General features: G+C 40.6%; 3 protein-coding genes, 1 long non-coding RNA gene and 6 other non-coding genes across 10 annotated transcripts; 8 read left to right on the forward strand and 2 right to left on the reverse strand.

Annotated features, from left to right (window-relative positions):
- Positions 1-16143: 16143 nt before the first annotated feature.
- LOC111887727 (uncharacterized mitochondrial protein AtMg00860-like) lies at positions 16144-17136 on the reverse strand. Its single transcript, XM_023883892.1, has 2 exons — positions 17056-17136; positions 16144-16533 (listed from the first exon to the last, which is right to left on the reverse strand). Exons 1-2 carry the CDS (start codon positions 17134-17136, stop codon positions 16144-16146), a joined length of 471 nt encoding a protein of 156 aa, XP_023739660.1.
- Positions 17137-40636: 23500 nt separating this feature from the next.
- Positions 40637-42574, forward strand: LOC128133498 (uncharacterized). The gene has a single exon (XM_052770965.1). It carries the CDS (start codon positions 40637-40639, stop codon positions 42572-42574), a length of 1938 nt encoding a protein of 645 aa, XP_052626925.1.
- Positions 42575-48401: 5827 nt separating this feature from the next.
- On the forward strand, positions 48402-50522 carry LOC111887741 (uncharacterized). The gene is made up of 2 exons (XR_002848892.3): positions 48402-49603; positions 50230-50522. It is a non-coding gene; the product is annotated as an uncharacterized LOC111887741 (long non-coding RNA).
- On the forward strand, positions 48817-48917 carry LOC111887771 (small nucleolar RNA Z157/R69/R10). Its single transcript, XR_002848916.1, has one exon. It is a non-coding gene; the product is annotated as a small nucleolar RNA Z157/R69/R10 (small nucleolar RNA).
- On the forward strand, positions 49029-49124 carry LOC111887767 (small nucleolar RNA R11/Z151). The gene has a single exon (XR_002848912.1). It is a non-coding gene; the product is annotated as a small nucleolar RNA R11/Z151 (small nucleolar RNA).
- LOC111887769 (small nucleolar RNA snoR80) lies at positions 49255-49378 on the forward strand. Its single transcript, XR_002848914.1, has one exon. It is a non-coding gene; the product is annotated as a small nucleolar RNA snoR80 (small nucleolar RNA).
- LOC111887772 (small nucleolar RNA Z157/R69/R10) lies at positions 49499-49599 on the forward strand. Its single transcript, XR_002848917.1, has one exon. It is a non-coding gene; the product is annotated as a small nucleolar RNA Z157/R69/R10 (small nucleolar RNA).
- Positions 49710-49803, forward strand: LOC111887774 (small nucleolar RNA R11/Z151). The gene has a single exon (XR_002848918.1). It is a non-coding gene; the product is annotated as a small nucleolar RNA R11/Z151 (small nucleolar RNA).
- LOC111887768 (small nucleolar RNA Z152/R70/R12) lies at positions 49856-49969 on the forward strand. Its single transcript, XR_002848913.1, has one exon. It is a non-coding gene; the product is annotated as a small nucleolar RNA Z152/R70/R12 (small nucleolar RNA).
- Positions 50523-85565: 35043 nt separating the features above from the next.
- Positions 85566-87449, reverse strand: LOC111903491 (cytochrome P450 736A117). Its single transcript, XM_023899254.3, has 2 exons — positions 86446-87449; positions 85566-86332 (listed from the first exon to the last, which is right to left on the reverse strand). Exons 1-2 carry the CDS (start codon positions 87370-87372, stop codon positions 85709-85711), a joined length of 1551 nt encoding a protein of 516 aa, XP_023755022.1. The 5' UTR covers positions 87373-87449; the 3' UTR covers positions 85566-85708.
- Between the last annotated feature and the right edge of the window lie 40451 nt (positions 87450-127900).

The raw sequence follows: 127900 nt of genomic DNA on the forward strand, positions 1-127900 counted from the left end.
TTTAGTGCTCTGCTTTGACTTGTAAGCATACTAAGCATTCCTGTACATATCTTCCAATGTCTCTCTTTAATCCAGGCCACCAATAATCAACTCTTACATCATAGTACATTTTACTTGTACCAGGATGTATTGACAGTTTAGGTTTATAGGCTTTATCTAAATCTTCTGTCTTAATCCACCAATCTTTGGAATCCATAGCCGATTCTTGAATACTTTTAATCCTCGCGGATCATCAAGTAAAGCATCATTATAATGTATCATCCCTTCTTTCTTCACATTTTCACGCTTTAGGGCCTCTTCTTGCATTTCTCTAATTTATCTAAAGTAGTGAATTTTACTGTAGTATGAGTAATAGCATAACACATACTATTGCGATAAACCTTTCTGCTAAGTGCATCGGCAACTACGTTGGCTTTTCCAGGATGATATAGGATTTCACAATCATAATCTTTGATCAGCTCCATGGCTCGTTGTTCTCTCATATTCAAAGTTTTCTGACTGAATATGTACTTCAGACTCTTGTGGTCGGTAAATAATTGGCATTTTGTACAAAAAAGATAATGCCTCCAAAGTTTTAGGGCAAATACCACTGCAGCGAGTTCGAGATCATGAGTGGGATAATTCTTTTCATAATCTTTCAATTGTCTTGAGGCATAGGCTATCACATTTCCCCGTTGCATCAACACACAACCGAGTCCCAATCTTGAAGCATCGCTATATACGGAGAAATCGTCATCACCTTCTAGGAGTGATAAGATTGGAGCATGAGTCAAAAGATCTTTTATAGTTGAGAAAGCTTTTTCTTAGGCTTCACCCCATTCGAACTTCACTTCCTTCCGTGTAGGACTTGTGAGAGGTACGGCTATACAAGAAAAGTATTTAATGAATCTTCGGTAATATCCCGCGAGACCCAAGAAACTACGAATTTCGGAAGCATTACGGGGCACTTCCCAATTTTGAATAGCTTCGATTTTAATAGGATCTACGGATACACCGTCACTAGAAATAACATGGTCGAGAAATTGAACTTGGCGAAGCCAAAATTCACATTTCGAGAATTTAGCATATAATTTCTCCTTTCGAAGAAATTCTAATATTGCACGAATTGAATGGCATGATCAGCTTCAGACTTGAAATAGATTAGAATATCGTCAATGAATACGATGACTGATTTGTCGAGCATTGGGCGGCATGCCCGATTCATCATATCCATGAATATAGCAGGAGCATTTGTTAAACCAAATGGCATAACAAGGAATTCATAATGCCCATATCGAGTACGAAAAGCAGTCTTTGGTACATCCTGCTCGTGAACTTTCAACTTATGATAGCCAGATCTTAGATCAATCTTTGAGAAATAGCTAACACCCTGAAGTTGATCAAACAAATCGTCAATGCGAGGTAGTGGGTACTTGTTCTTGATAGTCACCTTATTCAGCTCATGATAATCAATGCACACTCGCATCGATCCATCTTTCTTCTTGACAAACAGTACCGGAGCACCCCAGGGAGAGGTACTCGGTCGGATAAAGCCTTTGTCAAGTAATTCCTGCAATTGTATCATCATTTCTTTCATCTCTGCTGGCGCGAGACGATACGGAGTCTTTGCAATCGGAGCAGCACCAGGCACAAGGTCAATTCGGAATTCTACTTGCCTATGAAAAATTTTCTAAGAATTTTTGGGACGTTACACAACCATACTTCAGATCTAGCACTTACATTATCCATGGGATACTAGAGATCCATAAAGTTGGCAACTTTACAGATTCCAAACACTATATCTTTTTATAAATGAAGGTAAATGTAACGTGTGGTTCATTGTGGATTTCGGTTTAGACCCTTTGGGAGTGTATTGTTTGCAGAATTCGTCCTTAGGGGGCTGAATTGCCAAATTTTGGAAAGTTGGAGTATGCTGGTCGTACTCCTTGTACGATGGGCGTACTCATGAAGATGGTTCATGTAGCTCATCCACGTACGCAGGGCCGGTCCTGAGTTATCTTAGGCCCGGTGCAAACACGCAAAAAAGGCTCCCTAAAAATAAGTTTATATAATATATATATATATATATATATATATATATATATATATATATATATATATATAAACAAAATAGGTCATGATGAATTGTACGAGCGAACACGAAAAACAAAATTGTTTAATAACTCAAAATGTGAAATTATAAAAGTTAGGAAGGGCAAACTTGTAACTTATGGAAATTGATTCATTAAATGGATTTAACTACTAAATTTGAGGGGTTGATATGTAACTTCTATTTATTTAAAAAAAAAAGAAAAAAAATTGATTTAATAAAAAAGTTGAATAGGGCGAGGATCGAACCCACATCAAACAAGAAATAGCACGCATAGGGAGTGAGATGTTGCCGGCTGAACTAAGTAACATTTATGATTTCTTATTGATGAAACAAATATATATATATATATATATATATATATATATATATATATATATATATATATATATATATTAAGTATATAATATTAATTTTGTTAAATTTAGGCCCTATTTTTTCCGAGGCCCTGTGTGGATGCACACCCTTAGGGTCGGCCCTACACGTACGATAGGCATACGTGGAGTATACTTAGCGTACATGAGCAGTATAGAAACCCCAATTTTAGAGCTTGTACCCTATATAAACCATAAGATAGCCTATTTTTGCCTTGTTAACCAGCCTCCATACCCTAGAAAACCCTAATTCGTTCCTTAGCCTTTGTATGGTGCTTTTGAGCTCTTGTGAAGCTTTTGGTGGGTGTTGTGCATATTGAAGTTGTAGAAGAAGAAGCTTGAAGACTCGTTCTTTGGTGGAGAGCCTTTAGATCCAGCTTTTGCACCTTCTTTTAGTGGCTTTTGAGGTATAAAGTTCAAAGCTTGTCATTCCATTTCATACATCTACTCTTTAACTTGTTTATGGTCATTTGGTCTCTTTTTGGTTGGTTTTGTGAGCTAAGGACATTTTTGGAGCTTATCCTTGTAAAACTGGGCACATTAAGGGTTTCTTGAGCATAAAGGTGCAAACTTTATGGTGATTTTGGTCTCATGCATGTGTTAAGTCATTTATTAAGCTCTAAAGTCCCATTAAGTCATGCATGCACATAAAGTTGGCAAATTTAGGGGAGAAGTCGTCTATAGAAATCAGATCTGAGAGTTTGGAGCAAAGGCTTAATTGATTAAGTGCTTAATGGGTTAGGATGTTGATTTGGGGAGTACGTTGGGCATACCCATATGGTACGTTGTGCGTACTGGCCCCGAAGGAAGTATGCTAAGCGTACAAGCTGAGTAAACCCCATATACTCAGTAGTGGGCTTCGGTTTCGTGGGCTTATCAGTATTGGGCTATGTTGGGCTTTTGATGTCTTGGGCCTTATTGGGCCATCAGGATTCCCTTGTTGGGCTATTGATATTTTATTGGACTCCTTGGTGGAAGTCCCATGAAAGGGGTTTGCTCCTGATTTGGAAAAATGGGCCATGATTGGGCTTGGATGATTATTTTGGAATTTTGGCTTTTTGGACATTTGGATTGGGATTTCTTTGGGCCAAGTTAGGAAAAGGGTAAAAAGGTCTTTTACCCTAGTTTGGACTATTAGTGTGGGTCGGGATCCAATTATTAATTGGATAGTATTTTGTTATTGGTAGCGCAAGATTTTAAGCGGGCCAGCAGCCAGAGATTTATCCGTCAGATTCAGCAGTGCGAGGTGAATCTCCTCACCGTGCTTAGTGGGTCAAAGGCACCAATGTCGAACCATGGTTCATTATGTTAGGGTGCTAGATGTCTTCGTGACTCTTTCTTGTGTTACATGTTGGTATGCTTACCTGGTAAGGCCTGATACCGAGTGGGGCTGATGTTCTGTGTGCTATTATATTGTTATGCTTATGTTATTTGTATTGGGGTGGGGCCCTTTTTACTCAGTGGGCAGGGCCCGTTATACGAGTTTGGGTAGGGACCATTATACTCATTAGGCAGGGTCCATTGATTTACAAATATATATACCGAGCAGCGGTCGATGCTAGGTGGGGCCCATTATGTGTTTAGTTATGTATGTATGGTATGTGGTAATTTTGGGAACTCTGTAAGCTTTGTGCTTATGGTTTTCAATTTATGTTTCATGTACTTCTGCTTTCAAAGGGAAGAGCTCGGGATGATTTCAGAGCACACACCATTCGTTTCCACAGTTTGTGATTTACTCTGATAACGATGATGTATTGATAAATTTTGATTACTTTGGCTTTATGGCAATGATATGGTTTACTCTTTTATTAATTCAAAAATGAAAAATTTTCGGGTCTTATTTTTCGGATGTTACAAGTTGGTATCAGAGCCTTGCTTTGAGGGATTCAGACATACTCTCGGGTGTGTCTAAACTCAAACTGAGGATTTGGTAAAGTTTTCAAAAAGAAAAGTATGTGTTTAATAAAAGAGTGTGGTGCGTTCAATCAGCCGAGCTCAAGTAAGTTCTTCACAGAATACCCATACATGTTTGCTTTAATTATATGTTTATGAGAATTGCATGCTAGGATGAGGCTAGTGATACTTTCAGGATTTGTATGATAGATTGGCCCGATATGTGGTACCTTGTAGCCCAGGGAGCATTAAATGCTATGTTAGATGGGGAATATGTATTTGTATCAGTAATTACTAAGTGTATGCTTTGAAATTGTATGCGGTTAGGATCATATATCCCTAGAATGATTGATTTGGCTTTATCTCATGTTCCTTGTTTGGTTGTGGTCCTAGGGTGGAGTCTTTTATTTGAAACTCTATTTGATCATGTATTGTGTATAATTTGCATGCATAAGGCAACCGAAAGTGAGAGTGGAAGTTTCTAGCATGAGTTGCAGTATGTGAGTTTGAATGTTCTTTGATTATTTTATAGATCGAAGTGCTACTGCATGGATGCTGCTTACTTTGTGCTTTGTGGGACTCTTAAATGATGTGAGTTAGCTATTAAGTGAATATGTTAAGTCACATGTAATGACGATTGAATAATCTCAGAGTGATGGATTTGGCTCTATTGCGTAGCTCTCGTTTGAGTCTAACCGTTGTAGGGATGAGTCATTTACTCGAAGGATTGTCTGAGCTTTGTTGCATGCGATTGTATTCATAAGGTATCTAACCAACATTATGGGGAGTTCTTCAGTAGATGAAGGCAGGGTGAGGTAGGGAACCTAGGAAAGCCTAGGAAATGTTTCAGTTGGTTTTGTTGTGTTGTTTAGCGAGTGGTTGGAGTATCAATATGAGAAGGTGACTTGGAGGATTCGGGATGATTCTTGAGGAAAGTATGGATAGGTGTGGAAGGTAGTATTGAGCACGCACTACTGAAAGCACAAGATCCATACTCGAATCGGGGAGAGTTTTGGAGAGTCTAGGAAGCCTGTGGGATGAGGATTCTTGGGTATGTTCTGATCTTTTTCAGGTTGTTTTTAGTTTGGTGATGAGCACTCAAGGAGGAGGTTCAGGTTTTGGTTCTGGCTCAGGTGCAGGTACTAACCCGATTAGCAAGCAGATGCGGGAGTTCATCTCATTGGGGATTACCCACTGTATTGTGGAGCACACTCCTGTGATCTTTGGAATGGTCAAGGATGGGATTTTGGAGATTTTGGATGAGCGTCTGGGCACGTTTCATGATGAGATTGTGGCTATTGTTGCAGCTCACGCTCTTTCCTTCCGTGATTTCCGTACTTTTGGAGCTCCCGAGTTCTTAGAGGATGGGTCCCATTGCCAGTAGGAGATAGTTAGTGGTTGTGGCTAACACTTTCCGACAAGTTCTGCCCTGAGGGGTCGAGGGCTAGATCTACCTCCTGTCTTCTTAGAGACAGAGCCCAAGATTGGTGGGAGGAGGTAGACTTCTCTTTAGGAGGCGAAGCCCTGGAGACAATGACTTGAGTTGAGTTGTGGCCTGGTTCAGAAGCGGGTTTGCACCAACTTTGGAGGTGGAACAGTTGGTGAGGGAGTATCAGGACCTTCACCAGATGACTCAGACTGGAGCAGAGATCACTGTAAAGTTATGGGAGAGGGCTTTGTTGGTTCCGCAGTATGCATCAGACGATAAGACAAAAAAAGTGAGATTTCTTGACATGCAGAGGGATGACATCAGGGAGTTCGTGACTCTGCCAAGGTTTGAGATCCCGAATGATACGATTTCTAGAGCCCGAGAACGTGAGGGTAGGGCAGGATCCCTAGCAGCGAGGAGTCGAGCATTTCAGTGGCAATCAGGGGGAGGCCAAAATTTCAGCAAATGCTATTGCAGGCATGTTATATTTTGCTTTCTACATGATTATTATCAGTATTTATATTGCTTTGGAATCTTGTATTGGTTTGGGTAAGAATTATATTGGTTTAGTTCTCTGTTATTGCTTGGGTTGTATCATAAAGAATTGTTATATGCCATTTTGCATGCCAATAGTCATTAGCGGGTCGTATCTTGCTGAGCGGGTTCAGTTTGTTCGGTTGTTGTTCCGGTTCTTTAATGGGGTCAATTCAGGGGTATCATTTGGAAGGTCTATAATCAAATTAGTTGGCCAGTTCTCTAATGAAGTCAACGTTCAATCGTGTTAGCATTTGTTCAAGTAGGATCGACAATTGTCTACGGTAGGACCTTTGGGTCCAATCTCTACCGTTGCTAGGGAAGGAGCGGTAGCAAGAAGATGAATGTGGCAGCAACACGAGTTTATTTGGTCAATGGAAGTTTTGGGGGAATTTTATTATCTCAAGGGTTGAAGACGGTTAGAATTCAGAGATTCTTTTGAGGATGGGAAGTTGGAGTGAAGGTTCGCCAGTTTAGAGCAACGGTTATGGCCTTTGTCACCAGCATAAAGGACTTAAGGATTTGGTGTTGTATCATGGGAATTGATTGGGGTTATCGGGATTGCTAAGATTTCGGGGAGTATTAATCTAGATTTCATGAGTTGTGCAATCATCAGAATTGGCTAGTAATGGAATGATGGTATTTGGTAAGCACAGGTTGTTGGTAGTTCAAACTATAAGGAGGTAAGATGGGTTGGGAATCCATCAAACTTTATGGGCTGGGAAAGCTTCGAAAAATCCAAGTGGGGGAGAATCGTTCAGATTTCCGAAAGTTGAATCAAGCGTGAAACTAGGATGAGTTTCACATCTCCACTCGGGAGGGAAGATGACTAAAGTGGTCGTTTGGATTGAAAATTGTGTAAGTTGGGAATTAAGGAAACTTCCAACAGCTGGTGGGTGTCTTCTTTGTGATCGATAGAAGGCATATTGATGGATCCGGGTTGAGGGTTGTGTTAAAGCCTCTCTGCCTATTCTTTGCTGATTAAGGATTTGGGGTTCGAAGCATGACCCGGACACCTGATTGGGGTATAGTCTGATGCGTGTTCGACTCAGGATGAGTATGGATGGTTGGCAGATAGTGTTGGAGTGTTGTAAGACTGCGGGGTGGCCGTAGCATACACTAAGTTGGCAGATAGTGTTGGAGTGTTGTAAGACTGCGGAGTGGCCCGTAACACTCACTAGGTTGAAAGATATTGTTGGATTGTTGTAAGACTGTGGGGTGGCCCGTAGCATTCACTAGGATGAAAAATAGTGCTGGAGTATTGTAAGACTGCGAGATGGCCCGTAGCATTCACCAGTCGTTGAGTAGTGGTGAGGGCATGGCAAATCTATGTTTTAGCTTATAGATTTCTTCAGATGGGATTAGACCAGGGTAGGTCAATTTGTAAGACCGTAGGAAGGCCACAACATTCATGGAATTAAGGAAGTGGTGGGCCATATCAGGCCGGAAGTGATATAAGCCTACAGTTGGTCATGTAGCATTTACTATTAGCATTAGATTGGGTGGCGTCAGGTTTGATGGTTGGTTATGATCAGATGGATCAGAAATGTTGTTGGAGCCATAGAGCGAGATGGCTAGGGAAATGCTTGTCAGATGAGGCCTTCATTCGAAAGTCGCGTGGTGCGACTATGTAAGACTATTTGTCTCGGTAACCAGATGGAAATCCGGTTAATCGATTATTTAGTAGGTAAGTTGGGACTAGCGGGTCTCGACTGCTTTTGGAAAGGATCTAGGGGGCATCAAGATGAGCCCGAGATGGTATCAGTGTTGGATTACGTGTCTAAGCCCATAACTATAATTGGTATGTATTTGACCTGAGAATACCATGGTCCATTTTGGGTTGCATTCACCAGAACAATCTGATAGGATGGATATTTGAGTAAGAGGTTTATTATTTAATTACTATTGATCAAGTATTAATTTGGAAATAATTTGGTGATCAAAGGAGACTAATTAAATATATAGGGGGTGATTGTGTAAATCAATGATACATATAGGTTGGGCTAATAATCCATGGTGGATTAGTGATGGGCTAAGCTTAAGAAAGGTTTCATATAATGTTAGTCTATTACAAGCCCAAGTGTAAGAATTATTGTTTACACATAACACGTGGAATTCTACACTATATATATGTAGCCCCTTGGCTAGAATTGACACACACTGGTGATCTTAGAGATACTATAGTCGAATTCTTGAGTGCCTCTAACCTCTCTCTCAAGTTCTATAATTTTTGGTGGTGTTTTGTGAACCATTTAAGGCATCACACTTGAGGTGGTATGTTCTTAAAGGCCAAGTAATTCAAGCTACTACAAGAGGTAACCTTCAAACTAGATTTTATGATTCATATGTCAAATTGCATGCTAGTTAGGATTCATGCTTTGGAAAATTCTTTATTTCATGTATAACTAGAGAAAACTTTGATCTAAAACATTAGGGTTGTATGTGCACCATAGGAGTGTCATAGTGCTCAAAACCCATCAGTGGTATCAGAGCCTAGGATTGTTTTTTTGTTATATTGACGCTTGGTTATTTTTCAAAGCTGAAAAAATCTAATTTCTGGCCTCTGACTGACGAACTCACCGAGTCCGATGATCAGACTTGACAAGTTCACTCACAAACTGGCAACTCGACGAGTCCAGTTCATGCACTCGTCGAGTAGATCATTCTATTTGCAGATTTTTGAGCCTTTTGGCCAGAATTGGATTAGGATCATTACCACAAACTCTTTTGTATCATAAAATTCATTTTTCTTGATATGGTAATGATTATCCTCATCCAATTAAAGGACAATTGTCAAATTTTAAGATAATAAGATGATTATTTGTATTATTTGATATGAATTGCCTTCCTATCTGAGTTAGATTAGATCAATAGTAAATTATATGATAATGTTATTAATTAAAATTGATGTAAATGTTTTAATGAACTCCATAAGTTGTCCTCAAGTTATGAAAAATCAAGAGTCTCATCAATAAAATACATTAACTCATAAGTTATGGAAACCCAAGAGTTTTGAAGAGTTTTGAAACTTGCCCTCAAGTTTTGGAATTTGTAAAGTCTCACTTAAGAAACATTTAATTCCAAACCTTAGAATTTTAAAAGTGTAAAATTTAACCCTTAAACTATTATAATATTAAAAGTTTAAGATTTATATATATATATATATATATATATATATATATATATATATATATATATATATATATATATATATATATATAAGACAAGTCAGTCTTACCGTTAGTAGGCCTCATTCACGAAGTCGGTCTATAAGGAAGGTATAAGGTTACTGCCTATAAAATGGTGGTTTAATGGGTGTCCACTCTCACCACCGTTTCCTTGAGTGGTGGAGGGTCGTTAGCCGAATGGGTAGGATAGGATATTAATTCTCATTAAAAGTATAATGATAATTATAAAGTAACTAAGTTCTTTATAAAATTCTCAATCTAAGTTACTTTAGGAAAAATGTGAAAATGATGTTATTCCATGAAATTGCACTTTGCACTTTGCCAAGTCGTTAGTGGAGCGTGTGTGGTTAATCGGCACACTAACTTGGACTAACAAGGGTGGCAAAGGGTAGTTTGATGTTTGTCATAGATCAATGGAGCGTGTGTGGTTAACCAGCACATTTATTAGGTGATAAATGACATCGAGAATACTAAGTACATTTGCATGGTTATTCACACCTTGTTTGTGATCCTCGGTATCCCAGTCACAAACTTGAAGGGCATAATCGAGATTTAAACATGCCATTGAAAAGTTCAATGAATCTCAAAAGAATCTAGGAATTTCAATCCAATTTATAACTTAATAATCAATTTCGTTTTTCATGGTGGAAATTGGTAAATCGTCATTTACCTACCTTCAAATATTTTGCAATTGGATTACAGCATCCCTCTTCTGAAATGTAAAATATTATGTTGGGTCCTAGCCTTAATATTTAATTTGGGTGTTATATTAAGGATTCTTATCTAATCTAAACTTTATTTTTCTTTTTCAGATGTCTTCCAACACCACTTCTGTCTCAAACCCTTCGGGCTCTTTCTCCCTCATGAACCTGTGTGGGAGGGTCATCTTTGATGGTTCGAACTTCAATGACTGGATTCAGAACATTAGGATGGTCACTCGCTACAACGAAAAGGAATATGTCCTCGACAAAGAGCTTAAGGAGATTGATGAAACCACTGTTACTCCTGAAGAGTTTGCTGAGTATAGGAAACATGAGAAGGATGCCAGAAAGGTTTCTTGTATCATGCTTGCCACCATGACAGTTGAACTTTAAAAGTCCTATGAGGACTACTACCCTTTCGAGATGCACCAAGACTTGATGGAAAGATACCATCAAAGTGCTCATCAGGAAAGGTATGAAATCATAGACACCATGATTACAACAAAGATGAAGGATGGAGAGTCCATCACGGGCCACTTGCAAAAAATGAAAAGGTTTGTGGACCGCTTGTTGAAGTTGAATGTGAAATTCAATGAAGAGTTGGCCATTAATATTATCCTACACTTTTTGCCTCCTTGTTATGATCAGTTTCATATGACTTATCATATAAACAAGGAGGAGGTCACTTTTAGCAAGCTTCAAGGCCTTTTGAGAACTGTTGAAAGTAGTCTAAAAGGAAAATCTGTTGTATCTACTCCTACTCCTACTGTTGCTTCCCTAGTCCTAGCAATTGGACATGGGAAAAGGAAGAAGAGGAAGGCTCCTTCTAAGAGCTGCAAGGGAAAGTCTCATGATGGATCCTCTTCTAGTGGGACCAAAGTTGGTTATACTAATCCCTCTACCAATCCAAAAGAAGCAGAGTGATTCTATTGTCATGATAAAGGGCACTAGAATGTGGAATTATCTCACAATTGATGCCACTCAGGACACCACAACTTAATGGTATGGTTGAGATGCGCAATCGAACCTTGTTGGACATGGTTCGTTCCATGATTAGTTGAGCTTCGTTACCTATCTCATTCTAGGGGTATGCCTTAGAGACTTCCGCCCATATCCTTAATCTAGTCCCTACTAAGAAGGTTGCCAAAACACCTCACGAGATGTGGACAGGGAAGGTTCCCTCATTAGCACACATCAAGGTTTAGGGTTGCGAGGCTTTCGTGAGGCGTGAGACTCACGACAAGCTCGAACCTTATAGTGAATGTTGTATTTTCATCGCCTACCCACAGAAGTCTTTTGGATATCTCTTCTATAGGCCGAGTGACAATGTTTTCTTCGTTACAAGGTGGGGGGTTTTCCGAGAGAGAGAACTCATATGCGAAGAAGACAGTGGGAGGAAAATTGACCTTGAAGAGCTTCAAGAGTTAAGTGATGAAGGAACCTCAAACATTAGTGCTCAACCTAAGGAGGAAACTCCTGTTGAACCAGTTGACGAGTCCGTACCTCTGAGGCATTCCAGTAGAGTTAGTGTTCCACCTGTGTTATATGGATTCCATATTACTATAGACAGTGATACATTTGTCAGTGATAGCACAATGGTAAATTTGGATGAACCTAACAAATAAAGGAAGCCATGTCAGGCCCCGAGTCTGCAAAATGGAAAGAGGAATTGGACAGGGAGATTCAGTCCATGTATGACAGTCAAGTTTGGAACTTGGTTGACAACGTACAAGGTTGTAAGATAGTTGGGTGCAAATGGATCTTCAAGAAGAAGACCGACATGTATGGGAAAGTACACACATATAAGGCGTGATTGGTTGCGAAGGGCTTTACTCAAACTCACGGAGTTGACTATGATGAGACCTTCTAACCAGAAGTGAAGATCAAATCTATAAGGGTTATGCTTACCATATGAGAGAACCCCTCTCTAAATTATATATCATAATACTCCAAAACATGCTACATGTATATTCATAAACAATATTTTACAGTGATAGTTTAATTACAAAAGACTGGATATAAATCGACTAAGTTTTAGTATATTACATAACTACCCAAGAAATTATAATTTTATACATACCCGATCACTAAAAACAAAAGTAATATTATTAACTATTCTAAATCTTCCAACAATATGTGTCTATACTAGATCCTTATTACCTGCAATAGTTAAACACTGAGAGGGATAAGCGGTGACACTTAGTGTGATCAAAAATAGATACAATATAACATTATGCCATATATATATATATATATATATATATATATATATATATATATATATATATATATATATATATATATATATATATATATATATATACCAATATGACAGAAGCAAGAGGAACAAAGAACAGCAAAGACATATATGAATCATGTGACAAGCTTTCCATTTCAACAAATGATCTGCTTCAAAGATTTACAATCAATGAGATACAACGATTTCAACTTAATATACATCAATAAGTCTTTAGCCCAAGTGGCACAGAAAATAAACGATTTCTAAATTAACATTTTGCTAGAGTTTACAGGCTTTCAGCCCTATCCAACATTCTGTTAGTGCCAAAGTGAGGCTTACTCATTGACTTCATGGTCAAAGGCTACATACCAATACCCAAGTGATGCTTAGTCATTCACTTCGTGGTCAAAGGTATAGCTCATTATCATAATAATATGGGAAAACACACAGCATATATAACACATAACATACAATTGTTCCTATAATTTGAACTCATTGTGAAATAACCGAAGGTAAAAATAGTAATTTGGGCAGCACTTCGTTCCTATAAATAACTTTCTTCAATGAAAACCGGGAGTTTTATTGAAAACTGGGTTTTGCGAGAGTTGAGCTTCAAACCGAAAAGATAAATTTCTCGGGGTCTTTGGGCACTTCGGGACGTTCTCCGGGTGTTAGGTAGGATCCCGAGGCCTTGGGGGTTTAAAAGGGGCTTAAAATAAAGTTTAGTGTGAAAAAGTATGGAAAATACCAACCAAAACCAGGTGTGTTCACACCTCCCTTATATAGGTGCGAGGCTTGGATCCGGAGGGAGGAAGGAAGGGCGCGCGTCGGACAGCTGGCGAGGGGGGAGGCACGTGTCGGCTTCGAATTGGTCCAACGCTTTGGATGACTCACCTGCTTCGGAAACGGGGTGGGTCGCAAGGGAAGGGAGATGTGGCTTGCTTTGGTCGTTCCACGGACTAGACACGCATCTCGCATGTGCAGGTGCTACGTGGCCGAACCCGGACCATGCACATGCGAATTTTCTCGGTTTTTGTGCCCCGAACTTCAAATTTTCATAACTTTCGCATACAAGCTTCGTTATCGACGTTCTTTATATGCACGCGTAGTTGAGATTATACTCTACAACTTTCGTTTAAACTCCGTCAGCTAATTTTGAATTTATTTTTAATATTATTATTTTTAATAGACCTGGACAGGAAAATTCATTAAAAATTCATAACTTCTTCATCCGACGTCCGTTTCCGTCTGTCTTTTTACCGTTGTACTACTATTGACGAGACCTTCAATTATCGTTTAGGTTGCATCGGCTAAAAATCATTCGATCTTTATTTCAAGTTTTTAGTTGTATACTGTTATACTGAAACTTAGAAAAATCATAACTTACTCATACGAAGTCAGATTTTGACGTTCTTTTTATGAAAATTCTCAGTTTAACAAAAACTACGACTTTAATTTAGATCACTAATGCTAAAAAGTAATTTATCGATAACTCACTTTTACGCTAAATAGTGTTTTGCCAGTTTTGTCGCGGATCTTCGATTGGTCATAGCTTCTTTGTTATAACTCATATTTCGATGAGGTTTTCGCCTAAATGTTTCTAACGAGATAATCTACAACTTTCAATAACATTATTTTTATTTATTTCCAACTTTATATTTTCGTTAATTTCAATATTTGACTTTTGTGTGTAATCTCATAAGACTTCCAATACTTACCAAATGATTTTAAACATAGTTTTACTTCAATTCTTCATAAAACTATCTTGTTAGAATTCAATACTCAAAATCATATATTATTTAATAATATTCATCTTTAAGCAAAACATGATAACTGAACATATATGTTACAAATACCTCCTCATTTTAAGGAATTCATCCCCGAAATTACAACGATTTAAATAAATGGGGATATTTCACTCTTATCTCATTCTTATTTTCCCAAGTGTAATTTGGGCCTCTATGGTGTTTCCACTTGACAAGCACCAACTCCACTTCTTTATTACGCAATTCAGTCATTCTTTCGTTTATGATCTCTTCAGGCTCTTCTACATATCTCAACTTATTATCTAGTTTCACCTCGGATAACAGAACCGCTTCATCGTATATGCTTAAAATTTTACGCAGATAACTCACATGAAACACATCATGTATACTTGCCAAATCTTTCATAAATTCCAAACGGTATGCTTACTTACCAATTCTCTGGATGATTTTAAAAGGACCAACGAATCTAGGACTTAATTTTCTACCTTCAGCTTTACGAAATCACCCACCTGGAATTTTATAGGTCATCTCCTCCTTTTTGCATAGGATTTTTGTCGATCTTCGGCTGCTTTCATTTTTTCTCGTAGAATTTCAATCTTGTTAGTGGTATCTTGAATCAATTCAGGGCCTCCAAGGATTTTCTGTCCTACTCCACGCCAACATAATGGAGTACGGCATCTATGTCCATATAGTGCTTCATATGGTGGCATTTTGATTGAAGCGTGGTAACTGTTATTATATGAAAATTCGACATGAGGTAAGTATTTGTACCAGTTACCACCAAATTCCAAGACACATGCACGAAGCATATATTCTATTGTTTGGATCATTCTCTATGTCTGACCATCTGTCAGGGGATGATAAGTTGTATTGAGAGCAACTCGAGATCCCAATTCACGTTGCATCCTCGCCCAAAAATAAGAAGTGAAGCGAGGATAACGATCGGAAGTAATCTTTAGTGGCACACCATGTATCGCGACAATTTCATCCAAGTAAACTTGTGTGTATTTCTCTATTGGGGTCGTTTCATGCATGGCAAGAAAATGTGCGCTTTTAGTCAATCGGCCAACAACTACCCAAATATTATAATTCTATCTAGTAGTCTTTGATAATTTGGTAATAAAATCCATGGATAGCTCTTCCCACTTCCACACGGGAGCACTAAGGCTTTTTGGAATTATGTAAGGCTTTTAGTGTTCTGCTTTGACTTGTAAGCATACTAAACATTCCTGTACGTATCTTCCAATGTCTTTCTTTAATCCAGGCCACCAATAATCAGGTTTTACATCATAGTACATTTTACTTGTACCAGGATTTATTGATAGTTTAGACTTATGAGCTTCATCTAAAATCCTCTGTCTTAATCCACCAATCTTTGGAATCCATAGCCGATTCTTGAATACCTTCAATCTTTGAGGATCATCAAGTAAAACATTAGTATAATGTATCATCCCTTCTTTCTTCATATTTTCTGGATTTAAGGCTTTTATTTGCCATTTCTCTAGTTCATCAAGAATAGTGAACTTTACTGTAGTGTGAGTAATAGCATAACACACACTATTATGATAAACCTTTCTGCTAAGTGCATCGGAAACTACATTGGCCTTTCCAGGATGATACAGGATTTCACAGTCATAGTCTTTGATCAGCTCCATGGCTCATTGTTGTCTCATATTCAAAGTTTTCTGACTGAATATATACTTAAGACTTTTGTGGTCGGTAAACAATTGGCATTTTGTACCAAAAAGATAAGTCTCCAAAGTTTTAGGGCAAATACCACAGCAGCGAGTTCGAGGTCATGAGTGGGATAATTCTTTTCATAATCTTTCAGTTGTATTGAGGCATAGGCTATCACTTTACCACGTTGCATCAACACACAACTAAGTCCCAACCTTGAAGCATCGTTATATATGGAGAAATCATTATCACCTTATGGGAGTGATACGATTGGAGCATGAGTCAAAAGATATTTTAAAGTTGATAAAGCTTTTTCTTGGGCTTCACTCCATTCGAACTTCACTTCCTTCCGTGTAAGACCCGTGAGAGGTACAACTATACGTGAGAAATCTTTAATGAAACTCCGGTAATATCCCGCAAGACCCAAGAAACTACGAATTTCAGAAGCATTACGAGGCGCTTCCCAATTCTGAATGGCTTTAATTTTGGTAGGATCTACAGATATACCTTCACAAGAAATCACATAGCCGAGAAATTGAATTTGGCGAAGCCAAAATTCACATTTCGAGAATTTAGCATATAATTTCTCTTTTCGAAGAAGTTCTAATACTTCGCGAATATGGATGGCATGATCAGCTTTAGACTTGGAATAGATTATAATATCATCAATGAATACGATGACAGATTTATCGAGCATTGGATGACACACTCGATTCATCATATCCATGAATACAACGGGAGCATTTGTCAAACCGAACGGCATGACAAGGAATTCATAATGCCCATATTGAGTACGAAAAGCAACCTTCGGTACATCCTGCTCGTGTACTTTCAACTGATTATAGCTAGATCTCAAATCAATCTTCGAGAAATAGCTAACACCTTGAAGTTGATCAAACAAATCTTCGATGCGAGGTAGTGGGTACTTGTTCTTGATAGTTACCTTATTTATCTCACGGTAATCAATACACATTCGCATCGAACCATCTTTCTTCTTGACAAATAATACTGGAGCACCCCAAGGAGAGGTACTTGGTCGAATAAAGCCTTTGTCAAGTAATTCCTGCAGTTGGATCATTATTTATTTTATTTCAGCTAGCACAAGACGATAAGGAGTCTTTGCAATCGGAGCAGCACCAGGCATAAGGTCAATTCGGAATTCTACTTGCCTATCTGGAGGAAGTCCAGGCAATTCTTCAGGAAAAACATCAGGATATTCATTAAGAACAGGAACATCACTTACCATTTTATTTTCCTCTTTTGAGATATCAATTGTATAGGCCAGATAGATAGAACACCCCTTCGATATGAATTCACGAGCTTTTATGAAAGAGATTATTTTATGATTTTAAGTCTTTCTTCACCATAGACATAAACAGGATTCTCCCCTTCAATGGGAATACATACTACCTTTTCATAGCACAAGAGTTTTACGTGGTTCTTTGACAACCAATCCATGCCAAGAATAATATCAAAGTTGGGCAAGAAGATAGGAATCAGGTTAGCAAGAAAATTATAGCCTTCAATTTCTATCACACAATCTCTATAGACTTTATCAACAAGTAATGATATACTTCCCGCAGTATCTACATGAAATGGTTGCGCGAGTGCATAGCAAACAATTTGAAAGGAATGCGCAAATTCATAAGATACAAAAGAATCCGAGGCACCAGAATCAAATAAGATATGAGCAGGTCTAGAGTTGACTAGAAATGTACCAGTCACAACATTCGGGTCTTCACGTTCCTCCTCTGTGGTAATCTAAAATGCACGGCCTTTAGCTTTTGGCACCTCCTCCTTTTTAGTTTGAGTACTCCTTGGTTGTTGGACAAAAGCTTGACTTTTCACCGGTTGTTGAACCGAAGCTTGGCTTCCCATCATTTGACTAGTAAGAGTATGGCAGAAACGCTTCCTGTGGCCAACAACAGCACAATCAAAGCATGTAACATTCTTCATCAGACAAAGAGACTTCATGTGGCCTACTTCTCCACATCCACAACAAACCATTGATCCTTTTTCTAATTTGTATTCGCCCGAATGATTCTTTCCACAGTTTCAACGCGATGGCGATTAAAGAGAAAAAGATTGTGACCTACCGTGACCACGAGGGGTATTATGAGTTTGCATTTGTTTACCAGGATCAGTTCGAATAGATTGAGCTAGTGGAATAGAGGAAACATGAACAATTCGATCAATACGTGGATGCTTCGAAAAAGAAAGAGTGGCACCACATATTTCTAAGTCATGCCCACGCTTTCGAGCATACTCAACATCTTTATCAAATGATAGAACATCCCGTTTAGCCACGAAATCGCGGACTTCATACCGTAGTCCATCCATGAATAACTGAATTCTATCGTCTTCAGCTGGAATACACTTTGTAGCAAACCGTGCTTTTTGATTGAACTGAGTTTCATAATCATTCACAGTCATTCCTCCATGTTTAAGCTCGAGGAATTCTTTCTCTAATCTTCTCCACATGTCTAGAGGGCAATACTTTCCTAGAAAATGAGTTTTGAACAATTCCCACGATAAATTATCCTGGTCATAACCATTGAGAGCTTCAAATGTTGCTTCCCACTTGACCAAAGGTTTCTCCGATGAGCATTGCAGAAGCATAATTAGCCTTGTCTTCATTAACCACATGAGAAATATGGAATACTTTTTTGTGTTCTAGATCCATGTAAGAACAACAATGGGATTAAGAACACCTGAAAACTCTGTAGCACCATTACACTTGAAAGTTTTGAATGAGGGACGTTTCGCCTCTCCTTTTGAAGATTCTCCATTGACTTTCTCTTTTCCTTTATAATTATTCTTTCTGTGTTCTTCGAGAGTCTGCCGAATAACACCAGTAAGTTTATCCACAAGTCGCACCTCACGAGGGGATACTGGAGTATTTACTTCATCAGGTTGAGGATCTTCACCCACCTCTGGTGTATGGTTACTCACATGTTCAGCCATTGCTCTGCAATATGGAGTAACATTGTATTTTAGAATATTAGGGTTTATCATTACCTAATACCTTACTTAAATCTTTCCTATGGTTTGTATCCATATAATTAAAATGAATCTGTTCATATATTGAACTTATGACAGTTTAAGTCTAAATACCAATATGTGGTATCTAGTTCACTTAAACTACTACTTCGATACCATGATTGAGAGAACCCCTCTCTAAATTTTATATCATATTACTCCAAAACATGCTACATGCATATTCATAAACAATATTTTACATTGATAGTTTAATTACAAAAGACTGGATACAAACCAACTAAGTTTTAGTATATTACATAACTACCCAAGAAATTATAATTTTATACATACACGATCACTAAAAACAAAAGTAATATTATTAACTATTCTAAATCTTCCAATAGTATGTGTCTATACTGGATCCTTATTACCTGCAATAGTTAAACACTGAGAGGGAAAATCGGTGACGCTTAGTGAGTTCAAAAATAGATACAATATAACGTTATGCCATATATATACCAATATGACAGAAGCGAGAGGAAAAAAGAACAAAAAAGGCATATGTGAATCATGTGACAAGCTTTCCATTTCAACAAATGATCGGGTTCAAGGATTTACAATCAATGAGATACAACAATTTCAACTTGATATACATCTATAAGACTTTATCCCAAGTGGCACAGAAAATAAACGATTTCTGAATTAACATTTTGCTAGAATTTACAGGCTTTCAGCCCTATCCAACATTCTGCCAGTGCCAAAGTAATGCTTACTCATTCACTTCATGGTCAAAGGCTACATACCAATACCCAACTGATGCTTAGTCATTCACTTCATGGTCAAAGGTATAGCTCATTATCATAATAATACAGGAAAGCACATAGCACATAAAACACATATCATACAATTGTTCCTATAATTTGAACTCACTGTGAAATAACCGGAGGTTAAAATAGTAATCTGGGCAGCACTTCATTCCCATAAGTAACTTTCTTCGATGAAAACCGAGAGTTTTATTGAAAACTGGGCCTTGCGAGGGTTGAGCTTCGAACCGAAAAGATAAATTTATCGGGGTCTTCGGGTACTTCGGGACGTTCTTCGGGTGTTAGGTAGGTTCCCGAGGCTTTGGGGGTTTAAAAAGGGGATTAAAATAAGGTTTGGTGTAAAAGGTATGGAAAATACCAACCAAAACCAGGAGGGTTCGCACCTCCCTTATATAGGTACGAGGCTCGGATCCGGAGGAAGGAGGGAAGGATGCGCGTCGGACAACTGGCGAGGGGGGGGGGGGGTCACGCGTCGGCTTCAGATGACTCACCTAATTCGGACACGGGATGGCTTGCAAGGGAAGGGAGACGTGGCTCGCTTCGTTCGTCCCACAGACCAGGCACGCATCTTGCATGCGCAGGTGCTACGTTGCCGAACCCGGACCATGCACATGCGAATTTTCTCGGTTTTTGTGCCCTGAACTTTGAAAATTCATAAATTTCGCATACGAGCTCCGTTATCGACGTTCAATATATGCACGCGTAGGTGAGATTATACTCTACAACTTTTGTTTAAACTCGGTTGGCTAATTTTGACTTTATTTTTAATATTATTATTTTTAATAGACCTGGACAGGAAAATCCGTTAAAAATTCATAACTTCTTCATCCGACGTCCGTTTCCGTCTGTCTTTTTACCGTTGTACTACTATTGACGAGACCTTCGATTCTCGTTTAGGTTGTGTCTGCTAAAAATCACTCGATCTTTATTTCAAGTTTTTAGTTGTATACTACTATACTGAAACTTAGAAAAATCATAACTTCCTTATACGAAGTCAGATTTTGACGTTCTTTTTATGAAAATTCTCATTTTAATGAATACTACAACTTTAATTTAGATCACTAAAGCTAAAAAGTAGTTTATCGAAAACTCACTTTTTACGCTAAATAGTGTTTTGTCGGTTTTGTCGCGGATCTTCGATTGGTCGTAACTTCTTCGTTATAACTCAGATTTCGATGAGGTTTCCGCCTAAATGTTTCTAACGAGATAATCTATAACTTTCAATAACATTATTTTTATTTATTTCCAATTCTATATTTTCGTTAATTTCAATATTTGACTTTTGTTTGGAATGTCATAAAACTTCCAATACTTCCCAAATGATTCTAAACATAGTTTTACTTCAATTCTTCATAAAACTATCTTGTTAGAATTCAATACTCAAAATCACATATTATTTAATAATATTCATCTTTAAACAAAACACGATAACTGAACATCTATGTTACACCATAGCTGCATTTCATGATTATGAGATATGACAAATGGATGTTAAAACCGCTTTCCTTAATGGGAAGTTGGCTGAAGATGTTTACATGAGTCAGCCAGAGGTTTTTGTCAGTGCAGAGTACCCTAATAGAGTGTGTAAGCTTAAGAAATCCATTTATGGATTGAAACAAGCATCTCGCATATGGAATTTTTGTTTCGATGAGAAAGTCAAAGAGTTTGAATTTTCGAGAAACAAAGACGAGTCATGTGTATATGTCAAAGCTAGTGGGAGTATAGTTAGCTTTTTGGTGTTGTATGTGGATGACATACTTCTCATAGGAAATGACATTCCAACCTTGCATGAGGTTAAGTCCTGTCTTGGGAAGTGTTTCGCTATGAAGGACCATGGAGAAGCTGCTTACATTCGTGGGATAAGGATATTGAGAAACGGGAGTAAAAGACTAATTGGACTTAGTCAAAATACCCACTTAGATAAGGTGTTGAAGCGATTCAACATGGAGAATTCCAAGAAAGGTGACTTACCTATCCAAAGCAATACCAAACTGAGAAAGACTCAGATTCCAAGTACAGAGGCCGAGATAGCAGAGATGAGTCGAATACCGTATGCTTCTACAGTTGGCTCGATCATGTATGCTATGACTTGTACTCGCCCTCATGTGGCCTTTGCTTTGAGCATGGTCAGCAGATATCAAGGTAATCCTAGTAAAGCTCATTGGACTACGATAAAGAACATTCTTAAGTACCTACGGACGACTAAGGACTGGGTCCTTACCCTTGGTGGGAGTGATGACTTAAGAGTGACGGGGTATAGTGACACCAGCTTTCAGACCGACAAATATAACTTCCGCTCTCAGTAGGGCTGGGTATTTACCCTGAATGGAGGAGCAATAACTTGGAAAAGTTCCAAACAAGAGACTATATTTGATTCAACATACGAATCAGAGTACATAGCAGCAAGGGAAATGTCGAAGGAGGCAATATGGTTGAAGAACTTCATCGGAGACCTTGGAGTTGTACCACCTATAAAGGAGCCTATGGAGATTTTATGTGACAGCGAGATTGCGGTCGCCATTATGACATCCCAAGATTTTGGTAGGTATTCCCGAACCCTGTTCTATCATTACCTTGCCATTTATGGTCCTTGGGGTTGGAAGTGAAGAGCCAAGGTAAGTTTAAGGACCAAGTTTGAAAACTTTGGTCAAAAGGGAGTACGCCGCGTGTACTTAAGAGTACGCTAAGTGTACTAAGGTCCACCTTAGTACATTGGGCGTACACTTGAGTACGCTGGGCGTACTAATGTCTAGCTAAAACCCTAATATTTAGGGTTTGGGGCCTATATAAGCAACATAATGTGCACCCACACCTCTTTTACCTCAGCCTCCACAGATCAAACTCGTCCCTCTCAAACCCTAGCCTCCCTTTTGTGTGTTAAGCTCATTTTGGTGTGTTCTTGAGTGCCTTAGAAGGAAACCGTTGCATCAAAGAGTTGAAGGAAGAGACCAAGCTTGTATATCTGAAGTTAGCTTGTGCGTAAGAAGCTCCAGAAGGTATAAAGTTCCAAACTTTATGCTTATATGATTAGATTTCTCCATTTTGCTTTTAAAGACCCATTTCTTGTCCCAAAAACCACAAGGTGGTGCATGTTGTGTTTTGAACAAAAAGGACTGTCCTTCTAGGCTCTTGAAGGGACCTTGAATGATAAAAATGAGGTCCCATCAACTGAATGTGTCCCATGCATGGAAAATAAGGTTTTAATGGATTAAGACCAAGCATTTAGAGCTTTATGGATGTCCAAAGTGATAAAGTTCACGACTTTATGGATCCTAGGCATGTTAGGTCTCTGGATCTGAAGTTTGGGCTTAAGTGCTTAAGCCATTAAGCACTTAATAAGACATTGCCAAATCGTCCAGTACACCTAGTGTAAATCTAGTACACCCAACGCACTGGGTCAACCACCCCGATGGTGGTCAACGTTTGGATGAGTACGCCCCGCGTACCAGAGGAGTGTGCCCCGCGTATGTCCTCTATTTGGGTTTGTCAAATGTGCTTCGGACTTGGGCTGGTTATGGTATAATGGATTTGGGCCTTTGCTGGACTATGTGAATGAGACATTTGGGGCCTAGTATTGATAATGGATCATGGGGTTAGGCCCAATTAGGAGGTTGGGCCTAATTTGGTAAATTGGGCCGATAATGGGCTTTTATAGGGATTTTCAAGTCAAGGATTGGGTATTTGGGCCTTAGCCCAATAACGTTAGTAGACTAAATGAATGGTGTGGACATTTGGTTAAGAAGGTTATTTTGGGTATTAATTTCGGTGCTTATTGTGTAATAGTTTGGGATTATCGGTGAGACAGCAGTCGGAGATTTGCAGTATTTCAGCACTACTAGCGAGGTGAGTTATCCTCACTTTATCAATAAGGTCTAAGGCACCAAGGCCGGCCCTTATGGATTGTATCTGGTTATGTCATGATATGTTTACTGGTTTGCATCCTAGTAGTTAGGATGAGTTATGTTATGCTTAGTGACCTGGTTAGGTCAATGTCCTTGTTATAGGACGATATTATGCAATATGCTAGTATGATCTGTTAGACTGGTATCCTGATAGACAAGACGGTATTATGTGTTATGTGGTATGGTCTGATTTGATAAATTGTTGTCTATAGACTATTATATGTTTATCTGTATATACGTGCACATATTTGCTTGGCGGTTGAGGCTTGCCTGCTTTGTGCGGAGGCCAATAGACCTGGGCATTCCAACCTGTTGGTTGTGGGTCGTGAGTATTCCATCCCGAGGATGATTGGACTCATAGTAGGTGGGCATTCCAACCTGTTGGTTGTGGGCCTGGGGTATTCCAACCCGATGGTTGATTGGACCCATAGTATGTTGTTTATGATTGTATGTATATTATCATGGGTATGGGTATTTTGGGGGTAGCTCAGTAAGCTTTCGGGCTTACAGTTTCAGTTTGTTGTTTCAGGTACTTCTGGTGATTACGGGAAGGCAAAGGCATGATCGTACCGCTCCTCCTACTGTTATGATTTTATGATTTGATATTGGATACTGTGATAATTATTATTTTGAAAACAAACTATGTAATGTTGAATGGTTTTAAGTGTTTTGAAAAAGTTTAAAATTGGCATAAATTTATGGGTGTTACAAGTTGGTATCAGATCCTTGGTTTGAGTGAATTGGATGAACACTCGCTTGAATCCAGTCTTAAAATCAAGGAAGGATTTTCAAAATGATTTCTAAATGGTTTTCAAAATAAGTAAAGGAGGATGCAGGGTGTACGATCGGCTGGAGCCAGTAAGTAGACCCCAAAATACCATACAGTTATTTGATTATGTGATGTGTTAGAACAGCATGGTAGTGCTAGGCTAGGGATCTTCAGGAATTGCATGGTAGAGTTGCCTAATTACATGATGCCTGCTATCCTAGGGTTTTCTTATATGAAATTGGCATCATTATTGTAGTTACTTGTGTATGCATCAAGGTTGTACATAATTAAGATCTTATAGCCCGAGAATGTTTGATTTTGCCTTATGTTATGTTCTTATTGATTGGGCTTAGGGTAGGGTCGGATATTCAAAAATCTATAGGGTCCAACGGTATGTATGGTTAGTATGCACTAATGATGTAGGGTTGGTGAAAGTTTCATGGATGAGTAAGGTTGAGTGACCAGCATGTGCATGCATAGTGTTAGGGTGTTATGGTGATACTTGAGACAAATATGGGTAGGTGTGGAAAGTAGAATGGGCCCATACTACTAAAATCATAGGACCCATACGCATAGCAAGGAATTCACAGCCCCTAGGGTTTAGTGGGGAGTTGGTTCCTGGTTATTTATGCTGATTGTTTGATATCTACGTGTTATATTTTCAGTATGGTGGTTACAAGGCGTTTTGTAACTGAATCCGGATCGGGATCCAGACAGGGTGATCAGGAGGCCCCAGCGTCGCCTGAGATTATCGGTCAGGAGGCACCAGTGTTGACAGAGGATCGGGTTAAGGAGATCATCCATGAGGAGGTGGTCGAGATTGTCCAGGGCTAGATTCCAGAGTTATTTGGTACTATTAAGTCCGCGATGATGGATTACTTCGATGACAAATACGCAGCTCTTGCGGAGACGGCTGTCGCTGCAGCTGCATCAGCTGTAACCGTAACAGGAGGAGGAGTAGGAGCCAATCGGGGCTTCCAATACAGGGACTTCAATAACACAAACCCCCTACTTTAGATGGGACTCAGGATCCCATCAAGGCTATGAGGTGGAAATCTGATGTGAAGGGGTGTTTCTTTACTTGCTCGTGTCCTACTGACCAACAAGTCAGGTGTGCTCTGAACCTGCTAAGGTCCGAGGCCAAGGACTGCTGGAGATTGACGACAGGATCGTACACTGATGATCAGAGAGTTTCTGTTACTTGGGAGCAGTTCAGGGATATGTTCTGCACCCAATACACTCCAAGGGTTGAGCGGGAACGATTGTCTCAGGGGTTTTTGAGTTTGAGACAAAATGGGGAGTCGGTATCGGAGATCACCCATATGTTCACCGAGAGGGCAATGTTCTGCCCAGAGTTTGCTTCTGAGCAGGCTCAGATGACTTGTTATCTGAGCATGCTCAAGACGTACATCCGTTAGTTTATTGCCACACAGTGATGTGATACTCTTCTGGACTTACAGGAGGCCGCTAGGCGGCGTGAGTTGGAGATTGAGCTGCTCTTGAGGGGGCAGCGTCAGGCCCCGGCATAGTCTTAGCCGGCGCTGAAGTGGTCTAAGACCGCTGATACCAGGACTGGGGGACAGCCAGGCCACACTTGTGGGAAGTGCAGAAAGGCTCATTCAAGGATGTGCCGATCAGGGAGTCAGTGCCACCAATGTGGCAAACAGGGCCATCTGGTCAGGGATTGCAAGCAGCAGACTCCGGCTTCCGGAGTCAGACTTTGTTATCATAGTGAGCAGGTGGGCCATATGAAGGCCCAATAACTTTGTTATCATTGTGGCATTCCAACTTGTTGGTTGTAGGCCGTGAGTATTCCATCCCGAGGATGATTGGACTCACAGTAGGTGGGCATTCCAACCTGTTGGTTGTGGGCCTGGGGTATTCCAACCCGATGGTTGATTGGACCCATAGTATGTTGTTTATGATTGTATATATATTATCGTGGGTGTGGGTATTTTGGGGGTAGCTCACTAAGCTTTCGGGCTTACAGTTTCAGTTTGTTGTTTCAAGTACTTCTGGTGATCACGGGAAGGCAAAGGCATGATCGTACTACTCCTCCTGCTGTTATGATTTTATGATTTGATATTGGGATACTGTGATAATTATTATTTTGAAAACAAACTATGTATTGTTGAATGGTTTTAAGTGTTTTGAAAAATTTTAAAATTGGCTTAAATTTATGGGTGTTACAGCCTTAGCCAAGGAATCGAGGGATCATGGCAGATCTAGACACATTGACAGAAAATATCACTGTATAAGACATCAGATAGAAGAAGGATTCCTCGTAGCAAAGAAGGTATCGTCAGAGGAGAATCCAGTAGATCCCCTTACGAAGGGACTGAGTAGGGTTAAGCACTTGCAGCACGCGAGGAGAATTCGGTTGAAGGACGGTATTAGTTTTAATGATTAGATAGTTGTTTAGAAACTTGTAATAGATGAAATGTAGTTGACATTTGATGATTAAATAAAAGGAGTTTTATTTATGAGCAAAGTTACTATCTTGTGTCAAATGTTTACTATTGTTTCATTTTGCATGTTTTGACTTCCAGAATAATAATATTATTCAAACTATCCACAGTTGATCATACTTTGGAAGTAGCTATTGAGGCAAGACTGTCATGAATTTGGGTTGTAGATTGTCTAGAGTGTTTAGACATGGCAAAAGTTTGCTACAACATTCTTGAGTTCTCATAAGGTATGAGTATTGCATTAAACTCACACTCACATGAATCACTTCATGGAATTTATCACAAGTGATTGTGAGATGATAATATCGTATAAGTCTTCAAACTGAGATATATGAGTTCTTGACTATGAGTTGGTTGTACATTGATAGTGTGAAAACGCATCAGTAACTTGATGTTATAAAACGTGTTATTGTGTGTGATTTGATGAGTAGTTAGTACAAGCATATATATCGAAGTTTATATGTTCCTTTTAATCGTTGGAGGATTGAAAGCGATATCTTGGGCCCCTCGGTGATTCTGTTTTGACTTATGTGTCAGGCCCGGTCAGAACTCAATTGATGTGTTCAATTAAGTTCTATGTCAAACAAATAGAAAATTGGGAAAAAAACTGTTAGACATTAAGTATGACTATGTTCCATGTATTTTTCTGCACGATATCTTGAAGAACATAGGATTATATGATCCCTTATCTAAAATGGCGCATCAAAGTTCGACAATGATATTTAAGAGCTACGATTGCTAGTAGGTTTTAAGTCGTACTTGCAATTATAGTTATTAGACTTATCCAAGTAGGAGACTGTTGGATTAGGTGTCTAAGCCCATAACAATAATTGGTATGTAGTTGACCCGAGAGTAGCATGGTCCATTTTGGGTTTCATTCACCAGAACAATCTGATAGGATGGATATTTGAGTAAGAGGTTTATTATTTAATTACTATTGATCAAGTATTAATTTGGAATTAATTTGGTGATCAAAGGAGACTAATTAAATATATAGGGGCCGATTGTGTAAATTAATGATACATATAGGTTAGGCTAATAATCCATGGTGGATTAGTGATGGGCTAAGCTTAAGAAAGGCTTCATATAATGTTAGTCTATTACAAGCCCAAGTGTAAGAATTATTGTTTACACATAACACGTGGAATTCTACACTATATATATGTAGCCCCTTGGCTAGAATTGACACACACTAGTGATCTTAGAGATACTATAGTCGAATTCTTGAGTGCCTCTAACCTCTCTCTCAAGTTCTCTAATTTTTGGTGGTGTTTTGTGAACCATTTGAGGCATCACACTTGAGGTGGTATGTTCTTAAAGGCCAAGTAATTCAAGCTACTACAAGAGGTAACCTTCAAACTAGATTTTATGATTCATATGTCAAATTGCATGCTAGTTAGGATTCATGCTTTGGAAAATTCTTTATTGCATGTATAACTAAAGAAAACTTAGATCCGAAACATTAGGGTTGTATGTGCACCAAAGGAGTGTTATAGTGCTCAAAACCCATCAATTAGTGATTTGGGGGTCGTCTGTGGAGCCGATTGTTATTCGTGGAATAGGTTAACTCACTTGCAGCTTGGATTAAATAATCTCAGAGTATTTGATTGGACCCTATTGCGCAGCTCTCATTTGAGTCTAACCGTTGTGGGGACGAGTCTTCTACTCGAAGGATTATCTAAGCCTTATGTCAAGTAAGGGTGTTCTATAGCAATGAGTGGTTAGTGATTTGGTTTCCAGTTAAGCAATACGATAATCAAGTATTGGAAGTGTTTTGTTTAGTTTGGAATTCAAAGTGGCTTTGACTTAGTAGTGGTTTGGTATAGGTATTCTGTCGGGGAGTCAGACCAATTCGAGATTTCAGATTCCGGGTATGGTAGAAGTGGTTTTCTACAAGGTAATTAATTTAGGCTGAGAATGGATTCATTCATCATTAGTTTTGGAGGTCCCTTCTAGGGTGGGGTTCTGTAACATCCCAAATTTTGAGTCCAAAATTTTCGATTTTAATTAAGTAGTATATAAAATCGTTTATTGAAAACATTTTCGATATCATATCAATCCAATAATCATCATGAACATGTCTCAAAATCAAAACATCGAACAGTAATAAAATCAGAGTACAATCCTATGAATCACATAGTGCGGAAATTCGATGTGCGTGTGATGTGCAGCTACCACGCCGACTCTTTCCCCTTCGCTGAAGAGGTACCTGAAACAAAATTGAAAACTGTAAGCACGAATCTTAGTGAGCTCCCCCATCATACCACATACTATATAAATCACATTTTGCCAGGCATATATGGGTACCCAGCCTACCCTGTCAGGCATTTCTGGGTGCCCGACCTACCCTGTCAGGCATATCCGGGTGCCCGACCTACCCTCTGTTGTATCTCAACCGGTTATGGGGACTATTTCACCCCCTACTACTACCATATAATAAGATAACATAACATAAACATACCGTCTAGCATAGCTGGGTACTAGGCTACCCCTTTGGCCCTATCGACCGGTAGCCGGGGACTATTCCCCCTTACTACCACTATTACACAACGTCATATCATGCTAGCACATAAAACATAACAGATAATAGCAAGTCTAGATAATTATCACAAAGACAATCATCTATCAATCAACTCTTGATGATGGGTCGGCATTGTGGCCTTAGACCTAATCCTACTAGAAGGTAACTCACCTCGATGTAGTGTAGTATCTGCACAGTCCTCGGCACGAAAATCAACTCGTCTCTACTCCTCAATCCCTACATAACGACCTTTCTTGATTACTATTACATACTCATAATCCTTACAAGGGTCAACCCAAATCCAAGTTAAAGTCAAGGTCTGATTAACTCGACTCGCCGAGTTGGTCCACCAACTCATCGAGTCCCCTCGTTCCCTTACTACCACAATCTCGTCCTTACTCGTCGAGTCTAGCAAGAGTTCGACGAGTTCACCTTCAACCACACCTTTTGACTATCTTCAACTGACTCGCTGAGTTCGTTCTTGAACTCGCCAAGTTCATCTTCATCCGAATGAATGAGTCTAGCCTCTGACTCATCGAGTTCTCCATGAACTCGTCGAGTCCATCTTCATGAGGTTGGGACATTGCCTTGGAATCACCGAGTTTGTTCATACACTCGTCGAGTCCTATGATTTCCAGGTCCAAAACAAACCCCTAGCAGGTTGAGTGTTCCTTCCACTCAACCAAAACCATTTCCAGAAGACCATTTGGGGGAAAAAGCGTCCCGACTCACCGAGTCACCCATGTGACTCACTGAGTACCTCTATGTCCAAAACTATACAGTCGATTATAATGGGTCTTAACGCATCAAAACTATAGAGCTGGCCCCCTAGGGTCCCTTTTTCACGTAAAGCTACAAACTTGATGTCCATGCATGGGGCTTTTGGCTCAAAAATCCATAAAAGGGGGTTTATATGAAGCATGAGTCTCCCATGGCCATAAAGTTGGCACCTTTATGCCATGGGAACCCTAAATGGTTCCAAATCTGAAGTCCTTAACCCCAAAATCGTGGTTGCAACCAAAAATGGATCCACAATGGCATCCAAGAACCCTAAGTTACTCCAAAAAGAGTATTTAATGAAAGGAGAAGCAAGGTCTGGACTTTTTACCTCCAACAAACAGGAAATGAAGCAAAATATTTGGATCTCCTTGCTCCTTCTGAAATCCCAAGCACCTTCTTCTTCTCTTCAACCATCTAACTTGCACAAAATGGCACAAAGAGCTCAAAATCACTAAAAAACGGTTAGGGTTTCGTGGGGATGATATGAGGGTGATGGAGGCTATAAAGGGAACCACTTAAGGTGTTTAAATAGGGTGCAAACCCTAAATATCAAGGTTTTGTCAAGGCAGCTCCTACTCGTCGATTTGGTCTCCCGACTCGTTGAGTAGGTCACTTAAAATCCACGCATAATATCAAGCCTACTCGACGAGTCGGGCCTTCAACTCGCCGAGTCCCAGAGTAAAATACAATAATACTTGGAATTAAATACGTACCAGGAACCGGGTGTTACAAATCTCCCCTACTTATTTTAGACTTCATCCTCGAAGTCTGTTGCTGGATCCAGAAAAAGCTCAGGGTAGTGCTCTCTCATCTCGTCCTCCGGCTCCCAGGTCCATTCCGAGCCCTTGCGGTGCTGCCATTGCACATTCACTAGTTCCACTTTCTTGTTTCTCAGATCCTTCGACTTCCCGTCGAGGATAGCTACTGGCCGCTCGATATAGTTCATGTTGCCATCCACCTGAATATCCTCCAAATGCACCACTGTTGAATCGTCTACCAGACACTTCCGCAACTGGGAGACGTGAAAAGTATTGTGAACCTGGATGAGTTCGGCTGGCAGGTCTAGCCTATATGCCACCTTGCCCACCCGGGCTACAACCTTGAAAGGTCCAATATGCATGGGGACCAACTTGCCCCGCTTCCTAAACCGAATGACGCCTTTCCAAGGCGACACCTTCAGGAGCACCATATCCCCGACCTAGAACTCCAGGTACGAATGACGTCTGTCGGCATAACTTTTCTGCTGACTCTGAGCAATATGAAGCCTGTTCCACACCTATTGGATCCTCTCCTTTTTCTTGAGTACCACTTCGGTACTCCCCATGACCCTCTGACCAACCTCACCCCAGCATATCGGGGTCTTACACTTCCTCCAGTACAGCTTCTCGAAGGGAGGACGGTCAATACTCACATGATAGCTGTTATTATATGAAAACTCAGTCAAAGGAAGGTAAGTATCCCAACTACCATCTCAGTCTAAAACACACGCTTGCAGCATATCCTCCAAAGTCTGGATGATCCGCTCACTCTGACCATCCGTCTGCGTGAAACTTCTTCCAGAATCTGGAACTAAATCGTACGTCTCGGTCCAAAATCACTGAAACTGGCACTCCGTGCCGAGCTACTACCTCTTATATATATATATATATATATATATATATATATATATATATATATATATATATCGGCCAACTTCTCGGCCGAGATGCTCTCCTGGATCGGTATGAAATGGGCACTCTTGGTCAACCAATCTATGATGACCCAGATCGAATCCACTCCCCGTGCAGTCCTGGGAAGCTTTGTAATGAAATCCATAGTGATATCTTCCCATTTCCACAGCGGAATATCTAACGATTAGGTCTTGCCGTGAGGCCTCTGGTGCTTTGCCTTAACCTTCCTGCAGGTTAGGCATCTCTTAACGAACCTAGCTACATCCCTCTTCATGCAGGGCCACCAGTTATCAAGACAAAGATCCCTATACATCTTCGTCGCCCCAGGATGAATAGAAAACCTGGATTTGTGCGCCTCCTCCATCAATACCTGGTGCACACCTCCATGATATGGGACCCACACCCTACAGTGTAGCGTCAACAATCTACGGCTATCATAATCGAAAGAGGAAACCTGGCCCACAATGCGCTCACTATTACGATGTTCCTCCTTCATAGCCTCCTGTTGGGCCTCTCGAATCTGCTCCAACAACGGAGTCACCACCATCATCCTCAAACAAACATCTTTGATCGGTGCTGCCTTGCGGCTAAGCGTATCGGCCATGACGTTGGCCTTCCCGGGGTGATAGAGGATCTCACAATCGTAATCCTTCACCACATCAAGCCACCGATGCTGCCTCATGTTCAGATTTGGCTGATCCATAAGGTACCTCAAACTCTTATGGTCCGTGTAGATGGTACAACGGACCCCATAGAGGTAAATGACGCCAAATCTTGAGGGAAAAAACAACTGCCCCGAACTCCAAGTCATGTGTCGGATAGTTCACATCATGAGGCTTCAGCTGCCTCGAAGCGTAGGCGATAACATGACCCCTTCTGCATCGTTACCACACCCAAACCTAAGATGGGCGCATCACAATACACAACAAAATCCTCCACGCTCTCTCGTAGGGATAAGATTGGCACCTTGCACAATCTCTGTCTCAGCGCTCAAATGCGGCCTGCTGCTCAGGCCCCCAGCGAAATACAACAACTTTCTTCGTCAGTAGGGTCAAGGATACGACTATTTTGGAGAAATCCTGGATGAATCCCTGATAGTAGCCGGCTAATCCCAGGAAACTCCGAATCTCAGATGGAGACTTCGGAACCTCCCATCTCATCACAGCCTCCACCTTGGCCGGGTCAACCAAAATCCTATTCTGGTTGACAAGGTGCACAAGAAATTGCACCTCGCACAACCAGAACTCGCACTTGGAGAATTTGGCATACAAGCTCTCCCTCCTCAGGGTATCCAACACATCTCGCAAGTGCTCCTCATGCAGCTCCTGCGTCTTGGAATAAACCAAGATGTCGTCAATGAAAACTATCACAAACCGATCCAGCATCGGTCTGCACATGCGGTTCATGAGGTCCATGAACGCGGCGGGAGCACTGCTGAGCCCAAAAGGCATCACCACAAAATCATAATGACCATACCGCGTCCGAAACGCAGTCTTCTGCACATCCTCCTCTCGGACTCTCATCTAATGGTAACCCGAACGCAAATCGAACTTGGAGAACCAAGATGCTCCCTAAAGTTGATCAAATAAGTCATCTATCCTCAAAAGTGGGTAACGATTCTTCACCGTTACCTTATTCAGCTCCCGGTAGTCTATACACATCCGATGCGACCCGTCCTTGTTTTTCACGAATAGTATCGGGGCTCCCCAGGGCAAACTGCTCGGTCTGATGAATCCCTTGTCTAACAACTCCTGCAGCTGTGTAGACAACTCATGCATCTCAGGAGGAGCCAACCGATATGGTGCCTTGGCTATCGGAGCCGCACCAGGCACCAGGTCGATCTTGAACTCCACCTGCCTCTCCGGAGGTATCCTAGGCAGCTCCTCTGGAAATACATCTGCGTGCTCTCGTACCACTGGCACATCACTCACCATCTCCTGAATCGCCTCTCAGATATCCAAAACATAGGCGACATACCCTGCGCAAACCTGCTGAAGGTAGCGCCTAGCCCTCGATGCTGAACATAATGCCGGTCCATGATGTGGCCTCTTGCCCTGGATCACCAGCTCTCCCCCACCTGGGGTCCTAACTCTCACTAATTGGTGTGTGCAGTCTATCACTATCCCATTGGGGCTCAGCCAATCCATGCCTATAATCACCTTGTTCCCCCGTAACGGGATGGGAACCAAGTCTACCAAATAACACTCCTCGAACAACCTCAAAACACAATCCCCGAAAACCTCTGATGCTCTCACTGATCGATCGTCCCCAATCTCGACCTCTAGGGAGCAATCCAACTTGCCAGAAGCCTCAGGGAACCTCTTGCTAAGCGCAAGAGAGACAAATGATCGGGTAGCACCTGAATCAAACAACACCTGAATTGGGATACCATTCACATGGAACGATCCTAAACAAAACATATAACATGGCACATCAATATCATAAGCAACATAAAATAAAAGCTAGGGAGAAGAAATCATACCCGTCACCACATCAAGTGCAACGCGTGCCTCCTCGGTATTCAACTGGAAGGCTCGGTTCCTCGCCACTGGAACCTCAGTCTTGCCCTGCCGGACATCAGTGATTCGTAGGGTCGCTGGAGCTGGAGCCACCACTGGCGATGTTGCTGCTGTCAATCTCGGGCGGTTGGCCTTTTAATGGCCTCGCTGGTTGCAGTGGAAACATATCAACTATGATGTATGAACAGTGGGCGTAGGGGCAGTACAATCCTTGCTGAAGTGCCCCGTCTTGCCGCACTTATAGCAGCCCGATGACCCTAATCTACAGCCCCCTCATGTGGCTTTCCGCACATCCCACAACGGCTCCGACCCTGAAGTCCCTTCGACTTAGCATCGAATCCCTTGGGTTTCTTCCCCGAAACCCCAGTACCCTGCTCAGTCTCCGCCTTCCTCTTTCGAAGGTGCTCTATATCGATCTCCCTCTCCCTCTCCCTTGCCCTGGAAATCATGGACTCCAGGGTCGGGCACCCTGAGGAACTGACATGCTCCCTGATATCATATCTCAACATATCATGGTAGCGGGTCTTCCGCATCTCCTTGTCTCCCGCGTACCGAGGCACCAACGAGGCCCTCTCTCGAAACTTTGCGGTAATCTCCACCACCGTCTCCGGAGTCGACCTCATATCGAGAAACTCCCTGGCCAGCTGTTGAAGCTCCATAGCCGACACAAACTCCGCCCTGAACCTGGTCACAAATTCTGACCAGGTCATAGCCTCAATAGTTGAGGCCCCTAAAGAGTCACCAACTGACTCCCACCAATCCCTAGCCCTATCCCTCAAACATCCAGCAGCAAATCGAACCTTTGAATCCTCAGGGCAGAAGCTAGTCAATTGTTCGAGTCTGTAATCCATCTCCAGGCCATGATGGGTTCCTTTGCCCCATGGAAATCCGGCGCACCACTTCTCCTGAAGTCCTTGAAGGACAGTGTATGCGTCCTTGATTGGCTAGATGCCATCTCGCTCCGGAATTCCCTAAGGCAATCCTCCATCAGCTCTATGATCCCTTCCTTGATCGACCCAAAGATAATTGAGGTCGCCTCAAGGTGCCTCTAGTGATCTCAGAAGCAATGAACTCACATAGTCCCTCGTCAACTGGCTCGACACCTGATCCCGATCCTCCTGCTCCGTGGCACGTAATCATCAGCATTTTGAAACAAAACATATAACTGTCAGGGCTATACAACATCTTTAGAGGTCTTACACACTCAACAATTTCCTTGGTTCTATCTCAGCCCTCCTTCACTCGAGTACGGATCCTCTGCTTTCAGTAGTACGGGCCCATACTACCTTCCACGTCTATTCGTACTTTCCTCAAGGATTGCCTTGACTTCACCAAGTCCCTTCTACTACTGTTGCACTCTTTGCTAGTCTCATCCTAGGCTTACCCTAAGGTAACTCTCCAATCCACTCTCCACCATCAGTCGTATAAGAAGTTCCTACTACCTTTACCTAGCTATCTCACGAATACCATTACATATTACTAAGACCAAATAATTCTTTGAATGAGAGGTCATACCCTACAATGGTTGGACTCACATAAGAGTTGCGAAATAGGGCTAAACCTAACCTTCTGAAATTATTCAATACTCGGAATATGTAATGTGATGTATTCATTCATTAGTTAACTAAAGATAGTTAGAACTCCTATTAGCACGAAGCAACGACATTCGGGATTTGAGTAACCCAATCAGACATACTTTATCCAAGCTATCATATAACTGGCTAATCAGTAACATCTTGCAGCTCAAAAACACATATAGCAGGCATATCAGGCATCTTCCTAGATCCTTAGCCTTATCTAGCATGCAGTTCTCATACATAGGCAATAAGCATATAAGGCATCCTTCATAAATCCTTAGCCTTAATCTAGCATGCAGTTCTCATATTCGTATCATATCATAACATAACATGTATGGGTATATTGGGGAAAACTTACTTGAGGTCAGCCGATCGCGCACATCACACACCTTATTCTTACACAAAACTTCTCACTTTATCTTTTTGGAAAAAAGAATATTTTTCTTGTGAAAAATCTTTCGAATCCTCGATTTGAGTCCAGACACCCCCGAAGGTGTGTCCGAATCCCTCAAACCAAGGCTTTGATACCAACTTGTAACATCCCAAATTTTGAGTCCAAAAATTTCGTTTTTAATTAAGTAGTTTATAAAATCATCTACTAAAAACATTGTCAATATCATATCAATCCATAAATCATCATGAACATGTCTCAAATCAAAACATAGAACAGTAATAAAATCAGAGTACAATACCATGAATCTCATAGTGCGGAAATCTGATATGTGTGTGATGTGCAGCTACCGCGCCGACTCTTTCCCCTTCGCTGAAGAGGTATCTTAAACAAAACTGAAAACTGTAAGTACGAAGCATAGTGAGTTCCCCCATCATACCACATATTATACAAATCACATACTGTCAGGCATATCTGGGGGCCCGGCGTACCCTGTCAGGCATATCTGGGTGCCCGACCTACCCTCTGGTGTATCTCAACCGGTTACGGGGACTATTTCTCCCCTACCACTACCACATAATAAAATAACATAACATAAACATATTGGCTAGCATAACTGGGTACTAGGCTACCCCTTTGGCCCTATCGACCGGTAGCCGGGGACTATTCCCCCTTACTACTACTATCACATAACATCATATCTTGCTAGCACATAAAACATAACAGATAATAGCAAACCTAGATAATTATCACAAAGACAATCATCTATCAATCAACTCCTGATGATGGGTCGACATTGTGGCCTTAGACCCATTCCTACTAAAAGGTAACTCACCTCGATGTAGTGTAGTATCTGCATAGTCCTCGGCACGGAAATCAACTCGTCTCTACTCCTCAATCCTTACACCACGACCTTTCTCGATCACTATTACATACTCATAACCCTTACAAAGGTCAACCCAAATCCAAGTCAAAGTCAAGGTGAAACCCTGGTCAAAGTCAACTTCTCATTGACTCAACTCGCCAAGTTGGTCCACCAACTCACTGAGTCCCCTCGTCCCCTTACCGCCATAATCTCTTCCATACTCATCGAGTCTAGCAAGAGCTCGACGAGTTCACCTTCAACAACACCTTTTGACTATCTTCAACTGACTAGCCAAGTTCGTTCTTGAACTCGCCGATTTCATCTTCATCCGAATGAATGAGTCTAGCCTCTGACTCATCGAGTTCTCCATGAACTTGTCGAGTTTGTCTTCATGAGGTTGGGACATTGTATTGGACTCGCTGAGTCTGTTCATACACTCGTTGAGTCCTATGATTTCCAGGTCCAAAACAAACCCCTAGAAGGCTGAGTGTTCCTTCCACTCAACCAAAACCATTTCCAGAAGACGATTTGGGGGAAAAAGCGTCCCGACTCGCCGAGTCACCCAAGTGACTCGCCGAGTCCCTCTATGTCCAAAACTATACAGTCGATTATAATGGGTTGATAGCTCATTTTATTTCCGTGTTTTATTAGTTTATTTTTAGATTTTTAGATCTTTTTATCATTAATGCATTGTAATATATTTATTTTTCTTTAGTATGGATCATAATGGGTGCTTGTTATGCTGCATGAGATATTTTGTAGGTTTTTCGGTGCTTGTTGTGGTTGCGGGTTGTATGGAGACGGGTTTAGTGGGCTCCCGAGGCATTATTGGGCTTGGCAGAATCAAAGAAGAATAATTGGGCTTTGAAAGTTATTGGCTTGGATTATTTGGGCTTGTGAAGATGGATCATAAATTTCTAATTTTGGACTTGGAGCATCCATTTGGTGGCTAAATGATGATTGGTGGATTCAAATTACATGGACAAGGGGGGACCAAAGGAATCTTTGGTAGTGGAAGGGTGGAGTGGTGGAATGAAGGACCAATAGCATTACAACAACAGTTGCGCGGGTGGAACTTTCGCCGCGCGAGTGCCCGCGCAACTGCCCAGTTTGGGCATTTTGGTCATTTGGCACACCATAACCCTTGGGGATCAGATCTAGAGGCTAATTCATGATTTTTCCACCATTGGAGACCTGCAAGAGGCGATTTTGGGAGCTAGAAACCATTTCCTTTCTTCTTTCCAAATCTTAGGTAGTTTCTTTATGCAATTAGATTATTGTTCTTGTTACTTTGTTGCCATGAGTGGCTAATACTCTTATTTGGTTGACTTTGGCTAAAAACCAATGAATGTTTGTGGGTTTTGAAGGATTTATGTTGATTATCAATTTATTCCATGTTTATGATTCTAGTTTACGATTCTTATGCTTATTTGATGCTTTGATCATGAGCTTAGTATTTGATTGAGAAATTGTTGATTTATTTCATTGATTTTGCATTGGATCATTGAATTTATCTAGAACAAAGGCTTTATGATGGTAGAAATCATCTCTAGCATATGAATCATATCTCCTTTATGGATGTGTAAGCATTTGACAACCTCTAGGAATTGGGGATTCCTTTATTCTTAAGGCTAATTGATTTCTTGGGATTAATTGCTTCAATTGACCCTTGATCTTAATTAAGAAGGTGTGTTGTGGGCTTCCCCAACCTCCATACTACCTATGAGGAATCTTGGCATATCATGCTTCATGATTGCTATAACCAATTTGGGATGAAGGATAAGCTTTGTATTAGATCCTAATGATAAACACACAAATGTTCATTGTGTTGAATTGCCTTAGTTAACCAATTATTTCCAACCTTTGAGCATCTCATCAACTTGCTTAATTTCAAGGTTTTTAGTTATTCAAGTATTTTAGTTTTCAAGTAATCAAAAAAAAATCCCCTTTTAGTTTAATTGTAGTTAATTAGTTTAATTTCACTAGTTCTATTGAATTGCATTGGTGATTGAATACAACCATTTCCCCGAGGATAGATACCCCTTTTTATCATTATATTACGTTTATTTAGCAATCAAAGGGTGTAATTTGCTTGGTGGGCTTGACATCCCTCCAAGTTTTGGCGTCGTTGCCGGGGAAATTGGTTATTGTTATTTGATTGTTTATGCCTAGGTCTACAAGAACCGGTGAACTACTCTACAATCTGGAAATTGAAAGAGAAGTAAAAAGGTTGAAAAAGTTAGCCAAACAAGCAAAGCAACAACAACTAGTTCAAGCTTATTCCCCTTCTCCACTAATCAACATAGAAGATCAAGTTCATACTTCAAGTGATACCGACACCGAACCGAGTTCTCCAATTGTTGGTCATTCCTTTAAAGACATTCCGTTTGAAAACCACATAACCATGAATCACACTCCACCTCACAATTCCAACCCAAACCCAATCAATCAAGATGCCAATACCCCACCCCATCAACCAAGACAACAACCACAAGAACCTCTCATTGATATGCCACTTTGGAATCAAGCCCCTCCTCAAAACCAACCCAATTATCAACCACCACCACAACTACAAAACCAACACTTCCACCAAAACAACCAACCTCAAAACAATGCTTTTCAAGGTCAACAAGTACATTACCCAAATCAACCCAATTACCAACACCCTCCAATGTACCAAAACCCAATGTACCCACAACAACAACCTCCTTACAACCAATACCCTAACTACCAACCTTATCCACCACCAATCTACAATCCCCAACAATACCCATATCCACCTTACCAACAACAACCCAATTACTTGCAACAATATCCCAATAACCCTAATCCACCCAATCCCACTCAAGATCTGACACTTAGACAAATAATGGAAACGGATGTTACTCATACACCTCTTGCTATTGTTTATCCAACAAACCGTCGAGGCATTAAATTGAAGTCAAGTTTCATCCATCAACTAACCAGATTCCATGGGTTGGATAGAGAAGATCCTCAAAAGCATTTGAAGTCCTTTCATATGATATGTGTTAGCATGTAGCCCGACAATGTGACATTGGATGATTTCAAGTTAACCGCATTCCCGCTCACCTTGGAAGACAAAGCTAGAGAGTGGTTATTCAACTTACCACCGGGATCAATTCACACATGGGAAGAGTTACTAAAGGCCTTTAATAGCAAATTCTATCCCACCTCCCGCATTTCAAGTCAAAGAAGTGACATTTTGGGGATTCGTCAAGGGGAAAATGAAACATTTCATGATTTTTGGGAGCGCTTCAACAATTTGTATACAAGTTGTCCTCGACATTACATACCCGAACAATTACTTCTTCAACAATTTTATAAGGGTATGAATGAAAAATATCGGAGGATGATTGATGCTTCAAGTGGTGGTGACATCTTCAACAAAACCCCTCACGAGATCCAATTACTTTTTGGTACCATTTCTCAAAATCAAATGAATTTTGGGACTCGAAATGACATGAAGAGAAATTCTACACAAGTGGTTGGTGAAGTTAGCAACACTCAACACTTGGAATCAAAGCTCTTGGATTTGACTAATGTGTTAAGTCAAATGGTGGTGGGAAGTGGTCAACAATTAATGGTATGCGGTATTTGTGCAATGACGGGCCATTATATGGATAAGTGTCCCACACTTGGAAGTGAACCGAAAGATGTGAATGCAATGGGCGAATATCAAAGTCAACCAAGACCCATGGGATTTCAAAATAATTTCAACCAAAATTGGAGGAATAACCAAAACAACCCTTATCCACCAAAGCAAAATCCACCAAATCTTTTGATGAGACTCCAACATCCACAATACCAATCCCAAAAGCCTCCATATCCACAAAATTCTTATAACCCTCTAAATTACCAACAACCTCCACAACAAGGCCAATCAAGTGGTACCCATCAAATGAGCCTTCAAGAACTTGTCACTTCTCTTGCTCAAATCCAAACCCAATTTCAACAAGAAACCAAGAATACTTTCTCCAACATTCAAGCACAAATTGGAGACTTGGCAACCGCTCTCAACAAGATAGAACAAAGGGGTAGACTTCCATCTCAAACCGAGAAGAACCCCAGTATGAGTGCAATAACTTTGAGAAGTGGCAAAACACTTGGAGAAAGCAACCCTAAAAGAGTTTCAAGAGAAGAAGAAGATGAGGTTATTGTTGTTGAGCCTTCAAAGGTTGAAGCTACTCCAAAGGAACCGCTTGTGCCAAACGTTGATCAATCCGACTCTTCCAACAAACCCATCAAACCATTGGTCATACCACCACCCTTCCCTTCCTGGTTAGCCTTTTCCAAGAAGATAGAGGAAGAAAATGAATTATTTGAAACTTTTCGCAAGGTCCAAATCAACATTCCACTATTGAATGCTATTAAGAAAATTCCAAGTTATGCAAAATTCCTCAAGGATTTATGCACCAAGAAGAGAAAACTTAAGGCAAATGAAAAGATTCAAGTCAATGCAAATGTGTCTGCGGTTATCCAAAAGAAGTTACCTCCCAAATGCAAGGATCCGAGAATATTTTCTATCCCTTGTACCATTGGTGATTTGCATATTGAAAGTGCCATGCTAGATCTTGGAGCCTCGATCAATGTGATGCCATATTCAGTTTTTCAATCTCTCAATGTTGGAACTTTGGAAGAAACTGGAGTAATCATTCAATTAGCAGACAAGTCAAGTGTGTCTCCAAGAGGAGTGTTGGAGGATGTGTTAGTACAAGTTAATCAACTTGTTTTTCCGGCGGAATTTTATGTCATTGATCTTGAAGAGAAGACTCCTTCCAAATCATCTATGATCCTCCTTGGAAGACCTTTCATGCATACCGCTCACACAATCATTGATGTCCATAAAGGAAAGATAACTATGGAGTTTGATGGAGAAACCATTCACTTCAACATCTTTGAAGGAATGAGGTACCCTAGCTACATTTCTCCATTGTATCGGGTTGATGTGATTGAGCCAATAAACAGGATAAGCCCTAATGTATGCACAGAAAAGATAATCATGGAAGATTATTGTAATCCTAAGAGGGAACCTCAAAGAAGATTGGATCCTCCAATGATGGAAGTGGTCAAGAAGAAGATAATTAAAAGGTTCAAAAGGTGCAAAGAGAAGAAAAAGGCATTTCATGACAAGCACATAACCCAAAAACACTTTATTCCATGTCGAAAAGTTCTTTTTTATCATTCACGGTTAAAGTTATTCCCGGGAAAATTACGATCTCGATGGCATGGACCTTTTATTGTTATAAAAGTGTTTGATCCTAGTGTGGTTGAAATCAAGAGTTTGGAAACAAACCAAATCTTCAAAGTGAATGGGCACCATTTGAAACTATTTTATGAAGGCTTTGACACGGAAGAATTCGACAATGTAACAATGGAAACACCGATTTACGAAGGTTGACGGAAGCGGGGCTATGTCTTGGCAAAGACGTTAAATAAATGCATTGTGAATAAATAATCTCCGCTTGAAGTTTTGGGTGTTTCTAAACTTGAAGTTGGCCTAAAAATAAGCATATAGAAGTCTTCTAGTGATTTTGGTGAAGTTTGAAATTTTCCAAAAATTTGACCTTTGCGTGGGTGCCCGCACAGACTTTGCGCGACCGACCCCAGCCGCGCAGGTCCCAAGTTCCAAATTACACCAACATGGGGTGCTATCTGATTGCTGCACGTAGGTGCCTACGCAGCCGTTGCACGACCGACCCCCAGCCGCACAGATTCCGAGTTCCAAATTACCCCAACATAGGATGTATTCTGACATGTGTGCGCGGCTGCCCCCCACCCGCATAAAGTTTGCGAGGGTACCTGCACAAATATGTCATTTCATAAGAAAATTTCGAGCCATTTCATATGCATCCTTTGCGCGACCAAGCTTTCATCCATGTGTATTTAGGCGGCCAAGAACTCCATCCAAACATCATTATGCGGCCCATGTGTTGCTTCCATATCGTCCTCGCGTGCCTCTTCCACCTTGATCCCGGTATGATCCTTCCTTACTCTCATCCTAAGCATTGAGGACAATGCTTAATTTTAAGCTTGGGGTGAGGTATTCTTTTATCTTTTATTTTTTTGATTGCATTTAGGTTGTATACAGTTGCATTTAGAGTAAGTCATTTAGGTCATTCATAAAAAATTGCATAAAAAATTCAAAAATATTGCATATTTTATTTCTTTCTTTTCCAATTTTCATACTTTTTAGTTGCATTCTAGCTTAAGTTCATGCATTTTTGTTTTCTCTTGTCTTTTCATTCCTACAGATACCAGAGCACCGAGTCATAAGTATTGAATCATAGATTGCTCCCGGGTCTTGATATGGAATTCCTTGTATTTGATAAGTGGGACACGTTTTGAGGCTCACATACCACTTTGAGACCGCTTGTGTGGGGGTCAGATGCAGGTAGCTTGATTAGGTCTAGGTGCGGAGGGATGTGGTTGGTCATACCAATGTGTGCGAGCAAAGACTAGCCCGGTAAGGTATTTTGAAGACATTGAAGATATTGAAGACTCACATATTGGTTTTGGAGGGAGTACCCCTTAGTACTCCCGAGTCTCGTCCGAGCCTTGCATAGTTAGATTCTCACCGCCTTTTTAGGATAGGTTATCATTTTCTAGGGGTCTATAGTAGATAGTTAGATAGATTTTGTTTATCACGCCTTGCATTGAGGTGCTTGATGAACTTTGAAGTGGGTCCCCCCAATTCACATCTTTTGGGACCAAGTCTTTTCTGTAACACCCATTTTTGAGTCATTCCCCACCCTTTTTAGTTGATCTTGTCACATTTTCAATGATCATTAGGTGTTCATATTAGCCTCTATCTATCACTCAATTTTCACTATTGGAGTCCTATGTTACTTGGTGAAATTCCTTAGACCTTCCAAGAAGCAACACAAATAATGAAGAAATTTGAAAAAAGTGAAGAAAATAAGAGCCTATTAAAGATGATTCAAGAAAAGCAACAAAAACAAAGAAGAAAAATGAAGAAAAAGAGCAACACAAAAAGAAGAACAAGGTTCCAAGTTCAAGACTTATGTTATATATCTAGTTAAAAAAAGTGTCAAGCAGCAAATGTGATTGAAGACTCAATAACAGAAGTTCAAGATTGAAGATTTAGGTTGTTAGGTTTAGATTTAGGTTAAGTATAGTTTTTATTATTTTATTTTATTTTTGATTTTTGGTGAGAAAATGCCCTGACGATGAGACGGTAGACTGTAAAGGACAGTACAAGGGAGAAGCCTCTGAAACCGGATGTTTGCCCGGAGGCCGTGCTGCAAAACCCTATTTTGTTATTATACACTTTGGCCTGACAAATGTAGGAATCATAGTGTGTGAAGAGGCGCCTTTCCTTCGTGCACTATGGTCTACATTGGTGATTTAAAGTGCCCCCACTAGGCGCATCTCTGTTTCCTTTGTCTTGCACACCGCGACCGCATCCAGCCGTGATTTATTCGCCCATCAAGTGGTTGAGAATGTGGTTTATGGTTCTAAAGGGGGAACATTTTGAAGATGCGTAGGGTCCATTGAAGGACCAATTCTGACCATGTTGACTGATGTTGACCAAGTTCTATGGTATCTTTCTTTTTCCTTTTTAGATAGTTCATCCCGAGCTCATTTTTAGTCTTGTTCTAACTTGAGGACAAGTTAGGTTTAAGCTTGGGGTGATTTGATAGATTATTTTATTTCCTTGTTTTATTAGTTTATTTTTAGATTTTTAGATCTTTTTATCATTAATGCATTGTAATTTATTTATTTTTCTTTAGTATGGATCATACCGGGTGCTTGTTATGTTGCATGAGATATTTTGTAGGTTTTTCGGTGCTTGTTGTGGTTGCGGGTTGATTGGAGACGGGTTTAGTGGGCTCCCGAGGCATTATTGGGCTTGGCAGAATCAAAGAAGAAGAATTGGGCTTTGAAAGTTATTGGCTTGGATTATTTGGGCTTGTGAAGATGGATCATAAATTTCTAATTTTGGGCTTGGAGCATCAATTTGGTGGCTAAATGATGATTGGTGGATTCAAATTACATGGACAAGGGGGGACCAAAGGAATCTTTGGTAGTGGAAGGGTGGAGTGGTGGAATGAAGGACCAATAGCATTACAACAACATTTGCGCGAGTGGAATTTTCGCCACGCGGGTACCCGCCTAACTGCCTAGTTTGGGCATTTTGGTCATTTGGCACACCATAACCCTTGGGGATCAGATCTAGAGGCTAATTCACGATTTTTCCACCATTGGAGACCTGCAAGAGGCGATTTTGGGAGCTAGAAACCATTTCCTTTCATCTTTCCAAATCTTAGGTAGTTTCTTTATGCAATTAGATTATTGTTCTTGTTACTTTGTTGCCATGAGTGGCTAATACTCTTATTTGGTTGACTTTGGCTACAAACCAATGAATGTTTGTGGGTTTTAAAGGATTTATGTTGATTATCAATTTATTCCATGTTTATGATTCTAGTTTACAATTCTTATGCTTATTTGATGCTTTGATCATGAGCTTAGTATTTGATTGAGCAATGGTTGATTTATTTCATTGATTTTGTATTAGATCATTTAATTTATCTAGAACAAAGGCTTTATGATGGTAGAAATCATCTCTAGCATATGAATCATATCTCCTTTATGGATGTGTAGGCATTTGACATCCTCTAGGAATTGGGGATTCCTTCATTCTTAAGGCTAATTGATTTCTTGGGATTAATTGCTTCAATTGACCCTTGATCTTAATTAAGAAGGTGTGTTGTGGGCTTCCCCAACCTCCATACTACCTATGAGGAATCTTGGCATATCATGCTTCATGATTGCTATAACAAATTTGGGATGAAGGATAAGCTTTGTATTATATCCTAATGATAAACACACAAATGTTCATTGTGTTGAATTGCCTTAGTTAACCAATTATTTCCAACCTTTGAGCATCTCATCAACTTGCTTAATTGCAAGGCTTTTAGTTATTCAAGTATTTTAGTTTATCAAGTAATCAACCCCCCCCCCTTTAGTTTAATTGTAGTTAATTAGTTTAATTTCACTAGTTCTATTGAATTGCATTGGTGATTGAATACAACCATTACCCCGAGGATCGATACCCCTTTTTACCATTATATTATGTTTATTTAGCAATCAAAGGGTGTAATTTGCTTGGTGGGCTTGACATTATATTCTTAACGCATCAAAGCTATAGACCTGGCCTCCTAGGGTCCCTTTTTCACGTAAAGCTACAAACTTGATGTCCATGCGTGGGGGTTTTGGCTCAAAAATCCATAAAAAGGGGTTTATATGAAGAATGGGTCTCCGATGGCCATAAAGTTGGCACCTTTATGCCATGGGAACCCTCAATGGTTCCAAATCTGAAGTTCTTAACCCCAAAATCATGGTTGCAACCAAGAATGGCTCTAAAATGGCATCCAAGAACCCTAAGTTACTCCAAAAAGAGTATCTAATGAAAGGAGAAGCAAGGTCTGGACTTTTTACCTCCAACAAATAGGAAATGAAGCAAAATCTCTAGATCTCCTTGCTCCTTCTGAGATCCTAAGCTCATTCTTCTTCTCTTCAACCTTCTTGCATAAAATGGCACAAAGAGCTCAAAATCACTCAAAAGCAGTTAGGATTTCGTGGGGATGGTCTGAGGGTGTTGGAGGCTACAAGGGGAACCACTTAAGGTTTTTAAATAGGGTGCAAAACCTAAATATTATGTTTTTGTCCAACCAGCTCCTACTCGTCGAGTCGGTCTCCCGACTCGTCGAGTAGGTCACTTAAAATCCGCGGATAATATCGAGTCTACTCAACGAGTCGGGCCTTCAACTCGCCGAGTCTCAGATTAAAATACAATAATACTTGGAATTAAATACGTACCAGGAACCGGGTGTTACAGGTTCGGTTGCCTTTGGGAAGGTTGTTGTATGCTCGGGGCTGTGGTTGTGTTGCTCAAGCTGTTTGGCATGCCTGGGATGGTAAGGAATGATTTCGAGGATGAAATATAATTTAATTGGGGGAGAGTTGTAATGCTTGGTTCATTGTGCACTTCATTTTACACCCTTTGGGGGTGTACTGTTTGTAGAATTGGTCCTTACGGGGTTGAATTGCCAACTTTGGGAAAGTTGGAGTATGTTGGGCGTACTCATGCAGATGGGTCGTAGAGCTCATCCACGTATGCTGGGTGTACGTGGAGTACGGTTAGCGTACGCGAGTAGTATAGAAACCCTATTTTTAGGGCTAGTACCCTATATAAACCATAAGATAGCCTCTTTTTGCGTTGTTTAACCAACCTCCATACCGTAGAAAACTCTAATTCGTTCCTTAGCCATTGTGTGGTGCTTTTGAGCTCTTGTGAAGCTTTTGGTGGGTGTTGTGCATCTTGAATTGGTAAAAGAAGAAACTTGAAGACTCATTCTTTGGTGGAGAGCCTTGAGATCCAAATTTTACACTTTCTTTTGGTGGCTTTTGAGGTATAAAGTTCAAAGCTTGTCATTTCGTTTCATAGATCTACTCTTTAGCTTGTTTATGGGCATTTGGTCCCTTTTTGGTTGGTTTTGTGAGCTAAGGACGTTTTTGGAGTTTATCCTTGTAGATCTGGTCACATTAAGGGTTTCTTGAGCATATAGGTGCAAACTTTATGATGATTTTGGTCTCATGCATGTGTTAATTCATTTATTAAGCTCTTTTGAGCTCTAAAGTCCCATTAAGCCATGCATGCATATAAAGTTGGCAACTTTACAGGATAAGTTGTCCATAGGAATCATATTTGAGAGTTTAGAGAAAGGGCTTAATTGATTAAGCACTTAATGGGGTAGGATGGTGATCTGGGGAGTACGTTAGGCAAACCCATCTGGTATGCTACGCGTACTGGCTCCGAAGGGAGTACGCTAAGTGTACGAGCTGAGTACGCCCTATGTACTTAACAATGGGCTTCTCGGTATTGGGCTATGCTGGGCTTTTGATGTCTTGGGCCTTGTTAGGCCATCATGATTCCCTTGTTGGGTTGATGATATTTTATTAGACTCCTTGGTGGAAGGCCCATGAAAGGGGGTTTAGACCTAATTTGGAAAATTAGGCCATGATTGGGCTTGGAAGATTATTTTGGAATTTGGGCTTTTTGGACATTTGGATTGGGCTTTGGCCTTGGGCCAAGTTAGGGAAAGGGTAAAAAGGTCTTTACCCTAATTTGGACTCTTGGTGTGAGTCGGGATCCAATTATTAATTTGATGCTATTTTGTGATTGATAACGTGAGATTTTTAGCGGTCCAGCAGAGATTTATCATTAAGATTCAGTAGTGTGAGGTGAGTCTCCTCATTAGGCTTAGTGGGTCAAAGACACCAATGTTGACCCATGGCTAATTATGTTAGGGTGCTAGATGTCTTCCTAACCGAACCCTTTAATTTTTAATAAATCAACCCGGTTTATTTTGCCTACTCACAAAATAACCTAAAAACAATTAAGTGATTAACGGAGTTATAGCCCACATATGTTTTTGCAAAAAAGCCCAATAAAACCCTACGACGTTCATCACCCTTGTTCAACCCTATATATTTCAAGCCCTTGCATCTTCATCTCTACAAATACAATCGCTCTACGTTTGTCTATCTCTGCCAGCTGTTTATCAGGTTTTATCTACTTTTACGAATTAATTATGAAAAGTTTCGAATTTGTCTGATTTTTGTGCGTTGATGAAGCAATTTGTGGACTAGAGTTTCTGATCATGGGCTCTTCTTCCCATTATGTTTGACGACAAACCCTTGGCTGTCTGAGTGCAAATCATTCTATTTGATCTAAATCGTTGTCGATATCTTTACCTATTTACCACTGAATCCAGCTTATCGCAATTGTTTTTTTATCTAGATCTGGATTATTTTTTGACAACGATTTGAGGGTTATGATGATATACTTTTAATATCTTAGCGGATTTCCGTGAGATTAAAATATATTTTGATCTATGATCTTATTGTTACACACACTGAATCCTCAACATCTGTCAACTCTGTTCTAGATTTTTGGAATTTCTGCTGTCAATATAACTGCATCTTTCGATGAGCTTCTATCTTTCACAATACAAGTCTTTCTGCGTGAAGTTATTAGATGATATGCATCCATTTACCAATTCTGGGGGATAAAACAGTTCCTCTCGGTGTAATGGCTCGGATGCAAAATTAAAATTTGTGGCTATCCTGATAAATGTGTTGTTCAATGTCATTTCATCGTGAAACACCTCATACATAACGTGTTTGAAATGCCTTTTTCAAAAACTGATTTTCTTTAGAAGCTGTTGTTTTTCACACAATGAGCAGCTGTTTTACAGGTTCTTGTTCTAATTGTCCAACTTATTTAGTTTGTAGTACGATATGTGCGATGATGAAGCAATTTGTGGACTAGAGTTTCTGATCGTGGGCTCTTCTTCCCATTAAGTTTGACGACAAACCCTTGGCTGTCTGAGTACAAATCACTGTATTTCTTTTTCTTTGTATTTCTTTTTCTTTAACCTTAGTCAAAACCTTCAATCTCTATTATTGAATCAAATTGTGTTTTTATAATTGTTTTGTGACTTGATTTGAGGCTTATGAGGATAAATTAATTATCTTAGCGGATTTCAGTGAGATTGAAGTAACTTTTGATCAATGATCTGATTGTTACACACACTGAGGCTTCTAATTTTCAATTTGTTTCATATTATTTCTTTAAATCTATGAAGTACGTAGAATTGCAATGATGAGTTTAAGCATCTTTGTATGTTATTAGGGCAGTGGACAAGGTTTGATTAATTCAGTCTTGCCGTGATCCCAATTTTAACGACTTCTCCTTCCGCTGAGCTAAATCTCGTTCTTCACACTTATATTTAATAGTATTTCACTTAAAATTTTTTCTTGATAAGTTTAAATCATATTTTATATGTTGTTATATTTCAATGTTAGGTGAATGGATTTTTGATTGCATGAAAAAGTTTTTCTTATGATCTTTTTAAAGTTTTAACTCTCAAAGAGGGCTAATGTGTGGTTATTTACTTGATTGCGCCTGAGCTTACGGTGGGATTTTTAGTGGTGCAAATTATTCATACAGACTTTTTCATTTACAAGGTTGCAATTTAGCAAAGCTGCAATTGTATCAAGAACTACTCCTGCTGACGCTTGTGTAGCGAAATAGTAGGTATCGTGTATACAATCTCCAATGTAGCACTTATGTAATGATTTATGGCAACCTGTTTATGCCAAACTGTTGGAATTGATCGAAGTTAGAAACATTTAGGCCATGTTTTTTAAACTTTTTCCTTGTCATTTATGTATCTATAAAGTGTGTATTTACAAAATGTATTGAATTTATAACTTTATTTGATAAAGTATTGTTGATATAAATGTTGTTTTTTACTGTATGCAGTGTCTGAATCTGAATAAACGATTATCTACCCTTTGTCTAAAATTATAAGCGATCACTTTTTTTAATAATTGCTATATAATATAAATATAAAATTTATCACTTATTTAAGAAAAATAAATCAAGTTCATCCTTCAACTGTCAACAGAAAGTTCAAGTCAACAGCTTGAGTTGAACTAATTCGTCAACAGTCAAAGTCATTGATAAATATAAAATTTATCACTTATTTAAGCAAAGTTTCATTTACCCTTTGTCAAAAGTCAAAGTCAACAGCCTGAGTTTACCTAACTCGTCGAGTTTATTCTTTAACTCGTCGAGTTCATTTAACAATTCGCGAAGTTGGGAAAAGCTGAGCCAACTCATCGAGTTTATCCATAAACTCATTGAGTTTGTCAGAAACCCACATCTTAATACATTAAGTCAACATTATCGACTCCAAGGACTCCACAGCTCGATTCTCGATCAATATGAGATCTAGAAGGGTAAACTTTCTAACTTTACCCTTAGGAACTACCTAAAGGGTTCAAACCCAAACTCTACTTAAAAGAGTGAGGGCTTAACAATTAACCACTTAATCATCAAGGACAAAACCTAAAATGCAGATGTGACCCTAAAGCTAGATGATTATGTAAAGTTTCCAACTTTTCGCTAGGGAAGTTCAAAAGCTAAAAAAGGGTAAATGAAAGACTTAATGAATGCATGAAGCCTTTAAATCCATGAAGTTGGAACTTTTATGCCAAAAGAGCAGAAGATCATAGATCTGAAAGAATAAACTCTATTTCCCCAACAACCACCCATCCATGGCTAAAAGCATACAATCTAACCCAAGAAGAGATCTAAGTAATCATTAAGCAAGGTTAGAACTTTATACCCGAAATGTGTTGAAAATGGAGCAGAGAATCAAGATCTGTAAGCTCCTACTTGAACCACCACTTTGCACCAAGCTTCTCTTCCTTCAATGAGCTTCAAACACACCAAAACACACCCACAATAAGCTCACAACACTCAAGGAGGCTCTAGGGTTCCGAGATTAGGGTTAGAGGCTATGGAGGCTGGGAATGAGGCCAACACCTGGGACTTAAGATGTTTAAATATGGTGCAAAACCATAAAATTAGGGTTTTTCAATCAGCATCCAACTCGTTGAGTTCCCTTCACCAACTCGCCGAGTTGGTTCATAAAAACCCACGACCCAAAAGCCTCTAACATGTCGAGTTGCCCGCCATCAACTCGATGAGTTGGTCCTTAAAGAAGGGGATTATTCCACAATTAATCTTCTAGATTGCAGGTGTTACAACTCTTCCCCACTTAATTAGATTTCGTCATCAGAATCGCCCTTACTAACAGTCATATCAAAACAAACAACCTGAGGAATACAATCGAAAATTATGCGCATAAGACAATCTTCCCAAGACAACCGGAACCCAAATCGAAACTTCCAACCCAAGGACAACAATCAAACCCTCAACTTCTGCGAACCACTTCTACTTTTCTGAGATCTGAAATCTATAATGATACCACATTAAATTCCTGGAGTCCAAAGAGCATATGCTCCGACAAAACCTCAGTAACAACCACTTCCCTCGGCACCTCCAAAAGCCAATCCAAGCACAATTGCTAAAACTACTAAATCCTGGCGATACTAGACAACTATCATGTTGAACCCTGACCATAAACCTTCCATATAATGCCCCGGAACCTATCTTAACTTCAACCATGATAACACATAACACTCCAAACCCACTATAAGAGAAACAACCCTTCACTAAACCACTACTGATACATTGCATGCAAAAGGCATATAACATTTCTTGAAGATATAACCCAAACACAAGTAGAGAAATAAACCAAAGATACGCTTACCCAAAACCAATGCAAGATTCCAAACAAAAAAAATTATATAAAACCGAAAAGAAAGCAAAGGATACATACCCGTAGCATCGCCTGCTGGAGTCCTGACCCCCCTGACTAACATTGCAAAGCTCGACTTATCTCCGTTGGGGCTCCTGCTCTACCCTCTCGTCCATCGGTAATTCTCAAAGTAGCTGGAGCAGGCGCACTCACTGCTCCTCCCCTCATCATCGGATAAATCGACTTTCTTGTGGCTCACTTGATCGCAGTGAAAACATAACGGACTTGCCCTCTGAGGACAATCCTTGTTGACATGACCAACCCTGCCACACTTGTAGCAGCTTAAACCCTGGAACGACAAACTCCATCATGCAGCTCCAGCATGTGTTACACTGACCCCAGTCTTGCTGGCCTCTCAAATGCTGATCATAAGTCTTGGTTCTCTTCCCGGGAATCTCCACTGTATGCACCTGATATGATCTCCTCTTCCCGAGGTACTCCAAATCGATCTCCCGTTCTCGGGCTCTAGAAACCATATCATTCAGGGTTTTGCACCCTAAAATACTCACAAACTCTCTGATGTCATCCCGTAGCATATCATGATACCTCATCTTCTTCATTTCCTCCTCTGCTGCATACTACGGTACCAATAAACCCCTCTCCTAGAACTTAGCAGTGATCTCAGCCACGGTCTCAGTAGTCTGGCAGAGACCTAGAAACTCTCACGCCAATTGATGCACCTTAATCGCAGGAGCAAAATCAGCTCGGAACCTGGTCGAGAAATCATCCCATGACATAGCATCAACAACATCATCACCAACTCGCTACCGACCTCTTCCCACCAATCTCGTGCTTTGTCCTTCAATAGATAGGAATCATATCTGACCTTCCCCTCTTCGGGGCAAAAACTCAACCTAAATGTGTTAGTCATATCCGCTAACCATCTCTTACTGACAATGGAGCCCCTTTCCCCATGGAACGCAGGAGCCCCACAAGCACGAAACTCCCGGAAGGAAAGAGTGCGAGCTCCAACAACTGCCATAATCTTAGCACGGAATGCGCCCAAGCCCTCATCCAAGATATCCGAAATACTGCGAGAAATCTCCGATGAAATGAACTCCCGCAACTGCTCGCTAATCGGCTCAGCACCTGCACCTGAGCCGGAACCCGGACCAGAACAGGAACCACCTCCCTGAGTGCTCATCTCCAACTGAAATACAACAAACCAACAATCAAAACACACCCAAGAGTCCTCATCCCATAAGCTTCTTAGATTCTCCAAGACTCTCACCGATTCGAGTATGGATCCTTTGCTTTCAGTAGTACGGCCCAATATTACCTTCCACACCTATGCATACTTTCCTCAGCAAGTCACTCCCTCACTTAATGCGCCAAAACTCACTAAACCGCACCACTAACTCACTGAAGCATATCCTAGGCTTTCCTAGGTTCCCGACCTCAGCTAACCCTCAGCTGTTGAAGGACTCTCACCAATGTCAACCAACTTCCTCATAAATATAGTCACATGTAACAGAGATCAGATAATCCTTTGAGTAAAAAACTCAATCCTAGAACGGTCGGACTCAGACAAGAGCTGCGCAATAGGGTCATATCCATCACTCTAAGATTATTTAGCATGTGTTGCATGTGACTTATTCTATTCAATTAGCAGTCAGTTCATGTCACTAAGAGTCCCACAAAGCACAAAGCAAGCAACATTCAGGCAACGAAAAATCTAACCATCATACACTAATCAAGCCATTCTATTCACTTATCAGATATACATACTAGCATGTGATGCTAAAGCTCATACAATCAGATATATAAAGACATCTCTCTTATCATGAAATACTGAGCAAATCCTTAGCCCTAATCTATCATGCAATTCTCATAATCATAACATATATCATAATGAACGTGTATTGGTATTCTGGGAACCACTTACTTGAGTTCGACTGATTGCCCACATCACACCCCTTTCTTGATTAGAAATTATTTTTTAATTAAATGTTTATTTTATATAAAAATTCACCAAACCCTCAGTTTGAGTTCAAACTGTAACAGCCCGGATTTCCAGGTATCTTTTATGTTTATGTTTTTGGTGTTTTGAGAGGGGACTCGGCGAGTTGGAGCTCAAACTCGCCGAGTAGGACCGCGGTTCTGGACGCGGGTTCGTGCCTGGACTCGGCGAGTCTGCGATGTTTAATGAAACCCTAATTTCTCGGGTTTGGGACCTATTTAAAGGGCCTTATGGCCGTCATTTGTGCTCACCAGTCCCTTGAGTGAAACCCTAATCGAGTGTGAGCGTTTGGAGCATAGAAGGAGGCCATTATTGATCTTGGAGGTATCATCTTGCAAGGAAAAGGGAGGATTAGCTAAGGGAAAGCAAGGGGAGCCACTTCCTGAAGGCTTGAGGTCCAGAACATCGCATTTGAGGTATACTCTTCGAGCTATTTCTGCTATGTTGAGATTTATGTTGATTTAGGGCTTATTAAGCCCTTTTATGATAAGATCTAGTGCTTCCTTGGTCCCTTGAGTGAGTTAAGCTGTAGATATGGACCTTTGGAGGTCCATGTAACGCCCGAAGATCAGGGCTAGTCAATTTAGAGACGATAAGCATCAAAAATGACTTTTTGATGGAAGATTATTTAGAAGGATTAATCTTAACCAAGTTGTAGTATATGTCACAAGGTTTCCGTGCATATAAAGAACACCAAAATCCGAGTTATAACGAAGAAGTTATGACCTGTCGAAGTTTCGCGACAGAACCGGCACGACCCAGCGCGATGTAAATAGTGAACTTAAGGTAGATAGATATTTATCCTTAGTGATCTAAACAAGAGTTAAAGATTTATTCGATAGTAGTCCATCGATAAAAAGACAGACGAAAACGGAGTTCAGATGAAGGAGTTATGAATTTCGAACGGAGTTTTCCTGTCCTGACCTACTAAAGATAATATATAACTAATATACTTATATTATATTAAAAATAAAGTAAAAAATAGCCAATGGAGTCTAAACGAGAGTTGTAGATCATAATCTCACCTTCGCGTCGATATAAAGAACGTCGAAAACGGATTTCGTATGCGAAAGTTATGAATTTCTGAAATTCGGGGCGCGAAACCCCAAAACTGTCAGAGCCCACGACGTGGAACAAGGTTGCCACGACGTGGCAAGTGTCCTGACACCTCCGGGACGCCCCCAAATGCAACTTGGGATGACGCATGCAGTGACGACCAAGCCCACGACGTGGAACATGGTTGCCACGACGTGGCAAGGGCCAAATTTGCCCTATAAATAGATTTGAAGGGCTAGCCATTTAGGGTTGCTATTTTCTCTCTTCTCTCTCCCGTTTTGCATCGTTTTGCATGCCAGAAATACCCCGAAGCCTCGGTATTATTCTCTAGCCCCGAGGCAAGTCCCGAGATCCCGAAGATCCCGAGAAGTGTGGTTCCCGAGCCGAAGCTCTGCGCGCGAGAAGTTCGATTTTTGTGGAGATCTTCCAGATCTGTTGTGGATTACTACTTCTGCAAGTTGTAGTGTTGTCCGATCATCTTCTGATCAAGTGAGTGTGTGGTTACTTTCTTCTAACGCATAAATACGAAGTATTTTATACGAAATACGTGTTATGTGTATATTTTGTTGTTATATGTGTGAATGTATATTCACTTTCTTCTACCGCATAGATATGAAGTATGTGCTAGGTGTTTATACATTGTTTGTTTACTTGAGATAAATAAAATAATGTGTTATACATGTTTTAAAAGATTTAAACTTTATATGTGTTTGCATCTACAAATATGTTGGGTAGAACATGGGTAGATGTGACATCCCCAATTTCACGGCCCGAAAAGACCGATTTGTTTATGCTTTGTTTTAGAAATCAGAGTGATTGTTTAAAGAAAACGGTTGCGAAATTTGTTCCCAAAATAAAATATGATAACCATTTTATCAAAACATTTCTCGAAAAGAATGTATTTTCATTAAATAATAAAACCTCGGGATGTCATGTTCGTTACAGACCAAAAGCATAAACAATATAAAATAGACCTTACAATAGTTATTCAACTACTGATCTATAATCCAAAATCTCTCGTCAAGTCCGCCGACTTATACTCTTGTGTCATTACCTGTAATGAAAAGAAAACTGAGTGGGTCAGGCTTGGGAGCCTGGTGAGCATATAGGGTTTTCAACCCACAATAATACATTTATTATATTCAATTATCAAACAATCAACCCAAATACCCATCCCCATTATCTTCTTAAGGTTTTACCCTAAGAATCCACTATCCTTCATTCATTCATTCCTAAGGATTTACCTAAGGAATTGGCACGAAGTCCATTGCTGCCAAAGTTTATAGATCAGGTACTAAATCCATAGTTATCAGACGCTAACTCCATAGTCGTCGGGGTTTACTCAAGCGACGCTAACTCCATAGTCACCAAGGTTCACTTAACAGGCACGAAGTCACATCGTCACCAAGGTTTACTCAATAGGTGCTAACTCCATAGTCACCAAGGTTCACTTAACAAGCGTTAACTCCATAGTCGCCAAGGTTTACTCAACAATAGGCGCTAACTCCATAGTCACCAAGGTTTACTCAACAATAGGCGCTAACTCCATAGTCACCAAGGTTTACTCTACAATAGGCGCTAACTCCATAGTCACCAAGGTTTACTCTACAATAGGCGCTAACTCCATAGTCACCAAGGTTTACTCTACAATAGGCGCTAACTCCATAGTCACCAAGGTTTACTCTACAATAGGCGCTAACTCCATAGTCACCAAGGTTTACTCTACAAGCGCTAACTCCATAGTCGCCAAGGTTCATCAAATAGGCACGAAGTCACATCGTTGCCAAGGTTTATACAATAAGCGCTAACTCCATAGTCACCAAGGTTTATCTAATAATAGGCGCTAACTCCATAGTCACCAAGGTTTATCTAATAATAGGCGCTAACTCCATAGTCACCAAGGTTTATCTAACAGCAGGCGCTAACTCCATAGTCACCAACTATCCCATCTACCCATGTTCTACCCAACAATTTTTGTAGATATAAACAGTTACACAGTTTAAATCATTTAACACCTGTATAAAACTCCAAATTCCATGCCCATCTCAAATAGACAAATAACATATAAACACATAGCACATATTTCATAGCAAATACTTCATATTTATGTGTTAGAAGAAAGTAACTACACACTCGCGCATATAAACAACAATATACTTAATACACTCAAACCATACTTGTATTATTATCGTGTTTATGAAAGGTAGTATACACTCACTTGATCAGAAGATGATCGGACAGCACTACGACTTGCAGAAGTAGTAATCCACAGCAGATCTGGAAGATCTCCACAAAAATCGAACTTCTCGCGGGCAGAGCTTCGGCTCGGGAACCGCACTTCTCGGGATCTTCGGGATCTCGGGACTTGCCTCGGGGCTCGAGAATAATACCGGGGCTTCGGGGTATTTCTGGCACGCAAAACGATGCAAAACGGGAGAGAGAAGAGAGAAAATAGCAACCCTAAACGGCTGGCCCTTCAAATCTATTTATAGGGCAAATTTGGCCCTTGCCACGTCGTGGCAACCTTGTTCCACGTCGTGGGCTTGGTCGTCACTGCATGCGTCATCCCAAGTTGCATCTGGGGGCCTTCCGGAGGTGTCAGGACACTTGCCACGTCGTGGCAACCTTGTTCCACGTCGTGGGCTCTGACAGTTTTGGGGTTTCGCGCCCCGAACTTCAGAAATTCATAACTTTCGCATACGAACTCCGTTTTCGACGTTCTTTATATCGCCGCGAAGGTGAGATTATGCTCTACAACTCTCGTTTAGACTCCATTGGCTAATTTTGAATTGATTTTTAATATATTATAAGTATATTACTTATATAGTATTTTTAGTAGGCCGGGACAGGAAAACTCCGTTATAAACTCATAACTCCTTCATCTGAACTCCGATTCCGTCCGTCTTTCCTTCGTTGCACTACTATCGATGAGATCTTCAATTCTCATTTATATCACTAAGGATAGATATCTATCTACCTTAAATTCACTATCTACGTCGCGCTGGGTCGTGCCGGTTCTGTCGTGAAACTTCGACAGGTCATAACTTCTTCGTTATAACTCGGATTTTGGCGTTCTTTATATGAACGGAAACCTTGTGACATACACTACAACTTGGTTAAGATTAATCCTTCTAGATAATCTTCCATCAAAAAGTCATTTTTGATGCTTAACGTCTCTAAATTGACTAGCCCTGATCTACGGGCGTTACAGTAGATGAAATAGTTGATGTGAGACGAAATAATAGGTGTTTTGAACTCAATGTGTTCATTAGGTATTTTGAACTATATGTGTTCACTTGGTGTCCTTGAACTCAATGTGTTCATTAGGTATTTTGAACTATATGTGTTCATTAAGTATTTTAGAACTCAGTGTGTTCATTAGGTATTTTTGAACTCTACGTGTTCACTTGGTGTTTGAACTCAATGTGTTCATTAGTTATTTCCGAACTCTATGTGTTCACTTGGTATTTTTGGACTCAATGTGTTCATTAAGTCTTTTTGAACTAGATGTGTTCACTTGGTGTTGTTGAACTGAGTGTGTTCACTAAGTGTTTTAGAACTAAGTATTCACCAGATGTTTTGAATTAATGGTTCACTAGGAGTGTTAGAACTAGGTGTTTGTTAAGTATGTTGAACTAAGTGTTTACCAATCGTAATTTGTGGACCTTGGCAGTGGTGGACTTTGTGTCAATTCCTTAGGTCAATCCTTAGGAATAAATGGTTAAAGGATAGTTGATTCTTAGGATAAATCCTTAAGAAATAAAGGAGATAATGGGAATGAGTATTTGGGTTGATTGTTTGATAATTCAATATAATAAATGTATTATTGTGGGTTGAAAACCCTACATGCTCACCAGGCTCCCAAGCCTGACCCACTCAGTTTTCTTTGCATTACAGGTAATGGCACAAGAGTATAAATTGGTGGACTTGATGAGAGATTTTGGATTATAGATCAGTAGTTACAAATAACTGTTGTAAGGTCTATTTTATATTGTTTATGCTTTTGGTCTGCATCGGAACATGACATCCCGAGGTTTTATTATTTAATGAAAAACATTCTCTTTGAGAAACGTTTTGATAAATTTTATCATATTTTGTTTTGGGAACAAATTCCGCAACCGTTTTCTTTAAACGATTACTCTGATTTTAAAATAAAGCATAAACAAACCGGTCTTTTCTGGCCGAGAAATTGGGGATGTCACAGTCCAGAGTGTCCCTTTGCCCAAGCTTTTTGTGAATCAATGGAGGTTTTGGATTGGAATCCTTATGCCTTAGGTCAAAATGCCATTTATGAGCCATGGGGTGTGTTATGGGCACCAAGTTAAGGACTTTACGTGATGAATCGGTCTAGGAAGGCCAGATCTATGAGTTGTTGGAGCGGATGTGACCTCAGAAGCAAGTTTGAGTAGATGCATGGCATGGACTCGCCGAGTCTGAAGAACAGACTCGGCGAGTAGCATGAAGATTGTCCTTGACCACTCAGTGAGTGGTCCAGCCGAGTTATGAGTTGACTCAGTGAGTCAGGAAGAGTTAGAGAGGGTTGACAGGTGGACCGAGTCGAGCTGGGACTCGCCGAGTTGTTCTTGAGACTCGACGAGTTGAGTCGTGGTGGCCCCGCGATTCATGCCAGGTGGAACCCGTCGAGTCAGGGGTGTACTCGACGTGTCAAAAAGGAAATCCTAGAGAGTTGGTGAAAACGTCTAGACTCGCCGAGTCGCCCTAGTGCACTCGCCGAGTCCGGTCAAAGTTGACCGTTGACCGTTGACCAAGAGTTGACCAGAGTTGACTTCTTAGGGGTAGTCAACCTTAGTGTTAAAAAGTGTTAATTAGAGACATATGATGTTATAGGGAGATTGTAGCTCGGAGGATCGAGCACGTGTGATTTCGGGATTTGCTAGCTATCGATATTCACGAGGTGAGTCTTCTCACTATACTTTACCTTGAGTAGGTAATCAGAGTTATGTGTTAGAGTATGTGTATGTTATGTGTATGCTATGTGTTGTACTGCATGATGTCTATGTGATTTATGTTGTGCATGTTTATAGAGTTGGAACCGGAAGGTTCCCAGAGTTAGAACCTGAGGGTTCACAGAGCTTGGGTGCACGGACCCACATAGTTATAGGCTCGAGTGGCTAATATATATGTGTTTATGTGGTATTTTGGGGAACTCACTAAGCTTTGTGCTTACAGTGTTAGTGTTGTTGTTTCAGGTACTAGCGATGACCGTGGGAAGGCGCCGGCTTGATCTGTACACACGCATGGGATTTTTGATATACATTGATCTTGGGGTTTTGTATAATGTGAATTGAGATTTAAACTTGATGTTTTTATGAAAAGTTAATGAGAAATGTTTTTATAAATTGTGAAAAATTATTTTGAAATTTACGGTGTTACAAGTTGGTATCAGAGCCTTGGTTTGAGGGATTCGAGTACACCTTCGGGCGTATTTGAACTCAAACTGAGGATTTGAGAAGTATTTTCAAAAAAAAAAGTATAAAAGATTTTGAAAATGCAGAGCAGAGTTGTGTGTACGATCAGTCCGCGCCCGAACGGTGATTTCCCAAAATACCCTTATGTTATGTGATATTGATACTGATATGATGTATTTGCATGCTAGAGTAGGCTAGGTATTCCTATTAGGACTAGAGTGGTCTGATTTGTGATGCCTTAGCCTAGGAAGAGGTGAGTTGCTATGAGATGCTTGAGAGTGAGTAGGTAGCAGCGAGGGGCTTATGAGAGATCTATTAGAAGGAGGTCTATGCATGATAGAGTACTTGGAAATTGGGATCCGAAGAGGAGGACTTGGGGTGTATTCCGATACGGTGTGGACAGTAGTATTGGGCCCGTACTACTGAAAGCACCGGAGCGGTGTACAGCCCAAGTAAGAATCTTTGGAATACCAAGAATCAAGGAGGAAAGATTTGACAAGTGTGAGTATGCTCGTAAGGGTTCTAATTTATCGTATGTTGTATTTCAGAGGTAGATCATGGTGAGGACACGCTTGATGCCCGAGAGCAGTGGTACCAGTGATGAGGAGATCCGCCGGATCATTCATGAGGAGGTGGCTGCGGCCATCAGGGCAGAGATACCGGAGATGTTTGGGTCTATAAAGACCACGCTGATTGAGACGTTTGATGAGCGTTATGCCGCTCTTTCCGAGGCTGCTGTTGCAGCGGCTACCGCAACGATTGCTGCTGCGAGGCCGCAAGGTGGTGATGCGTTGCTGTTTCGAGAGTTCAGCAACACAAAACCACCAGAGTTTGATGGGACCCAGGATCCGGTGGCAGCGATGAGGTGGATATCTGATATTGAGGGGTGTTTCTTCACTTGCTCATCTCCTGAGCATTTGAAGGTCCGGTTTGCGCTGAACCAGCTTCGCTTGGGAGCAAAGGACTGGTGGAAGTTTGTGACGACGCATTATATGCCTGCTGAGCTTGCGGCAGTGACCTGGGAGAGGTTCACTGTCATGTTCCGAGATGAGTACGTTCCCCAGGTGGAGAGGGAACGTTTGGCACAGGAGTTTCTGACCCTCAAGCAGGGTACTGAGTCGGTTACAACGATCACGAGGATGTTTCATGAGAGGGCGATGTTCTGCCCTGAGCACGTGTCCACTGAGCAGGCACGTATGAGCCGTTATTTGAGCGTTTTGAGGCAGGATATTCAGGAGTTCGCGACGAACTCCTCGTACCGGACATTTTTTGAGCTTCAGGCAAATGCCCGGAAGAGGGAGATTGAGCTAGAGACTCAGGCTAGGGAGGATGCGGAGTCTCAGGGGAGGGATCGGCGACCGGCACAGTCTCAGCCGGCAGCCATGCGGGCCAAGCCCGCTGATCCCAAACCAGGGAGCCAGAAGGGCCGCACTTGTGGGAAGTGTGGCAAGGGTCATGATGGAGTCTGCCGAGCGGGATCTTGCTACAAATGTGGCAAGGAGGGGCATATGGCCAAGGATTTCCCCAAGGGGTTTGCAGTGTGCTTCCACTGCAATCAGACCGGACACCGGAAGGCAGAGTGTCCGCAACTACGAGGGTCATCTCAGGGAGCACCTCAGGGATCTTCCCCTGCCGCCATCAGAGCTACAGAGAGTCGGCCAGTGAAGGCCGAGGCGCCGAGGGCACGAGGGAGAGCCTTTCAGCTGACCGCAGAGGAGGTCCGCGCAGCGCCCGATGTCGTGGCTGGTATGTATTCTTTCATATATTTATTTTGATGTTGAGATATTATGCTTATGTTATGTTATGCGTAGGTACTTTTCTTGTGAATTCTGTACCTGCCTTGGTGTTATTTGACTCGGGTGCGAGTCGGTCTTTTGTATCTTTGGCTTTTAGTCAGCATATCAGTATTAGTCGTGAGGCGTTGAGTCGGCCTCTAAGAGTTTCCATAGCTGATGAGAGAGTGATATATGCCACGGAGGTTCTCCGAGGTTGCGTAGTTGAGATATTCGGTGTTGAGTTCCCGATTGATCTGATTCCTATTGCTATGGGTGATGTTTGTGTCATTGTGGGCATGGATTGGTTGAGCAGATTCGGTGCGGTCATCGACTGTGAGCGACAGCTGGTGACCATACGAGACCCTAGTGGGGGAGTTCTTTCGGTATACGGCGAGGGTACACGTTTAGGATCAGTGTTTTGTTCGGCCGCTAGGGCGAGGCAGTGTCTACAGCAGGGCTGTAAGGGTTTTGTGGCGTATGTGGTGGATACGCGGGTGATTTCTGAGAGGCCGAGTTCAGTGGAGGAGGTCCCGATAGTGCGTGAGTTCCCGGATGTATTTCCCGAGGAGTTGCCGGGTGTGCCTCCTATGAGGCAAGTGGAGTTTAGTATCGATTTGGTTCCGGGAGCTGCGCCTATCGCTAAGGTGCCTTATCGCCTTGCACCTCCAGAGATGCAAGAGTTATCCTCACAGCTTCAGGAGCTGCTAGGGAAGGGGTTTATTCGGCCGAGCAGCTCGCCGTGGGGAGCACCTATCCTGTTCGTCAAGAAGAAGGATGGTTCACACCGGATGTGCATTGATTACCGGGAGTTGAACAAGATGACGGTCAAGAACCGTTACCCATTGCCGAGGATCGACGATTTGTTCGATCAGTTGCAGGGAGCATCTTGGTTCTCCAAGATCGATTTGAGGTCTGGGTATCATCAGGTGAGAGTGCGGGATGAGGACGTCCAGAAGACAGCGTTCAGGATGCGTTATGGGCATTATGAGTTTGTGGTGATGCCTTTTGGGCTCACCAATGCCCCGGCAGTGTTCATGGATCTCATGAACCGAGTGTGTAGGCCGATGCTGGATCGGTCGGTGATTGTGTTTATCGACGACATTCTGGTATATTCGAGATCTAGAGAGCAGCATGAGGAGCATCTGAGAGAGGTTCTTGGAGTTCTGAGATCAGAGAGGCTCTATGCCAAATTCTCCAAGTGTGATTTCTGGTTGCGGGAGGTTCAGTTCTTAGGACATCTCGTTAATCAGGAAGGGATTTTGGTCGATCCGGCCAAGGTGGAGGCAGTGATGAGTTGGGAGGTGCCGAAGTCACCCTCCGAGATCAGGAGTTTCCTAGGGTTGACAGGGTATTATCGGAGATTTATCAAGGATTTCTCCAAGATCGCAGTGCCACTCACCAGATTGACCCGGAAGGGTGTTGCTTTTTCATGGGGCCCCGAGCAGCAGGCCTCCTTTGAGACACTTCGCCAGAGGTTGTGCGAAGCCCCGGTGTTAGCTCTCCCGGAAGGGATGGAGGACTTTGTGGTATTCTGTGATGCATCGATTTTGGGATTAGGAGCGGTGTTGATGCAGAGAGGGCATGTGATAGCATATGCATCGAGGCAGCTGAAGCCTCACGAGACGAGATATCCCACCCATGATCTAGAGTTGGGGGCAATGGTGTTCGCCCTCAAGATTTGGCGTCACTACTTGTATGGGGTTCGGTGTACGATATACACGGACCATAAGAGTTTGAAGTATTTGATGGATCAGCCCAACCTAAATATGCGTCAGAGAAGGTGGTTGGATGTGGTCAAGGATTATGATTGTGAGATCCTGTACCACCCAGGCAAGGCTAATGTGGTAGCCGATGCGTTGAACCGCAGGGCGGAGAGCACTCCACTGCGGGATGTGTGTTTGAGATTGAGCGTGATAGCTCCGGTATTGGACGCCATTCGCGGGGCACAGGCCGAGGCTGTGCAACCTGAGATGCAGAAGAGGGAACAGGTTGTTGGTTTGGTTTCAGAGTTTGTGACCGATGGTCAGGGTCTTATGACATTTCAGGGGCGTATCTGGGTACCGTTTGTGGGAGGAACGCGTACCACTTTGATGGAGGAGGCTCATCGGTCGAAATTTTCGATCCATCCGGGGGCCACTAAGATGTATTTGGATTTGAGAAAGGAGTATTGGTGGCCCTGTATGAAGAGGGACGTCGCATGGTTTGTTGAGAGGTGCTTGACCTGCCGTAGGGTTAAGGCTGAGCACCAGAGGCCGCTTGGCAAGTTGCAGCCATTGGAGGTTCCCGAGTGGAAGTGGGAACAGATCACTATGGATTTCATCACCAAATTGCCGAGGACTGCCAGAGGAGTTGATGCAATTTGGGTGATTGTGGACAGGTTGACGAAGAGCGCTCACTTCCTTGCCATTAGTGAGAGTTCCTCAGCAGAGAAATTGGCGGAGGTGTATGTGAGGGAAGTGGTATCTCGGCATGGGGGTGCCGATCTCGATTGTTTCGGACCGTGATGTGCGTCTCACTTCCAGATTCTGGAAGAAATTTCATGAGGAATTGGGTACTAGACTGCATTTTAGTACCGCATATCATCCCCAGACAGACGGTCAGAGTGAGCGGACGATTCAGACGCTTGAGGACATGCTCTGAGCATGTATGTTGGATTTCGGGGGTAGCTGGGATGCGTATTTACCCTTGGCAGAGTTTTCCTACAACAACAGCCATCATTCAAGCATTGGTATGCCACCCTTTGAGCTGTTGTATGGGAGGAGGTGTCGGACCCCCATTTGTTGGGGAGAGATTGGTCAGCGAGTGATGGGCAGTACAGAGATCGTGCTTCAGACGACAGAGCAGATTCAGCAGGTCAGACAGAGGTTGTTGACCGCTCAGAGCCGACAGAAGAGTTATGCAGACAGACGCCGGTCCGAGCTTGAGTTTCAGGTCGGCGACTTCGTTCTCCTGAAGGTCTCTCCTTGGAAAGGAGTGATTCGATTCAGGAAGAGGGGCAAGTTGGGGCCCCGGTATATTGGTCCATTTCGTGTGGTTGCGAGGGTAGGCCGGGTAGCTTATCGTTTGGAGTTGCCAGCAAAGTTGGGGCAGATTCACGACACTTTTCATGTGTCGCAGTTGAGGAAGTGTATAGCCGACGAGTCGACAGTGGTTCCATTAGAGGATATTCAGGTGGATGCAAGCCTGAATTATGCCGAGAGGCCAGTGGCCATCAGGGATCGGAAGATCAAGGTTCTGAGGAACAAGGAGGTACCTCTGGTGTTGGTTCAGTGGCAACATCGGAAGGGATCAGAGATGACCTGGGAGCCGGAGCGTGAGATGCGTGAGCAGCATCCGGAGCTATTTTCAGAGCGAGACTTCGAGGGCGAAGTCTAGTTCTAGTGGGGGAGAGTTGTAACAGCCCGGATTTCCAGGTATCTTTTATGTTTATGTTTTTGGTGTTTTGAGAGGGGACTCGGCGAGTAGGATCGCGGTTCTGGACGCGGGTTCGCGCCTAGACTCGGCGAGTCCAGGGTATGGACTCGGCGAGTCTGCGCTGTTTAATGAAACCCTAATTTCTCGGGTTTGGGACCTATTTAAAGGGCCTTATGGCCGTCATTTGTGCTCACCAGTCCCTTGAGTGAAACCCTAATCGAGTGTGAGCGTTTGGAGCATAGAAGGAGGCCATTATTGATCTTGGAGGTGTCATCTTGCAAGGAAAAGGGAGGATTAGCTAAGGGAAAGCAAGGGGAGCCACTTCCTGAAGGCTTGAGGTCCAGAACATCGTATTTGAGGTATACTCTTCGAGCTATTTCTGCTATGTTGAGATTTATGTTGATTTAGGGCTTATTGAGCCCTTTTATGATAAGATCTAGTGCTTCCTTGGTCCCTTGAGTGAGTTAAGCTGTAGATCTGGACCTTTGGAGGTCCAGAGTGTCCCTTTGCCCAAGCTTTTTGTGAATCAATGGAGGTTTTGGATTGGAATCCTTATGCCTTAGGTCAAAATGCCATTTATGAGCCATGGGGTGTGTTATGGGCACCAAGTTAAGGACTTTACGTGATGAATCAGTCTAGGAAGGCCAGATCTATGAGTTGTTGGAGCGGATCTGACCTCAGAAGCAAGTTTGAGTAGATGCATGGCATGGACTCGCCGAGTCTGAAGAACAGACTCGGCGAGTAGCATGAAGATTGTCCTTGACCACTCAGTGAGTGGTCCAGCCGAGTTATGAGTTGACTCAGTGAGTCAGGGAGAGTTAGAGAGGGTTGACAGGTGGACCGAGTCGAGCTGGGACTCGCCGAGTTGTTCTTGAGACTCGACGAGTTGAGTCGTGGTGGCCCCGCGATTCATGCCAGGTGGAACCCGTCGAGTCAGGGGTGTACTCGACGTGTCAAAAAGGGAATCCTAGAGAATTGGTGAAAACGTCTAGACTCGCCGAGTCGCCCTAGTTCACTCGCTGAGTCCGGTCAAAGTTGACCGTTGACCGTTGACCAAGAGTTGACCAGAGTTGACTTCTTAGGGGTAGTCAACCTTAGTGTTAAAAAGTGTTAATTAGAGACATATGATGTTATAGGGAGATTGTAGCTCGGAGGATCGAGCACGTGTGATTTCGGGATTTGCTAGCTATCGATATTCACGAGGTGAGTCTTCTCACTATACTTTACCTTGAGTAGGTAATCAGAGTTATGTGTTAGAGTATATGTATGTTATGTGTATGCTATGTGTTGTACTGCATGATGTCTATGTGATTTATGCTGTGCATGTTTATAGAGTTGGAACCGAAAGGTTCCCAGAGATAGAACCTGAGGGTTCACAGAGCTTGGGTGCACGGTCCCACAGAGTTATAGCCTCGAATGGCTAATATATATATATATATATATATATATATATATATATATATATATATATGTGTGTGTGTGTGTGTGTGTGTGTTTATGTGGTATTTTGGGGAACTCACTAAGCTTTGTGCTTACAGTGTTAGTGTTGTTGTTTCAGGTACTAGCGATGACCGTGGGAAGGCGCCGGCTTGATCTGTACACACGCATGGGATTTTTGATATACATTGATCTTGGGGTTTTGTATAATGTGAATTGAGATTTAAACTTGATGTTTTTATGAAAAGTTAAAGAGAAATGTTTTTATAAATTGTCAAAAATTATTTTGAAATTTACGGTGTTACACAAACACACCGAAGAGCATGTTTGAATCCCTCAAACCAAGGTTCTGATACTAACTTGTAACATCTCGAAAATCAAGGGTAAAAATTTCATTTTTATTATAATCAAAATACTATTGTAACTTTATCCAAAAATTTAAAAGTATTTCAATTAAGACAAATACCAGAGTTCATTCCCAAAGATCACACATTGCGGAAAAAGACGGGTGTATGCGCTGCGATCAAGGCGATCCATTTCCTTTGAAAACGGAAATACCTGAAACCTTAAACAAAACTGTAAGCACAAAGCTTAGTGAGTTCCCTAAATACCACATACCACCCATACCAATCGAACCATAAATTACATTCGTAACCATGAGCCATACTTAGCATACTCCATAATCAATAAAGGTGCTATGTGTCATTCATAGTCTTGCTATTATGCCACGAGCCGCCTCGTGGTCTTTCTTGCTAGGTCGGGGGCCACTGCCAGGCCGGGGGCCACAACCCTGGGTCTTACAGAAAAGTGCTAGGATCCACCTTCTGGTCGTCCATTCAAGTATCACAAAGACAACTAGCATACAATCTACATCTACATAACTAACATTTGCCAGAGTTCAGACTCCGGTCTTTCATACAAATTGTCAGGAGCCGCCTCCTGGTCTTTTATACAAAATGCTAAGGGTCATCCCAGGTCTTCCTACCATACATAAACCAAATGGTCCGGAGTTGGTGCCTTCAACCCATAGAACAGTGATGAAAATCAGCTTGAATGCAGAAGCATGCTGAAAGAAATCCTTAGTTGCTGCCCTGCCGACTTCCTAAGCCATTAATACCAACAACACACCCAATTAACAATTAGGTCCCAAACTATAATCCATAATCCTTACTTAGGGTAAAATTACCATTTTACTCCCGACTCATCACGAACCAAAACTGAGGCCCAAATCCAAAAGATCCATAAAGGCCCACTAATGACCCAAATTTTCCATATTGGGCCCAAATCATATGGGTCTTATCCTAAGCCCATAGTTTTCTTGATTACAAACCTGATTACCTCAAATACCCCTTAGTATAACTTGGTCAAAGGTTAAAGTCAAAAGTCAAAGTCAACAACTTGAGTTAACCCAACTCGCCGAGTTTATCCTTCAACTCGTCGAGTTCATCCATAATGTGACAACCCGATATTTCGAATCAATGTAATGTAAAACCGATCAAATTCAGGTCAAAATGTAACCTTCCTAAAATCTTATTCGGATTAAATAAAGTAGTAGGAATCATATCAAGGTTTGCGTACATAAAAAGAACGTCCAAATCTGACTTCGGATGAGGAAGTTATGAATTTTTGAAGAAATTCCTTAATCACGTCATTTTAATAAATAAATAATAAAAATAATTTCGGAATTTGCCAACGGAATCTAAATGAAAGTTATAGATCATGGTCTCACCTTCGCGTGGATATAAAGAACGTCAAAAACGGAGTTCGTATGAGGGAGCTATGAATTTTTGAAGTTTATTTATAATAAATATAAATTTAATTATAAATTCCCGGTAATATCCGAAGGGGAGTCATCGGATTGGACCGAAGTACGCCCTGCGTACCTTCGTACGCCCCGCGTACTGAGATCGAGGGTCTCGGATCGTCCACGTCGCACTATCCGAAGAATTCTAAACCGTCCGACCCGTCCGAAGCTCCGACCCGTCCGACCCGCTGTCCCGTCCGACCCGCCGTCCCATCCGACCCGCGTACCCAGCAACCGGTCCCATCCGAACCGAGGCAGTCGAGGCTTCGGTCATGCATGACGTACGCGTACGCGCTGCGTACGAGCGTACGCCCCGCGTTCGGAGGCGGTTCAGCCTTCCTATAAATAGGATGCGAGGCTTTCCAAAAATGTTGCTCATTTCTCTCCTCTCTCTCTCACAACCTTGCCTCGTTTTCCATGCCCGTTATAACCCGAAGCTCTGGTCTTTTTGCTCAAGTCCCGAGGGTCGATTTTACTCCCGAGATTCCCGAGAATCCCGAGAAAAATCCGTTTTCCGAGACGAAACTCTGCCCGGTTTTCCATCTCGCTTTCTTCAATCAATCAAGTGAGTTTCATACCCCTTAATCAACCTGTTAAATATTCTAAATGCTTTTATATGCTTTCAAAGGGGGGGGGGGGGAATACAAGTTAAATACTTATAGTTATTGTTTCAATCACATGTAATTGCACGAATCACATGTGATTAATAACTAGGGAAATCAGTGATTTTATCACTATTCAAACTATCTATCAAACTGTTTTACTTCTAAATGTTTTCCAAACCCATTTACTTTTCGAATTTACACTGCAACTGTGATTTAAACAAATGTTCCTTATACTTAATCTGTTTTAATCAAATCTACGCCTTCAAATTGTTTTATAGATTGACATCAAGTCAATCTTTCTTTAAAAATAATACTTATGTTTCAAATGTCTTATAAATACTTATTTATGTTTTTATATTATAAATTGCATGCCCATATATGTATAGACGTATAAATAATGTTTCAAGGGCTTAGGAAGGCCATCCACCCTATTTCATTTTCCTCGATTTGGATGTGGTCTGGTGGGATTTTGGGTGATCATCCGAAGGTCGTTTCCATGTTAATTATATATCAAATATACATATATAGACATAAAAGTACTTCCATAACCATACGTACTAGACGCACCGTTAACAAGTTACCATCGGGGTAACACAGAACCATACTATTACAACTGCTAGATCAATGAGTCAGTTCATTCATGAGTCTATACTAGGAAGAGAATATATACAACTGTACTACGAGAACATATACAACTATACTAGAACAAGAAACATTTCATCACATATGCAAGAATACGATAACAAATGTGATCCACTGTATCGGAGCATGCCTTAAATGTCATGGCCCGAGTTGTAGCCAGAATTCTCTTGGAGGGAGAGCGTTGAGTTTGCGTATAGATCTATACTGGATTGACTATCCTACACCTTGCTGCTAGCTACAGCCGGACCTGCAGGTCTGCGGGTGCCAAACGTCATTCCGTTATTACGACCGTTCTTTATGTCGTTGTTATCAGTCGATAGTATGGTGCAATTATCACATTATACCTTAATATAAATCCGGTTTAAGGTAGTAGTAATTAGTACAACAGTAGTTCTTATTATACAAAGCTACTGTACTACAATGATTTACCCATTACATATTTTGGTGATAAACTCACTTAAGCATTAATGTACAAACTATATTTTATCAAATGATAGTTATACCTGGGTAATTACACACTTTTACAACAGACGAGTTTACAAAACAGTTAAGCCTTGGTAGAAGGTTCCTCTTATAGAAAATATAGGATTTTCTGAAAGATTCAAACTTTTGCAAACACTTTTAAACATTTACTTATATTTTTACAAACTTATACATTGAGACAGGTTCAAAAGTTTTTGGCAACGAACATTGACACTAAAATACTTATGAACTCACCAGCTTAATGCTGATAAACTCTTTCAAAATAACTTGTATTCTCAGGTCATCAGTAGACAGGTACCGATGCCAGCTTTTGAGATGATGGAGCGTACTCAAGACTCATCATTTTATTATTTTGATTTACGTTATATTTTTGGTGTCTAAAACTGTACAGAACACGCATGTATTAAATTTTATATATTTAATGCAATGGATGATGTTTTCCTATTTACATTTACTGTGTTGTGATTACCTTGCATGACGTCCTCCGCCCCAGAACGTTTCCGCCGTTCTTGGTTTTGGGGTGTGACAGATTGGTATCAGAGCATTGTTTATAGTGAATTGAGTATATTAACCCATAAAAGATATACTAAACTATAAACCCATTAGGGATTAAACTCTGACCAAGAGTCTATACTTTAAATAATAAAATATTTAACTAAGTATACTAGTCTGCATTCATACTAAAATAAGTGTCACAATGACAAGAACAAAAGTATTACGATTGTTAAATATCACAAGTGAGCTCGGGGATGTATGGTCAGTCCTGGGAATGGCATAGCCTGATCAACTATGCTGATCCTAGGAGTGATTAGCACATGCCTTAGAATGGTTGTGATAGGTTAACAAGTCTAAAAACTTACCAACAATACCACAAGAAGATCAATAGAACTTAAACTTAAAATACTATAGGAGTATTTTGCGCTACTAGTTACACGTATACTATATTCTTATACCTCTATTCTCGCGTAGATCTTGATGCCTAGATATCCATCATGGCGACCTGTACTTTCCCAATGAAGGCAATGTCGGGTGGATCGATGAAGAGCCCAAAGTTGATCATCCAATCCCTTTGGATGATCACCTCGCAGAAGGCTTTTCAGATGGATCCGACTCCGAGCCTGAAGTCAACAAACCTACCGATTCTAGGTCAAGCCCCGAACAACAACCCTCGACCGGCATTTCCAGGTCCTACACCCATGTGGGCAAACAACCTGAACCGCTGGAGTGATAATCAGGGTCAACCCTTACCATACATTGGGGACCGAACCTTTTACAACATCAGCGATGGTGGCTCTACTGACCGGGCTCTGCCTGTCATTATCCGCAGAATAGCTCGTATTGTCGAGCAAGGTGGAGCAGCCGTCGACCGGGTCATAGAGATTGATGCCGACTCAGGTGTCAACACAGTCCGCATCCGCCGTCTTAGAGAAGACATGGAACGGACCCGGAGGACAAATAAAACCCTGCAGTAGCAGTTGGCTGCCTCACGAGCTGAAATATTGGAACTTCGAGCTCGTCAGAGGACTCAGGATCGACCCATTCAAGAGGTGTCTCGTCAAGTGTCCGACCGCAGTACTCTCCGGGATTTCCCATCGCCGTTGGTTGATGTCTAGTACATCTCCGTCTTTTAATTAAAGGATAGCCTTTAACATCTGTGCTCCAAGTAGCACTCGTGTGTAAAATGTTTCTAACTTTCCTTACTCAAAATTTGAAATCTAAGAACTATCAAACTTTTCTACATGGTATGATGTATGACCTACTGTTAAGTCGATTTTCCCTAAACTTATTACATCAGTAATACCATAATTTTTTTGAGATCTATCTATCTGGGAAAAATCTATACACTTGTGCTTTCCTACTAATATTTCTTATTATGGTTTCGAACACTCTTTCAACTGTTGGACTATGGTTAGTTAGTCCATGTGTCACTCTCACGTTGCTTACAAAATTGATTCTTACCATCTTTCTTATCTTTATAAACTTATAGCTGAAGGATGCCTCCTCGCAAGTCTCCCAGGAATAGGAATAATCCTGCACCTCCACCACCTTCTCCGCCTCCGGTCATCGATATTGTAGCCCTGAATGCTGTCGTAGCTGCAGCAGTGGCAACTGCCATGGCTCAGTATCACTCTTCTGATGCCAGCAGAGGTGGAACCCCTGTGGAATCTATTCCGACCGAAATCCCTGTGCGCTCAAGGGAGTGCTCTTACAAGGATTTTACAAACTGCAAGCCGAAGCCTTTCTATGGCACCGGCGGAGTCATTGCTCTCTCACAATGGTTCGAGAAGACTGAATCAGTCTTTGAAATCTGTTCATGCCCTGCTGCGTGCAAAGTGAAATATGCCGCATGCACCTTTGAGGGTAAAGCCCTAACGTGGTGGAACGGCCACGTCAAAGCCCTAACTCTCATCGTAGCTAACGACATGGGCTGGGAAACAATGAAAGACCTCATGACTGAGGAATACTGCCCGAGGGGCGAGATCCAGAAACTGGAGCAGGAACTCTGGAACCTGTCAATGAAGGGCACCAATGTGGTCGCTTATACTGCCCGCTTCAGCGAGCTGGTGGCCCTCTGCCCCAATATGGTCCCCACCGAGGGGAAGAAGATCGAGAGGTACATATGGGGGCTAGTGCCTCCGTATCAGGGGAATGTGCTAGCGTCAAACCCCGCTACCTTCGACAGTGCCAAACGATTGGCACAACGACTCATTGACCATGGAGTCAAAACCCCTGCAACCACAACCACCCTAGCCATCCCGGAACCCTCCAAACCCGCCGATACTAAGCGGAAATTCTGGGATGAAAGGAAGAAGCATCAGGCTGCCAAAAAGCAGCAATTGGTGGCAATTCATGCCGCAGTAACCCCTACTGCTGCTACTACTGCTCCGGTGAGTCGGTATGCTGGAAGTTCGCCCAAGTGCAACAAATGCAGCAACCACCACAACGGCCCCTGCCGTGAATTGCAGTGCTCTAACTGCAACAAGAAAGGACACACCGTCCGATTCTGTAAGTTCCCGGCACAACCTATCAACCAAGTCCCTGGCTTTGGCGCGAGCCCAACCTGCTATGGATGTGGCGAAGCAGGCCACTTTAAGAGGGACTGCCCCAAAGCGAGGAATGCTGGAGGAGCAGGGAGGGTACTGGCTATAGGCCACGGGGAAGCAGTTGCTGACCCGACAGTAGTAACTGGTACGTTCCTCCTCGATAACTCCTATGCATGCATTCTGTTCGATAGTGGAGCGGAGCGAAGCTTCGTAAACCATAAATTTGCTCGCATGCTTAATCAACCACCGCACGCACTCAAAGAACTATTCACAGTAGAAATGGCTAATGGAAAAACTGAAAATACGAGTAGCATATACTTAGGTTGTACCCTAACTCTAGATAACCATTCATTTCCAATCGACCTCATGCTAGTCTCAATAAAAAGTTTCGACGTCATCATTGGCATGGACTGGTTAAGCCTTCATCGTGCCGACATCATGTGCTTCGAGAAAGCAGTCTGTCTAAACCTTCCGTCTAACGAAACTCTTATAGTCTATGGCGACAAACCCGGTGCAAGTCTTCGCATCATATCAAGTATTCAAGCACAGAAATACCTGCGTAAGGAATACCACGCATTCCTTGCTCACGTCGTCGACACGAACCTAGAAACGAAAGAACTAAAGGACCTCCCAGTAGTGAGCGACTTCCCCGACATTTTCCCAGAAGAACTACCCGGGTTGCCTCCGCAACGATAAGTTGAGTTCAGAATCGATTTAGTCCCAGGAGCTACCCCAGTAGCCAAGTCGCCCTACCGTTTAGCACCAGCTGAGATGCAGGAACTCTCTGGTCAACTTAATGAACTGCTCAGCAAGGGCTTTATAAGACCGAGTTTCTCACCTTGGGGAGCACCAGTCTTGTTCGTTAAGAAGAAGGACGGATCCTTCCGTATGTGTATTGACTATAGAGAACTCAACAAACTGACGGTCAAGAATCGTTATCCTCTACCACGCATAGATGATCTATTCGACCAACTGCAAGGGGCGAACTATTTTTCTAAGATTGATCTGAGATCCGGATATCACCAGTTACGAGTGCTAGAGGAGGATGTGCCAAAGACCGCCTTCCGAACTCGTTACGGACATTACGAGTTCGTGGTGATGCCATTCGGATTGACCAATGCGCCCGCAGTCTTCATGGATCTGATGAATAGAGTATGTCGACCCTACTTGGATCAGTTCGTCATCGTTTTCATTGACGACATCCTAATCTACTCCCGAAGTAAGAAAGAACATGGCGATCACCTACGACAAGTTCTAGGGACATTACGAAAGGAGAAACTTTATGCGAAGTTCTCGAAATGTGAATTTTGGATCCGAAGAGTCGAATTCTTAGGACACGTGGTAAGCGAAGAGGGAATCCACGTGGACCCATCCAAAATTAAGGCCATTGAGAACTGGTCAGCACCGAAGACGCCTACAGAAATTCGTCAATTTTTAGGTCTCGCTGGCTACTACCGCAGGTTCATTCAGAACTTCTCACGAATAGCGAAGCCTCTTACAACCCTAACCCAGAAAGGCGTGGCCTTTGACTGGGAAGAGAAACAAGAAAGAGCGTTCCAAACGCTCAAACGAGCCTTATGCACCGCACCAATACTATCCCTTCTAGAAGGAATAGAAGACTTTGTAGTTTATTGTGATGCATCGAATCAAGGGCTCGGATGTGTTCTGATGCAGCGAGGTAAGGTCATCGCCTACGCCTCGAGACAGTTGAAGACACACGAGGTTAACTACACGACCCACGATCTCGAACTAGGAGCAGTAGTGTTTGCTCTGAAGATCTGGAGACATTACTTGTATGGAACGAAGAGCACTATCTTTACCGATCACAAGAGTTTACAACACATTTTCGATCAGAAGGAGCTCAACATGAGACAACGACGGTGGGTCGAACTACTCAGTGATTACGAATGCGATATTCGTTATCATCCGGGTAAAGCCAACGTAGTAGCAGACGCCCTAAGTCGGAAGGAATATTCTGGTCGCAAAGTCAAGTCATTATCGATAACCATCCATTCACACCTGACTAAGCAAATTCAGGCGGCTCAACTTGAGGCCATGAAACCTGAAAATGTGTCAAGTGAATCCCTTAGAGGAATGGACAAGAATTTAGAAGCCAAGGGTGACAGAGCTTTATATTTCATGAACCGGATATGGACACCGAAACATGGTGGTTTCCGAGACTTGGTCATGACCGAGGCGCACAACACTCGGTATTCCGTCCACCCAGGTTCAGATAAGATGTATCTGGATCTTAAGAAGCAATATTGGTGGCTTAATATGAAAGCAGAGATTGCTACCTTCGTAAGTAAATGCCTTACTTGCGCAAAGGTTAAGGTCGAATACCAGAAGCCCTCTGGTTTATTGCAGCAACCAGAGATCCCGGAATGGAAGTGGGAGCGGATCACTATGGATTTCATAACCAAGTTGCCCAAGACAACGGGTGGACTTGACACCATATGGGTCATCATTGATAGATTGACCAAGTCTGCACACTTCCTGCCTATCAAAGAAACCGACAAGATGGAGAAACTTACGAGAACATACATTAGGGAAATCGTACGGCTACATGGTGTACCTATGTCCATTATCTCCGATAGAGATAGTAGGTTCACCTCAAGATTTTGGCAATCAATACAACATTCCTTAGGAACAAGGCTGGACATGAGCACAGCCTACCATCCTCAGACCGACGGACAGAGTGAGAGGACCATCCAAACTCTGGAAGATATGTTGCGAGCCTGCGTGATTGACTTTGGGAAGGCATGGGATACTCATTTACCCCTTGTCGAGTTTTCCTATAATAACAGTTATCACACGAGCATCAAGGTTGCTCCATTTGAAGCTCTCTACGGCCGTAAGTGCAGATCCCCTCTGTGCTGGGCTGAGGTGGGTGATACCCAATTAGCCAGGGGGCAAACTTCCGACAGTACTCTCACCGGTCCGGAGATCATTCGGGAAACAACAGAGAAAATTGTTCAGATCCGTGAACGATTGAAAGCCTCTAGAGACCGACAGAAGAGCTACGCTGATAAATGAAGGAAACCTTTGGAATTTCAGGTGGGAGACCGAGTCCTCCTCAAAGTCTCACCCTGGAAGGGCTTGATACGCTTCGGCAAGCGTGGAAAGCTTAATCCGAGGTACATAGGGCCTTTCGAGATTCTTGCAAGAGTCGGCCCCGTAGCTTACAAACTCGAACTACCAGACGTACTTCGTAACGTACATTCTACATTCCACGTATCTAACTTGAAAAAGTGTCTATCCGACGAGACTCTTGTAATCCCACTCGACGAGATCGAAATCAACGAGAGCCTCAACTTCGTGGAAGAACCTGTAGAGATCATGGACCGTGAGGTCAAGCAGACAAAGCAAAGTCGTATCCCTATCGTGAAGGTTCGCTGGAATGCCAAGCGAGGACCGGAATTCACTTGGGAACGTGAGGATCAAATGAAACTGAAATACCCTCACCTTTTTGCTTAGTTATTTGTAATTTCTAACTTGCTTAAAATTCTAATTTCGGGACGAAATTCCTTCTAACGGGGGGATGATGTGACAACCCGATATTTCGAGTCAATGTAATGTAAAACCGATCAAATTTAGGTCAAAATGTAACCTTCCTAAAATCTTATTCGGATTAAATAAAGTAGTAGGAATCATATCAAGGTTTGCGTACATAAAAAGAACGTCGAAATCTGACTTCGGATGAGGAAGTTATGAATTTTTGAAGAAATTCCTTAATCACGTCATTTTAATAAATAAATAATAAAAATAATTTCGGAATTTGCCAACGGAATCTAAACGAAAGTTGTAGATCATGGTCTCACCTTCGCGTGGATATAAAGAACGTCAAAAACGGAGTTCGTATGAGGGAGCTATGAATTTTTGAAGTTTATTTATAATAAATATAAATTTAATTATAAATTCCCGGTAATATCCGAAGGGGAGTCATCGGATTGGACCGAAGTACGCCCTGCGTACCTTCGTACGCCCCGCGTACTGAGATCGAGGGTCTCGGATCGTCCACGTCGCACTATCTGAAGAATTCTAAACCGTCCGACCCGTCCGACCCGCTGTCCCGTCCGACCCGCCGTCCCATCCGACCCGCGTACCCAGCAACCCGTCCCATCCGAACCGAGGCAGTCGAGGCTTCGGTCATGCATGACGTACGCGTACGCGCTGCGTACGAGCGTACGCCCCGCGTTCGGAGGCGGTTCAGCCTTCCTATAAATAGGATGCGAGGCTTTCCAAAAATGTTGCTCATTTCTCTCCTCTCTCTCACAACCTTGCCTCGTTTTCCGTGCCCGTTATAACCCGAAGCTCTGGTCTTTTTGCTCAAGTCCCGAGGGTCGATTTTACTCCCGAGATTCCCGAGAATCCCGAGAAAAATCCGTTTTCCGAGACGAAACTCTGCCCGGTTTTCCATCTCGCTTTCTTCAATCAATCAAGTGAGTTTCATACCCCTTAATCAACCTGTTAAATATTCTAAATGCTTTTATATGCTTTCAAAGGGGGGGGGGGGAGGGGGAATACAAGTTAAATACTTATAGTTATTGTTTCAATCACATGTGATTGCACGAATCACATGTGATTAATAACTAGGGAAATCAGTGATTTTATCACTATTCAAACTATCTATCAAACTGTTTTACTTCTAAATGTTTTCCAAACCCATTTACTTTTCGAATTTACACTGCAACTGTGATTTAAACAAATGTTCCTTATACTTAATCTGTTTTAATCAAATCTACGCCTTCAAATTGTTTTATAGATTGACATCAAGTCAATCTTTCTTTAAAAATAATACTTATGTTTCAAATGTCTTATAAATACTTATTTATGTTTTTATATTATAAATTGCATGCCCATATATGTATAGACGTATAAATAATGTTTCAAGGGCTTAGGAAGGCCATCCACCCTATTTCCTTTTCCTCGATTTGGATGTGGTCTGGTGGGATTTTGGGTGATCATCCGAAGGTCGTTTCCATGTTAATTATATATCAAATATACATATATAGACATAAAAGTACTTCCATAACCATACGTACTAGACGCACCGTTAACAAGTTACCATCGGGGTAACACAGAACCATACTATTACAACTGCTAGATCAATGAGTCAGTTCATTCATGAGTCTATACTAGGAAGAGAATATATACAACTGTACTACGAGAACATATACAACTATACTAGAACAAGAAACATTTCATCACATATGCAAGAATACGATAACAAATGTGATCCACTGTATCGGAGCATGCCTTAAATGTCATGGCCCGAGTTGTAGCCAGAATTCTCTTGGAGGGAGAGCGTTGAGTTTGCGTATAGATCTATACTGGATTGACTATCCTACACCTTGCTGCTAGCTACAGCCGGACCTGCAGGTCTGCGGGTGCCAAACGTCATTCCGTTATTACGACCGTTCTTTATGTCGTTGTTATCAGTCGATAGTATGGTGCAATTATCACATTATACCTTAATATAAATCCGGTTTAAGGTAGTAGTAATTAGTACAACAGTAGTTCTTATTATACAAAGCTACTGTACTACAATGATTTACCCATTACATATTTTGGTGATAAACTCACTTAAGCATTAATGTACAAACTATATTTTATCAAATGATAGTTATACCTGGGTAATTACACACTTTTACAACAGACGAGTTTACAAAACAGTTAAGCCTTGGTAGAAGGTTCCTCTTATAGAAAATATAGGATTTTCTGAAAGATTCAAACTTTTGCAAACACTTTTAAACATTTACTTATATTTTTACAAACTTATACATTGAGACAGGTTCAAAAGTTTTTGGCAACGAACATTGACACTAAAATACTTATGAACTCACCAGCTTAATGCTGATAAACTCTTTCAAAATAACTTGTATTCTCAGGTCATCAGTAGACAGGTACCGATGCCAGCTTTTGAGATGATGGAGCGTACTCAAGACTCATCATTTTATTATTTTGATTTACGTTATATTTTTGGTGTCTAAAACTGTACAGAACACGCATGTATTAAATTTTATATATTTAATGCAATGGATGATGTTTTCCTATTTACATTTACTGTGTTGTGATTACCTTGCATGACGTCCTCCGCCCCAGAACGTTTCCGCCGTTCTTGGTTTTGGGGTGTGACACATAAACTTGCCGAGTTCGCCAGAAACCCACATCTTAATACATTAAGTCAACATTATCGACTCCAAGGACTCCACAACTCAGATCTCGACCATTATGAGGTCTATAAGGGTAAAGTTTCCAACTTTACCCCTAGGAACCACCTAAAGGGGTCCAAACCCAAACTCTATACTTAAAAGAGTGAGAGCTTAACCATTAAGCACTTAATTATCAAGGACGAAACCCCAAAATGCAGATATGACCCCATAAAGCTAGTTGGCCACGTAAAGTTTCCAACTTTACGCTTGAGTATGACTATGGGAAGCTCAAAAGCTCAAAAAAGGCTAAATGAAAGACTTAATGAATGTATGAAGCCCTTAAATCCATAAAGTTGACACCTTTATGCCAAAAGAGCTCATAAAGATCATAGATCTGAAAGAATAAATATTGGGCTAAAAGCATACAATATAACCCAAGAAGAGATCTAAGCAATCATTAAGCAAGGTTAGAACTTTATACCCGAAATATGCTGGAAATGGAGCAGAGAATCAAGATCTGAAAGCTCCTACTTGAACCACCACCTTGCACCAAGCTTCTCTTCCTTCAATGAGCTTCAAGCAAACCAAAACACTCCCACAATGAGCTTACAACACTCAAGGAGGCTCTAGGGTTTCGAGATTAGGGTTAGGGCTATGGAGCCAGGGAATGAGGCCAACACCTGGGACTTAAGGTGTTTAAACAGGGTGCAAAACTCTAAAATTAGGGTTTTTCAATCAGTGTCCAAATCGGCGAGTTCCTTTCACCAACTCGCCGAGTTGGTTCATAAAAACCCACAACCCAAAAGCCTCCAACACGCCGAGTTGTCCGCCATCAACTTGACTAGTTGGTCCTTAGAGAATGGGATTATTCCACATTTAGTCTTCTAGATTTCGAGTGTTACATTATTCGTATACAAAAAACACACACTATAAGTTATAACCTGTAAAAAATAAAAAATAAAAACACATATAAAATATCCATAATTTGTTTGATAGTTAAATTGAGAATTATCTTCACAACATTCATATGTGTTTTGTACACATTTGTTTTAAATCAAAACAACGGAAGATCCGCATTTGCGGTTTCCTTTTTGAATTTTCAAATTATAATAACTTAATTATCATCGTACATTATTTGTCTACACAAAACACACACTAATAAAAACCTTGTTTATAAAAATATAAGTTTCTTTGTGAACCCTTCTATTTATAGTACATATTTGTAAGATGTGAAAATAGAAAGTAAGAAAATATTATTACAGAAAAACATTGAAAGTACTATCTATTTAATTGTTTAACAAAAACTAATTAAAAGTTTTTCTTCGTGAAAAGCTATAATAATATGTCAAATTCAAATTTACCAACATTCATCTTTTTATATCGGTATGCAGCCCAAATCTCGCAATTGAGATTGAGTGATATTTGGCCGAAACAATCTGAACGAGGATCGAAGATCTCGTCTATAGTAGTCCAACGGTGAAAAGACAGACGAAAACGGACGTCGGATGAAGAAGTTATGAATTTCTAACGGAATTTTCCTATCCTGACCTACTAAAAATAATATAATGAAAATAAAGTCAAAATTAGCCGACGGTGTCTAAACGAAAGTTGTAGAGCATAGTCTCACCTATGTGTGGATATAAAGAATGTCAAAAACGGAGCTCGTATGCAGAAGTTATGAATTTATGAAGTTTTTAAATAAATAAAATAAATAAATAAAATTATAAATTCGGAAGCTTATTCGAAGTCGTGACTCGTCCGGTCTGATCCACCCGGTACGCCCAACGTATATGTCGACAACGGAGTACGCCCAACGTAAATCGGGGTTCAACCCCTATAAATAGAACTCAAGGGTTGCTGATCTTTTTGCTAATTTTCCACTTCTCCCCCCTTTTTCTTTCTTCTACTTGGCAAGAAATACCCCCCGAAGCCCCGATATCATCCCGATACCCGAAGCAAGTCCCGAAGCCCCGAAGATCCCGAGAAGAAAAGAGTTTTCAAGCCGAAGCTCTGCCCACGAGATGCCCGGTTTTTGGAAGATATCTCGGTTTCATCAAAGATTATTATTTTAAGAGTTGTAGTGCTGTCCGAGCATCGTCTTATCAAGTGAGTGTGTAATTGCTTTCTTCTAACACATAGATATGAATTATTTCTCTATAAAATACATGTTATATGTTTATATGTTATATGTTATTTGGGATGGATATTGAATGAATATATTATACATGTTTTAAGTCATGTATAAATGTATATCTACAAAAATGTTGGGTAAAGCTTGGGTAGATAGTTGATGTGTGATGAAATAAAAATGATGAGAGGCCTCGATGTTGTTGTTGATCTAGTAATCTAGCGGAGTATGGATGATGACCACAGACTCTTTCTAGACAGTCCAGTGGAACGCTGGCAGGTTCATAACCTATAAGTGTTGTGAACGATGTGTTCATCGGTGTACTCTATCCCCCTCATGGTTGCCTTTAGGACATCTATTGTTGAGGAAACCCCTTTGCAGTAATGTTCGTCCCGATGAAAATCCTAGATTAGGTCCCTTGTAATAGTTGTTGTCATAGGGACGTAAAGTGAGGATAACAGGAATGGGTAATCGGGTTATTGTTGATTTGTTGGTTGGTGAAAATTAAATATAATTATTTATTGTGGGTTGAAAACCCTATATGCTCAACAGACTCCCAAGCCTGACCCACTCAGTTTCTTTGTATTACAGGTAGTGGCGCGAGAGCATAAGTTGGACAACTTGTGAAGATGTTTTTGTTTATAGACCAATAGTTGTATATAACTGTGTAAGGTTTATGTTTTTGTGTCTGTATCGGAACATGACATCTCGAGTTTTGAGATATAATGAAAATACATTTCTTTAAGAAATGCTTTGATAAATCTTATTTTATCATGTAATGTTTTGGGGACAAATTACGCAACACTTTTTAATCAATAGATTTACTCTGAAATTATTTTACAAGCATAAATGAAACCGGTCTTTTCTGGCCGTGATTTTGGGGATGTCACACTGGGCTACCCCTATGGTTTTTCCTTGCAGTGCAATAACCAAATCATGGTCTTACAAGCAAAGGTCATCGGCTACCCCATGGTCTTTCATACAACTGCCATGAGCTACCCCCATGGTCTTTCATACAGATGTCAGGGGCTAGATCATGGTCTTTCATGCAACTATCACAAAGACAACTAGCATCGTACATAGTATAATGAGAAGACACACCTCGTAATTTGGACTAGATATAGTTTTTTATTTGGTACTACCTTGTTGCTTTAAATTATGGTTATGATATGTTGTAAACCCGATAATATCCTGGAATGTAAAATTAGAATTCCACATTTGTATAGAAAAACTCTGATAAATCTCCATAATATTAGTTGAGAAAAATCGAATCGTTACATTTTATTTGCATATTATGAGCATGCATAATGGAGAGTTTAGTAGGAGAATTGAGTGAGGTGACAAACTTACTCGTCATTAAATAGATGCAACCCTACCGTTGTGAGGTTTTATATTGATATTCAATAAGTTTGGAGTCTAATAGTCATTGAATATTTCAATGGAAAAAATGAAAGTTTTCTCTTACATAAATAAATATTTAAAAATATTTATTGAATTTTATAGAGTTCAATACATTGTACAAAAAAATTGATGGAATTATATAAAATATATAATGATGACATGAAAATCCATTAAACTTTATTTATATACTAAGTATTGTTTAACAATAGAGTATCTTGGTAAGATATATTATCATGTATTTTTTATACGATCTTGATAATGATCATTAAATGGTTAAGATTTCCTTATAAGGATATTAGACGTGTTTATCCTACTAGTTGATGTCATTATGAGTAGTGTATCATGAATGATTTCAATTCGTTAAGGACTTAGGGGCTGTTTGGCAGGATCTGAATTTTTAAAATCTGAATTTTTAAGAAGTCTGAATTTCTAAGAGGGTCTGAATTTTTAAGATCTAAATTTTAAAAATCTGTTTGGCTAGAACCTCTGAATTGTTGTGCTGAATAATAAAAATGACCGTTTTGCCCTTCTATATCATTTCTTTCAACTACAACATTGTACTTCCAATTTTTCCTTATCAAGAGTTCGTACTTAAAAAACTATAACCATAAATTTCACCAAATAACATCAAAACTAATAAAAACATCAAAATTCAGTAAAAAAAAACAACATCAAAATTCATTAAAACAACACCAATATTGATGTGAAATCACCCAACTTTGACCTAGATATTGATGATTTGATTATGTTCACAGTATCAAGCTCTGCTTTCTTCACGAGCACTTCTTGTTGCCTCCCATTTGGTACATCTTAAGGCCAACAACAACACATTTCCCACTTGTTCTTTGATCATGGTATCATCAGCAACCTGAAATGCGAATTATCACATCAAAATTAGAACTCTTAAGACCTAATTGGGAAGCAGAAACAAAAACAAAAAACACTTTGGGAGAAGATAACGAATACATAGAGAGTTCTGATCTTTCAAGAAGTCATCGATCGACGCTGTGATTGAGAAGAGGATTTCCCAAATCGATGATGACGTCAGCCTTGGGAGAGGATAATGAACCCATGAAGTCTTACGCGGCCTCTTCAGTTTTTGGTGTTCTCTCTTGTACACACCCACAGTCGCTGGAGGGGCGGTGTCGATGTGAGGGTGACACACCGGAGATGAGGGTGGTTGCTTTGAAGAGGTCGAAGTCAATGGAAAAGTGAAGAGGTCAAGGCCTCAAGGGTAAAATGGGGCTTTCTTGGCTATCACACACATTTTAAATCTAAGCCCAACGTTCCGAAGGGGATGACCGGAAGGGATGGCGGAGGGTTGCAATTGGCGTTTCAGTGGGAGGGGGCAAGAAGAAAAGCGACAATTGTGAAGAAGAAAGGCAGAGGAAAGAGAAGAAGTATTTGGGCAAAAAGGGAACGAGATCTTTTTATTTTTTCAGACGTAGTTTTATATCTGAAATTTTAAAACGCTTCTTAAAAATTAAGAGGCATAAATTCATATCCAACCAAACAGTCTAAATCTGAAAAATTAAGAGTCTGCCTCTTAATTTTTCAATTAAAAGGCTACCAAACGGGGCCTTAGAACGATGGATGCAGTTTTTGATTTTTTTAATAGATTAATGAATATAACCTCATTTAGAAATATGTACAATAACCATGCTTTTAAAATATTGATGTAAAAGCTAAAATCATACATGAATATTTTACACTGATGTGTGAATTATTTATAAAGAGCAACAGATGAAAAACTATGTGAATGGTTATATAACGATACCATTATGTTTGCCCACTATATATTAATTTAACAAAAGAATATGCATATCATCATATAACTTGGGCTACAAATACAATCGTACATGAAATTTTTTCCAAAATAAACGAATAAATTAATGGCAAATATCCATCCATTCAACTAGGAATATTTTAGATAATGGCTAGGTTAATTATTATGGGGAGAATGGAATGGTGTCCCAAGAGCTAGCAATGGAACCTTCCGGTGATTAGCGAGACCAAAAGTTTCATTCATATCAACGTCCTGTGGCCTAACTCCTTGTGGCAGAGCCCAATCGAACCTGTACAAAACATTAGCCAACACCTTCTCATTGATGGCCATGGCAAATATCCTTCCAGGGCAACTCCTCCTTCCAGCACCAAATGTAAGCAACTCAAAATTGTGCCTCACGAAATCAATACATGACTCCAAGAACCTCTCCGGCATAAACGTTTCAGGTTTATCCCACACTTTAGGATCCCTCATAATTGCATAAACATTGACGTATACCCTAGTTCCTTCTGCAATATCATACCCCATTACTTTGGCATCGTGTCTTGCAACTCGTGGTGGTAGAACTGGAAGGGGAGGATGGAGGCGGGTGGCTTCCATGATGACGCATTTTAGATACTTCATCTTCTCCACATCGCTGTCAGTTATGTCTTTCTTTCCGTTAAGGACTGCCCTTATCTCGCCCTGGACTTTCTCAAGGCAATCACGATGTAACAGAAGTTCGGTCATCGCCCATTCCAGTACGGATGATGATGTATCCGTACCAGCAACATACGCATCCTACATACATACAAAATTAATAGGTCAAAACAAATACTTTAGTGGATAATTCATTCAATTGTCAATTGTTCATGTATATAAGATGAAAAGAGATTAATTTGTATATATTATACCAAAAGCAGTGCTTTGATGACGTCTGCGTCGATGGTGATGCCAAGAATATCTTCCTTCTGAATCTTGAGTAGTGCATCAATGAAGGTCTCCACACCGTGTTCATCACCACTAACTGGATTAGGGTTATTTCTTTTCTTGGATAAAGTCTCATCAACCACATTTTGAAGGAACTCATCAAAATCCACTGCTACCCTATCGACTTTAGCACTAAGACCAGTAATCCGATCCACGAATGCAAGCTGAGGAATAGAATCCTCAAAATAAAAGCTACCCAAAACCTCGGAGAAGTCTTGCATGATCTTTTTAAATTTCATACCAATCTCTCCTTCGTTATACGTCCTCCCAAACGTCGCCATGCATGTGACATCGTTCGTAAGTGAGCTAAACAAGTCGCTCAAGTCCGCAGGCTTGTTTGACAAGAAACATTGGTTGATTTTAGCGAGGCAATCGCCGATTATCTTTTCCCTAAGCCCATCAAAAGACTGGACCTTTTTGTTACTCAGAAGCTGGAGAGTTAGAATACTCTTTGCTTGCCTCCAGTATTCACCATAAGGAGCGACTGTTATTTCCTTGAGATCGTAGGAGATGGTCCTGAACATCCTGGTGGTGGGCCTGCTGGCAAATGCTAAATCATGTGTCTTCATGATCTCACGAGCCGCTTCAGTTGACGAGACGACCAGGCTTGGGACTGAGCCGATGTGGAGGAGCATGAGGGAGTCACCATAGCGTCTGGCCAGAGAAAAGAATGACTGGTGGACGAGTGCCCCGAGCTGGTGGAGGTTGCCAATAACCGGCAACGTTGGTGGTGAAGGAGGTAGTTTCCTGATGATAGTTGGCGGTGTAGAATTGTACCATCTGATTAGGAACGCACCACTTAGAAACAACGGCAATATGTAAATAAAAATATGATCCAAGAAAGCCAACATCTTGATTACTAATGAGTGATGACTACTATAGATGGAATTCAATGGTATGTGGAATTGTGTTGAAATGACGTGCTTTCTTCACTTATTTATACGTACTTCAGATCTTGTGTACAGGCGGCCGCACGCCAGAAAGGAACCTCCATTCACGAAACAATAACTCATTGCCCCATTTCCATGTAAAAACAAAAAGAAAACAATCTAGGTCCGCCGTAAAAGAAGATTTGGTACGGTAGACACTTTAAAACTCGTTATTCGGTACTTGGTCGGTCGACCATCGAATAGCGAGTACTCGGAGTACTCAGGGTATTCGAATTCGGTAATTCATGTAGAAATATTTTAAGGAAATTATATATGTCAAAATCTAAGTTAAAATCAAAAATTGATTTAAATATTTAACAAAATTAGATACATATGAATATACAAAAAAAAAAATGCATAATGGTCAAATTTTGTGAATATATTTTGTTGAAAATTTAAGATATATGTAGTAATAATCACACGTGTTTGTGTTAAATAATAAGTTATTAAGTATATTATACATATTAATTATCGAGTTGACCGGGTTTTACAACACTGCTCAGTTCAGTTAGGGACCGATCGGGAAGTACTTGAGATTCTGCAACTCGCATCGGTAAGGGGCCGAGTAACGAGTACTCGGAGGAGTAATCGGACAACTCGGCGAGTTTTACAACACTGACTATAGATATAAAACGGATTATAAAATTATCAACTAATATATTATACTCATATTTAGTCAATTATATAATCCACCCTTTAAACTTGTTTAATATAATATGCATTTCATGTGGATAAAGTATGTACTATAATTGACTAAAACTAACACAATTATAAAGATCAAGGAGTTAATTAAAAATCTTCAAAAAATTAATATACGGATATGTAAAAGCAACAATTAATTAACAGAAACTCGAACAAACTTAAATACATAGTTTAAATACATAGTTTAAAGTATATATAGCACTAAAAATATATTACCGACAAGTTAATTATAGAGATTTAGAAAAATAGTATATGACTAAAATTTGAAATTTTTTTAACTTTCAATTTAAAATTCAACAAATTTCTTGTCTTTTAAAATGAGAGATTTAAGTGATTCTTTAAAATTTTAACACCTTAGGCCTTTAGTGAATGTAAATTTGTTACATTGTCATTTCACAATTTGCCGTTTAATCAATGTAAATTTATTACATCATAACCAGCAGATGATCATGGTCGTATCTTTAATAATTGGTATGAGAGCTTTTAGGTTTTTGATATTATTTCAAGATTGTTTACTGATTATGTCTTCAATAATTGGTATGAGAGCTTTTAGGTTTTTGATATTGTTTCAAGATTGTTTACTGATTATGTCTTCAATGAAGTAGTGCATTCATTTGCTATATATATATATATATATATATATATATATATATATATATATATATATATATATATATATATATATATATATATATATATATATATATATATATATATATATATATATATATATATATATATTTATTTATTTTATTATATCCCAGTTAAAAATGTTTTTTAGGTACTTCAATGATTCGTGAGAATGACAAGGTTTGACTGTATATACATACATTCAAAACATGTTTCCGCATAATGAAATTTTACTCTGATATGTTTTAATAAATAAAAATGAAAAATTTGGATTGAAAATCGGGAGGTTACAAGTTTGTATCAGAACCTTGGTTTGAGTGAACTGGACGAACACTCTTTTGATTTCAGACTCAAAGTAAGGATCTGAGTAATTAATAAATCTTTTTTTAAAAAGAATAATAAAATAATGTGATGCGTACAATCAGTCAAAGCTTATAAAGGAAAGTGATTCGCAAAATATCCATATTTGTTATGTTGTTGATATATGAAATGTTAAGAATGCATGCTAGTATGTAGGCTATGGATCTTTTCAAGAATTGTTGGTTAGAATTGTCTGATTTTTAAGATGCCTTATAGCCTAGGGTTTTGTCTATTATTTGTTTCTTAGAACCTGTATTAATATTTATTAGTTATTCGACAAGTACGTTAGGTTGCATGTTTCTAAGATTAAATATTTTTAGATTGCCTTATTTAGCGCTATTGCGTAACTCTCGTTTAAGTCTAACCATCGTAGTGTTGGATCTTTCAGTCGATAGACTATTTGATTTTTGAGGCATGTAATCATATTCATCCGATAATTAGTTAATATTAGTAGAAGTTGTAACACCCGGTTTCAGATTTGCCATACTAATTGGGGTTGCGGCTCAATCATCAGTTGTCATGGGGATTAGAGCTTTGGGAAAGGAAGGATTAGCTATTTCAGATGTTGATGCTATGATTCTAATATCCGATTGTGTCTTCAGGAGCCAAGGGTATGACGGTAATTGATATCTCGTGTTTTGGGTCTTATTCGGAAGGTCTTCAGGCTTGGGTGTATTGCTAGGAGCCTAGGGCTTCTCGCCACCTTTACATGGATATAAGGTTCGTTGGAAACGGACTTAGGACGAATGAGTTATGACACTTTGAAGGTTTTGGCAGAATTAGCTCCTGATGGAAATACTTGACAGATCAGCCCCATGCATGCAAGGATGTGTGCATGTGTTCAGCTGGGTATGCCCAACGTAAGTTGGGGTACGCCTAACGTATGAAAGTGAAGGATCGCGGTTGGTTTTGAGCACACCGGGCGTACAAAGGGGTACGCGGGGCGTACTCCCTTCAGACCAAAACCCTAATTTCTCGACTTGTGCCCTATATAAGCCACATTATATCCTTCCTTAGGTCACAAGTCAGCCACCACCCTTTTTCACGTCCATGAAACCCTAGATTGCCTTGGATGGAGCTTAGAGCTTAAAAGAAGACTTGTTAGTGTGTATACAAGAAGAGGAAGGTGGTTGTGACAACCGTCAATTTTCGGTCAAGTCAAAGTCAACTAAAGTCAACAAGTCAAACCAGTCAACTCAATTTGCCGTGAGTACTAAAGTTTACGTTATGTAACTTCTAAACAACTCTCTATTCTAATGAGAGATCATAAATCGAAAAGTGCGTTCACCTAGATCTCCTTAACCCAAAACGGTGGCGTGGAAAGCCAAACCGATAAAACAATGTTACATACTCATCGGGAGTATGCAAGATCCCTAATCAAGGCTTAACGGGATTTAAGGACCTTGCAGTGCGTAGCCGGACACTCAAAAAGGTCACCAATGAAACCTCTCTCAATCGTTTTCAATCCATCTCTTCGTATCAGAAATCTCTCCCACATATCTCTTTGTATGAGAAATCTCCCTAAGTATGTGAAATCTCTCCCAAATCTCTCTCTGTATGTGAAATCTCTTCAAGTATGTCAAATCTCTCCCAAATCTCCCTAAGTATGTCAAATCTCTCCCAAATCTCTCTCTGTATGTGAAATCTCTCCAAGTATGTCAAATCTCTCCCAAATCTCCCTAAGTATGTGAAATCTCTCCCAAATCTCTCTCTGTATGTGAAATCTCTCCAAGTATGTCAAATCTCTCCCAAATCTCCCTAAGTATGTGAAATCTCTCCCAAATCTCTCTCTGTATGTGAAATCTCTCCAAGCATGTCAAATCTCTCCCAAATCTCCCTAAGTATGTGAAATCTCTCCCAAATCTCTCTCTGTATGTGAAATCTCTTCAAGTATGTCAAATCTCTCCCAAATCTCCCTAAGTATGTCAAATCTCTCCCAAATCTCTCTGAGTATGAGGAATCTCTCTCAAATCTCTCTCGAAATCTCTCCCCGACTTTCTATAATCACTCGGGGCATCCCGACCCTTGAATTTGGCGAAAAATAGCCCAAGAATGGAAGTCTACGCGAAAAACGGACTTAAGAAACGAACCGTCCGAACCGAAATTACTATTCATGAACCGAACCGAAAGCACTATTCATGAGGGTCCGAACCGAAAGTACTGTTCATGAGCTGAACCGAAATCACTGTTCATCCGAACCGAACCTGGCCATGAAGGAGATCCAAACCGAACCATGCTAAGAAGAAAGGTCCGAACCGAACCTCATGTAGAAGGAAAATCCGAACCGAAAGTACTGTTCATTACTGTTCACAACAGTACCTTCGGTTCTAGCCTGGCTTCGGACCGAACCCGCCTTCACTTCTCGCCTTCGCTTCGGATAGCATCACCTCGGACCGAGCCACCCTTCGCGCCTTCGCCTCCGGATTCAACCTCCCGCGTCCGAACCGAGCCCAACTGACCGAGCCTCGGCCGAGATCCGAAGAACTTCGCTGGAAAATGCAATTTTCACCCCGTTTTTGTATATTTTTGCGTTTTAAACCCATTTTTAATTATTTTAACATAGGGTTTTCACCCAAAACTTTATTTTAAAATATAAGACCCCTAAATTAATAATTTAATCATATTTTAAGGGTAAAATCTTATCCAAATAAGGTTAGGTAAAGTACAAAGGTAGAGTGTTGACTTTACCTTATTGTATGACACAAGCAACCCCATACCCACTCCATGATTAACCCACACTCCTCCCCACCATACCTTGTCACTTCCTTGTACTTTTTACCTCCCTCACAAGCCATCTCCATGTTTTGAGAGCTGGATATTCATCCTCTCTCCTCATTTTCTCTCATTTGTTCTCATTTCACAAGAAGATCAAACTCCTTTCTCTCTCACTTTCTCTCTCTAGAAATCCGAGATTCAAGGGCTGATCTTGAGAGTTTCCTCCACCTTTAGTAAGCATAATCCATTTCCTTTAAGATTACCTCAATTATTTCCACTCAAATCATGAGTATCTTACACAAACTCCATTATATGTGTGTTAGAGCTTCGAATCTTCAAGCGATTCTTCAAGTGTTCTTGGGTTGAACACTTCTCTTCTTCAACACTTATCTACTGAAATCACACAAGGTGAGTTCATACCCCCATATTTTCATGTTTTCTCGAGTTTTTAGGGGGAGAATACAAGTTAAAACACCAAGAACATAACTACACTTTTCTAACAGCCTTCATCAGAAAAGTTCAACTCCATTCACGGACTGTTTTGGACACCTTAAACATTTTAGTTTTCAAAACTGTTTTAGGTGCATGTAGTTCCACTTCTTAGCTTTAAAATGACTACTTGCACATCTCCATACGATTTTTCTACAATTTATGGTGATTTTTACAAAACTGCCTATCATTTCAAACACCAATCCGGACCAGTCTGTGATTATGGACTTTTTCACCTAAGTTTCAGGTCATTAAAAATCATGATAAAAATTATGAGTAAACTAGACACATTTTGGGAACTCCCAGAATTTACGGATTTAGTTTTCGACTTCGCATGATTTTTCTATGAATTTTCAAAAACAGTGTAGAAAGGCTGAAAACTTGTTAACAGCTTGTAATTTTTATAACACTTTGTATTATGTTGAGCAAAGTGTATAATGTCAAGTTCTACGTATTGAATGTGATACGTTGTAAATTTTATCATCATAAACTGAAAATAAGTCATTCATGATAAGATTATTCATTCATTTAGAACATGTATATATATAAACTATAATAAGCATAGTTTAATGGATTTCATAATCCTAACGCTTTTTCATAAAAGAGTTCTTATATATTACAAACGTTTTGGATAAAGCTATAATAGGTATAGTTTTCGATACATCACATAACACACACGTACGAAAAGGGTACATTCATACAGAAAGGTTTTACACTCCCGCATACAACTTGTAAACTTGTTAACCTAGATTGTGAGACATTCTCTTTCCGTACGTCCGCATGTGGAATATAAAATCCTGTACGTTATAATCAGAGTCTCCCGGATGGAGAACGTGATAGTTGTATATAGATCTATATTGGGTTTGACACCCCACACCTTGCTGCTAGCTACAGTTGGACCTGCAGGTCTACGGGTGATAATTGTCATTTCAGTTTTTCGACGCCTGAGAAACGTCGTGGCAGGTTCATTTAGTCTTAAGTATGATTATAGCGGCTCACATAAGGATATAACAATACATAAAGTTACGGGATTTTTATAAAACTTTAATGGGTTTTTATGTCGATTTTAAAATCACTTTTATCTCAATAAGTACCGATATTACTGTCTACGTTCGGTTTTTGGTATTTTTGACTACACATCATTTGAAACCACATTTATAACTTTAAGTATGAACGATACTTGTTATTTTCTCGGTCCTGAGACTTAGGACTACATATTCATTAAGTATTAACAAACATAAGAATTTGCGGGAACATCATTTAATTCAAGTGCGTTTATGTCAATTTAAGCACATTTTATTTTCCTTTAATAAGAAAGGTTACTTATACATTTTGGTCATCGGTTATGAGACTACATTACATAAACTTTATAAAGAAAATATCGGATTCTCGGAATACATATCATATCATTTTTACAAGGAAAACGGTCTATTTCTCCAATAAAATCTCTTATGAACTCACCAACCTTTGTGTTGACACTTTTCAAAACTACTTGTATTCTCAGGAATTCAGTGAAAACAGGAAACCAACAACGTTTTGAGGATGGGACGATAAATTGTCAAACAGTTCATTTTGTTTCATAATGTAATTGATTCGATTCATGTAACATATACACTGGTGTAACTTTTTCAGTTATATTTATGATGGTTGTATTTACTTTGAGCACTATTATACTCGTTGTTGTGATACTCTACATGAAGTCCTCCACCCTCGAACGTTTCCGACATCCTTGGTTTGGGGGTGTGACAGATTGGTATCAGAGCATTGTTTATAGTGAACTCAGTATATCGAACCACATAAGATATACAAACTATAAATGCATTGGGACTAGAGTCTCTGATTTTATGTTTTCAAAACAACTATACTTTTAGAAATAAGTAGTTTCTTATTAAAAGTATACATACATGCATACATACTAGGGTCACGTCGTTCTAGAACAAAACAAAAGTAATGATTGTTGGATATCACAGGTAAGCTCGGGGATGTATGGTCAGTCTTGGGATTGGCATAGCCTGATCAACTATGCTCGTCCGAGGAGTGATTAGCACATGCCCAAGAATGGTTGTGATATGGCAACAAGTCTAAAAACTTACCAACACTACCACAATGAAATACCATAGGGGTATTTGGTGTTATTATAATTATTTATCTGAGAACTAAATAGATTTTTATCAATAGGTCAATAATTGCTTAGTGGATACATTAAAATTATATGTAGCCAGGACGTCATAGACTTAGAATCTGTGAATCTTTGCTTTACTTCATGTTCTCGTTGGATTGGGGATTTAGAGTTAGGGTCGCTTATTCGAAGGTCTATCCTGTCCCAAATGCATATGACTAGTATACACTAAATAGTGTATTGAAGTACTTGATAAAGATCACCTTATAATTATCTAATTAGTACATCTACCTAGTTATTTCTTCTTATATCCCCATTTCTCGCGAAGATATCATGGCTGAAATCCATCCCCACGACGACCCGTACTACCCTAACCACAACAATACTGAATGGATCGGAGAGGAGCCAGAGAATGATCACCCAATCCCTGTGGATGGTCACCAAGCTGAAGGCCTTGCTGACGGTTCCGACTCCGAACCTGAAATGGTGAACCTATCCTCGATGACTCGTGTTCCAAATCCCAACCCTCGACCGGCTTTTCAGGGCCCGATGCCTCCTTGGGTAGAGTGTTTGGAAATCTGGAGCGAAGAGCAAGACCAACCTATGTCGTTCGATGGAGATCGAAGCTTCTACAACATAAACGAAGGAACCCCAGCTGATAGAATTTTTTTTTTCAATCCTGGTCCGTAGAGTTGCCCGAAACGAGATTCAGGGCAGAACAACTCCCCATAGTATCGCAGAGGTTGATGCAAATGCAAGAATACATACAATCCGCACCAATCGCCTTGATCACACTCGTGAAAAGTCTACGAAAGACTATGAAACCCTGCTGCAAGCACTGGATGAATCACGAACCGATGTCATAAAACTCCGAGTACGCCAGAGGGTGTACGAAAGGCACATGCCTGATATGGAGCGGCAGCTAGCTGAACTAAGAGATCACAAGAAAAATGACCGCCGTCAGTAGTAAATGCCTTACTTCATTTCATGTTAAAAAGGAATCGTTATCCCTATCTATGCCCTATGAGGTATTTCCTATGAAACTATCTTGTACTGGAGGTACCTTTAGTGAGGCCTTTAGGCGGCCAAGACACCCCTGCTTTGATATGATATAAGACCCTCTACAAGGTCAATCTCCCTTAATTTGTTACATCTTAAACATCAATGACGTATCAATCAGCCGAGTTCTGTGTCACCTTTTTGTTCAAATACTCCCATCATGCTGCGATAGGAGCCTGCCTAAAACCCACTCTATTCAAGTTGTAAGACTAGAGTAATCTAGCTCCGAAATCGTTCCTGATCTTCTCTCCAAGGTTGGATCATGTCATTCACCAACCAATGGAACCCTGTCTCAAACAGCAAACATCAAAAGATCACTACCTGAACTTACTTCTACTCTGTATTAGGACTGCATCATAGGGATGTAGGTCAAATCTTCGAGAACATGCTCCAATTGGTCGTAATAAGGACCTAGACTGGGCCAACTATAAGGCTCCACTTGGATGCTGAACTGCTAAAAATTCATGGGTTACCATATAAAGACTCCCGTTATGAATTGTTGTCAGAACGCCCTTAACGACAAAATTACGTTACAAATCAATATAAGATAAAGCTTAGTTAGAAACTCACGACGCATAGCCATTTTAAAAACTCCTTATCATCTCACCCTTAAACATTTTGTTGAAAAGTTCCTTCATCATAGACTCGCGGGTGCGATCATACCAGCACTAATGCACCGGAGCCCATCAGAACTCCCCAGCCAAGCGTGTTTGGACACACATGATTCTAAGATGGGTAAAGCTTGACGCCCGTATGAAACCTACCCCTACCCACTGCTGTAACCCTATTTCAAGAATGTTAGCGGAAACGCTAGGAGTAGTACAGTAATGTGCAAAATTTATATGCGTTAATATAAATTGTAAGGATGCACTTAAGATAACCATTTCCACTAACGAAGATGTTTTTCATCGTGAAACAGAACTATGTCTTCACCAAGAGGGAACCAACCAACTAGCAAGGTGCCAACTCTGCAGATAGACGCTGCTACTTTTCAGGCTGCAGTCACGGCAGCCGTGGCAGCCGTCATGGCACAGTTCAATGCTAACAACGCCAGCAGAAATGGAAGCGGTGCTAACAATACAGATAATGGTAATATTCAGGAACACCAGCGGGTGTCCGCCAGCAAAAATACCTCAGGTCTCAAACCTACAAACAAGAAGAGAAAGTTTTGGAACATGAAAGAGCGCCACCAATCTCAAAAATCCACTAAGAGACAACAACCTATGGCCACCCCCACCATCGCAACAGCAGTCACGACGCATGCCCCGATACTAGCCACAGGATCTACCACCCAAACGTCGGCCAGACCATATGAGGGATCTCTCCCAAAGTGTGTCAAGTGCAGTTTCCATCACACAGGAGCTTGCCGAGAGATGCACTGTAAAAACTACAACAGGAAAGGACATACCACCCGTTTCTGTAAGGTCCCGACCCAGTATCTCCCTTCAATCACCAGCACCAGGGCGGACCCAATATGCTACTCATGCGGTGAAATGGGACACTTCAAGAGAAAGTGTCCATCCAAGAAGAATGACGGAGGAGCTGGAGGAATGTAACAAACAAACCGGCAGGATCAGTAGGAAACCGTATTAGGACTTTTGTAATGTTTCCAACGACAAAAACGTTTAAGTACTATATGTTTGTAATGAAATTGTTATGCTTGCTAAAGTCACCGTCTTTCTAAGAGTAGTTAAAATACTCTCTCGTTTAAATCGAACCAAATACATTCATATATGATCTAAAGATCATTACCTCTAAGATGTGATGACTTTATACATACATCGGGGTTAATTATAATCGAAATACTGAAGTCTTGAAACAAATAATTTCATCCCGACTCCTAATCCATGTCTAGTAGTAAGAACCGAGTGGGGCCACCCACTCGACGATTCCCCAACATCAGGTCACATACGACGTTCATATGCCATTCAATCATAGGGAGACCTGTCAGGGGTCATGATGTCAAATATCATTACACCCACCGTCAGTGCTAGACACTGTGGTATAAATCATCTACGATAATGATAACATCAAACAAAATTTATCACCCTAAAAAGTAACACAAGATACTCTATCACTCTAGTGATCTCTTCTTGCGAATACAGCTTAGCTAGTTCTATCTAAACAGATATTGCTGTCGTCATTCAATCTTCATTGATATAGCCCTCATCTTCCCAACTTAACATCTGTAAAAGGACCTTTCACCTAACCCCTCTAAACACCGAAACCTTCGTCTCTCATAAACATCCAGCTCGAACCTACGGATTATCTTTTGCTATGGAACCCCAAAACATGCAATCAGAGGAGTGTTATACTTCCGAAACCATATCACAAGTGCTTACAGGAGACCCTTGGGAATGTCACGCATGTAGCAGACAAGGTCCAAGCGCAGAAGCCTAGGAAAGATATGGTACGAGTTCTGCCATGAACTTCGGGCCAAGGTTGCCCAGGAGGGCGAGTAAATGTCCTACCATCTAAGAAGGCCTAATCGTGTAAACCAAACCCCCATGCTTCCTACCGAGCTACAAGAACTCTTAGGTCAAACCTGTCGAACTACTCAACAATAAAAATTGAAGAACCAAGCTTTTCACCCTGGAAAGCTCTATCCTTATTCTTCAAATAGAAAGGTAAATTGCTCATAGTTCCATTAACTTCAGAGGCCCTGACAATATCTCCAGTAGAAACCTTTACTATCTGCCTCACATAAACGAATAGGCCGACCAACCACAAGGAACGAGGTACCCTTTAGGAATCGGACCTGAGATCTGAATATCACCAGTCGCGAGTATTGGAAAAAGAATGTCCGAAGACAACCCTCCAAATTCGATTGGACGCTGCACGTCCATAGTGATACCCCTCGGATAGGACCAACCCGTTCGCAGTATTCACAGGATGTGCCATTCTTACTAGAATCAGTTCATCATTGTCATTGTAAGTGACTTGCTTATCTACCCTCGTAGTAAGAAGGATTACTAAGTTATTTTTTTTGATTTCCTCACTTACACATTCCCCAGTTATATATAACGAATACCTGGTAGATAATAGCATGTGAGAATTCTGACTTAGTTTCTTTTCCTCGTTGGGATGTGAAACTGAAGTAGAATCACACATTTTACTATCCGCCCAGTATTGGTTATATCATAATGTGTATGAGCTAAGATTTCGTGTACAATAACTCATCTCTTAGTCAGAATCAAATTAATGTAGAGCCGACCTTAGTCATTTCCAACTCATTGCCTAAATTCGAATTTCGGGACGAAATTCCCTCTAACGGGGGGATGATGTGACAACCGTCAATTTTCGGTCAAGTCAAAGTCAACTAAAGTCAACAAGTCAAACCAGTCAACTCAATTTGCCGTGAGTACTAAAGTTTACGTTATGTAACTTCTAAACAACTCTCTATTCTAATGAGAGATCATAAATCGAAAAGTGCGTTCACCTAGATCTCCTTAACCCAAAACGGTGGCGTGGAAAGCCAAACCGATAAAACAATGTTACATACTCATCGGGAGTATGCAAGATCCCTAATCAAGGCTTAACGGGATTTAAGGACCTTGCAGTGCGTAGCCGGACACTCAAAAAGGTCACCAATGAAACCTCTCTCAATCGTTTTCAATCCATCTCTTCGTATCAGAAATCTCTCCCACATATCTCTTTGTATGAGAAATCTCCCTAAGTATGTGAAATCTCTCCCAAATCTCTCTCTGTATGTGAAATCTCTTCAAGTATGTCAAATCTCTCCCAAATCTCCCTAAGTATGTCAAATCTCTCCCAAATCTCTCTCTGTATGTGAAATCTCTCCAAGTATGTCAAATCTCTCCCAAATCTCCCTAAGTATGTGAAATCTCTCCCAAATCTCTCTCTGTATGTGAAATCTCTCCAAGTATGTCAAATCTCTCCCAAATCTCCCTAAGTATGTGAAATCTCTCCCAAATCTCTCTCTGTATGTGAAATCTCTCCAAGCATGTCAAATCTCTCCCAAATCTCCCTAAGTATGTGAAATCTCTCCCAAATCTCTCTCTGTATGTGAAATCTCTTCAAGTATGTCAAATCTCTCCCAAATCTCCCTAAGTATGTCAAATCTCTCCCAAATCTCTCTGAGTATGAGGAATCTCTCTCAAATCTCTCTCGAAATCTCTCCCCGACTTTCTATAATCACTCGGGGCATCCCGACCCTTGAATTTGGCGAAAAATAGCCCAAGAATGGAAGTCTACGCGAAAAACGGACTTAAGAAACGAACCGTCCGAACCGAAATTACTATTCATGAACCGAACCGAAAGCACTATTCATGAGGGTCCGAACCGAAAGTACTGTTCATGAGCTGAACCGAAATCACTGTTCATCCGAACCGAACCTGGCCATGAAGGAGATCCAAACCGAACCATGCTAAGAAGAAAGGTCCGAACCGAACCTCATGTAGAAGGAAAATCCGAACCGAAAGTACTGTTCATTACTGTTCACAACAGTACCTTCGGTTCTAGCCTGGCTTCGGACCGAACCCGCCTTCACTTCTCGCCTTCGCTTCGGATAGCATCACCTCGGACCGAGCCACCCTTCGCGCCTTCGCCTCCGGATTCAACCTCCCGCGTCCGAACCGAGCCCAACTGACCGAGCCTCGGCCGAGATCCGAAGAACTTCGCTGGAAAATGCAATTTTCACCCCGTTTTTGTATATTTTTGCGTTTTAAACCCATTTTTAATTATTTTAACATAGGGTTTTCACCCAAAACTTTATTTTAAAATATAAGACCCCTAAATTAATAATTTAATCATATTTTAAGGGTAAAATCTTATCCAAATAAGGTTAGGTAAAGTACAAAGGTAGAGTGTTGACTTTACCTTATTGTATGACACAAGCAACCCCATACCCACTCCATGATTAACCCACACTCCTCCCCACCATACCTTGTCACTTCCTTGTACTTTTTACCTCCCTCACAAGCCATCTCCATGTTTTGAGAGCTGGATATTCATCCTCTCTCCTCATTTTCTCTCATTTGTTCTCATTTCACAAGAAGATCAAACTCCTTTCTCTCTCACTTTCTCTCTCTAGAAATCCGAGATTCAAGGGCTGATCTTGAGAGTTTCCTCCACCTTTAGTAATCATAATCCATTTCCTTTAAGATTACCTCAATTATTTCCACTCAAATCATGAGTATCTTACACAAACTCCATTATATGTGTGTTAGAGCTTCGAATCTTCAAGCGATTCTTCAAGTGTTCTTGGGTTGAACACTTCTCTTCTTCAACACTTATCTACTGAAATCACACAAGGTGAGTTCATACCCCCATATTTTCATGTTTTCTCGAGTTTTTAGGGGGAGAATACAAGTTAAAACACCAAGAACATAACTACACTTTTCTAACAGCCTTCATCAGAAAAGTTCAACTCCATTCACGGACTGTTTTGGACACCTTAAACATTTTAGTTTTCAAAACTGTTTTAGGTGCATGTAGTTCCACTTCTTAGCTTTAAAATGACTACTTGCACATCTCCATACGATTTTTCTACAATTTATGGTGATTTTTACAAAACTGCCTATCATTTCAAACACCAATCCGGACCAGTCTGTGATTATGGACTTTTTCACCTAAGTTTCAGGTCATTAAAAATCATGATAAAAATTATGAGTAAACTAGACACATTTTGGGAACTCCCAGAATTTACGGATTTAGTTTTCGACTTCGCATGATTTTTCTATGAATTTTCAAAAACAGTGTAGAAAGGCTGAAAACTTGTTAACAGCTTGTAATTTTTATAACACTTTGTATTATGTTGAGCAAAGTGTATAATGTCAAGTTCTACGTATTGAATGTGATACGTTGTAAATTTTATCATCATAAACTGAAAATAAGTCATTCATGATAAGATTATTCATTCATTTAGAACATGTATATATATAAACTATAATAAGCATAGTTTAATGGATTTCATAATCCTAACGCTTTTTCATAAAAGAGTTCTTATATATTACAAACGTTTTGGATAAAGCTATAATAGGTATAGTTTTCGATACATCACATAACACACACGTACGAAAAGGGTACATTCATACAGAAAGGTTTTACACTCCCGCATACAACTTGTAAACTTGTTAACCTAGATTGTGAGACATTCTCTTTCCGTACGTCCGCGTGTGGAATATAAAATCCTGTACGTTATAATCAGAGTCTCCCGGATGGAGAACGTGATAGTTGTATATAGATCTATATTGGGTTTGACACCCCACACCTTGCTGCTAGCTACAGTTGGACCTGCAGGTCTACGGGTGATAATTGTCATTTCAGTTTTTCGACGCCTGAGAAACGTCGTGGCAGGTTCATTTAGTCTTAAGTATGATTATAGCGGCTCACATAAGGATATAACAATACATAAAGTTACGGGATTTTTATAAAACTTTAATGGGTTTTTATGTCGATTTTAAAATCACTTTTATCTCAATAAGTACCGATATTACTGTCTACGTTCGGTTTTTGGTATTTTTGACTACACATCATTTGAAACCACATTTATAACTTTAAGTATGAACGATACTTGTTATTTTCTCGGTCCTGAGACTTAGGACTACATATTCATTAAGTATTAACAAACATAAGAATTTGCGGGAACATCATTTAATTCAAGTGCGTTTATGTCAATTTAAGCACATTTTATTTTCCTTTAATAAGAAAGGTTACTTATACATTTTGGTCATCGGTTATGAGACTACATTACATAAACTTTATAAAGAAAATATCGGATTCTCGGAATACATATCATATCATTTTTACAAGGAAAACGGTCTATTTCTCCAATAAAATCTCTTATGAACTCACCAACCTTTGTGTTGACACTTTTCAAAACTACTTGTATTCTCAGGAATTCAGTGAAAACAGGAAACCAACAACGTTTTGAGGATGGGACGATAAATTGTCAAACAGTTCATTTTGTTTCATAATGTAATTGATTCGATTCATGTAACATATACACTGGTGTAACTTTTTCAGTTATATTTATGATGGTTGTATTTACTTTGAGCACTATTATACTCGTTGTTGTGATACTCTACATGAAGTCCTCCACCCTCGAACGTTTCCGACATCCTTGGTTTGGGGGTGTGACAGATTGGTATCAGAGCATTGTTTATAGTGAACTCAGTATATCGAACCACATAAGATATACAAACTATAAATGCATTGGGACTAGAGTCTCTGATTTTATGTTTTCAAAACAACTATACTTTTAGAAATAAGTAGTTTCTTATTAAAAGTATACATACATGCATACATACTAGGGTCACGTCGTTCTAGAACAAAACAAAAGTAATGATTGTTGGATATCACAGGTAAGCTCGGGGATGTATGGTCAGTCTTGGGATTGGCATAGCCTGATCAACTATGCTCGTCCGAGGAGTGATTAGCACATGCCCAAGAATGGTTGTGATATGGCAACAAGTCTAAAAACTTACCAACACTACCACAATGAAATACCATAGGGGTATTTGGTGTTATTATAATTATTTATCTGAGAACTAAATAGATTTTTATCAATAGGTCAATAATTGCTTAGTGGATACATTAAAATTATATGTAGCCAGGACGTCATAGACTTAGAATCTGTGAATCTTTGCTTTACTTCATGTTCTCGTTGGATTGGGGATTTAGAGTTAGGGTCGCTTATTCGAAGGTCTATCCTGTCCCAAATACATATGACTAGTATACACTAAATAGTGTATTGAAGTACTTGATAAAGATCACCTTATAATTATCTAATTAGTACATCTACCTAGTTATTTCTTCTTATATCCCCATTTCTCGCGAAGATATCATGGCTGAAATCCATCCCCACGACGACCCGTACTACCCTAACCACAACAATACTGAATGGATCGGAGAGGAGCCAGAGAATGATCACCCAATCCCTGTGGATGGTCACCAAGCTGAAGGCCTTGCTGACGGTTCCGACTCCGAACCTGAAATGGTGAACCTATCCTCGATGACTCGTGTTCCAAATCCCAACCCTCGACCGGCTTTTCAGGGCCCGATGCCTCCTTGGGTAGAGTGTTTGGAAATCTGGAGCGAAGAGCAAGACCAACCTATGTCGTTCGATGGAGATCGAAGCTTCTACAACATAAACGAAGGAACCCCAGCTGATAGAATTTTTTTTTTCAATCCTGGTCCGTAGAGTTGCCCGAAACGAGATTCAGGGCAGAACAACTCCCCATAGTATCGCAGAGGTTGATGCAAATGCAAGAATACATACAATCCGCACCAATCGCCTTGATCACACTCGTGAAAAGTCTACGAAAGACTATGAAACCCTGCTGCAAGCACTGGATGAATCACGAACCGATGTCATAAAACTCCGAGTACGCCAGAGGGTGTACGAAAGGCACATGCCTGATATGGAGCGGCAGCTAGCTGAACTAAGAGATCACAAGAAAAATGACCGCCGTCACTAGTAAATGCCTTACTTCATTTCATGTTAAAAAGGAATCGTTATCCCTATCTATGCCCTATGAGGTATTTCCTATGAAACTATCTTGTACTGGAGGTACCTTTAGTGAGGCCTTTAGGCGGCCAAGACACCCCTGCTTTGATATGATATAAGACCCTCTACAAGGTCAATCTCCCTTAATTTGTTACATCTTAAACATCAATGACGTATCAATCAGCCGAGTTCTGTGTCACCTTTTTGTTCAAATACTCCCATCATGCTGCGATAGGAGCCTGCCTAAAACCCACTCTATTCAAGTTGTAAGACTAGAGTAATCTAGCTCCGAAATCGTTCCTGATCTTCTCTCCAAGGTTGGATCATGTCATTCACCAACCAATGGAACCCTATCTCAAACAGCAAACATCAAAAGATCACTACCTGAACTTACTTCTACTCTGTATTAGGACTGCATCATAGGGATGTAGGTCAAATCTTCGAGAACATGCTCCAATTGGTCGTAATAAGGACCTAGACTGGGCCAACTATAAGGCTCCACTTGGATGCTGAACTGCTAAAAATTCATGGGTTACCATATAAAGACTCCCGTTATGAATTGTTGTCAGAACGCCCTTAACGACAAAATTACGTTACAAATCAATATAAGATAAAGCTTAGTTAGAAACTCACGACGCATAGCCATTTTAAAAACTCCTTATCATCTCACCCTTAAACATTTTGTTGAAAAGTTCCTTCATCATAGACTCGCGGGTGCGATCATACCAGCACTAATGCACCGGAGCCCATCAGAACTCCCCAGCCAAGCGTGTTTGGACACACATGATTCTAAGATGGGTAAAGCTTGACGCCCGTATGAAACCTACCCCTACCCACTGCTGTAACCCTATTTCAAGAATGTTAGCGGAAACGCTAGGAGTAGTACAGTAATGTGCAAAATTTATATGCGTTAATATAAATTGTAAGGATGCACTTAAGATAACCATTTCCACTAACGAAGATGTTTTTCATCGTGAAACAGAACTATGTCTTCACCAAGAGGGAACCAACCAACTAGCAAGGTGCCAACTCTGCAGATAGACGCTGCTACTTTTCAGGCTGCAGTCACGGCAGCCGTGGCAGCCGTCATGGCACAGTTCAATGCTAACAACGCCAGCAGAAATGGAAGCGGTGCTAACAATACAGATAATGGTAATATTCAGGAACACCAGCGGGTGTCCGCCAGCAAAAATACCTCAGGTCTCAAACCTACAAACAAGAAGAGAAAGTTTTGGAACATGAAAGAGCGCCACCAATCTCAAAAATCCACTAAGAGACAACAACCTATGGCCACCCCCACCATCGCAACAGCAGTCACGACGCATGCCCCGATACTAGCCACAGGATCTACCACCCAAACGTCGGCCAGACCATATGAGGGATCTCTCCCAAAGTGTGTCAAGTGCAGTTTCCATCACACAGGAGCTTGCCGAGAGATGCACTGTAAAAACTACAACAGGAAAGGACATACCACCCGTTTCTGTAAGGTCCCGACCCAGTATCTCCCTTCAATCACCAGCACCAGGGCGGACCCAATATGCTACTCATGCGGTGAAATGGGACACTTCAAGAGAAAGTGTCCATCCAAGAAGAATGACGGAGGAGCTGGAGGAATGTAACAAACAAACCGGCAGGATCAGTAGGAAACCGTATTAGGACTTTTGTAATGTTTCCAACGACAAAAACGTTTAAGTACTATATGTTTGTAATGAAATTGTTATGCTTGCTAAAGTCACCGTCTTTCTAAGAGTAGTTAAAATACTCTCTCGTTTAAATCGAACCAAATACATTCATATATGATCTAAAGATCATTACCTCTAAGATGTGATGACTTTATACATACATCGGGGTTAATTATAATCGAAATACTGAAGTCTTGAAACAAATAATTTCATCCCGACTCCTAATCCATGTCTAGTAGTAAGAACCGAGTGGGGCCACCCACTCGACGATTCCCCAACATCAGGTCACATACGACGTTCATATGCCATTCAATCATAGGGAGACCTGTCAGGGGTCATGATGTCAAATATCATTACACCCACCGTCAGTGCTAGACACTGTGGTATAAATCATCTACGATAATGATAACATCAAACAAAATTTATCACCCTAAAAAGTAACACAAGATACTCTATCACTCTAGTGATCTCTTCTTGCGAATACAGCTTAGCTAGTTCTATCTAAACAGATATTGCTGTCGTCATTCAATCTTCATTGATATAGCCCTCATCTTCCCAACTTAACATCTGTAAAAGGACCTTTCACCTAACCCCTCTAAACACCGAAACCTTCGTCTCTCATAAACATCCAGCTCGAACCTACGGATTATCTTTTGCTATGGAACCCCAAAACACGCAATCAGAGGAGTGTTATACTTCCGAAACCATATCACAAGTGCTTACAGGAGACCCTTGGGAATGTCACGCATGTAGCAGACAAGGTCCAAGCGCAGAAGCCTAGGAAAGATATGGTACGAGTTCTGCCATGAACTTCGGGCCAAGGTTGCCCAGGAGGGCGAGTAAATGTCCTACCATCTAAGAAGGCCTAATCGTGTAAACCAAACCCCCATGCTTCCTACCGAGCTACAAGAACTCTTAGGTCAAACCTGTCGAACTACTCAACAATAAAAATTGAAGAACCAAGCTTTTCACCCTGGAAAGCTCTATCCTTATTCTTCAAATAGAAAGGTAAATTGCTCATAGTTCCATTAACTTCAGAGGCCCTGACAATATCTCCAGTAGAAACCTTTACTATCTGCCTCACATAAACGAATAGGCCGACCAACCACAAGGAACGAGGTACCCTTTAGGAATCGGACCTGAGATCTGAATATCACCAGTCGCGAGTATTGGAAAAAGAATGTCCGAAGACAACCCTCCAAATTCGATTGGACGCTGCACGTCCATAGTGATACCCCTCGGATAGGACCAACCCGTTCGCAGTATTCACAGGATGTGCCATTCTTACTAGAATCAGTTCATCATTGTCATTGTAAGTGACTTGCTTATCTACCCTCGTAGTAAGAAGGATTACTAAGTTATTTTTTTTTGATTTCCTCACTTACACATTCCCCAGTTATATATAACGAATACCTGGTAGATAATAGCATGTGAGAATTCTGACTTAGTTTCTTTTCCTCGTTGGGATGTGAAACTGAAGTAGAATCACACATTTTACTATCCGCCCAGTATTGGTTATATCATAATGTGTATGAGCTAAGATTTCGTGTACAATAACTCATCTCTTAGTCAGAATCAAATTAATGTAGAGCCGACCTTAGTCATTTCCAACTCATTGCCTAAATTCGAATTTCGGGACGAAATTCCCTCTAACAGGGGGATGATGTGACAACCGTCAATTTTCGGTCAAGTCAAAGTCAACTAAAGTCAACAAGTCAAACCAGTCAACTCAATTTGCCGTGAGTACTAAAGTTTACGTTATGTAACTTCTAAACAACTCTCTATTCTAATGAGAGATCATAAATCGAAAAGTGCGTTCACCTAGATCTCCTTAACCCAAAACGGTGGCGTGGAAAGCCAAACCGATAAAACAATGTTACATACTCATCGGGAGTATGCAAGATCCCTAATCAAGGCTTAACGGGATTTAAGGACCTTGCAGTGCGTAGCCGGACACTCAAAAAGGTCACCAATGAAACCTCTCTCAATCGTTTTCAATCCATCTCTTCGTATCAGAAATCTCTCCCACATATCTCTTTGTATGAGAAATCTCCCTAAGTATGTGAAATCTCTCCCAAATCTCTCTCTGTATGTGAAATCTCTTCAAGTATGTCAAATCTCTCCCAAATCTCCCTAAGTATGTCAAATCTCTCCCAAATCTCTCTCTGTATGTGAAATCTCTCCAAGTATGTCAAATCTCTCCCAAATCTCCCTAAGTATGTGAAATCTCTCCCAAATCTCTCTCTGTATGTGAAATCTCTCCAAGTATGTCAAATCTCTCCCAAATCTCCCTAAGTATGTGAAATCTCTCCCAAATCTCTCTCTGTATGTGAAATCTCTCCAAGCATGTCAAATCTCTCCCAAATCTCCCTAAGTATGTGAAATCTCTCCCAAATCTCTCTCTGTATGTGAAATCTCTTCAAGTATGTCAAATCTCTCCCAAATCTCCCTAAGTATGTCAAATCTCTCCCAAATCTCTCTGAGTATGAGGAATCTCTCTCAAATCTCTCTCGAAATCTCTCCCCGACTTTCTATAATCACTCGGGGCATCCCGACCCTTGAATTTGGCGAAAAATAGCCCAAGAATGGAAGTCTACGCGAAAAACGGACTTAAGAAACGAACCGTCCGAGCCGAAATTACTATTCATGAACCGAACCGAAAGCACTATTCATGAGGGTCCGAACCGAAAGTACTGTTCATGAGCTGAACCGAAATCACTGTTCATCCGAACCGAACCTGGCCATGAAGGAGATCCAAACCGAACCATGCTAAGAAGAAAGGTCCGAACCGAACCTCATGTAGAAGGAAAATCCGAACCGAAAGTACTGTTCATTACTGTTCACAACAGTACCTTCGGTTCTAGCCTGGCTTCGGACCGAACCCGCCTTCACTTCTCGCCTTCGCTTCTGATAGCATCACCTCGGACCGAGCCACCCTTCGCGCCTTCGCCTCCGGATTCAACCTCCCGCGTCCGAACCGAGCCCAACTGACCGAGCCTCGGCCGAGATCCGAAGAACTTCGCTGGAAAATGCAATTTTCACCCCGTTTTTGTATATTTTTGCGTTTTAAACCCATTTTTAATTATTTTAACATAGGGTTTTCACCCAAAACTTTATTTTAAAATATAAGACCCCTAAATTAATAATTTAATCATATTTTAAGGGTAAAATCTTATCCAAATAAGGTTAGGTAAAGTACAAAGGTAGAGTGTTGACTTTACCTTATTGTATGACACAAGCAACCCCATACCCACTCCATGATTAACCCACACTCCTCCCCACCATACCTTGTCACTTCCTTGTACTTTTTACCTCCCTCACAAGCCATCTCCATGTTTTGAGAGCTGGATATTCATCCTCTCTCCTCATTTTCTCTCATTTGTTCTCATTTCACAAGAAGATCAAACTCCTTTCTCTCTCACTTTCTCTCTCTAGAAATCCGAGATTCAAGGGCTGATCTTGAGAGTTTCCTCCACCTTTAGTAAGCATAATCCATTTCCTTTAAGATTACCTCAATTATTTCCACTCAAATCATGAGTATCTTACACAAACTCCATTATATGTGTGTTAGAGCTTCGAATCTTCAAGCGATTCTTCAAGTGTTCTTGGGTTGAACACTTCTCTTCTTCAACACTTATCTACTGAAATCACACAAGGTGAGTTCATACCCCCATATTTTCATGTTTTCTCGAGTTTTTAGGGGGAGAATACAAGTTAAAACACCAAGAACATAACTACACTTTTCTAACAGCCTTCATCAGAAAAGTTCAACTCCATTCACGGACTGTTTTGGACACCTTAAACATTTTAGTTTTCAAAACTGTTTTAGGTGCATGTAGTTCCACTTCTTAGCTTTAAAATGACTACTTGCACATCTCCATACGATTTTTCTACAATTTATGGTGATTTTTACAAAACTGCCTATCATTTCAAACACCAATCCGGACCAGTCTGTGATTATGGACTTTTTCACCTAAGTTTCAGGTCATTAAAAATCATGATAAAAATTATGAGTAAACTAGACACATTTTGGGAACTCCCAGAATTTACGGATTTAGTTTTCGACTTCGCATGATTTTTCTATGAATTTTCAAAAACAGTGTAGAAAGGCTGAAAACTTGTTAACAACTTGTAATTTTTATAACACTTTGTATTATGTTGAGCAAAGTGTATAATGTCAAGTTCTAAGTATTGAATGTGATACGTTGTAAATTTTATCATCATAAACTGAAAATAAGTCATTCATGATAAGATTATTCATTCATTTAGAACATGTATATATATAAACTATAATAAGCATAGTTTAATGGATTTCATAATCCTAACGCTTTTTCATAAAAGAGTTCTTATATATTACAAACGTTTTGGATAAAGCTATAATAGGTATAGTTTTCGATACATCACATAACACACACGTACGAAAAGGGTACATTCATACAGAAAGGTTTTACACTCCCGCATACAACTTGTAAACTTGTTAACCTAGATTGTGAGACATTCTCTTTCCGTACGTCCGCGTGCGGAATATAAAATCCTGTACGTTATAATCAGAGTCTCCCGGATGGAGAACGTGATAGTTGTATATAGATCTATATTGGGTTTGACACCCCACACCTTGCTGCTAGCTACAGTTGGACCTGCAGGTCTACGGGTGATAATTGTCATTTCAGTTTTTCGACGCCTGAGAAACGTCGTGGCAGGTTCATTTAGTCTTAAGTATGATTATAGCGGCTCACATAAGGATATAACAATACATAAAGTTACGGGATTTTTATAAAACTTTAATGGGTTTTTATGTCGATTTTAAAATCACTTTTATCTCAATAAGTACCGATATTATTGTCTACGTTCGGTTTTTGGTATTTTTGACTACACATCATTTGAAACCACATTTATAACTTTAAGTATGAACGATACTTGTTATTTTCTCGGTCCTGAGACTTAGGACTACATATTCATTAAGTATTAACAAACATAAGAATTTGCGGGAACATCATTTAATTCAAGTGCGTTTATGTCAATTTAAGCACATTTTATTTTCCTTTAATAAGAAAGGTTACTTATACATTTTGGTCATCGGTTATGAGACTACATTACATAAACTTTATAAAGAAAATATCGGATTCTCGGAATACATATCATATCATTTTTACAAGGAAAACGGTCTATTTCTCCAATAAAATCTCTTATGAACTCACCAACCTTTGTGTTGACACTTTTCAAAACTACTTGTATTCTCAGGAATTCAGTGAAAACAGGAAACCAACAACGTTTTGAGGATGGGACGATAAATTGTCAAACAATTCATTTTGTTTCATAATGTAATTGATTCGATTCATGTAACATATACACTGGTGTAACTTTTTCAGTTATATTTATGATGGTTGTATTTACTTTGAGCACTATTATACTCGTTGTTGTGATACTCTACATGAAGTCCTCCACCCTCGAACGTTTCCGCCATCCTTGGTTTGAGGGTGTGACAGTGGTGTTTAAGTGTTGATCATGGAAGGGAGCTTGTAGATCCAGAAAGTTCTCATATTTTGCAACCCATTGGAGGTAAAAAGCTCTGATCTTGACCTTCCATTTCACAGATCCTCTTTTGGGTTGGTTTTTGGCTATTTTTAGCCTTTTTCTTGGTCTTGGTGAGCTAGGGTCGTTTTAGGGACTCAAACTTGTAGATCTGGACATTCTAAGGTCCTCTCTCTCATAAAGGTGCAAGATTTGTGAAGTGTTTGAGTCCAATCATGAGTTGAGACCATCCATTGAGCCTTTTGAGCTCTAGAGTCCCATTAAGCCATGCATGTTAGTAAAGTTGCCAACTTTACTTGAAGAGTCACCTATAGAAGTCAGGCTGGAGAGTTGGAGCAAGGGCTGAAGTGATTAAGTGCTCATTTGTAGAGGGTTGGACCTCTGCGTACTAGCCCCAACAGGTGTACGCTTAGCGTACCAGATGAGTACGCAAGGCGTACTCGGTTCGGTTGCCTCACTTTGTTTTGTTGACTTTTGGGCCTTGGACCATGGACCAGGAGTTGGTTAGGGTAGCCCATTTAGTATTTCAGGCCTTTTTGTAGATTGGGCCTTCTTGGGATAGGTCCAAGATAGATTTGGGCCTTATTGGTCCTTGTGGGCCATTTTTGGTTTGGGCTATTATTTGGGTTGTTGATTGTTGGACCAGCTAAGGATGTATGTTTGGATTGGGCCCAATTTGGAAAATTGAGTCATTAGTGGGCCTTTATGGATTTTGGAGTTTTGGGCTTGATTGGTTTTAGATTTGGGCCTTAGTTATGTATCTTGTAGGCCAGGGGTAAAATGGTCATTCTACCCCAAGCTTCGTGCTTACGGTTTTCAGTTTTGGTTTCAGGTGATATTGTGGTATTGATAGCTTGAGGAGTTGTCAGGGCAGCAGTTAAGGACTTCTTGCAGTGGACTTCAGCAGTGCGAGGTGAGTTACCTTCTAGTAGAAGTGGGTCTAAGGCACCAATGCCAGCCCACTAGTAGAGTTGTTTGATAGATGATTGTCTTTGTGATAAACATCTAGGTTTGCTACTACCTGATATGTTTTTGTGCTAGCATGATATGATGTTATGTGATAGTAGGTAGTAGGGGGAATAGTCCCCGTGTTACGGTTGTAAGGATGGAAAGGTAGGTCGGGCACCGCAGATATGACTGACAGTATGTTTATGCTATGTTATTATGTGGTAGTAGTAGGGGTGAAATAGTCCCTGTAGCCGGTTAAGATAAATCGGATGGTAGGTCGGCACCCAAGAATTGCCAGACAGGGTAGGTCGGCACCCCAGAATTGCCAGACAGGATAGGTCGGCACCCCAGAATTGCCAAACAGGGTAGGTCGGCACCCCAGAATTGCCAGACAGGCTAGATCGCGCACCCCAAAATTGACCGGTAGTACGTTTGTTATGTGGTATGTTGTAACGTCCGTAGATCCAGGCTAGTCAATTTAGAGATAATAGGGACTGAAAACAACTTTTTGACAAAAGATTATTTAGAATAAATAATCTTAACCAAGTTGTAGGATATGTCTCAAGGGTTTCGTACATATAAAGAATGTCAAAATCCGAGTTATAACGAAGAAGTTATGGCCCGTCGAAGTTTTTCGGCAAAACCGGCATGGCACCGGGAGATGTAAATAGTGAATTGTTCATAAAGGACTTTTTATCCTTAGTGATCTAAAAAAAATTGGTAGTATACGTTAAACCGATAATATACAAAAAAAGAACGCCCAAATTTGACTTCGTATGAGGAAGTTATGAATTTTCTAAGATTTGGCATAGCAGTGCACGGCTTGAAACTCGAATTTTAGATCGAGTAGTTTTTGGCCTACTCGACCTAAATGAGAGTTGAAGATCTCATTAATAGGAACTCAACGGTAAAAAGACAGACGAAAACAGAGTCCGTATGAAGGAGTTACAAATTTTTCGCGGTCATTAACAGTCTAATCTCCTCCTACTGTTAAATTTAAGATCGGTCAAGAATTAGCTTACGCAGTCTAAATGAAAGTTGTAGATCTCGTTTTTACCTACGCGTGGAAAAAAGAAGAACGTCGAAAACAGAGCACGTATGCGAAAGTTACGGGGTTTAGAAGTCGGAAGGGTGCTGCTGCAAAAGGGGTGACGTGGCACAATACAGGCCACACATGTGTGGCCACCAGAAAGCTGACAAGTGGCACCGACTTGGCGAGTCAGTGAACCGACTCGGCGAGTCCATCAGGAATTCAGCCTATAAATAGAGGTGTCGGGTTCCTCCATTTCCCACACCTTTCCCCACTTCTTTCTCTCTTTATACTCTCTCTCTAACCCCCCCCCCCCCCCCTAACCCCCTCCTAAGCCTAGGCAAACCACCTAGCATCCGAAGGAAGCCCCGAGGCTCCCGGAGTCCCGAGAAAAAGGGTCTTTCGGTTCGCAAACGCTGCTCCAAGCGAAGTCCAGCTTTCTATAAAACCCGTTGTAAGTGAGTTACACCTACGCTATTTTTAATATAGCTTTTATTAATTATAGTAACGTTATTAGGAACTTATAATAAGTACTTGGGCTATTATTATGGGTTATATAAGTATTCTTTAATGCTTATATAATAGTAATAATAGCCAGACTATTAATTAGTCTCGGTGAATATTAGACTAAATTGTAGTGGTAATAATACTAGGTTTTGTTCGAGGAAAATTGTGTTGAGAGTAACGAAGTGCTGTTCGAGTGCCGAGTCACCACCTTCTCAAGTGAGTGCATGGTCTCTTTCATCTTACACATAGATATGAAGTATTTCATATAAACTACGTGCTATGTGTGCATATTATCTATATAATTGCTATCTATGCTGGATGAACGATTTTATACAAGTTTTATATGATTTAAATTGTATATGTATTTATATCTACATAATATGTTGGGTAAAACATGGGTAGATGAAATATGAGTCGGAAGATGAGTTGAGAGGTGATATAGACCATGAGGTAAGGGTGAGAGGTGGATGATGTGAGAAGTCTTGTTCCCAAATGTTGGCCCCGTCATCTAGCAAAGTATGGATGAAAACCACAGACTATTCTAGACAGTCCAGTGGAACACTAGCAGGCTCGCAACCTGTAGGTGTTGTGAACGATGTGTTCACCTGGTGTTCTCTAAACCTTGGCGATCATGTAGACTTGATGCCTAAAGCCTGGTGACTATGCAGACTTAGTGCCTAAACCCTGGTGACCATGCAGACTTGGTGCCTAAACCCTGGCGACTATGCAAACTTAGTGCCTGTTGTGTAAACCGTGGAAACGATGGACTTCGTGCCAATTCCTTAGGATGATCCTTAGGAATAAATGAACGACGAATAGCTGATTCTTAGGGTAGATCCTTAAGAGTAAAGAAGATAATAGGGATGGGTAATTGGGTTGATTGTTTGATGATTAAACATAATAATTATATTATTGTGGGTTGAAAAACCCTATGTACTCACCATGTTTCCTAACCTGACCCACTCAATTTATTTATATCACAGGCGTTGATATGAAGTCACATCACACTGAGAGATTAAGGAGATATAAATCACTAGTGATAATGAATGTAAGCTCTGTTTATGCTTATGTTTGTGTATTGATGAGGACATCCCAAATGTTTTAAAATGAATAAAAATAATTTTCTTCGGAAATTCTTTGATAACACATTTATCATGTTTTATTGGGAACAAATTCCGCAAAATTTTTATTAAAAGAGGTACTCTGATTTTATAAAGCATAAAAAAATCAGTCTTTTCTGGCTGTGAAAATGGGGATGTCACATATGTGGTATGATGGGGGAACTCACTAAGCTTCGTGCTTACGGTTTTCAGTTTTGGTTTCAAGTACTTCGTTTTCAAAGGAAAGGAGTCAGCGATCGTAGCGCATCACAATGTTTTCTGCACATGGGATCTTTGGATTACACTCTAATATTGTTTTATATTGATATGTTTTGATTATTTACACTTAGGTTTTGACATGGGATGTTATTATGGATGTTACTATACTAATTGGTTTTATGAATTGTTAAACTAAAAACGAACTTTTTGGTCTTGAATTTTGGAATGTTACAAGTTCTTCCTCGGCTAACAGTAGAGAAAAGAGAAAATAAATCCTAGAAGGATAGTCTAGGAATTTTAATACATGCTCGATAGGACATATATTCATAACATATGGCGTCGGTAGATACGCAAGATCATAGTTGTTGGGGTACAAAGCTCTCCATTTGGTGATGACTTGAAAGCTTCACCCTTTTTATGACATGTGTGGGAATAGCCTTGTGACTTATGGATTGAGCTTTCCTATATATAGTAGTAGTTCAATATTTTTTGTAGGTTGACAGAGTTCCCATTTTGTATAGATGAGTACATTAGTTTGAGAGAGAGTATTGTTGGAGCAAGCACATACTACTACAAATTTTGTTCTACTCCATTTTATCTATACAATTATGCTTAAATGTTAACTCGTCCTTTTCAATTATGCACTTCTACATTTCCGTAATGTCAATCAAAACTTCATGTCCTAACAAGTGGTATTAGAGCCAAACCATGAAGATTCAAACGATTAGTTCATGGAACGGTTCATGATTTGACTACATTTTACGTAATCGATTCAAGATTCGATATCTTTTGGTGACTCTCTCCAAATTTTCTAAATCATATATATCTTTATATAGATTTCTTTTTTTTCAAGATTTTCCAATTGGATCTACTTCGTTTCATGCCAAATTTGTTGATACAACTCATTTTCTTTCATTGATTCATATATATTTTTAGCCTAATCCTATTGATCCAATATGTTTTTGTTGATTTAGCCCGATCTATGTTAAATTGATCCAAATATACAACATGTTACTGTTCATATGATTTACAAGCCTAAATTCTTGTTTACAATTCACCTTATCCGATTGAAAGCCCAAATTGTTCATTAGTTCTTCTAAAATTTTCACGGCACCTGCTTTATTGTTCATTCACATTGTTTGCAAGATTTTCTTCTCAAATCGTACAATATCGAATCGGAATTCATCTCTAAATCTCACATCCATTTGTCGACTTAATCTACAAGAGATTTTTTTTGGATTTGGTTTGATCTTCAACATAATATCATCTCATACATTTTGTTATGGTTCCAAATCGTTAATCGATCTACAGATCTGATTTGATTTGTCAATTGATTCTTTCACTTGAATCGATTTGTAAGAGAATTTGGATATATTACTTGTGTTCTTATGATTGATTGTTGAACAAGCGATACTCAAGAACAGATGAATATGGAGATGTTTTTGGTTGAACTATAGTGTTTGATCTGGAAAATTTGTGAAATTGAAAAGTTGGACGTTTATCGAAGATGATATGCTAATTTGACATATTGAAGCTTATGTGTTACAATGAATTTGGATGTTGAAGACGGTGAGTATCAAAATCTTTGCAAATGAAAAGTCAAATATGTAAACATAAAGTCAAAATCGATGGCTAGTTTTTGATTTAGAGTTCAAGTTGATCGTGTGAATTAAAGATGTGAATTTGATTTCTGGTCAATAATGATGAATGTCGAAGGTCTGGTGAGTGTATGATTGAAGTATTGAAGTTCCAATTTTAAAATCCAAAACTCGATAGATGAATGCAAAAAGCCAAAATTAGAGTTCTTGCTTCAGATGCTTTATTATAGTTCAAAGATGAATTGGTATTCGAAGGGCTAAAAGAGTTCTTACTAATTCATGATGGATGGTCAAAAGTATTTGAGATGATGATTATCAGATCTTCGCTATACCAAGCTTGCGTACAAGTGAATAAAGTTTGATGATGGTATTTGGGCATCGAAAAGGTTTGCTATTTGAAAAGTCAAAACTGGAGTTCTGGGTGAAGTACTATCGAAGTGATACAATTTGAAATTGATAGTCGAAGAATTGAAAAGTCAAATAGATTTGGAATCGAAGGTTATAGATCTTAGATGATAGTTCGATGGTGTTGAATGTTTGTTTGATGATGGCAATTTGTTGGTTGTACAGTGAATTTTTTATAGTGGTTCGATTTAATGTCGAAATCTGTTGAGAGATTGAAGATTGATTTAGATGGTGACGAATCAAGTTCGAATCGAAGGATTGAATTATAGAAGGGTTGGATATTGAAGGTCTAAGTCTTCGATGATTTCCTGTTTCATTCTTTTTGTAACAAAGATTTGGGGAAGAAGATACAAAAGTAACACATTTGGTCCCCAGTCTTTCAACAATCTGGCATTTTCACCCAAAAACAGAAATCTTTGCTAATTTTGGAGAAATTTTCTCAGGATTTCAAACTTGATATGTTTGCAAAGTGGTTTCTTGCAATATGAGCGAATTTGTTCCGGTTCAAGTCCAAGGCAATCCGAAAATCAAAATCTCAAATTTCGACTAAAAATGTCAAATTTATTAATTTTTCCAGATTTAAAGCTTCAAGTTTATTTCACTTGTCGAGGGAGAGTATACCATTGATACATATAATTTGAGCACATTCTCATTCCCATTTGGAGGTTTTTTTAATCATATTTCAATTATAAAAAAGGGGAGAATTCGATATAGGTATTCAAAAGAAGTTTTTTGATATTCATATTTTTTAGTTAATGATCTTCTATGTTAGATCTTGAAGACCGTTGTAATTTTGAGGGGGAGTTGTTATTGATTATGAAGTGATTCATATTTGATATTCACAAGTGGGTTTTTTATGATGGGTTTAGATTTCTAGATTACTTTTGGGATGTGCTGTAACGTCCCAAAATTCAAGACTAAAAATTTCTTTTAATAAAACATTACTTTAAGCAAATTCATCATTTCAAAACATAAAAAGAGTATTAGTTTCCAAAATACATGTTCGTTATCAGAGTAAACATTCCCAGGCTGTCTAAGCTATGGTGTGTGCCATGCGATCACCCCGAGCTCTTCCCTCCGCTACCGGAAGTACCTGAAACCAAAGCTGAAAACCGTAAGCACGAAGCTTAGTGAGTTCCCTACCCTACCACATACCATGCATAACCACATACTGCACATACTGGGCCACGCCCGCTATCCTGGGCCTCGCCCCTACCTCGGGCCTCGCCCGCTACAACGGCCCCGCCGCTCCAGGCCTCGCCTGGCTTCGAGCCCCGCTCGGATACAGATCTGTTTCACTTAGGCCTTGCCTGTCACAGGGCCTCGCCCACTAACATATAATAGCACGTAAACATATCACATCACATTACGTAATCTAAACACATACTAACGGATCTTGTCCTAAGGCCTCGCCTATCTCTGGGCCCGCCCTTGTCCTGCTACTGATGAGTCATGGAACCCCGTCCATACTTCTGCTGATAGTGAGGTACGGGCCTAGCCCACCCTCACTCCTTCCCTAACTTGGGCCTCGCCCCTGCTTTGCTGCTACTGAGACGTGGAACACCATCCACACTCTGCTATTGGTGAGATACGGGATCTCGCCCACACTCACCTCCCTACCAGGCACATATAAGTATCACACAAACAACAAGTATAAACTATCACATAAACCATTCCTTGGGCACCCGCCCTCTATCATTGGACCTCGTCCCAAATATCATACTAGCATATTGTGCCTAGGGCTAACCCCCGGGTCTTCTACTCATAACTACATGGGCCGACATTGTGGCCGTAGACCCATTCATACAAAGGGAAACTCACCTGCACTGGCTGAACTGGCTGATGAACCCACTAGCTGCTACCCGGCAACTCTCTAAAATCCTGCTCCACTCGCTTCCCGAGCTACCAATATCAATGCAACACTGAGTCTAACTGACCCCCGAAAGACAACCAAGTCAACTCTGGTCAAAGTCAAAGTCCTGGTCAAAGTCAACCTTCCAGGTCAACCCTACTCGCCGAGTCACCCTATTGACTCGCCGAGTTCATATGTTCATAGTCCTTCTATTCGCGACTCGACTCGCCGAGTCAGTCCATGACTCGCTGAGTCTACCGATTACCGAGTCCTAACCTGACCAACTCACCGAGTCTCCATTCGACTCACTGATTCGAGTCTCAACTCGAAGGGTTTGGGGTTTCGCGACCTCACTCGCCGAGTCCAAGACAACCTTCAATAGACTCGCCGAGTTGTTCATCCAACTCGCCGAGTTCCTGCCCAACACCATCTGACTCGACGAGCTGTTCATTCCACTCGTCGAGTTTCTCCAAATCTTCATGCTACTCGTCGAGTCCACTCAAAGGACTCGCCGAGTCCATTCAGATCTCCCAACATGCAGAGGACTTTTGAGTCATGTAGGGACTCTAAACCATAGATCCTTACTTCCAAAGCTCAATCCCCACGTAAAGTTGCAAACTTTACGTATAACTAAAGAGATCTAGGCTCAAAACATACTAGGGTTTACAGGTTCTCTAGGATGATATGGAGGCTGAGAGAGGGACATAACACCCTTTATATAGGATACAACTCCTGGAATTAGGGTTTTCCTCGCACAGACCAGACTCGCCGAGTCTCCTTGGCCAACTCGCTGAGTCGGTCACTTACTCCTCGACCCGGATCCCGCTCGGACTCGCTGAGTTCCTCCTTGGACTCGCCGAGTCGCCCCTAAAAATTAGGGTTTCTTTCCTTTCTTGGCCTTCCAGATTTTGGGTGTTACAACTCTCCCCCACTTAAACTAAACTTCGTCCTCGAAGTTTGCCATGGTCCACCGCCTGCGATCTGCTTCCAAAACCCTCTAATTATCCCAACACCAGCTGCCTACCTTCGCTGGTCTTCCACCTGGTCATTCTGACTAACATAAACCTCGCGGATAAAACCTCGGGTCAAACCTGACCCTGAACAATTTAGAAACACAACTTACTCAACCGACAATCCTTCTGGTACTCACCGAGTACTGCACTGAACCTATAGGGGTTCACCCCTTCTTTCCTTGCACAATTCCTTGCCTTCCCAAGGCAAAGCTCCATAACCAACTATTCCTTCTGTCACTGTGAAGGCCCTATCCTTCACCAACTCCATCATCCTGCTATTACCAGTACGGGTCATTACCGTCAGTAACCACTGACACTCCCCTCTGCCAAAACTTGGTGCCGAGCACCCCTCGATTCAACTAACTGAATTCCACCATACACTGCTTACCTATAGTACCACTGACTGAAAATTCTGCTATTCCTTGTCTGCCTTCCGGATGAACTGAGACCACCCTGGTCCCTACCAACCTATCAATGTCTGGATTACCGGCTCCCACCGGTAGCTAGTCCCAACACCACCACTAGTCGCTCCCAGCGACTTCCAAAGAAACTTCGACCACCTATAAGTGCTCAATCAATTCTGCCATTCAGGCACTACAAACCTGGGATCCCCGATCCCCTAACTTGACACTAAGGTCCCACCTGTGCTGCTAAAACTCACGGGCCTCGCCCACGGGTCCCACCCGCCTCTATCCTTCTAGTCCCATTAGTCTAATCACTCTCGCTCGGGCCTCGCCCACAGATCTCACCCAACCATACTACTGAGCAACCCTGCTCCCAGGTCTCATCTACACTGCTAATCTCATACGGGCCTCGCCCACGGGTCTTACCCAACTATATCCTGGAGCGGCCTCTCCCAAGGTCTCACCTCTCTAGGGCTATACAGGCAACTCCCTATCATTCTCATCCACTACCCATTCCTGATCCCTATCTGATCACTAGGAAATAAGGGCCTCGCCCCAACTCCTCTAACGAAGCTACTAAGGAATGCTACGACTTACCCATAGTCTTACATCACCATCCATTGCTGACTGCTAGTGAATGCTACGGCTGCCCCGTAGTCTTACAACACTTCCACCACTGACTGCTAGTGAATGCTACGACTGCTCCATAGTCTTACATCACTTCCTACCACTGACTGCTAACACGAAGGCACCCATGTGCCATTAGCTCTCAAGATCCTCATTCCGACTCCCTCGAGTCCTATGGGCGATTCACAACCTGAATTCCCAACTACGCACTAACCATTACCATCACACGCACTAACTGATGGGGAGTTTCTCAAACTCCCAACCCTGAAATCCTCAATCCATCAAACGCTGAACTACTTCCTTTCCTTCTCGGAGGTCGCACACTCATCCTGGGTCTGCGTGCTCCTACCTTTGCACACTCGGAGGATTCTCCCCCACTTCGATCCTGCTTACCTCTTGTTACTCAATATTCAAAAAGAAATCCCAATCCTTGCTACCATTCCATAATCAATCTGCTGAGGAACCCAAACTTACCATAGCTAGGGATCTAACTAATCCATCTCTAACACTATACAACTCCGATCTAGTGAGACATACCAAGTCTCTCCCAAGCATGCTACAGTTACTGCATCCTATGTAACCTTCTCCAATAGGGCACATGTTGGAATAGTGTCTAAGGCTGCAACTATATTAGGCAAGTATTTGACCCGATTGTGCATGGTCCTTTTGGGTTGCCTTCACCATAACAACTTGATAGGATGATTTATTAAGAGAGAATAAATATTATTAATATATTATGAGAATAATATAAAGAAAAATAATATTGTTATTTGATTAATATAAGTCATAAATTAATTAGAATTAATTTGGTGACTTAAAGAGATTAATTAAATAAGAGGGTATAAACTGTCAATTGTTTGATAGTTAAACTTTAGACTGTAAATCCTTATTGGATAGGGGTTGGACGAATTCTAGAGCTAAGGATAGCTCCAAAATGTCCAAGGCTATCTATGGTAAGGATATGGATTGCTTTAAGAGAAGATTATCCAACTAGGGTTTAAGTTGTAATCCTTAAGGAGTCTACAAGTATAAATAGACCCCATGGCTTAGGGAAATCGGAATCTCATAAAGAATAGAGAACCCCTGGCCGATTTCCTCCTACCCTCTCTCTCACAAATCATCTTCCTTGCTATTTGGTGTTTGTAAGCCATTAAAGGAGTGACAATTGTGACTCTTGAGCTCCAAGACAACAAGATCAAACAAGAGATCCAAAGGTATGCTTCTAGATCTGATTTTGTGTTGTTCTTATACCTAATTAGTCACTAGAAGTCTTGGATTCAAAGCATGTTTAATTAGATAGCCTAGATCCAAGCATTAGGGTTTTGCATGCGCATATAGGAAAGTTCTTATGGCTAAAACCCATAAGTGGTATCAGAGCCTAGCTTGGTTTCTATTAAATTGTTGCTTATTTGGTTGAAACTTAACTGCAAAATTCGATTTTTGTGTTTCTGAGTCATGGACTCGGCAAGTTGGCCTGACTCGGCGAGTCCCTTAGTGCACTCGGCGAGTCCAAGCGTCAGGAATGGTCAGATTCGGGATTTCTTCATGATTATCTTATGGAAACTTACCTTAATCATATTAGATCAACCCTAATCCGATTTTTTGATATATATGAATATAATCTTAATCTAATTAAAGATATTTATCAAATAATAAAATATTTAATTTCCTTATATGATAATTAATTAATTATTTTGATTAATTTGGTAATTATCTTGCATGAAATCTTGATTAAATCAAATATAGATAATTAGGAAATTAATTGTTAATTAAAATTATTTGTTATTTGATCCTCCATGTTTTAAATGTTTAAAACTTGTCCTCAAGTTTTGAAATTTATGTTTTGTGATTAAAAGTTTTAATTTAGACAATTTAAATTTCAAACCCTAGATTTTAAAAGTTTAAAATACAGCCCTATACTAGTATAATATTACAAGATTAATATATATATATATATATATATATATATATATATATATATATATATATATATATATATATATGTATAACTAAAATGCTAGTCTTACCGTTAGTAGGCCTCATTCACGAAGCTGATCTATAAGGTGGGTATAAGGTTGCGGCCTATAAAATGGCGCTTAATGGGTGTACACTCACATCCCAATCTTAGTTACTTTAGGAAAAGTGAATTGATGCAATCCCATGAAATTACACTTTGCACCCTTGCTAACAAGTTAGTGGAGCGTGTGTGGTTTACCGACACACTAATTGGTTCTAAGCAAAGGTGGCAAAGGGTGATTCATTGTTTATCATAGTTCAATGGAGCGTGTGTGGTTTACCGGCACATCGAATAGGTGATCGTTACAATGAAGGCACCGTGTGAATTTGCATGGTAATTCACACCCGCTTTGTGATCCTCGGTATCCCAGTCACAAACAAGAGGGGCATATCGATATTTAAACATGCCATTGAATAGTTTCAATGAATCTCATCCGAACCTAGGAATTCTCAATACATTTAGGACTTATAGTTAGGTTTTTATGGTGGAGAATTAGTGAATCGTCATTCACTTACCTTCATATTATTTGCATGTTGGATTACGGCATCCCTTTTCTAACTATGTAAATATTGTTGTTGGATCCTAGCCCTAATTTTTCTTATTGGGTGATAATTAGGGATTCATATTCTAATCTATCTTTGTCCTTTCTATTTGTAGATGTTGAACGCAAACAACGCTGCTGCTAGTTCTTTCACATTGATGAGCCTTTGCCAAAAGGTCACTTTTGATGGAACGAACTTTAGCGAATGGATAAGATACATTCGCACCATTGCTCGCTATGAGGATAAGGAGTATGTCCTCGATGAGAAGCTTGAGAAAATCAACCCAGAAATCGCTACTCCGGCTGAAATGACCGCTTTTGAAACTCATGAGCGCGATGCAACGAAGGTACATTGCATCATGATAGCCACCATGAACTCCGAATTCCAAAAGTCCTATGAGGACATGTACCCGTACGAAATGCATCAAGACTTGTTGGAGAGATACCACCAGAACGCGAGACAAGAGCGTTATGAGATTTTCACTAACATGATTTCCGCTAAGATGGGTCATGGAGAGTCTCTTACCGTGCACCTGCAAAAGATGCAAAGGTATGTCGACCGACTTCGCAAGTTGAATGTTGACTTTGGGGAAGACTTAGCGATAGACATGGTGCTTCACTCTTTGCCTCCGAGCTACAATAAATTTAGGATGACCTACCAAATGAACAAAGAGGAGGTCACCCTAAGCAAACTCCAAGGTCTCTTGAGGGTCGCTGAGAGCAACTTCAAAGACAAGTCTGCTGCACCAACTCCCAATCCACCCGCTGCTCCTGTCTTGGCTATTGGTCAAGGAAAGGGAAAGAAGAGGAAGGCTTCGTCTAAGAACTATCGCAAGGTTAAAGCCCGAGATGGTGCCTCTTCTAGTGGGACCAAAGTTGATCCTGCTAAGCCCTGCCCTAACCCAAAGGAGGCAGAGTGACACCGCTGCCATAAGATAGGACATTGGAAAAGAAGCTGCCCAGAGTACCTGCAAGCCATCAAGGAAGGAAATATCAAGCCATCTTTCGCAGGTATATACACAATTAAATCTAACGATTCTAATCATGCTATTTCTTAGGTTCTTGATACCGGTTGTGGTTACCACATTTGTTCTAATGTGTAAGGACTAAGAAGAAGTAGGGATGTAGAGCAAGGAAGGATCAATCTAATCACGGGGAACAGAAGATCGTCGCCTGTGACCAAGATTGGAGTGTATTCTTTAGTGCTTAGGAATAATTTATGCTTAGATTTGAACAATTGTTGCTATTCGCCAGAAATGGCTAGAAACATCATTTCATTTCATGGTTTGTTTAGACAACGTTTTAGATTTTCTTTTAATAATGAGAATGGTTCTATTTTGGCTTATCTAAATGGTGTCTTTTATTTTGAAGCTATACCATATAATGGAATTTATGAAACTGTTATGATTGTTGATAACTTAGGAAACGATGTTTTAAACATAGATTCTTCCAATAGTATGGATAGAGTATCCTTGTGGCATTGTCGTCTTGGACATGTCAACAAGAAACGCATAGCCCAACTCCAAAAGGATGGAGTGTTGGAGTCATTCGACCTTAGGGAAGATGACACGTGCGAATCTTGTTTGCTTGGAAAGATGACTAAATCACCCTTCACGAGTACGTGTGAAAGGGGTGAGGGTCTATTGGACCTAATACATACCGATGTATGTGGACCGTTTAGATCAACCACGAAGGATGGGAACCGCTTCTACGTAGCTTTTACCGATGATTATAGTAGATATGGGTATATCTATTTAATCAAGCAAAAGTCAGAAACCTTTGAAAAGTTCAAAGAGTTCAAAAATGAAGTGGAGAATCAATTAGGCAGGAAAATCAAGATGATTCGATCCGATCGAGGAGGAGAGTACCTAAGTCTTGAATTCCACGATTATCTCAAGGAGTGTGGAATAGTTTCACAATTGACGCCTCCTAGGACACCGCAATTGAATAGTGTGGCAGAAAGGCGTAATTGAACCTTATTGGATATGGTTCGCTCTATGACGAGTCGCGCTTCACTACCTATCTCTTTTTGGGGGTATGCCTTAGAGACTGCCGTCCATATCCTTAACCGAGTCCCTACTAAGAAGGTTACCAAAACACCTCACGAGATGTGGACAGGGAAAGCTCCCTCGTTGGCACATATCAAGGTTTGGGGTTGCGAGGCTTTCGTAAGACGAGATACTCACGACAAGCTCGAACCTCAAAGTGAGCGATGTATTTTCATCGGCTACCCGCATAAATCCTTTGAATATCTCTTCTATAGACCGAAGGACAATGTTGTCTTTGTTGCGAGGAGAGGAGTTTTCCGAGAGAGAGAACTCATAGGCCAAGGAGACAGTGGGAGGCAAATCGAGCTTGAAGAGATTCAAGAGTCGATAGATGAAGGAACCTCTACCGCTGGCACTCAACCCGAGGAGGAAACTCCGGTTGAACCGATTGACGAATCCTTACCTCTTAGACGTTCCGATAGAGTTAGAGTTCAACCCTAGTTTTATGGTTTTCATATTACTACCGAAGGGGACACGTATATTAGTGATGGTACACTAATAAATCTTGATGAACCTAATAGCTATAAGGAAGCCATGGCAGGCCCGGAGTCTGCAAAGTGGAAAGAGACAATGGATAGCAAGATCCAATCCATGTATGATAACCAAGTTTGGAATTTGGTTGATAATGTGCCCGGACGTAAGACCGTTGGGTGCAAATGGATCTTCAAGAAGAAGACCGGCGTGGATGGAAACGTACACACATATAAAACGCGATTGGTTGTGAAGGGCTTTACTCAAACTCCCGGGGTTGACTATGATGAGACCTTCTCACCAGTTGCAAAGATAAAATCTATTAGAGTGATGCTAGCGATTGCTGCATTTCATGATTATGAGATTTGGCAAATGGATGTCAAGACCGCTTTCCTTAACGGAAAGTTGGCTGAGGATGTTTACATGGCTCAGCCAGAGGGGTTTGTGGATCCGAAGCATCCGAATAGAGTGTGTAAGCTTGAGAAGTCCATTTATGGACTTAAGCAAGCGTCTCGCAGATGGAATCTTTGCTTCGATGAGAAAGTCAAAGAGTTTGGATTTGTACGAAGCGAAGATGAATCATGTGTATATGTCAAAGCCAGTGGCAGTATAGTTAGCTTCCTCGTTCTATATGTCGATGACATATTACTCATAGGAAACGACATCCCGACTCTGCAGGAAGTTAAGTCCTGGCTCGGGAAGTGCTTCGCTATGAAGGACCTTGGATAGGCTTCTTACATTTTGGGAATAAGGATAGTAAGAGAAAGAAGTAAGAGATTAATTGGACTTAGTCAGAACACTTACTTATAGAAGGTACTAAAACGTTTTAGTATGGAAAACTCAAAGAAGGGAGAATTACCGATACAAAGTAATGCCAAGTTAAGTAAGACTCAAAGTCCGAGTACCGAAGCTGAAATAGCATAAATGAGCCGAGTACCATACGCTTCCGTAGTTGGCTCAATCATGTATGCTATGACTTGTACTCGCCCTGATGTAGCCTTTGCTTTGAGCATGGTTAGCAGATATCAAGGGAATCCTGGCAGAGCCCATTGGATTGCGGTGAAGAATATCCTTAAGTACCTTCGGAGGACGAAGGAATGGTTCTTAGTCCTCGGAGGGAGTGATGACTTGAAGGTGCGAGGGTATAGTGACGCCAGCTTTCAGACCAACAGGGACAACTACCGTTCGCAGTCGGGCTGGGTTTTTACCCTGAATGGAGGAGCAGTGACATGGAATAGTTCCAAACAGGAAACCGTAGCTGATTCAACGTGCGAATCAGAGTACATTGCAACGAGCGAAGCGACGAAGGAGGAAATATGGCTGAAGAACTTCATCAGTGATCTTGGAGTCGTACCTGCCATAAAGGAGCCCATGGAGATTTTCTGTGATAATGAAGGAGCGGTTGCCTTGACCAAGGAACCGAGGGATCATGGTAGATCACGACATATCGACAGAAAATATCATTTTATTAGACATCGTGTAGAAGAAGGACAACTCGTAGTGAAGAGGATATCATCAGAAGATAACCCAACAAATCCGCTTACGAAGGGACTGAGTAGGGTTAAGCACTTGCAGCATGCTAGGAGTATTGGGCTGAAGGATGATATTAGCATAGATTAGATAGATAGTATTAGAAACGTGAAATAGATAAATGTAATTAACATTTGATGATTAAATAAAGGAGTTTTATTTATGAGTAATGTTACTATCTTATGTTAATTGTTTAACTATTGTTTCATTTTGCATGTTTTGACTTCCAGAATAATTGAGGTTATTAAGAATAATCGAATTATTCAAATTGTCCACAATCGTTCATATGTTGGAAGTAGATATGAATGAAGATTGTCATGAATTGGTATGTAGATTGTCTAAATGGTGTTAGACATAGCAAAGGGTTGCTGCAACATTCATG

The sequence above is a fragment of the Lactuca sativa genome, chromosome 4 (genome assembly GCF_002870075.4).
Source record: "Lactuca sativa cultivar Salinas chromosome 4, Lsat_Salinas_v11, whole genome shotgun sequence".
Classification (NCBI taxonomy): Eukaryota; Viridiplantae; Streptophyta; class Magnoliopsida; order Asterales; family Asteraceae; genus Lactuca; species Lactuca sativa.

What these genes read in the sequence shown, in the direction of transcription:
- LOC111887727 (XM_023883892.1), bottom strand. Translation starts at nt 17,136, where the DNA reads ATGGTAAGTGATGTTCCTGTTCTTAATGAATATCCTGATGTTTTTCCT. An exon ending in GACTTCCTCCAGATAGGCAA is followed by an intron (nt 16,534 to 17,055) that starts GTAGAATTCCGA and finishes ATCTATTCCAAG; the next exon opens with TCTAAAGCTGATCATGCCAT.
- LOC128133498 (XM_052770965.1), top strand. Translation starts at nt 40,637, where the DNA reads ATGAAGAGAAATTCTACACAAGTGGTTGGTGAAGTTAGCAACACTCAA.
- LOC111903491 (XM_023899254.3), bottom strand. Translation starts at nt 87,372, where the DNA reads ATGTTGGCTTTCTTGGATCATATTTTTATTTACATATTGCCGTTGTTT. An exon ending in TCATCAAAGCACTGCTTTTG is followed by an intron (nt 86,333 to 86,445) that starts GTATAATATATA and finishes GTATGTATGTAG; the next exon opens with GATGCGTATGTTGCTGGTAC.